The sequence below is a fragment of the Sorex fumeus genome, unplaced genomic scaffold, assembly GCF_029834395.1.
Source record: "Sorex fumeus unplaced genomic scaffold, SorFum_2.1 ptg000184l, whole genome shotgun sequence".
Taxonomy (NCBI): Eukaryota; Metazoa; Chordata; class Mammalia; order Eulipotyphla; family Soricidae; genus Sorex; species Sorex fumeus.
This window is the reverse complement of record NW_026606241.1, coordinates 3,041,182-3,185,360: the sequence shown is the minus strand read 5'-3', so window position 1 is coordinate 3,185,360 and position 144,179 is coordinate 3,041,182. Positions and strand designations below refer to the sequence as shown.

General features: G+C 48.3%; 2 protein-coding genes across 2 annotated transcripts; both read left to right on the top strand.

Moving 5' to 3' along the window:
- Positions 1-53,561: 53,561 nt before the first annotated feature.
- LOC130017273 (zinc finger protein 846-like) lies at positions 53,562-115,290 on the top strand (the record flags this gene model as incomplete). The annotated part of the gene is made up of 2 exons (XM_056107961.1): positions 53,562-54,491; positions 115,273-115,290. Coding segments are annotated over 2 exons (948 nt in total), but the record flags the coding sequence as incomplete, so codon positions are not given.
- Positions 115,291-121,580: 6,290 nt separating this feature from the next.
- LOC130017271 (zinc finger protein 420-like) lies at positions 121,581-122,771 on the top strand (the record flags this gene model as incomplete). The annotated part of the gene is made up of 1 exon (XM_056107960.1): positions 121,581-122,771. A coding segment is annotated over one exon (1,191 nt), but the record flags the coding sequence as incomplete, so codon positions are not given.
- Between the last annotated feature and the right edge of the window lie 21,408 nt (positions 122,772-144,179).

The following is a 144,179-nucleotide window of genomic DNA, read 5'->3' as shown; positions in this document are numbered from 1 at the left end:
TGGGTGGAAGATGCTCGACTCCAATTCGAGTAGGCTTGGAGGTCTCGGCCCCGGAACCCGCGTGGCTTTGTCCCTCTGCCAGTACCTTCAGGTGTGCGGAGAGTGGTCTCAGCATGGTGGTGGCTGGTCCTGGAGGTCTCCGGCTGCCGTAGCCCTGGCCGGGGCGGGGAGGAAAGCTCAACCCGCTCCCCTCCAAGGGACTCCGGGAAGGAACACCGAGGCGCGGGGGCAGAGACTGCACTGCTCTCGTCCGGGATCTGGATTTTATAGTCTCTGAGTCTTGGCCGCTGATGGGATTACACGGCGCCAGGGGGCCAGGTGGAGGGTGTGACCCCCGCCTACTGGAATTTGGAGGATCTGGGTGGAAGATGCTCGACTCCAATTCGAGTAGGCTTGGAGGTCTCGGCCCCGGAACCCGCGTGGCTTTGTCCCTCTGCCAGTACCTTCAGGTGTGCGGAGAGTGGTCTCAGCATGGTGGTGGCTGGTCCTGGATGTCTCCGGCTGCCGTAGCCCTGGCCGGGGCGGGGAGGAAAGCTCAACCCGCTCCCCTCCAAGGGACTCCGGGAAGGAACACCGAGGCGCGGGGGCAGAGACTGCACTGCTCTCGACCGGGATCTGGATTTTATAGTCTCTGAGTCTTGGCCGCTGATGGGATTACACGGCGCCAGGGGGCCAGGTGGTGGGTGTGACCCCCGCCTACTGGAATTTGGAGGATCTGGGTGGAAGATGCTCGACTCCAATTCGAGTAGGCTTGGAGGTCTCGGCCCCGGAACCCGCGTGGCTTTGTCCCTCTGCCAGTACCTTCAGGTGTGCGGAGAGTGGTCTCAGCATGGTGCTGGCAGGTCCTGGAGGTCTCCGGCTGCCGTAGCCTTGGCCGGGGCGGGGAGAAAAGCTCAACCCGCTCCCCTCCAAGGGACTCCAGGAAGGAACACCGAGGCGCGGGGGCAGAGACTGCACTGCTCTCGTCCGGGATCTGGATTTTATAGTCTCTGAGTCTTGGCCGCTGATGGGATTAGACGGCGCCAGGGGGCCAGGTGGTGGGTGTGACCCCCGCCTACTGGAATTTGGAGGATCTGGGTGGAAGATGCTCGACTCCAATTCGAGTAGGCTTGGAGGTCTCGGCCCCGGAACCCGCGTGGCTTTGTCCCTCTGCCAGTACCTTCAGGTGTGCGGAGAGTGGTCTCAGCATGGTGCTGGCTGGTCCTGGAGGTCTCCGACTGCCGTAGCCCTGGCCGGGGCGGGGAGGAAAGCTCAACCCGCTCCCCTCCAAGGGACTCCGGGAAGGAACACCGAGGCGCGGGGGCAGAGACTGCACTGCTCTCGTCCGGGATCTGGATTTTATAGTCTCTGAGTCTTGGCCGCTGATGGGAAAACACGACGCCAGGGGGCCAGGTGGTGGGTGTGACCCCCGCCTACTGGAATTTGGAGGATCTGGGTGGAAGATGCTCGACTCCAATTCGAGTAGGCTTGGAGGTCTCGGCCCCGGAACCCGCGTGGCTTTGTCCCTCTGCCAGTACCTTCAGGTGTGCGGAGAGTGGTCTCAGCATGGTGCTGGCTGGTCCTGGAGGTCTCTGGCTGCCGTAGCCCTGGCCGGGGCGGGGAGGAAAGCTCAACCCGCTCCCCTCCAAGGGACTCCGGGAAGGAACACCGAGGCGTGGGGGCAGAGACTGCACTGCTCTCGTTCGGGATCTGGATTTTATAGTCTCTGAGTCTTGGCCGCTGATTGGATTACACGGCGCCAGGGGGCCAGGTGGTGGGTGTGACCCCCGCCTACTGGAATTTGGAGGATCTGGGTGGAAGATGCTCGACTCCAATTCGAGTAGGCTTGGAGGTCTCGGCCCCGGAACCCGCATGGCTTTGTCCCTCTGCCAGTACCTTCAGGTGTGCGGAGAGTGGTCTCAGCATGGTGGTGGCTGGTCCTGGAGGTCTCCGGCTGCCGTAGCCCTGGCCGGGGCGGGGAGGAAAGCTCAACCCGCTCCCCTCCAAGGGACTCCGGGAAGGAACACCGAGGCGCGGGGGCAGAGACTGCACTGCTCTCGTCCGGGATCTGGATTTTATAGTCTCTGAGTCTTGGCCGCTGATGGGATTACACGGCGCCAGGGGGCCAGGTGGTGGGTGTGACCCCCGCCTACTGGAATTTGGAGGATCTGGGTGGAAGATGCTCGACTCCAATTCGAGTAGGCTTGGAGGTCTCGGCCCCGGAACCCGCGTGGCTTTGTCCCTCTGCCAGTACCTTCAGGTGTGCGGAGAGTGGTCTCAGCATGGTGGTGGCTGGTCCTGGAGGTCTCCGGCTGCCGTAGCCCTGGCCGGGGCGGGGAGGAAAGCTCAACCCGCTCCCCTCCAAGGGACTCCGGGAAGGAACACCAAGGCGCGGGGGCAGAGACTGCACTGCTCTCGTCCGGGATCTGGATTTTATAGTTTCTGAGTCTTGGCCGCTGATGGGATTACATGGCGCCAGGGGGCCAGGTGGTGGGTGTGACCCCCGCCTACTGGAATTTGGAGGATCTGGGTGGAAGATGCTCAACTCCAATTCGAGTAGGCTTGGAGGTCTCGGCCCCGGAACCCGCGTGGCTTTGTCCCTCTGCCAGTACCTTCAGGTGTGCGGAGAGTGGTCTCAGCATGGTGGTGGCTGGTCCTGGAGGTCTCCGGCTGCCGTAGTCCTGGCCGGGGCGGGGAGGAAAGCTCAACCCGCTCCCCTCCAAGGGACTCCGGGAAGGAACACCAAGGCGCGGGGGCAGAGACTGCACTGCTCTCGTCCGGGATCTGGATTTTATAGTCTCTGAGTCTTGGCCGCTGATGGGATTACACGGCGCCAGGGGGCCAGGTGGTGGGTGTGACCCCCGCCTACTGGAATTTGGAGGATCTGGGTGGAAGATGCTCGACTCCAATTCGAGTAGGCTTGGAGGTCTCGGCCCCGGAACCCGCGTGGCTTTGTCCCTCTACCAGTACCTTCAGGTGTGCGGAGAGTGGTCTCAGCATGGTGGTGGCTGGTCCTGGAGGTCTCCGGCTGCCGCAGCCCTGGCCGGGGCGGGGAGGAAAGCTCAACCCGCTCCCCTCCATGGGACTCCGGGAAGGAACACCGAGGCGCGGGGGCAGAGACTGCTCTGCTCTCGTCCGGGATCTGGATTTTATAGTCTCTGAGTCTTGGCCGCTGATGGGATTACACGGCGCCAGGGGGCCAGGTGGTGGGTGTGACCCCCGCCTACTGGAATTTGGAGGATCTGGGTGGAAGATGCTCGACTCCAATTCGAGTAGGCTTGGAGGTCTCGGCCCCGGAACCCGCGTGGCTTTGTCCCTCTGCCAGTACCTTCAGGTGTGCGGAGAGTGGTCTCAGCATGGTGCTGGCTGGTCCTGGAGGTCTCCAGCTGCCGTAGCCCTGGCCGGGGCGGGGAGGAAAGCTCAACCCGCTCCCCTCCAAGGGACTCCAGGAAGGAACACCAAGGCGCGGGGTCAGAGACTGCACTGCTCTCGTCCGGGATCTGGATTTTATAGTCTCTGAGTCTTGGCCGCTGATGGGATTACACGGCGCCAGGGGGCCAGGTGGTGGGTGTGACCCCCGCCTACTGGAACTTGGAGGATCTGGGTGGAAGATGCTCGACTCCAATTCGAGTAGGCTTGGAGGTCTCGGCCCCGGAACCCGCGTGGCTTTGTCCCTCTGCCAGTACCTTCAGCTGTGCGGAGAGTGGTCTCAGCATGGTGGTGGCTGGTCCTGGAGGTCTCCGGGTGCCGTAGCCCTGGCCGGGGCGGGTTAGGAAAGCTCAACCCGCTCCCCTCCAAGGGACTCCGGGAAGGAATCCGAGGCGCAGGGGCAGAGACTGCACTGCTCTCGTCCGGGATCTGGATTTTATAGTCTCTGAGTCTTGGCCGCTGATGGGATTACACGGCGCCAGGGGGCCAGGTGGTGGGTGTGACCCCCGCCTACTGGAATTTGGAGGATCTGGGTGGAAGATGCTCGACTCCAATTCGAGTAGGCTTGGAGGTCTCGGCCCCGGAACCCGCGTGGCTTTGTCCCTCTGCCAGTACCTTCAGGTGTGCGGAGAGTGGTCTCAGCATGGTGGTGGCTGGTCCTGGAGGTCTCCGGCTGCCGTAGCCCTGGCCGGGGCGGGGAGGAAAGCTCAACCCGCTCCCCTCCAAGGGACTCCGGTAAGGAACACCAAGGCGCGGGGGCAGAGACAGCACTGCTCTCGTCCGGGATCTGGATTTTATAGTCTCTGAGTCTTGGCCGCTGATGGGATTACACGGCGCCAGGGGGCCAGGTGGTGGGTGTGACCCCCGCCTACTGGAATTTGGAGGATCTGGGTGGAAGATGCTCGACTCCAATTCGAGTAGGCTTGGAGGTCTCGGCCCCGGAACCCGCGTGGCTTTGTCCCTCTGCCAGTACCTTCAGGTGTGCGGAGAGTGGTCTCAGCATGGTGGTGGCTGGTCCTGGAGGTCTCCGGCTGCCGTAGCCCTGGCCGGGGCGGGGAGGAAAGCTCAACCCGCTCCCCTCCAAGGGACTCCGGGAAGGAACACCGAGGCGCGGGGGCAGAGACTGCACTGCTCTCGTCCGGGATCTGGATTTTATAGTCTCTGAGTCTTGGCCGCTGATGGGATTACACGGCGCCAGGGGGCCAGGTGGTGGGTGTGACCCCCGCCTACTGGAATTTGGAGGATCTGGGTGGAAGATGCTCGACTCCAATTCGAGTAGGCTTGGAGGTCTCGGCCCCGGAACCCGCGTGGCTTTGTCCCTCTGCCAGTACCTTCAGGTGTGCGGAGAGTGGTCTCAGCATGGTGGTGGCTGGTCCTGGAGGTCTCCGGCTGCCGTAGCCCTGGCCGGGGCGGGGAGGAAAGCTCAACCCGCTCCCCTCCAAGGGACTCCGGGAAGGAACACCGAGGCGCGGGGGCAGAGACTGCACTGCTCTCGTCCGGGATCTGGATTTTATAGTCTCTGAGTCTTGGCCGCTGATGGGATTAGACGGCGCCAGGGGGCCAGGTGGTGGGTGTGACCCCCGCCTACTGGAATTTGGAGGATCTGGGTGGAAGATGCTCGACTCCAATTCGAGTAGGCTTGGAGGTCTCGGCCCCGGAACCCGCGTGGCTTTGTCCCTCTGCCAGTACCTTCAGGTGTGCGGAGAGTGGTCTCAGCATGGTGGTGGCTGGTCCTGGAGGTCTCCGGCTGCCGTAGCCCTGGCCGGGGCGGGGAGGAAAGCTCAACCCGCTCCCCTCCAAGGGACTCCGGGAAGGAACACCACGGCGCGGGGGCAGAGACTGCACTGTTCTCGTCCGGGATCTGGATTTTATAGTCTCTGAGTCTTGGCCGCTGATGGGATTACACGGCGCCAGGGGGCCAGGTGGTGGGTGTGACCCCCGCCTACTGGAATTTGGAGGATCTGGGTGGAAGATGCTCGACTCCAATTCGAGTAGGCTTGGAGGTCTCGGCCCCGGAACCCGCGTGGCTTTGTCCCTCTGCCAGTACCTTCAGGTGTGCGGAGAGTGGTCTCAGCATGGTGGTGGCTGGTCCTGGAGGTCTCCGGCTGCCGTAGCCCTGGCCGGGGCGGGGAGGAAAGCTCAACCCGCTCCCCTCCAAGGGACTCCGGGAAGGAACACCGAGGCGCGGGGGCAGAGACTGCACTGCTCTCGTCCGGGATCTGGATTTTATAGTCTCTGAGTCTTGGCCGCTGATGGGATTACACGGCGCCAGGGGGCCAGGTGGTGGGTGTGACCCCCGCCTACTGGAATTTGGAGGATCTGGGTGGAAGATGCTCGACTCCAATTCGAGTAGGCTTGGAGGTCTCGGCCCCGGAACCCGCGTGGCTTTGTCCCTCTGCCAGTACCTTCAGGTGTGCGGAGAGTGGTCTCAGCATGGTGGTGGCTGGTCCTGGAGGTCTCCGGCTGCCGTAGCCCTGGCCGGGGCGGGGAGGAAAGCTCAACCCGCTCCCCTCCAAGGGACTCCGGGAAGGAACACCGAGGCGCGGGGGCAGAGACTGCACTGCTCTCGTCCGGGATCTGGATTTTATAGTCTCTGAGTCTTGGCCGCTGATGGGATTACACGGCGCCAGGGGCCCAGGTGGAGGGTGTGACCCCCGCCTACTGGAATTTGGAGGATCTGGGTGGAAGATGCTCGACTCCAATTCGAGTAGGCTTGGAGGTCTCGGCCCCGGAACCCGCGTGGCTTTGTCCCTCTGCCAGTACCTTCAGGTGTGCGGAGAGTGGTCTCAGCATGGTGGTGGCTGGTCCTGGATGTCTCCGGCTGCCGTAGCCCTGGCCGGGGCGGGGAGGAAAGCTCAACCCGCTCCCCTCCAAGGGACTCCGGGAAGGAACACCGAGGCGCGGGGGCAGAGACTGCACTGCTCTCGACCGGGATCTGGATTTTATAGTCTCTGAGTCTTGGCCGCTGATGGGATTACACGGCGCCAGGGGGCCAGGTGGTGGGTGTGACCCCCGCCTACTGGAATTTGGAGGATCTGGGTGGAAGATGCTCGACTCCAATTCGAGTAGGCTTGGAGGTCTCGGCCCCGGAACCCGCGTGGCTTTGTCCCTCTGCCAGTACCTTCAGGTGTGCGGAGAGTGGTCTCAGCATGGTGCTGGCAGGTCCTGGAGGTCTCCGGCTGCCGTAGCCTTGGCCGGGGCGGGGAGGAAAGCTCAACCCGCTCCCCTCCAAGGGACTACAGGAAGGAACACCGAGGCGCGGGGGCAGAGACTGCACTGCTCTCGTCCGGGATCTGGATTTTATAGTCTCTGAGTCTTGGCCGCTGATGGGATTAGACGGCGCCAGGGGGCCAGGTGGTGGGTGTGACCCCGCCTACTGGAATTTGGAGGATCTGGGTGGAAGATGCTCGACTCCAATTCGAGTAGGCTTGGAGGTCTCGGCCCCGGAACCCGCGTGGCTTTGTCCCTCTGCCAGTACCTTCAGGTGTGCGGAGAGTGGTCTCAGCATGGTGGTGGCTGGTCCTGGAGGTCTCCGGCTGCCGTAGCCCTGGCCGGGGCGGGGAGGAAAGCTCAACCCGCTCCCCTCCAAGGGACTCCGGGAAGGAACACCGAGGCGCGGGGGCTGAGACTGCACTGCTCTCGTCCGGGATCTGGATTTTATAGTCTCTGAGTCTTGGCCGCTGATGGGATTACACGACGCCAGGGGGCCAGGTGGTGGGTGTGACCCCCGCCTACTGGAATTTGGAGGATCTGGGTGGAAGATGCTCGACTCCAATTCGAGTAGGCTTGGAGGTCTCGGCCCCGGAACCCGCGTGGCTTTGTCCCTCTGCCAGTACCTTCAGGTGTGCGGAGAGTGGTCTCAGCATGGTGGTGGCTGGTCCTGGAGGTCTCTGGCTGCCGTAGCCCTGGCCGGGGCGGGGAGGAAAGCTCAACCCGCTCCCCTCCAAGGGACTCCGGGAAGGAACACCGAGGCGTGGGGGCAGAGACTGCACTGCTCTCGTTCAGGATCTGGATTTTATAGTCTCTGAGTCTTGGCCGCTGATTGGATTACACGGCGCCAGGGGGCCAGGTGGTGGGTGTGACCCCCGCCTACTGGAATTTGGAGGATCTGGGTGGAAGATGCTCGACTCCAATTCGAGTAGGCTTGGAGGTCTCGGCCCCGGAACCCGCGTGGCTTTGTCCCTCTGCCAGTACCTTCAGGTGTGCGGAGAGTGGTCTCAGCATGGTGCTGGCTGGTCCTGGAGGTCTCCGGCTGCCCTAGCCCTGGCCGGGGCGGGGAGGAAAGCTCAACCCGCTCCCCTCCAAGGGACTCCGGGAAGGAACACCAAGGCGCGGGGGCAGAGACTGCACTGCTCTCGTCCGGGATCTGGATTTTATAGTTTCTGAGTCTTGGCCGCTGATGGGATTACATGGCGCCAGGGGGCCAGGTGGTGGGTGTGACCCCCGCCTACTGGAATTTGGAGGATCTGGGTGGAAGATGCTCAACTCCAATTCGAGTAGGCTTGGAGGTCTCGGCCCCGGAACCCGCGTAGCTTTGTCCCTCTGCCAGTACCTTCAGGTGTGCGGAGAGTGGTCTCAGCATGGTGGTGGCTGGTCCTGGAGGTCTCCGGCTGCCGTAGCCCTGGCCGGGGCGGGGAGGAAAGCTCAACCCGCTCCCCTCCAAGGGACTCCGGGAAGGAACACCAAGGCGCGGGGGCAGAGACTGCACTGCTCTCGTCCGGGATCTGGATTTTATAGTCTCTGAGTCTTGGCCGCTGATGGGATTACACGGCTCCAGGGGGCCAGGTGGTGGGTGTGACCCCCGCCTACTGGAATTTGGAGGATCTGGGTGGAAGATGCTCGACTCCAATTCGAGTAGGCTTGGAGGTCTCGGCCCCGGAACCCGCGTGGCTTTGTCCCTCTGCCAGTACCTTCAGGTGTGCGGAGAGTGGTCTCAGCATGGTGGTGGCTGGTCCTGGAGGTCTCCGGCTGCCGTAGCCCTGGCCGGGGCGGGGAGGAAAGCTCAACCCGCTCCCCTCCAAGGGACTCCGGGAAGGAACACCGAGGCGCGGGGGCAGAGACTGCACTGCTCTCGTCTGGGATCTGGATTTTATAGTCTCTGAGTCTTGGCCGCTGATGGGATTACACGGCGCCAGGGGGCCAGGTGGTGGGTGTGACCCCCGCCTACTGGAATTTGGAGGATCTGGGTGGAAGATGCTCGACTCCAATTCGAGTAGGCTTGGAGGTCTCGGCCCCGGAACCCGCGTGGCTTTGTCCCTCTGCCAGTACCTTCAGGTGTGCGGAGAGTGGTCTCAGCATGGTGGTGGCTGGTCCTGGAGGTCTCCGGCTGCCGTAGCCCTGGCCGGGGCGGGAAGGAAAGCTCAACCCGCTCCCCTCCAAGGGACTCCGGGAAGGAACACCGAGACGCGGGGGCAGAGACTGCACTGCTCTCGTCCGGGATCTGGATTTTATAGTCTCTGAGTCTTGGTCGCTGATGGGATTACACGGCGCCAGGGGGCCAGGTGGTGGGTGTGATCCCCGCCTACTGGAATTTGGAGGATCTGGGTGGAAGATGCTCGACTCCAATTCGAGTAGGCTTGGAGGTCTCGGCCCCGGAACCCGCGTGGCTTTGTCCCTCTGCCAGTACCTTCAGGTGTGCGGAGAGTGGTCTCAGCATGGTGCTGGCTGGTCCTGGAGGTCTCCGGCTGCCGTAGCCCTGGCCGGGGCGGGGAGGAAAGCTCAACCCGCTCCCCTCCAAGGGACTCCGGGAAGGAACACCGAGGCGCGGGGGCAGAGACTGCACTGCTCTCGTCCGGGATCTGGATTTTATAGTCTCTGAGTCTTGGCCGCTGATGGGATTACACGGCGCCAGGGGGCCAGGTGGTGGGTGTGACCCCCGCCTACTGGAATTTGGAGGATCTGGGTGGAAGATGCTCGACTCCAATTCGAGTAGGCTTGGAGGTCTCGGCCCCGGAACCCGCGTGGCTTTGTCCCTCTGCCAGTACCTTTAGGTGTGCGGAGAGTGGTCTCAGCATGGTGGTGGCTGGTCCTGGAGGTCTCCGGCTGCCGTAGCCCTGGCCGGGGCGGGGAGGAAAGCTCAACCCGCTCCCCTCCCAGGGACTCCGGGAAGGAACACCGAGGCGCGGGGGCAGAGACTGCACTGCTCTCGTCCGGGATCTGGATTTTATAGTCTCTGAGTCTTGGCCGCTGATGGGATTACACGGCGCCAGGGGGCCAGGTGGTGGGTGTGACCCCCGCCTACTGGAATTTGGAGGATCTGGGTGGAAGATGCTCGACTCCAATTCGAGTAGGCTTGGAGGTCTCGGCCCCGGAACCCGCGTGGCTTTGTCCCTCTGCCAGTACCTTCAGGTGTGCGGAGAGTGGTCTCAGCATGGTGGTGGCTGGTCCTGGAGGTCTCCGGCTGCCGTAGCCCTGGCCGGGGCGGGGAGGAAAGCTCAACCCGCTCCCCTCCATGGGACTCCGGGAAGGAACACCGAGGCGCGGGGGCAGAGACTGCACTGCTCTCGTCCGGGATCTGGATTTTATAGTCTCTGAGTCTTGGCCGCTGATGGGATTACACGGCGCCAGGGGGCCAGGTGGTGGGTGTGACCCCCGCCTACTGGAATTTGGAGGATCTGGGTGGAAGATGCTCGACTCCAATTCGAGTAGGCTTGGAGGTCTCGGCCCCGGAACCCGCGTGGCTTTGTCCCTCTGCCAGTACCTTCAGGTGTGCGGAGAGTGGTCTCAGCATGGTGGTGGCTGGTCCTGGAGGTCTCCGGCTGCCGTAGCCCTGGCCGGGGCGGGGAGGAAAGCTCAACCCGCTCCCCTCCAAGGGACTCCAGGAAGGAACACCAAGGCGCGGGGTCAGATACTGCACTGCTCTCGTCCGGGATCTGGATTTTATAGTCTCTGAGTCTTGGCCGCTGATGGGATTACACGGCGCCAGGGGGCCAGGTGGTGGGTGTGACCCCCGCCTACTGGAACTTGGAGGATCTGGGTGGAAGATGCTCGACTCCAATTCGAGTAGGCTTGGAGGTCTCGGCCCCGGAACCCGCGTGGCTTTGTCCCTCTGCCAGTACCTTCAGGTGTGCGGAGAGTGGTCTCAGCATGGTGGTGGCTGGTCCTGGAGGTCTCCGGCTGCCGTAGCCCTGGCCGGGGCGGGGAGGAAAGCTCAACCCGCTCCCCTCCAAGGGACTCCGGGAAGGAACACCAAGGCGCGGGGGCAGAGACTGCACTGCTCTCGTCCGGGATCTGGATTTTATAGTCTCTGAGTCTTGGCCCCTGATGGGATTACACGGCGCCAGGGGGCCAGGTGGTGGGTGTGACCCTCGCCTACTGGAATTTGGAGGATCTGGGTGGAAGATGCTCGACTCCAATTCGAGTAGGCTTGGAGGTCTCGGCCCTGGAACCCGCGTGGCTTTGTCCCTCTGCCAGTACCTTCAGGTGTGCGGAGAGTGGTCTCAGCATGGTGCTGGCTGGTCCTGGATGTCTTCGGCTGCCGTAGCCCAGGCCGGGGCGGGGAGGAAAGCTCAACCCGCTCCCCTCCAAGGGACTCCGGGAAGGATCACCAAGGCGCGGGGGCAGAGACTGCACTGCTCTCGTCCGGGATCTGGATTTTATAGTCTCTGAGTCTTGGCCGCTGATGGGATTACACGGCGCCAGGGGGCCAGGTGGTGGGTGTGACCCCCGCCTACTGGAATTTGGAGGATCTGCGTGGAAGATGCTCGACTCCAATTCGAGTAGGCTTGGAGGTCTCGGCCCCGGAACCCGCGTGGCTTTGTCCCTCTGCCAGTACCTTCAGGTGTGCGGAGAGTGGTCTCAGCATGGTGCTGGCTGGTCCTGGAGGTCTCCGGCTGCCGTAGCCCTGGCCGGGGCGGGGAGGAAAGCTCAACCCGCTCCCCTCCAAGGGACTCCAGGAAGGAACACCAAGGCGCGGGGTCAGAGACTGCACTGCTCTCGTCCGGGATCTGGATTTTATAGTCTCTGAGTCTTGGCCGCTGATGGGATTACACGGCGCCAGGGGGCCAGGTGGTGGGTGTGACCCCCGCCTACTGGAACTTGGAGGATCTGGGTGGAAGATGCTCGACTCCAATTCGAGTAGGCTTGGAGGTCTCGGCCCCGGAACCCGCGTGGCTTTGTCCCTCTGCCAGTACCTTCAGGTGTGCGGAGAGTGGTCTCAGCATGGTGGTGGCTGGTCCTGGAGGTCTCCGGCTGCCGTAGCCCTGGCCGGGGCGGGGAGGAAAGCTCAACCCGCTCCCCTCCAAGGGACTCCGGGAAGGAACACCAAGGCGCGGGGGCAGAGACTGCACTGCTCTCGTCCGGGATCTGGATTTTATAGTCTCTGAGTCTTGGCCGCTGATGGGATTACACGGCGCCAGGGGGCCAGGTGGTGGGTGTGACCCTCGCCTACTGGAATTTGGAGGATCTGGGTGGAAGATGCTCGACTCCAATTCGAGTAGGCTTGGAGGTCTCGGCCCCGGAACCCGCGTGGCTTTGTCCCTCTGCCAGTACCTTCAGGTGTGCGGAGAGTGGTCTCAGCATGGTGCTGGCTGGTCCTGGATGTCTTCGGCTGCCGTAGCCCAGGCCGGGGCGGGGAGGAAAGCTCAACCCGCTCCCCTCCAAGGGACTCCGGGAAGGAACACCAAGGCGCGGGGGCAGAGACTGCACTGCTCTCGTCCGGGATCTGGATTTTATAGTCTCTGAGTCTTGGCCGCTGATGGGATTACACGGCGCCAGGGGGCCAGGTGGTGGGTGTGACCCCCGCCTACTGGAATTTGGAGGATCTGCGTGGAAGATGCTCGACTCCAATTCGAGTAGGCTTGGAGGTCTCGGCCCCGGAACCCGCGTGGCTTTGTCCCTCTGCCAGTACCTTCAGGTGTGCGGAGAGTGGTCTCAGCATGGTGCTGGCTGGTCCTGGAGGTCTCCGGCTGCCGTAGCCCTGGCCGGGGCGGGGAGGAAAGCTCAACCCGCTCCCCTCCAAGGGACTCCGGGAAGGAACACCGAGACGCGGGGGCAGAGACTGCACTGCTCTCGTCCGGGATCTGGATTTTATAGTCTCTGAGTCTTGGCCGCTGATGGGATTACACGGCGCCAGGGGGCCAGGTGGTGGGTGTGACCCCCGCCTACTGGAATTTGGAGGATCTGGGTGGAAGATGCTCGACTCCAATTCGAGTAGGCTTGGAGGTCTCGGCCCCGGAACCCGCGTGGCTTTGTCCCTCTGCCAGTACCTTCAGGTGTGCGGAGAGTGGTCTCAGCATGGTGCTGGCTGGTCCTGGAGGTCTCCGGCTGCCGTAGCCCTGGCCGGGGCGGGGAGGAAAGCTCAACCCGCTCCCCTCCAAGGGACTCCGGGAAGGAACACCGAGGCGCGGGGGCAGAGACTGCACTGCTCTCGTCCGGGATCTGGATTTTATAGTCTCTGAGTCTTGGCCGCTGATGGGATTACACGGCGCCAGGGGGCCAGGTGGTGGGTGTGACCCCCGCCTACTGGAATTTGGAGGATCTGGGTGGAAGATGCTCGACTCCAATTCGAGTAGGCTTGGAGGTCTCGGCCCCGGAACCCGCGTGGCTTTGTCCCTCTGCCAGTACCTTCAGGTGTGCGGAGAGTGGTCTCAGCATGGTGGTGGCTGGTCCTGGAGGTCTCCGGCTGCCGTAGCCCTGACCGGGGCGGGGAGGAAAGCTCAACCCGCTCCCCTCCAAGGGACTCCGGGAAGGAACACCGAGGCGCGGGGGCAGAGACTGCACTGCTCTCGTCCGGGATCTGGATTTTATAGTCTCTGAGTCTTGGCCGCTGATGGGATTACACGGCGCCAGGGGGCCAGGTGGTGGGTGTGACCCCCGCCTACTGGAATTTGGAGGATCTGCGTGGAAGATGCTCGACTCCAATTCGAGTAGGCTTGGAGGTCTCGGCCCCGGAACCCGCGTGGCTTTGTCCCTCTGCCAGTACCTTCAGGTGTGCGGAGAGTGGTCTCAGCATGGTGCTGGCTGGTCCTGGAGGTCTCCGGCTGCCGTAGCCCTGGCCGGGGCGGGGAGGAAAGCTCAACCCGCTCCCCTCCAAGGGACTCCGGGAAGGAACACTGAGGCGCGGGGGCAGAGACTGCACTGCTCTCGTCCGGGATCTGGATTTTATAGTCTCTGAGTCTTGGCCGCTGATGGGATTACACGGCGCCAGGGGGCCAGGTGGTGGGTGTGACCCCCGCCTACTGGAATTTGGAGGATCTGGGTGGAAGATGCTCGACTCCAATTCGAGTAGGCTTGGAGGTCTCGGCCCCGGAACCCGCGTGGCTTTGTCCCTCTGCCAGTACCTTCAGGTGTGCGGAGAGTGGTCTCAGCATGGTGGTGGCTGGTCCTGGAGGTCTCCGGCTGCCGTAGCCCTGGCCGGGGCGGGGAGGAAAGCTCAACCCGCTCCCCTCCAAGGGACTCCGGGAAGGAACACCGAGGCGCGGGGGCAGAGACTGTACTGCTCTCGTCCGGGATCTGGATTTTATAGTCTCTGAGTCTTGGCCGCTGATGGGATTACACGGCGCCAGGGGGCCAGGTGGTGGGTGTGACCCCCGCCTACTGGAATTTGGAGGATCTGGGTGAAAGATGCTCGACTCCAATTCGAGTAGGCTTGGAGGTCTCGGCCCCGGAACCCGCGTGGCTTTGTCCCTCTGCCAGTACCTTCAGGTGTGCGGAGAGTGGTCTCAGCATGGTGGTGGCTGGTCCTGGAGGTCTCCGGCTGCCGTAGCCCTGGCCGGGGCGGGGAGGAAAGCTCAACCCGCTCCCCTCCAAGGGACTCCGGGAAGGAACACTGAGGCGCGGGGGCAGAGACTGCACTGCTCTCGTCCGGGATCTGGATTTTATAGTCTCTGAGTCTTGGCCGCTGATGGGATTACACGGCGCCAGGGGGCCAGGTGGTGGGTGTGACCCCCGCCTACTGGAATTTGGAGGATCTGGGTGGAAGATGCTCGACTCCAATTCGAGTAGGCTTGGAGGTCTCGGCCCCGGAACCCGCGTGGCTTTGTCCCTCTGCCAGTACCTTCAGGTGTGCGGAGAGTGGTCTCAGCATGGTGGTGGCTGGTCCTGGAGGTCTCCGGCTGCCGTAGCCCTGGCCGGGGCGGGGAGGAAAGCTCAACCCGCTCCCCTCCAAGGGACTCCGGGAAGGAACACCGAGGCGCGGGGGCAGAGACTGTACTGCTCTCGTCCGGGATCTGGATTTTATAGTCTCTGAGTCTTGGCCGCTGATGGGATTACACGGCGCCAGGGGGCCAGGTGGTGGGTGTGACCCCCGCCTACTGGAATTTGGAGGATCTGGGTGAAAGATGCTCGACTCCAATTCGAGTAGGCTTGGAGGTCTCGGCCCCGGAACCCGCGTGGCTTTGTCCCTCTGCCAGTACCTTCAGGTGTGCGGAGAGTGGTCTCAGCATGGTGGTGGCTGGTCCTGGAGGTCTCCGGCTGCCGTAGCCCTGGCCGGGGCGGGGAGGAAAGCTCAACCCGCTCCCCTCCAAGGGACTCCGGGAAGGAACACCGATGCGCGGGGGCAGAGACTGCACTGCTCTCGTCCGGGATCTGGATTTTATAGTCTCTGAGTCTTGGCCGCTGATGGGATTACACGGCGCCAGGGGGCCAGGTGGTGGGTGTGACCCACGCCTACTGGAATTTCAGTTTCGTGTGACACTGTCCCAACATATAAATGTAAACAAACAAAAAAAAATCCTCATTGATCCTGACATTGATTCAATTAGGTTAGATGATTTCAATGGCCCCTGCATTCTCAGCTTTGTGGGGACGCAGCCTTGCCTTCATATATGCATCCCGAGCTCTGTTCTGAGCTACAACCGAACCCAGACACGGGTGTATTTTTACGTGCTTGAAACTGATGCTTCCTTTTTCTGTATAGAAATTATTTCTACTTAATGTGTTCTTCATAGAGTTGAGAAAAAAATGGGCAGACGTTAATGACAACACTTCTGTCAATTTTGCATGTCCTTCCAAAACTATTCGGTCATTCCAGGAAAAGTCATATATGTGTTGATAATTGTATTTGCATGGTGGGAACTTTAGCCATCAAACCTGCAGGGTTCGACATTTTTTTTGACATGGAGACTCTCATGAAACCAAGACGTAATCGGAATCTTCTTTTGCTGTTCTCCAGGGAAGCATCCAGCCTCAGTGCAAAGTCTGTGACCCTGGGCACTGTGACAGTATCGAGTGAGCAGCAGTGCCTGTATCACCGTGGGGATTCTGAGACAGGCCAGAACTCTTCAGATGGGAAAAGTTCCAAGGCTGTTAGCAGCAGGAACACAATTTGAGTCATCCGCCATGCAAGTGTGATCATCTGAATATCCACACAGGAGAGAAACTGTAGACATGTAAAGAATGTGGGAAGGCTTAGATCGATCCTCATACCTGATTATACATAGTAGAATTCATACAGGAGAGAAACGCTATTCATCCAAGGAATATGGGAAGACCTCAAGACTTAGTATGCATAGGAAAATTCATCTAGAGAAACCTTATTCATGTAAGTATAAGGAATGTATGAAGACCTTTATTTCATTTTCAGGGGTTTCTGTGCATAGGAAAATTCATGCAGGAGAGAAACCTTACTCGTGTAAGGACTGTGGGAAGACCTTTACTTTGTACTCAGAACTTACTAAGCACAGGAAAACGCACACTGCAGAGAAGCGTTATATATGTAAGGACTGTTGGAAGGCATTCAATTACCTCTCACTCCTTATTACACATACGAACATTCATACTGGAAAGAAACCTTATGTATGTAAGGCAAGCAGGAAGGCCTGCATTATGTCCTCAAGCCTTAGTGATCACAGAAATATTTATATGGCAGGCAGCTTAAGTATGGAATGACTGTGGGGAGGCCTTCATTCAAAGTTGATGTCTTACTAAACAGAAAATTTCATACCAGAGAGAAACCCCGTACATGTTAAAAAGGCCTTTGCTCTACATTCAAGCCTTAGTATGCATAGGAAAATACATAGTGGAGAGAAGTCTTTCTTATGTCAGGAATGTGCGAAGGCCTTCACTCAACCATCAACTCTTACGATCCACAGGAAAATACAAACTGGAGGGAAAGCTCATGTTTGTCAATGTAGGAAGGCCTTTGTGTGCCTCTCTAACCTTTGTATTCATTGTAAAATGCACATGGGATGAGTTGACCCCGAAGAACTATCCCCAAGTTCAGAACAATCCCCCTAGGGAAGACATGTTTTATTTAGACCAGGAAGGTTAGGGGGCTACAAAAGTGCAGCCCACAAGCTAAGAATCCAGCATGAAAAGCTTCCCGTGACATCATCCTATAAGGGAAAGATACTCGGTGATTATCACCAGGGCTATAGTTATGCCAGTGTCCTCACATTTGAACTTCACATGTATGTTAACTTGTAAATAACAGTCTTGGTGATGGAACCCAGGAGGAAAGGGACTAAATAAGTACAAAATATAAATAAGAAAAACCTCTTGGAACAACAAAAGCTTTTAAAAATTAATGAGACAATCTTACCAACCCTACAACCAGATATAACAACGTTCACATGAATTTGTTTTCTCCACCTATTGATATTAATATTGCAAATTTGTTATCTCAAATTTTATTTTATTTTTTTTACCTTTTTTGGTTATATCTGGCGATGCACAGAGTTTACTCCTGGCTAGGCACTGAGGAATTATTCCTAGCGGTGCTTGGGGGACCATATGGGATGCTGGGAATCGAACCTTCGTAGGCCGTATGCAAGATATTGCCCTACCTAATGAACTATCGTTCCAGCCCTGTTTAAATATAGAATTGTATCAAAAATTGGTGTTTTCTTTTTCTTTAGTAAATTAAATAAATAACCACCCCTCACTCTGGACCGTCAAGGTTCACCGCTGAACCATTCTTTGCTTTGATCCTGGCATGGCCCAAAAACCCTGTTTTCTGGGGGGGGGGGGGGTTTGCAGAGACCAACTGCAGTGCTGCAGGGAATCGTCTTCAATCAAATATCAGCCAAACCTTCATTCTTCAGGCCTTTCTGTGTTATATTGCAGGGGGCTGTGCTCAAGCCCTACACCTGGCTCTCAGCTCAGAGCTACATACCTGGGGGAATTCTCATATGTTGTGGAGCACTGAGGTTGGAATACAGGTTGGCGTATCTGATAAGCACCTTTTCCACTGTTGCATCGTTGCATATTTCGTATTCTGGGATTTTTGTTTTTTGAAGTCTCAACTCAGTGTTGAGAATGTATATTTCCAAAAACTACCATACTAAGAAAATGGTCCTGGAAATCTTCTTTCATAGGGTGAATGGGAGACAGTTTAAATACATTTTATTGTGCATAGAAGAACTTGTGCCAGTTTTTTGAAAGGGGTCCCTGGAGTGAGATATTTTACAAATGGTGGGGCCATGGGAGAGACCTCAAGCTTTCCCCTATCTTAGCAGGCAATGCCATTCACCTGTGCTTACTGACAGGATGATCACGATCACGACCATCCTGTTATTCATCAGTTGCCTCAGGCAGGCCCCAGTAACATCTCCTTCAGCCTAGTCCTGAGATTATATTCAAGGCTCTTTAGGAGAATGAGACCCATCATTGTTACTGGTATTTGGCATATTGGGTTCGCTACGGGGAGTTTGCCAGACTCTGCCGTGTGGGCAGGCTACATTTGGTAGCCTGCCAGTTTGTCCAAAGTAGGAATGAGATAGTAAGATGACTTAATAAGATGTCGCGGCCACGCAGTTCCGGGAGCTGGTTTTTATAGTCTCTAGTCTTGGCCATTGATGGTATTACATGGCGCCAGGGGGCCGGTTGGTGGGTGTGACCCCCGCCTACTGGAATTCGGAGGATCTGGGTGGAGGATGCTCAGCTCCGATCCAAGTAGGCATGGAGATCTCGGCCCCGGGAACCCGCATGCCTTCGTTCCCCTGACGGTACCTTCAGGTGTGTGGAGAGTGGTCTCAGCATGGTGGTGGCTGGTCCTGGAGTTCTTCGGCTGCCAGAGCCCTGGTCGGAGCGGGGAGGAAAGCTCAACCCGCTCCCCTGACAGGACAGGTTGTCTTATTCCTGGATCATACACCTTTCTCAATTCAGTACTATTACAGATAAGGAAACCAGAAACATTTACTTTTGCTTTTTTTTGGGGGGGATCACACCTGGCAATGCACAGGGTTTACTCCTGGCTCTGCACTCAGGAATTCCCCTTGGTGGTGCTCAGGAGACTATATGGGATGCTGGGAATTGAACCCAGGTTGGCTGCATGCAGGACAAACGCATTACCCGCTGCGCTATCACTCCAGCCCCAGAATAATTTACTTTTGGAAGCAGTAAAATCCTGACAATCTAGTGGCCACTCGAATGCTAAAAGCCACTTAGATAGCAAGGCTATAAAATGATCTGTAAGATTTGCTAACTCTGAACTCTGTGTATACCTCCATTCTGGGATTGGTTCTTATGCTAGGTTTTATTTTTTTAGATAATATTTTTTTATTCGGGGGCCACACCTGGTACTTCTTAGGGGTTACTCTTAGTCAACATTTGGGATGCCAGGGATGCAGATCAAGTTGACCAAGTCCAGTGCAATGTACTGTTCCCACCTGATTCATACTTTGCATTTGAAAATGTGTTTCTGAAGCCTCCCCATGGAACATTCCTTGTAGGCAGGTGTCCACTGCTTGCGTGATGTCAGAGGGTAGAACGTTGAACCTATAGTATTCTAGGTACTCTTAGCAGCCTTTTTCTCCTGTTCCAGTTTATCTCCAACTGAGGCGTGGCGGAAGCTTTATGGGGACACACAGCTTTGGGGGGCGTGGTGGGGGCTGTACTGGGGCGCAATGTTGCGGGTATGAGCGCGTGGTCCCGGGGTGCCGCTGAGGCCATGATGGCCTCTACCTCCGTGATGGGGTAGCGGCGGGTGGGCGGGTGTTTTGAGGGGCTGAGCTTGGGGCTGATCACTGGGGTGTGGTACCTGCACAGGGCGGGGAGCTTGGCTGTCCCGACACTCCTGGCAGTCCCCTGTTGAAGCCTTGGGCCCTAATCTTGTAGTTGTAGAACCTCCAGATTTGAAGGGCAGAGCCGCAGCCTCCCCTCATCCCCCAATGGCAGGGGTCCCCTTGCTGTTCATCATTTTCATTGCTGCCGTGTTGGTCCGCGACATTCAGTGGCTGTGGACCTGCAGGTGACTGGGGTTTGCTAGTGAACATGTTCTCTTGGGGCTATTTGTGGTTTGGGGGTTCTTTGGGGGGCTGCTGGAGGGGGCATCCCCGGAGATGCTCAGGGCTTCCTCTGGATCTGGGCTCAGGTATGATTCCTACTGGTGTTGCTGCGGGACGTAGGTCCGTGGAGAATTTACCGGGTCAAGGCAAGTGCCCTACAGACTTCATTGTCTGTCTAACCACAGTATTGTTTTTCTTTTTTTTTTCTCTCTTTTTTTTCCAGATCACGAGTTTCATCTCCCTCATGTCAAGTGGCAAAGCACCCTCCACTCTTTCATCTCTTCCTGAGCAGGTGACCCGTGGCTATTGGGATAAATACTGAGGGTAAATATTTTTGTTGTTTTTTAACTTTTTTCTTTTTTGTTTGAAGGAAGATACTTGTTTATTTTTGAGTGTTGGGGGGTCTTTGTACAGGACTCCTGGTATTTTTGGAAGAAATTTATGTAGGGAGGGGCGGAACAAAACTACAGCAAATAATTGCGTTGCACACAGTCAACTTGGGTTCGGTCCCCTGCATCCTGGTGATCCCCAAAGCTTCCAGAAGTGAAACCCTGAGTGCAGAGTTAGGAATACCCACTGAGCAATGCTTGTTCTGGCTCAAAGGGAACACACACACACACACACACACACACACACACACACACATACTTGTACACACAGGAAACTTGTGATTGCAAGAAAAGAGAATAATAAGGATTCTGAGAAACTCTGGAAATACCAGAAAACAGAGTTTTCAAAACCCACTATTTTACTATTTAAATGTTCCTCGCTAGTTTGTCTTTGCACATGCTTTTTTGTTTGTTTGCTTCCTTAGAATTATCCTGTTGTTGCTGTAGTTTTGGCCACTCCCTGTAGTGCTCTTCCCGTACTTCTGACTCAGCTCAGGGATCACTGTAGCCAGGGCCTGAGTGGCCAAGTATTGTTCTTGGGTCAACTGAGTGTAAGACCACTCCGCCCCCAAACTAGAATATTTACAGTATAAGTAGTCTTGAGAAGTTCCAAACGTCAGGCACAGTTCATATTATGGTCCTTAGTAATTCAATGCCTTGGTTATTTGGATTTATTTTCTATGAACCTGGGTGATTGCACCATTTTCAATATATTCCTGCACAACAGGAGCAAGCATAGGATGAGACTCACACAGATGTGCTGATTTGGGATTAGAGTAAATCAGGACTCAGATGAGCCCAGGTCCAGCGGGACAGAGCTCGGCTGTGCCGCAGGCTCATCTGGACCCAGAAGTGACCTTGTTCCCATGGACAGAGTGCACAGGCGCATGTCCTTGTCCACCCTGCAAGGCTGAAGGTTTGTCTACCCTAAGTCCCAGTCTTTCCCCATGGAAGAGCCACATTCCAGGCTGTAGTTCCCAGGGGCAGCACTGCTGCCTGCCTGCAGGGGGTGCTGGTACTCAGGAACTCCTGAGGCCCCTGGCTGGGCCTCTAGGGAATTTTCTGTGCTCCATTGAGGAATCTGAGGGTCATAGAAGGCTGCCATTTCCACTGCTTTCACCCCATCTTGATGACTTCCTCACGCAACTCAATGTCAGGTGCCTTGTACCAAGCTGCCTGTTTGACCTTGAATCAACCCACATGTATTTTTCCTAATGGACTGTGTGTGAGAGCATTGTTTCAATGTTTGACTGACCAGTGCAGGCTCAGGAGTCATCCTTTTATCCCCAGGCCCCCACTGTATGAGCAAACACTCTAGCAGCTGCCTCTCCACTCCTTTATCCAGTCCATCCCCCTTGCAGCACGGATTCACCTGGGTGGGCACAGAGGGTTTCTGCATCTGGACCATGGCCCTTTAAGGCTCCTGGCGGAAGCAGAAATGATGTTATAGACGGGCCCTTCAGAAATCCTTTCTGTGCTAGTTGTGGTTGCCTGGCTCTGGCCGCCATTGGTCTCCTGGGTAGAGGAGGAACTGGAGCCTGGCATGACAGAGAAACTGAGAGGCAGATTTTGTGGCAGAATGCAAGTTGCCTCAGGTGAGCGCTGTGCCTCTTGGCACTGTGAGTGGTGGGGCTGCACCAGCTGGGGGCGTGCTTTCGCACTTGTTTTCCACTGTTCAGTATGTTCAGGCGGTTCCTGAGGTGAGGTAAGGTGAAAGCTTTCAGGGGACTCAGAGGCTTTGGGTGGTGCAGTTGTGGCTGTGCCAGGTGCAGGGGTCGCAGATGTGAACAACTGATCCTGGGGGGCCCCCTTGGCCAGGATCTCCTCCAGCTCCTGGAAGGGTCATAGGCCGGTGGTCCTGGGGTTGCAGAACCTGCAGAGGGCGGGGCTTAGCCCTCCTGAACCTGCCAGCACCGGACTGTGCTTGGCCCTGTCTGGAGCCTTCGGCCCTGGCATCCTTAGTGTGGCACCTTCAGATTCACTTAGAAGGGCAGGGCCCCAGCCCCACTGCAGCAGGAGACCCAGTTTTCCTCTGTGCTTTGTTTGACTGCTGTGATGGCGTGGGGCCACCCAGTGTCTCTGTCCTTACAGGTGGATGAGGTTTGCAAATGCAACTTTTTCATTATTATTATTTCTGTTCGGCTCATGTACCGCATCTGGAGGTGGTCAGGGTTATCTTTCAGCTCTATAGTCAGGAATTCCTGCTCCTGGTACTCGGGGACCATACGGGATGGCTTGAATCGATCTCGCTTGACTTCATGCAAGGCAAGTTCCCTACCCACTTACTGTCTCTGGTCCCAGCTTTTGTGTTTTTTTCCCTAGGTCAAGAATTTCTCCATCTTAAGGTCCAGTTGCAAAGCACCCCACACATGTAATCTTTCCCTGACCAGACGACCCCTAGCTGTTGTGAGTACTGGGGGTAAAGTTTTGTTTTCCTTTTGTAAGAAAAATAGTTGATTTCCTGGGAGGGGGTGTTGTTGGGGAAGCTTTGTTCGGGGTGACTCCTGTTGTGTATAATTCGCTTAGAAAGGGCCAGAGCAATAGTACAGCAAGTAGGGTACTTTTCTTGTAAGCAGCCAACCCAGGTCTTTCTATGTCCAGTAATCCATATAGACCCTGTGCCCCACTAGGACGGAACCCTGATCCCAGAGCTGCAATAATCCCTGAGCACTGCCAGTTGTGGTCTAAAATTGAAACATGTGCATGCACACACACACATATACACACAAAAAGGATGTGAAAGCAATGATAGAGAGGAGTAGTATTCATGAGAAAACATGAATTTCTGCAGAATAGAAAAATACAGAAAAGGTGGCTTAATGATCTACTTTAAATGTTTCACTCTAGAATTTGTCTTTACCTTAAGTATTTTAGGCTTGATCAGTAAATTTCTACTTTTGCTCCCCCCAGAGAAGGTTATAGTGCTCTTATGAGCACTCCTAATCTATCCTTAAATCATAAAGTCAAACCTTCAGGTGACTCTGTAGTCATTTATTTGCATTTATCTTTCCACTGTAACCAATATAATCAATAATCTATCACTATAGAGCAATGTTCTTTGCTTCAAAACAGAAAAACCGTTCATGCTAAGCTCTTAATATTTGTGAATTAATTGACTCTAAAATATATTTACTTCTGGCCATCCGTCATAATTACTTGACTCAGTCTTCAGTTGCTGTAGTCTCTAGCCCCAGAAATCTGGATCCCAGCCAGCTTTTAACCTTAGCTCCTGGACCCCAGAGAAGTAAGTTTTGGAATGCTTCTTTACAGTGTGTATCGATAATTTCAAATATTAATAAGAAGTAAACTTAATTGTTTAATATGTACAAGTAGGGAAAGAGAAAAGCAACACAGATGCATATAGCCCCTCAGCGAATTTCTCAGTATAGTCTCAGACACAATGTGTCCTTGAGTTAGTTCCTCCAAAGAATTGTCTCTGTTGAAACACTTGACCTCTGTCAATGGTAGATCACAATACGTGTAGTTCTGTACCTCAGACGCCCTCAGATGTTCTATAAGTATGCTATTCAGTTCTGAATTAAAGGTTGACTATGCACTATCCATTGGCCATCTGTTGTTTTGGTCCCTGTGTCTTTGTTTCTTTGGAGAGAAGAACACCCAACGTGTTACCATGTGACCTACCAACTCACTATTCTTTACATCTGGTGACCTGGTGTGGGCGCCTCAGAATTCACACTTGAGTTATTTTCATTGTTGTTGTTTTGTTTCATTAGAGTTACCTTTTGAAGTTGAAGTATTTTTGGTAAACACCCTTCATTGTCTTTGGCTTATTCCTGCCTCTGAACTCAGGGATCATTTCCTATAAAAGTAGGGGCCCATATATATTCTATTATATTGTACCTGGGTCAGCCAAGTGCGAGGTGAATGTCTTACCCGCTGTATTACAACTCTAGGCCCCAAGATATAATATTCATGGTTTAAAAGTAGACTCACTCTAGAAATTCCATTTGTTAGACACACGTAACATCATGGTTATAGTAAACACCCTGGTTATTTGGAGAGTTTTGTGATACAACACACTATTTACATGGTTTTCAGAGTGATTCTTGCAAAAATAGGAGCAAGTGCTGGATGAGGCTCATGTGCTGATTGGGGGATTAGAGTAAATCACGACCAGGATGGGTCCAGGTCCAGAGGGTCAGAGCTGGGACATTCGGGGGCCTACAGGTGCCCAGGAGTAACCTTGGTGTCTGGAAGCGAATACACAGGCCCATGTCCCATCCACTCTGCAAGAGGGCAGCTGAAGTTTTGTCCACCATGAGTCCTTGTGGCTGCTCCCACAGCAGAGCCAATAACGGTGCCGTGGTTATTGGGGCATGCAGGGTCTGCTTCTGTGCGGGAGCTCCTGGCCTCAGAATTAGTCTCTGGCCTCAGGGACCTTCCTGTGTGGTTCCCAGGGTAGAGTCCCGGGGCTCGGGCAGCGCTGCGGTTTCCTCCCCTGTAGACCTCAACTGCTTTTGTTCAGACAGGCAGCCGGGTCACAACCCACTTCTCTGTGCCCTGAGAGACAGGAACATATGGCAGTGTCTCCCCATGGATGGTTCTGTGAGCCAGTGTCCAAACATCCGGCTGTTCACTACCTTTCTGGCTTCAATGCAGAGACTTCTGGTCAGGAGGGGGCCAGGGCTACTTGTGCTCCTCTCTGGTACCCACGACTCAGGTCCTTGCACGGAGCCTCCTGTTGGTCCACAGGAAAAACAGGCAGGATATGGAGAGATGGCCTCTGCCACACCATCTTCAGGCAGGAGAGTGAGAAGATGACGCAGTGCAGTGACATGTAGCACAAGCTTCCCAGGCCGATAGACTATGTTTGTTTCAGGAAGGAGACGGGGATCCGGCTCCTGGCCTGATTGATCAGCTCTCTGTTTAAAGCCACTGTTCTGGTTTTTTTTTGTTGTTGTTGTCGTTAATTTGAATGGGCCACATTAATGGTGCTCAAGGATCACTCCTGACAGGACTGGGGGACTGACCATATGGAGTACCAGGGGTCCTACGACATTAGACTTATTTGTTTGTTTGTTTTTTTTTTGAAAGATGTTGAAGGGGAGGGGCCATACCCAGTGATTCTCAGGTTATTTCTGGTTCTGTACGAAGGATTTCCATCTGCCAGTGCTCGAGGAACCATAAGGAACGGCAGCGCTTTCTACATCTATTGATATTGCAAGTTTGTTTGCTCATCCTAAAATTTTATTAGCAGTTGGAGATTTTTCTCTTTATTAATTATATATATACATACATACATATCGCAAGAAGGAAATCCAGAGTCTTACCCTGGGAGCAAAAGACACTTATCCTTACAGGGTACTGAAACTGAAAAAAATTATATTATTTTTCATATCAATAAAGTACTTTAATTTTTCTTCTATTGAAAGCAAACACAAGTGGTAATTGTTTCAAAGAACTGGTTTGTCAGTTCATGTTGTGTATTCAAAAAATGAATGAATATGAAGCCCCCGCTCTCCTCTCTCTCTCTTCTATATCCCCCCCACCCCCCGTCGCCGCCTGAATTTGATGGTCTTGGGCTGCTTCCCACAACCTTGGACAGCTGGCGACCATGGGTGGATGACGGAGGCAATGAGGGCCAGGCTGGTTGGTATCAATTGCAGTTTCTTCCAATCTCATTTCAGTTCTCCTCTGATTCTCCTTGCATGAATCTCCTTCATTCCTCTTGGATTTTCCCTCTCGGATTCTCTCTTGATTTTTTTCCCTTGCCGACTCTTACAGCCTTAGTTATCTCCCAAATCATGAGAGAGTTGGGGTAGCAATTACACATAGGCGAGGTCATACAATCAATGGATGTATGGTCCCTCTCTCAGAGGAAGCTTCTTCCAGGACAAACTCTTTCAGCAAGAAGATCCACCTAAAGGTGAAATGCCATCTATGGGTCCGTTTTTCCTTCCCTTATTCCAGGAACCATATAAACATTCATCTTAATTATACTCCTTAATAAAATTAGTCATTTTGTATGGACACAGTAATAGATACATTAAGCTGGCGACATCTTACTATAGATCTCAGACTACAGTGTCCAGGCCAGATTAGTCTTTCTTAACCCTAGCATGGTACCAATCTAGTTGTTACTTTTGGATCATGACAGAATTTGTCTATGACCATGCTCTTAACTTATATGGCTCTTTTTTTTCTAGTCCCTTTTGATGCCAGGGTACCTCACAGCTAGCCCTGGGTCCATACAGTCCCTCATTGTGACACTACCTTTGGGGTGCTAGGAGGCTTAGATTAAGAAAGCAGATGCCCCGGTATGAAGCATTATTTGGAGTCAATTAACTCCCAAGTTACAGAGTATTAACTATCTTCCTATGTGTATACGGAAAGGACATTGCTCTAAAGTAACTATGCAAAGGACATAAGGAGAAGAGAAAAGCAATTTTTCACTCAGATTTCTGAGGATTCAGACCTTACAAATTAACAGAGTCTGATTAGGAGAAAAAGGTGACAGGACATTTGGGAAACCAAATCTCAGAGAAGGAAGTTACAGAGAAACACAGAAGAATGGGAGTGCCTCAGGAGCACTGTGGTAAACCTAAGCTCCCTGTGGCAAGGGAGGAAGGACATACCAATGTTAAACCTAAAGTGTTTAGAGCTTTATTCCAAGAAACAGAGGAATGGGAGTGCCACAGGAGCATTGTGATAGGTGTAATCCATTAAACCTAAACTCCGTGTGACAAGGAAGACTGGACATACCAATGTTAAACCTAGAATGTTTACACTTACATTTCCAACAGAATAGTGTAGTAGTTGGGCTGGAGCGATAGCACAGTGGGTAGGGCGTTTGTCTTGCATGTGGCCCTTGAGGCTGCTCCGAGTTCGATTCCTCCACCCCTCTCAGAGAGCCTGGCAAGAGTATCTTGCCCGCACGGCAAAGCCTGGCAAGCTCCCCGTGGCGTATTATATATGCCAAACACAGAAACAACAAGTCGCACGATGGAGACCTGCTTGAGCAAATTGATGAACAATGGGAGGACAGTGTGGTAGTGGGAAGATAAGGGACGTTGAAGATAGGGGAGGCTGTGCTGCGCCCAGCCTTCTACACCATCCCAGAGCTGACTCTCGGAACCAGAGAGAAGATCGCCAGCACTAACAGGTCCTTTGAAGGCCCTTCACAGACATCCCAGGGATTTGGGATGTTGGGTCCCCACACCATCAAATCTCGAATGAACTCCAAAATTTGGAGTGTTTGTTCACACCAGCTTGCAGGCTGTTCTGCTAGGCAAAGCAGCAGCCTCCCAAGAGAAGCACAGTCTCTTGGGTAGAAAAAAGCCCATCTTGATGCACCTGTCCTTTCCATAAGCACCCACAAAATTAAATTCACCAGACCCACATCCTGGTACCCCGTAAATTTCTATAAGCATAGTGAGGCAAGCATAGTTTCCAAAACAAAGTAAAGCGAATTCACAAATAAATCAGCTATTGATGTTTACCATCTCACTTTGGGGGGACCCTAACCTATTGTGCCTATTTGCACTCTGTGACTATCTGGCACTCTAGTGGGATGGTTACAAGAAATTAAGTATGTTTATGAAATAACTCCGCTAAACAGTAAACTTGTAAACTAAATTAATTTCATATTCTTAATGTAACAAGCACCAAATCATCATAGCCAAACAATAGATCAATAGATCAACATGTCTGAAAAAGAGGCTTTCTCCTGCACAACTACTATACAGTTATTCTTGCTCACTGGTTCAAATTTTGAAGAATTATAGCTTAATAAAGCATCAAGTACTAAAATATTAAAAGACTATTTAGCTGCACAGCAGTTAAGGGACTTTCTGTTCATTTGCCTGATCCATTTAGAATCACTGCTATGTAGACTTTGAGCAGTGTTTGAAGAGTTGCTGCGTATAGCTCCCAAGAAATAACTGGAGAGCACCCTTTGCTCTGAACACACACAAATACAGACACAGGAATTTTTGTGTACACAAATGTCTTCCCAGTCATCACATGTCCCTGAGTCCTCTTCTGGGCTACACCTGACCCTTTTCTGAGCCACGTGATTCACTTAGTTTCTAGCTTTCTCCTATCTTTGTGAAAATAAACAGTTGAAGCTACTCAAGACCTGGACTTTCAGTGCGATATAAATGAACGTGGGGACTCAGAGGTCTGGGTGGCTGTTTGCAAAGTATGTGAATTTTAGTTCCTTCGTCAAAACAAAGACTTCTGATCAACATGCTAACTGTCCAGTCCGTCACTCTCCATCTATCCCAGACCTGGCAAACATCAGATGTCCCGATCACTTGATCCTAACCCAGCAACGGGGAAAAATGAACCTTTCTGACCAGGCAGGTACCTGGTCAGGAATATTTGAAGCCTGGCCCTTTAAGGCTCTGGGCGCACTGCCGATGACGTCACAGAACCGGGATCCTCTTTCCCTGGGTGTCTTGGAGGTCCAGCTTAGGTGCTGAAGGTGAGGACGGGTGAGGGCGCACCCAGGGGGGCAGGGGGGTCCGGGAAGGTCTTTTTCCTGCCGGCCGCCCGAGGGGTCGCTCTGAGCGCCTGAACTTCCGCGTTCTCCGCCTTGTGGGCGGCGGGGTCGCTCCCTGGCGGTGGCCCGGGGTGGCGGCCCCTCACCCGGGACTCACCGAGTGCTCTTGCCTAAAGCAGCAGCTTTTAAATCTTGTTTATAAATTGATTTTTCAAGGAAAAACGGTCGTTTTTACTGAGGAGAAAGATGCATAAGGGGGGAAGGCGGCCGGCCCGGTTAGATCCCTGCACCCCACAGCGTCCCAGGACCAGCCTGGAGTGAGACCAGGGCTGGGGCTAGTGATGGGGTGGGTGGGGGGAGGGGCAGGACACATTTCTGTGCTTGGGGCTCAGAAGCATTTGGCAGAGCCTTTGATCTTCACTTGTTCCTTGTGCATTCAGTGGGTTCTGGGAGTACAGGGAGGTGGGGAGCTTCTCTTTACTTTTTCTTTTTTTTTTTCTTTTGCCTTTTGGGTCACACGCAGCGTGGTTTCCACCTGGATCTTCGTTCAGCAAGCACTCCTAGTGGTGCCAGGAACCATGAGGGATGCCCAGAATTAAACCCAGGTTGGCTGCCTTCAAAACAAATGCTCATTTGTCTATGCTGTCACTCAGGCCCCAAGGTGCAGAGCTTTAAGACAACTCAGGGCTGGGAGGAGGGAGATCGGCAGGGGGTGCCTCAGGGCTGTGCTATGCCGCAACAGTCTTGCAAGCAAGTGTGCAATCTTAGTAGGAAATAGCACGGAGACTTCTAGAGTGTACCCTAAACCCTCTAGTAATGTAATTTAGGATCAGTATTGGCCACACCCCTTTATTTATTTAAATGAATTAAGTATTCAGTCTGGAGGAGTACAACTGCAAGACTCAGTTACTTCTCTTGCCTCTGCATTCAGGGATCACTCCTGGCTGGGTTCAGGGAACCATATTGCGATCCCAGGATTCAAACTTGGTTTGGCCGAGTGGAAGACAGGCACCTCACCTGCTATACGATCTCTCCATTTCCTTTATAATCTTTTTTATTGTAGTTTTTTGGGCCACAGCACCACTCAGTGCTCAGGGCGTACTCTTGGTTCTGAGCTCAGGCATCATTTTTAACAGTGCTGGGGTCGGTGACGGTATGCACTGTTGCATAATGACTCCAGTTTAGCTGCTTGAAATAAAAGCACCCTATCAACTTACTATCTTTGCCTACCCAGTATGATTATATTTCCTCAGAAAAAAGAATTTCTGCCTTACCTGTCAAGATTCCAAGCATCCCTCACTCTCCGTCTCTCCCAGACCAGGGGTGTACCCTGCTGTTGAAGTGAATACTTGCAGAAAGGGGTTTTCCAGGGACCAGCTGCAGTAGATTTTGAATGTCTCACTCTTAGGGGCTGGTCAGTAGTATAGTCAGGAGGGCGTTTGTCTTTCCTGTAGTGACCAAGGTTATTCCCGACTCGCCAGAGGGTCCCCTGAGCATCACTATGTATGGCCGCAACCCTCCCACTCCAGAATTTGACTTGACACACGAGCATTCTTTGAATTTCTTTTTGGGTGTTGGAGTATTTCACCTGTCTTCCCCCTCCCTGTTTGCTACAAACTTGGAGATAGTCAGAGACTCTCCTCCCTCGACATCCGTGTTGTATGGGATGCAGGGGGAGCCATGCCATGTTCCCCAAAGGTAAAGCAGGTGCTTTGCCCGCTGAGCTCCTCTCCCTGGGTCGATCTCACTAGTTGGGGAGCAGATGAGGTGAGATTTTGGACCATACTTGGCAGTGCTAGAGGTCTGTGCCCTGCCAGGGGACTTGTGGATAAGGGGTACCAGGGAAGGCCCTCTGGGCTTTCAGTTGGCCAGCATCAGCTTCTGTCTGGTGTGTTTCTTCCTGCCCCTCTGTTCATACCTTAATTGGAAGTTCTTAGATATGAACATTCTTGAGTTCTTTGAACAAGAGGCTGTTAGGAGGAAAGGAAGGAGTTGGAGGCTCTGAGCGACATTATAGACTTTAAATTTCATTTGGGATAAATGCAGTTTTTCTTTTTTTTTTCTGGTTTTTCGGTCACACTGGCGATACTCAGGTTGTTATTCCTGGCTCTGCTATCAGCCTCTGCAGTCAGGAATCACTCCTGGCGGTGCTCGGGGAACCAAATGGGATGCCAGGGACCAAACCCAGGTCAGCCATGTGCAAATCAAATGCCCTGCCCACTGTACTGTCACTCCAGCCCCACGTGTAATTTTTCATCCCCTTTTTCTTTTATAAAATCATGTACCCATAGGAGTAAAATTATACAGTCTGAAAACCCTGGGGCTGGAGCAATAGCACAGTGGGTACAGCGTTTGCATTGCATGCAACCAACCTGGGTTCGATTTCCAGCATCCCATATGGTCCCCTATGCACCACCAGGGGTAATTCCTGAGTGCAGAGCCAGTTGTAATTTGTGTGCATAGCCAGGAGTGACCCAAAAAGCAAAAAACAAAATCAAAAAAACAAACAAAAAATATAGTCTGAAAACCTGGCCTGTAAGCTCTGAGCACTTCTGGGTGTGGTCACAAAATAAAACAAAAAACCCAAAGGACTGACCCTTGCAAATATATTACTAGATTTCACACCTCTGCTGTTGGCAGATAAATTCCTCATTGGCTTTAATTGGGCTGGAGGGGGATTGGCTGTGCGGGCTTTTGCCAAACCCAGCAGTGCTCTGAGATCACTCTTTGGTGATTCAAGATGTGAAGTTGAGTCTGCTGCCTGCATGACAAGTGCCCTGCCATTCACTGTGTGCTCTTTCTGGCCCCTGCACACCTTTGAAATTGCATTTTGTACTTCTGGTTCAGGTTTGCACCAGGAGGCCCCAGGTGCCAGCAGCATTGCCTAGACCTCTACCAGCTGGGCCTCATCCCTTGTTTCCTGTCTGTATCCTTCTCATAAGGTTCACAGTACTTATAGAGACTTTGAATTCCTGGGGTCAGTGATAGGCCAGGATTGCAGGCCCTGGCCTTGCAAGCAGCTTGTCACACGGTATAATCTCCTGCACAACGCAGGATTCCTCAAGCACCACCTGGGTGAGCGCAAAGATCTGCCACCTGTGGCTCCAAAACCCAAGTCTGACCTGCATTCTCCAAAACTGGCTGGTGGAGGTTGACTCAAAAACAAAAACTTTTTTTTTTCTGGTCATACCCTGTGGTTGCTCCTTTTGGTACCGAGTGTGGTGCCAGGGACTACACCCAGGTCAGCTGTGTACAAGGCCCATACCCTACCAGACTATAATTCTGGCACCTAAATTTATTTTTGGTTGGCCACACCCGGCGGAGTTTACCCCTGGCTCTGTTGTCATTGATCGCTCTAGGTTTGGGGATCCTGTTGGGTGATGGGTATTGAACCCTCGTCAGCTGTGTACCAGAGTGCAGGGGACCCCGCCAGACCACTCTCTGGCCCGCGGAGGTGGCCCTAGGATCCGTAGGTGCAGGGAAGGTTCGACCGAATGAACACAAGACACAAGTGACAGAATGCAGCTCAGAATCAGAGAGAAAAAGGGACAGACTTTATTGAGGGCGATGGGGGTATATATTAGTGAGGCAGCTACACAAAGGGTTGTGCCCAAATGTGGTTAGGAAAGTTACAGAGTCCATAAGTTTGACCTACCATACATTACAAAGCTTAATACTAAGTTAATCATTGTCAGTTACAGCCATGACAATTGTTTTCTCAGGATAACCATAAAAAGCACAGGCTTTACCTGCCGAGGGTCACGTAGGTCAAGATAGCCCTACCTAGCACAGGCTTTACCTGCTGAGGGTCACATAGGTCAAGATAGCCATGCCTAGCACAAGCACGTAGGCCCTTGGTCAGTTAAAGGGCCAGCTCCCCACACCAGACAAGCGCCTTGTAATCTGTTCTATCTCTGTAGCCATCATAAAAATGCTTTTGTTCTGGGTAAAGTCCAGAAAATTGTGTTCTTTATTCCGATTAATTACACAATATACTTTTTACTTGAGTGTTTTTGTTTTGGGGCCACAGCCAGGAGTACTCTGGGTACTGAGTAACCTGACTCTGCACTCAGGAGTCCCTCCTGTTGGGCTTCGGGGATCCTATGGGGTGTGGGGGATTAAACCAGAGTCAGGTGCGTTCCAGGCAAGTGCCCTCCCCAATATGCTGTTACTCTGGCCTGGGGCCTAGTTCTTCTGTGTTGCACTATATGTTTAGATATCATAACATTTTCAGCTCAGGTGGAATTACGACCCGTGAGATATGAGAGCAGGTCAGCTGCTTGCTCTGCCCTCCCTGATAGCAATTTCAGACTCCAAAGCAGAAACTTCTGGTCTGGACTCTGGTGTTTGTGTACCTCTCTCATGCTCACAGATCTTTGCATGGAGCTTCCTGCTGATTCTCGGGAATTATAGGTAGGAAAAGATGATGTTGCACTGTCTGAGACACCGTCCACATGGAGGAGGAAAGTGACAAATGATATGAGGCAGTTACAGGAGTGCCTAGGCCTTCAGGGCTGACTGTCAGGAGTTGTTTCAGGAGGGAGCACTGGCTCTACAGTTTTTGAGGCTGCCTTTGTCCTTGTTTATTTGTTTTGTTGTATTTGGGTTTGGATCATATTCCACTGAGGAGTACTCCCATCTCAGTGCTCAAAATTCACCCCTGCCAGGTCTCGTACTCTGTGTGGTGCCACAGATCCAAGTCTGAATTATTTAGCTTTGTTCTTTTTGGGAAGGTTGGAGACCACACCTAGTGATTCTTTGGGTTTCTCCTTGCTTTGCGCTCCAGCATTGCCCCTGGAAGTGCTTGGGGGACCATATGGGATGCCAGGGTCACCAGCCCTATCCGCTCTTCTTTCAGATTTATTTTTGTGCCATATTGGAGGTGCTCAGGGCTTCCTCTTGCTCTCTGCTCTGGATTCATCCCTAACGGGCATCGGAGCCCTCGGGCTACATGGCCCCATATGTGCCCTGTCAGCTACAGTGATTCAGGACCAAGGACCTGCGTTTCCTCTGTTTTGTGCTTCCTGCTCTGGAGAGCCTCACCTGCTAAGTCACACATTGTCACGTTCACTCACTGCTTTGTGTGCAGTCTGGGTATGCGCCAGTACTAGGGAGATGGAGCAGAGGATCTTTGGTCTGGCAGAAGAGTTTGGAGTCAGGTCACTTTTGCCTGCTTTGAGAGGAATTTGGGGCAGCCCTGAACTTGAGTTCAGAGTCCTCTAGGCAGAAATGTCCACACACAACTTTGAGTTGCTTGCTGGGCATTGAGTGTCCCCTTCTCATCCCTATTGATTATGGGCCCTAGGGGTCGGGTTTTTTGTGTTCAGTGTTTTGGTCCAAGCCCACCATTGTGTTTTTTTTTTAAAATTAAGTTTTACATTCTTTTTAAAAAGTAGTTCACAATATTTGATTTCATTTAATATTCGAGCCCCAATCCCACCACCATTACACCTTCCCACCACGATATTTTGAATGTTTCCATTCTGTACCCCAACGCCTGCTCCAAAGCAGAACCAAAATAATTTATTTTGTATTTTTTCTTTTGAATAAACCACTGAAAATGCACGAAAAAACTTTGTTTAGAGGAGTGTGTAAAGATTGTTGTACTTCGCCCAGAGGCCATTAAGCCTTTTTATAAGCGATTACTATAATGCTTGAGTCTTGTTTGTTTATCTCTCTCTCTTTATATATATATATATGTATATATATATATATCTGTAAAAATATATTTCCCTCTAAGATTGGTTGCTTTCTACTTTAAAACCACTTCAAATGTGATACACTACTCTTGGAGTATGAGTGGTGTGAGCTATGAGGTGTCGTGTTCGATGCTGCATGATCCAGGAATAGGTTTACTCTTGGGAGGTCTTCATTTCTCAGACCTTACTAGGCATAAGAGAAAGAATTTTGGAGAGAAACTGGTGTTCTATGGCCGTACTACTGGCTCTGAGTTCAGGCATCCATATCTGGGGGACTCTGGATCATTATGGGGTACTGTGTTTAGTATCCAGGTTGGCCGTGTGTGACTAGCTCCTTATCCCCTGTATCATCTCTGTTAAAGTTATGCTTGTGTATGCATAAAGGATAAATATATTCCAAAGTGTCATGTTAGGAAAATGACCCTGGCAAGGTTTCTTAATGGGGAGGAATGGGGGATAATTTATTTTTTATTTAATTTTTTTGTCTATTTGGAGCCTAACTAATAATGCTCAGGGGTTGCTCCTGGCTCTGCACCCAGGTATTATTTCTGTTGGTGCTCCAGGAGACTCTGTAGGATCCTGGGGATTGAACCCAGGTCGGTTGTGTGCAAGCAACACCCTTCCCCGATGTACAATTGCTCTGGTGCCAATTGGAGACATTTTTGATGAACTTTACTGTGCATAGAATACCATTTGAAAGGATCTATGTTGAAATCTTTTACAAGTGGGAATATGGGTCAGCTCTCAAGCTCCCCACATACCGGCAAGGCCATTCCATTTACCTGTGATTACTCAAAAGATTGGTCACATTCCTGGATCCCACCCATGTCACTTCACTAATCTTAATCACTTAATCACTTAACTTCCCGTTAGTCTTCGATTTGCTCGAGCGGGCGCCAGTAACGTCTCCATTTGTCCCTGTCGCGTGCTAGTGTAGCCCAATGGCATCTCTTCGCTCCGGGAACATGGAGGGCCTCAAACCGATCGTTCATGATCTTGACAAAGAAGTCTGACCATCTGGTAGGTGGGCGGCCATGCGGTCTCTTGACATCCCGTGGAATCCAATCAGTAACAGCTCTAGTCCAACGGTCATCTTTAAATCTCATTACGTGACCAGCCCATCTGATTTTCGACACCTTGGCAAATGAGACAGCGTCCCTGATCCTTGATCGTCGACGGATGTCAGAACTCCGGATTCGTTCTCTCATTTGAGTGAAACGTGATATTCCAAGCATAGCTCTTTCTATTCTTCTTTGGGAGACCTGAATAGCGTTCTCATCTTATTTGCCTAGGGCCCAGGTCTCTGAGGCATATGTTAATGCAGGAAGAACAGTGGAATCAAAGAGATGTGCCCGGAGCCGGAGGTTCTTCGTCCTCTTAGCTATTTCTTCGACGTTCTTGAAGGCGTTCCAAGCCGCTCTCTTCCTCCTGCGCAGCTCGGGTGCCAGGTCATTTGTCATGTTGACCTCTCGACCTAGGTACACATAGCTGTTGCATTCGGAGATGGTCATTCCATTGAATGGGAATTAGAGGTCACCCCAAAAGCCTCTATACCTCTCGGAAAGACTGGCAAACTACCGAGAGTATTCCGCCCGCACGGAAGAGCCTGGCAAGCTATCCGCTGTGTATTCGATATGCCAAAACCAGTAACTACAACTGGTCTCATTCACTAATCTTAGAAGAAAAAAAGGAAACATTTATGTTTGGATGGAACAAAATTTCATCCATCTATTAGATGGTGCTCAGGGGACCATTTGGGATTCTGGACATTGAACCCTGATTGACTATGTGCAAGGGAAGCACCCAACCCACTAGCCCACTCTCAGTTTTAAATTGTGTTTCTGAAAGTGTCTCCTGGGGTTTTCCTTGTAGGTGAGAGTCCACGGTTTGTGTGTTGTCCAGGGGTAGAGCGCTGATCTGACTGTGCCCTCTGATATTCTTACCAGCCTTTGCTCCTGTTCCAGTGTCTCCAGCTCTCTGGGTTTCTACTAGGTCAGTTCGTGTCTGAATCCCCAAGGCTGGCTTCAGAGTCATTGCTTTCAGCCCCATCTTGATTAATTATTTCCCCAAGATACTCATTGTCTCATACCCCACCAGCTACCTACCTGCAGAGTTTGATTTCTTTTGACATGACATTTCTTTTTTTTTCCTTTATTTTATTTTATTTTTTTACAGTTGTAGATTTACAATTTTTTGTGCTTTGGTTTCAATTATACAATGATCAGATACCCATCCCTCCACCAGTGCCCATTTTCCACCACCATGAATAATATACCTCCCACCCCCATCCCCCATCCCCCCTGTCTCTGTGGCAGGGCAATCCCCTGTGTTCTCTCTCTCCTTTTGGGTGTTATGGTCTGCAAAAGAGGCATTGAGTGGCAAACATGTTCAGGGACATGACATTTCTTGACATTTCTTTTCTTATGGCATAGAGCAATAATTGGAATCCTTCTCTGGTGTTCTACGTGGAAGCAGCCAGCCCTGATGGAATGCCTTTCTGCACACTGTGATAAGGCTTAAGTGAGCAGTTTTACCTTCATCCCCATGGGGATGCTCAGACAGGTCCATTGTCTTCTGAGGGTGATGAAAATGGCGAGAGTATGCTCACTCCGACAAAACTTCACCCTGGGAAAAGATCCTTGGCTGTTCAGCTCAGTCAACGGACACAACCCCTTCATAGTGGGGCAGCCCCTTGTCTCTGGGAGAGGAACACTGTTTGTAGTGTGTCTCTCACACTGACAGGCCCACAGGCAGTCATTGTGAACTGAACCTGTCCACGTGTAAGGAATGTCGGGGAGCCTTCACATGTTCTCAGCACCATCACATTCCCTTAGAAACCCACAGTTCTCAGAATTCCCAGGATTGTCAGCACTGAGGACAAACTCTTGAGTCCAGCATCACCCCGGCGGGACTGTGTGAATATTCACACAGGAGAGAAACTGCTTAAGTTTAAGGACTGTGGGAAGGCCTTTTATGGATCCTCATACCTTATTCACAGGATATTTCATACTGGGGAGTCCGCATGTATATAAGGAATGTGTTGAGGCCTTTATCTGAATCATACACCTTAGTATGCACAGGAAAAGTCACACTGGAGAGAAACCATATGCTTGTATGGAGTGGGAAGTCTTTGCTTGTTCCACAAGCCTGAGTGCACAGGAAAACTCACACTGGAGAGATAACTTATATGTGTGGGCAATGTGGGAAGGCCTTTGCTTATCCCTTAAGTCTTAATTTTCACAAAATCCGTATCGTAGAAAACCCTTATATATGTGAGGTAGGTGGGAAGACCCTTCATTTCTTCTCAGGTTCTTTCTGAGCATAGAAAAATTTATACAGGAATGAAATTCATGTCACGACTGTTGGAAGGTCATAATAGCTTGGTCATAATTACTTGACTTCAGTTGCTGTAGTTCCTAACGTCCCAAGAGGAGGGTCCTGTCCTGGGACTGGGATGGACCTGGAGCAAGTGGCAAAACTACCCTGGCATCCAAATGGGAGTTCTACAAAGCAGAAATGCATGGTCTTGATGCAAACTGTTACAGCTTAAGAGACAGGACCACCATGGGGAAGGGCAAGCTTAACCAACCTGAGGATTTAGTCTGGGATTTATGGTAAAAGTCTTACTTGCTCTCAGAGCCCAGAGAATTAAGTGTTGGGATCTTTGTCTCTTACTGTGTTTATCCAAACAACTGCAAGTGTTGATAATGTATACAACTAGAGGGAAAGGTAAAAGCAATGTAGATGTCCCTGGGAGACAGAGTGTCTCCTTGGTTGAATCTCCACAAGAGAATTTCCTCTGCCAATTGTTTATCTGTGTAAATGATCAATCACACCTTTGTCCTTATCTCAACCCCCCTCTTCAGATGTTCTTTAAGTATGGTAGCTGCTCTGCATTAAATGGGCCGTTTTCACCATCAGTCTGTGGTTCCCCATCTCTCTGTCTTTCTCTCTATTGGGAAAGCCTGGAGAAGCGAGGAGGTGGCTCTGGACCACCAATGCTTCACAGCACCCCCGCATTTTACTTTGTGAACTCACAGTGATCAGTTGCTCTTTTTCCGTTCTCCTGCCTATCTATACCAGTCTCACAACTGCCCCTCATTTCCTCTCTTTGCCCTTCTCCCACAGCCTTTATTTCCCCAGCCCATTCCCCAGGAGTGGGGGTAGCAAATACACAGAGGTGTGGTTGTACAATCAATGGATGTAAACCCTTCCCTCAGGGGAAACTTCTTTTTAGACAAAAATCTCACCCTGCAAGGAGTGGAATTGCATCTAAGGATGTTTTTTCCTTTGCTTAGTTCATATTCATCTAAACAATCTTAGGACTTAATCTTTCTGTTCACTTTGAATGGACACAGTAAGAGATCTATTAAGCTTATAGGGTGGCTCTATTGGGGATATTTCCTATAGATCCCAGACTACACTCCTCAGGACAGGTTAGTCCTTCCTAATCCCAGCAGGATCCTTATCCAGTTGCTTATGGTTGGGTCATTTCGTAATTGTTATGGTGCTTACCTGTCCCTTTTCAATGCCAGGTAGCTCACGGCTCTCCTGGGTCCATCCAGTCTCTTGCTTTTGGGGTGCTCAGAACAATGGGCAGCTGAGGCTTAAGTCTCATAAATATGGCAATGCCCAGGAGTGTATAGTATCTGGAGTCAATTAACTCTGAAGTTACAAAAGCATAACATTGTCTTCCTTTGCTATACAAAGCTGAGGGCTGGGGGCATGGCCCTCCCAATCCTCCCAGCACAATCTTCCCAACATAGGACTTCACTGGTCCTTGTCCAGGAGCAAAATGGTTACTTGTCTAAAGTAAACTGCAGAGGACATGAAGGAAAAAGAAAGTCAAAATTTCACTTACAAAATCCAGAGATCTCTGAAGAATCTGACTTTACAATTCACAGGTTCTGGTGAGGGGAAATGGGTGATTAGCGCATAGGGGAAGCAGAGCACCTGGAAGTTAAAGATGAATACTAAGGAAATGGGAGTAATTCAGGAGCATTGGGAAGGGTGTTACTCAGTAAGCCTAAGCAACTTGCAGCAGAGGAGAAATGATGAAGCAGTGTTAATCCTAAATTGTTCAGAACTATAATCCAACAAGGGTAAGGGTTGTGGTGTTTGTTTGTTTTAAGCCAGATAGTTTTGGCTTTTCAGGGGTAAGGACATTTGCTCAGGGATCATCCTGGGTGTGCTAGGAGCACATTTTCTTAGGGTCAGAGCCATAGTACAGCGAATAAGCACTTAAGCATCCATGGGATCAACCCAAGTTCCATCCCTGCATCCCATATGGTCCCTACCAGAGTTATCCCTGAGTGCCAAGCTAGGAGTAAGCCCTGAATCTGCCGTTTGTTACCCCAAAATAAAAATCACAGAAAGACACATGTATACACACACACACACACACACACACATATGCGCACACAAGAAAGATGCAAAAGCAGGAAAGAACAATAGGGATTCAGGAGAAACTGAGTTTCTGTAGCAGGGAAAGATCAAGAATGGGGGATTTTAAGGACCAGCTACTTGACACTTTGAATGTTCACTCTAGAATTTGTCTTTGCATGTCATTTTCCCCCTTTGGTAGAATTTGCCTTTTTTGTTATATTTTTCACCACACCTGAGAGGACTCAGGGTTTACTCTTGGCCCTGAGTTTAGGGATCACTTGGCAAGAGTCAGGGTAACATTGGGTGTCTAGATATCGTTGGTTCAATGTTTGGTGATGACTACAGGAACAGGGGGCTTCTCCTTACCCCCAGACCCCCATTGTGTGACCGCCCACTTGAGCAGCTCCCTCTCCACTCCTTTATCCGAGTCCATCCTCCTCGCAGCACAGATTCAGCTGGGTGGCAAAAAGGTTCTCATGGCCGTTTTGGGGAGCAATAGCAGGGCTGGAGCGATAGCACAGCGGTAGGGCATTTGCCTTGCACCCAGCCAACATAGCGAACGCGTGTTCCATTTCTCCGCCCCTCTCGGATTGCCCAGCAATCTGCCGAGAGTATCTGCCCTCACGGTAGATCCTGGCAAGCCACCCGTGATGTATTTGATATGCCAAACACAGTAACAATAAAAATCTCCAATGGAGATGTTACTAGGCCCGCTCGAGCAAATCGATGAACAACGGGAGGGCCTTTACCTTTACCTTACTTTATGGAAACAAGTGATGTCATAAAACTGGTATTCCTGATTCATTTTCCATCCCTGACACAAACCCTGGGTGGGATCAGGGCGCTGTTCCTCACTTGACAAAGGACAAGTAAATTTGCACCGCGTCATGGAAGGGGGACCCTGAAGGCGGATTTTGTACTAGGACACGAGCAGCCTGCCCATGTCCACAGCTCACAGATTTTAAGGAGAGCATTTTAAGGAGGGCACGACTGTCACGGCTCACCACTGTCATTATTTGCTCTTATTCTGGCTTGGCCCAGAGGCCCTGGTTTGCGGGAATTATGGCAGAAATCAACCACAGTGCTGCATTGAATCCTTATGAAAGTGGATACGTTCATTCTTCAGAACTTCCTGTGTTAGGTTTGGGGGAGCTGTGCCCCACCGGGCTTAGGTGTTACTTCTAGCTCTGAGCTCAGGGATCCATACCTGGGCAGGCACAGGTATCCTTACGGGGGTTCGGAATCCTGGTCAGCCATGTGCAAGCAAGCAGTTTATCTGCTGTATCATTTCTACATACCTTGTATCCATATTTTTGTTAAATATACATATGCACTAAACATTAATATTCACAAAAAGTGAGTGACCCTGGTCAGGCTCTTTATAGGGAGAATTGGAGAATGTTGAAATGGGCTTTATTTGGTGCTCCCTTCTCTATCTGAGCTACCTTTACCCCTAGCATATGTGGCTGGCCTCCAAGCCATGGACTAAACCTCCTGTCCTTATCTCGGTTGTTCTTGGGTATTAGTCTCCTATTTTGTTACTTTCTGTTTCCCAGATGAATGCAATCTTCTATGTCTGTCCCTCTCTTTCTGACTCATTTTGCTTAGCATGATACTTTCCATGTAGTTCCATGTGTATGTAAATTTCATGACTTCATCCTTTCTAACAGCTACATAGTACTCCATTGTGTAGATGTACCAAAGTTTCTTTAACTAGTCATCTGTTCTCGGGCACTCAGGTTTTTTCCAGATTCTAGCTATTGTAATCAGTGCTTCAATGAACAAACAAGTGCAGATGTCACTTCGACTATACTTTTTTGCCTCTCTGGGATATTCCCAGGAGTGGTATTGCTGGATTCTAGTCTGAAAAGATTGTTGATACTATTTCTATCTTCCTGATTCTATTGAGGTATTTTTTGTGTCCTAGCACATGGTCTATTTTGGAAAATGTTCCGTGCGCACTGGAGAAGAATGTGTATTCTTTCTTTTTGGGTTGTATAGCCCTGTGTAGGTCTATAAACCATTTTTCTTCTATTTATTCATTCAGAGCCAATGTTTCCTTGCTGAGTTTTGTTTTTTGTTGATCTAACCAGAGGTGATAAGGCGATGTTGAAGACTCTAGCTAATATTGTGTTGCTAGCAATGCCCTCCTTAAAATCTGTGAGCAGTTGTTTTAAATATTTAGTTGCTCCCTCATTACGTGTGTATACATTTAAGAGTGTGATTTCTTTCTGTTGTATGTATCCATTGATGAAGAGAAAATAGCCTTCGCTGTCCCTTCTAATCTTTTTCTTGATATGAGTTTCTTGTAGGCAGCAGAATGTTGGGTTCTGTCTACGAATCCATTTTGCCACTCTTTGTCTCTTAGTTGGTGAATTTAGAAGGTTGGCGTTGAGAGAGATTATTGTTATGGGGTTTTGTGTCATCTTTTTGTAGGGGTCTGTAGTGCTTGTAGGGTTTGTCTTGTCTTATGGTAGCACTTTTAGCCCTTCTTTTAGGTCTGGTGTTGAGTCTATGAAGTTCCTGAGCTGCTGTTTATCTAGAAAGTAGTGTACCGTTCCTTGAGTTTGCGTGACAGTTTAGTCGGATAGAGTATTTTTGGGGAAGCATTCGTTTCAGTGAGTTTTTTAACTATATCCCACATTTTCCTTCGGGCTTGGAGGGTTTCCCCTGATAGTTCTGCTGTGAAGTTAAGGGGTGCTCCTTTGTGTGTGATTTCCTTCTTTGACCATGCTGCTTGCGGGATTGTGTCTTTATCGGCAGCATCGATCATTCTAACTATGATATGTCTTGGAGTGTTTTTGTTACTGTCTCTTTTAGCTGGAACCCTTCAGGCTCCTTGAATCTGAATGGCTGCATTGTCGAGCTCTGGGAATTTTTCAGCAATGATTTGTTTAACCATGACTTTTTTCACGGGGATTGTTTCCCTGAACTTCTGGTACTCCAACGATTCTAATGTTGTTCCTCTTGGAATCATCTCCTAAGACTCTGATATGCTCTAGAGCTATTTTCAGGTCTCTTGCCATTGTTTTTGACAGTTAGCTTGGTGCAGCTGATCTTCCAGCTCACTGATTCTGTCTTCAGCTGTGGTGATTCTACTGTTGAGGGAACAGACTGAGTTTTTTTATTTCATCTATGGAATCTTTCATTCATGACATTTCTGTGTGTAGCTTTCCAATTTCTGCTCTCATTTCTTCCTGGATTTTCTCGATTGTCCGATCCATTGTATCTTTCATGTCCTCCTTCAATTTACTGGATATCTGTCTGACTGTTTCATTGAGTTCATTGAACATCTTCATGACTTCATATTTGAATGCTTTGTCAGAGAGTTCCTTTAGCACCTACTGAGTCTTCTGGACTCTTTTCATCGTCCTCCCCACGTGGTGAGGATTTGCATTGTTTTTTAATGTTGGTGTGTGGGTATGGGAACTGTGATGTTACACTAGATTTCTTGGTATGAGTAAACTACCCGCGACCGCGTTAGCGCTGGCCAGCCTACAATTAGGCCAGGTCCACTCCTACCAAAGCCACGCCCACTTCTGAAGAGGCCACACCCCCACGAGAATGTGGTGTGGGGGTGGGGTAAAGGCTGGGTGGAGAAGAAGACGGGCACAGCATTGGCGATGAAGAGGAAGAGGCAGACGCTCAGAGCTGCTTTTGTTCTAGGGTCCTAGAGGACACCTGGGGTGCTTGCAGAGAGAAAGCCAAATCCCAGGTTCGAGTAGTGGCGCAAAAACTGACCTGGGTGGGGAAGAAGACTGCCACAGCGTTGGGGACGAAAAGGAAGAGGCTTATTTAAATTTTTTAAAAATGAAAACTTGCCTTCCTTGTGGCAGATGAGATTCAATCCTAGGCATTTCTGATGGTTCCCAGAACCTTGCAGGCCCACACCAAACCCCCTTAAAAATGAAAAATCCTCAGCAGTGGGGCTGGAGCGATAGCACAGCGGTTAGGGCATTTACCTTTCACCTGGCCGACCTGGGTTCAATTTTCAGCATCCCATATGGTTCCCTGAGCACCGCCAGAAGTAATTCCTGAGTGCAGAGCGAGGAGTAACCCCTGTACATCGCTGTGTGTGACACAAAAAGCAAAAAAAAAAAAATTCTCAGCAGATTTGGTGTGTTTAGAATTTCCAGGGAAGGAGATTGGCTGCTGAGGCTCATTTTAAATAAACTTCTTCCCACCCCACCCCAAGTTCATCTGATGGCAGGTACCTTCACCCCAAACTTCTGGAGATGTTGGAGTTGGACCTGGCCTCTGCCACCCTCCTTTTGGAAAACAGAGGATTTGGCACTTTCCATTTGTATATGAACCACAAAGATCTCTTAGGGAAGGAGGAAGATACACTGTCTGAATTGTTGGGTGCTGAGGGATGGGGTGATGGGGCTGGAGACCTGTAAGAACTGGTTTGTTTGAAGAGATCGTGCTGTGGGAAGGCACAGTTGTCTTCTGTGCTCACTCTGGGTTCCGTCTCAGGCACCATATAGGGTCACCTGAGCGTCCCTGAAAAATGTTGCGGCCATCCACAGCCCACACCCTAAAATAATTGAGCTAGAGTCAGTTGATTGGCCAGTCAGCTCTAGGGGCTATGGATATGGCTCCTCCATACACAAATAATTTTTTTCCTGCAGAAATTTTGAGGATCCTGGGGAGCTACAACGGGTCCTGAAGGCAGGTCAGGACCAGGGATGAAAATTTCTTAGAGAAAAGTCCCAGAGTAAGGACGGAGACGCCCCACAGCATCCTCTCGCGGTGCATTGGTGGAAGAGCCGTGGCCCGACTTTCCTACCTAAAGATTTCCAGCCCTTCGGTTTACTTCTGTGTTAACCTGCGGGTCACTCGGATCCAGCAGGCCACCTCAGGATGTGCAGCGGTAGCCGAGCATTCAGGGCGCTTGCCTCGCATGGGGCGATCTGGGTGTCGGGATTGAATCCAGCAGCATGGCAAATGCTTTGCCCGCAGTACAGTTTCTCCCTCTAAGCCCCCTTTGACAAACGGTTCCTGTCCCGGTCATCCCCACACCTTCACAGCTTTCCACGGACAAAGGTGGTAGAAGCAAGACTCAGCTAAACATCCTCAAGTTTGGCGTGAAGGAATCCTCCGTGAAAAAATTTTGTTTGTGTTTCGGGAACCACACTCTGTGATATTCGGGGTTCATCCCTGCCCCTGCATTGATGAATCACTCCTGAGGTGCTCAGGGGTAACATATTGTGTTTAGGGATAGAACCCGGATCACATATACAAGGCAAGTGCCCTCCCGGTTTATCTCCTTGCTGGAAGGAGGATCCCTGAGGCCTGACAGAGAAGGAAGAATAAAGATGGAGTCAAGAAAGCAAATCACAGGGTAATTCCATGATGGACTGTCCAAGGTAGTGAAAGGCAGAGAGAACGTGGCACAGACAAATGGATCCAGGTGCCTGAGGCCCCAGGGGTCAGCAACAAATTTCACATGACCTCAGGGCACCCACACACTGCCCCAGGTACGAGCCAGTGAGGGTCCCTGACACCCACCTGCACACATGGCTCTCCTCCCTGTCCTCTGGGGAGTCTGTCATGGAATGACCCTGTGATTTGCTTCTTGACTCTGTCGTTATTCTTCCTTAAAAAAAAAAAAAGACAACTAAAAATGAAATAGGGGCTAGAGAGATAGCACAGCGAGTAGGGCGTTTGCCTTGCTCGTGGCCGACCTGGATTCAATTCCCAGCATCTCATATGGTCTCCTGAGCACCGCCAGGAGTAACTCCTGCATTCAGAGCCAGGAGTAACCCCTGTGCATTGCCCGGTGTGATCCAAAAAGCAAACAAAGAAGCAAACAAAAAATAAAAATGAAATAACAAATGAATTAATTGATAAAGGCGAGAGAGCCAAAAGTGACCAAATATTGCGCTATGGGATGGTTCAGGGCATGCACTGAAGTGCGTAGGTTACATTCTGCTAAGATTGCATACTATTGAGCCCCAAACAAGTAAAGAATCACTCCCTGAAGCCCCCACTGGGCAGGAGGCTAGTACACCATGAGGATGTTTGCCTTGTATGCTGCTGACCAGGATTGAAGCCAGCATCCTATAGGATCCCCTGAATGCAAAGCCAGGAATTAGTCATTAACATTTTTTTTTTAAAAAAAGGAAAAGATGATGGGCTGGAGCAATAGCACAGATGGAAGGGCTCTTGCTTTACACGTGGCCGGCGCAGGTTCGATTCCCAGCATGCTATATGGTCCCCTGAGCACCACCAGTGGTAATTCCTGAGTGCAGAGCCAGAAGTAACACCTGTGCATCGCAATGTGTGACCCAAAAAGCGAAAAAGAAGAAGAGAACTTCTTTCTTCACTAATATTAGAGGGGAAAAGAGCCCTGAAACTCTTTGCTTTTGGAAGCAGTAAAAATCTCAATAAGCTAGTGGTCACTAGGATGCTATAAATCATTTAGTTTTTTGAAAAGGCTAAGTAAGGCCTTTTGACCAGGAAAGTGTGCTAACTATGAGCTCAGTGTACACCTCCATTCTAGGAGGGGTCCTTATGCTGGGTAGTTTTCTTGCAATAATATTTTTGATTTTGGAACCACACCTGACACTTCCTAGTGTCTGGTGGTGCTCAGGCAACCATTTGGGATGCCAGGGATGGAACTCTAGTTGTCCGAGTTCGGTGCAAGTGCTAACCCACTGTACTCTTGTCACTCCTGGTCCAAACTCATGGTTTGAAATGTATTTCTGAAGCCTCCCCATCGAACTTTCATTGCTGGTGACTTTCCATTGCTCGTGTGTTGTCAGGGGTAGAGCATTAACGCGTAAAGTACTCTGAGATGTTCTTATCAGCCTTTCTTCCCTTTCCAGTTTCTGTCCAGCTCGCAGGTGGCTGCTCTCTGTCTCGGTTGTTCCAGTTCTTCTCCAGGGCTGGCTTCCCAGTCACTGCTTTCACCACATCTTGATTTGTTACTTCCCAGAGAAACTGATTGTCCTGTGTCCCACCTACTCCCTACCTGCCTATTTTACCCAGATCAACCATCCTGCAGTTTTCCTGATGGCCTTGTGTATGAGATCATTGGTCCAACATTTGACTGAGCAGTAAAGCATCAGGGGGCTTTGTCTTACCCAAGATCCCAATCTAGCTGCTGACTCTCCACTCACTTATTCAAATCCATCCCCCTCCTGCCCCCATTCACCTGGGTGGGGACAATGGTTCTCTGCACATCTGGAGTCTGGTCCTTTAAGGCTGCTTGTAGGACCGGAAGTGACATCATAGCGGGGGGCCTTCCTGGTGCTTCTCTTCCTGGAAACGGGGTCAGAGAGTCCTTGGTCACGTGGGTGAAGGACAAACTGGGGCCCCAGCGAGGAAGCGGGACTCTGAATCCCGGTTTTGTCCTGCTGCAGGACGGGGTGGACTCCCTGAGTGCCCTGCGCCTCCCCTTCTCCACGCTGTGAACTGCTGGACGGCACCAACTCAAGGGGCCTCTCGCGCTTATTTTTCATGTGTTCCCCGATATCCAGGCGGTTCCTGAAGTATGATGGGGTCTTTTGGGGGCGCGGAGTTTTGGGAGGTTCGTTGGGACTTGTAGTGGGATGTGGGGGTCGTGAATGTGAGTGTGTGGTCCTGGGGGGCCGCTGCGGCCATGGTCGACTTCGGCTCCACGTTGTGGCAGCCGCGGGTGGGTGTGGGGCCGAGCAGGGGAGCTGCGAGCCTTGGGGTGCAGAAGCTCTCGAGGGCGGGGCCTTAGCCTTCCTGACCCTCCCGGCTGACCCATGTCGGGACCTTGCACCAATTTTGCTGCTGTAGAATGTCCAGATTCACTTTGAGGTGCAGCGCCAAAGCCCCCTCCCCCAAATCTTGAGACCCTGCTGCCCTCCAGCTCTTTCATTCGCTGCTGTCGTGGGTCAGACCGGGGCGGTGGATCTGTAGGTGGCCAGAGTTTGCCAATGATAATTTCCTTTTGGGGCTGCTTTTGGCGCGGGGAATGTGGGGTTTTGCATTCCCGGGGATACCCTGAGGGCTTACTCTGGCTCTGGCCTCAGATGTTATTCCTGGCAGTGCTCTGGGGGCTGTGGGGATGCAGAGGATTGATTAGTGTCAGCAAAGCAAGCATCCTAACAGGTTTACTCTATGTTCGAATAGGAATATCTGCTTCCTCACATCAAGTTGCAAAGTCCAGCCCCGACCGCTCGCTATCCAGGTGAGTACTGGGGTGGGGGTGTGTGTGCGAGCACTTGTGTGTTTATGTGTTTGTGTACTGCTGGTAAAAGTGTATGTCTGTAGAAAGTTTTTATTTATATATTTTTTTGCTTTTTGGGTCTTACCCAGCCTATGCTCAGGGGTTACTCCTGGCTCTGCACTCAGGAATCACTCCTGGCGGTGCTTGGGGGACCATATGGGATGCTGGGAATTAAACCCGGTTGGCCAGGCAAATACCCTACCGGCTGTGCTATTGCTGCAGCCCCTGTAGAAAGTTTTAAAAAAAAATTATTTATTTGCTTTTTGGTTCACACCCGGCGATGCAAGGGGTTACTCCTGGTTGTGCTCTCAATAATTGTACCTGAGGTGCTAAGGGTACCATATGGCATCTTGGGAATAGAACCCAAGTCGTCCACTTGCAAAGCAAACCGCCCTTCCCACTGTTCCACCACTCCAGCCCCTGTTTTTTTTTTCTAAGAAGAGAAGGGCTTCCCCAGGCAATCATAGCCCAGAGTGTAGCTCTCTCACGGGGACAGAAGGAGGCGCTGAAGCACGGGATTTCCTGGCTTCAGAGTCCTTCCTGGCGGGGCCTCTGAGAACCTTCTGTGGGATGTGGGAGGAGTCCCCAGACCAAGGCAGGGCCGAGTTTTGTCTCCTGTAGCCAAGCCAGAACTTGTGTCACGAAAGGCAGCACAGATGCCAACCCATTTTGCTTCTCCTGGGGAGAAAGAAACATCTGGCAGTGTCCCCCAGATGGGTCTGTGAGCCAATGCCCGAGGGTGTGGCTGGTCAGAACATGGGGATTTTGCTCCTGTCCAGTGCTCCCAATTTTGGCTTCTCCTCCAGGTCTCTGATCCTCTGGAAAAACAGAGCCAGGAGAAGATGGTGAGGTGCCGTCGGACACACCAACACCAGGTAGGAGTGACAAAATGAGGTGATGCAGTGACAGGAGCGTCAGGCTTCCCGGACTGTCTTGTTTCTGGCTTGCTTCAGGAAGGATCCTGCCACCTTGTCGGAATACTCAGCTCTCTACTGTCTGAGGCCACGTGTGTCAGTTTTGTTGTATTTGGCTTTAGGACCACAGTAGCTCAAAGATTACTGGTGCACAAGGATGACTCCTGACCTATCTCAGGGACCAAATGGGGTGCTGGGCATCAAAGGCTGGTGTCTGGGTATTTTGTTTTGTTTTCGGAGCCACACGCAGTGATTCTGGGGATTATACTCTTGGCTGTGCATTCTGGCATTGTACCTGGCACTGCTTAGGGGACCCTATAGAATGGTGGGGATCACCAGCCCTACTCACTGTCCTGTTACACAGTCATGCTGCTTTGTTTCTTTTCATATTTATTTTTGTGCCACAGTGGAGATGCTCAGGGCTTTCTCCTGAATCTGTGCCTGATGTGCATCATGGGTCCCCGGGTGTGCTGGACCTGTTTATGCTCTTGCAGCTCAAGTGACTGTGGGATACAAGGGGTGTATGTTTAGTGTTTTGAGCTGAAAGCAGGGTCACTCATTTGGATCCCACTGATTGTGTGCTCAGTTTTTACTCTCTGCAGTGCTCATAGGAGCAGTGGTTGAATTCCCTGGGGTCAGAAGCAAGTCTGCCACCTTCAGGAACCTTCTAGAAGAGGATGCTCACATTTTCATAGATGCAGCTGTCTTAGAGAAGTTGGGACCCGTTGGCCAGAAGTTCAGGTGGAGGCTGGTTCCTCCCGATGGGACAGACCCTGAGACCCTCTAAGGCCCTGGGTTCCTGGCCTCACAGCCCAGGGTACAGGGTGGGGACAGACCCTGACTCCTGCCCCCTTTGTATGCTGGTTCAGGGCACGGTGACCTTCCCTGATGTGGCCGTGAGCTTCACCCCAGAAGAGTGGATGTGCTTGGATGCCTCTCAAAGAAAGCTCTACAAGGACGTGATGCTGGAGACCTACCAGAACCTGTGGGCCATTGGTGAGAGCAGTGCGGGGCTGACCTTGTCTGGACAGTCCCAAGTCGGCTCCCTGTGCTGGGCCGTGACTGTGTTTCCAACAGTAGTTGTGACTGTACTGGCGAGGACAGCCATGCAGTAGCTCTTTCTCTAGCTCTGTCCCTGGTTTTCTAGTTGGTGCTCACCTGGCGATGCCCAGGGCTTACTCTAAGCTCTGTCCTTAGGAATCACTCTCTGTGGGTTTGCATGAATCTTGAGTGTTCGGGATCAACCCAGGTTAGCCCCGTGCATGGCAAGCTCCCCATGCGCTAAGCCATCACTTAGGTCCCTCAAAAAAGTTTCTGGTTCCTACCAATGCTGAGTTCTCTGATCACTTCTTGTACTATACATAATATCTAGTAATTTTTGGGGTTTTGCTTTTATTTGGGGCACAACCTGAATCCTCTTGTCTCTGTGCTAAGGGAACACTCCCAGGGGTGCTCAGGAGCCATGGGATTCTGAGGTTTGAACACACTTGGCAGCGCAAAACGTTGCTGTCTTAATCCTGGAACAATTGCACCAGGCCCACAACTTCAGTTAATTTATTTTTATTTTTATTATTTTATTTTTATTTTATTTTTTAAAATTTTTATTAATGAAACACCACGAGGTACAGTTGTAGACTTACAAATTTTCATGCTTAGGTTTCAGTTATACAGTGATCGAGTACCCATCCCTCCACCAGTGCCCATTCTCCACCACCACTAATCCCAGTATCCCTCCCACCCCCATCCCACTGCCCACCCTGCCTCTGTGGCGGGGCATTCTCTTATTTTGTTTTGACTTGGTTTGGGGTTATACTTAAAAATACGTAGGGATTATTTCTGGCTGTGTATTCAGTTATTCATCCTGGTTGTGGTCCGGGGCATTGTGTGCTGCTGGGGATCAATCCTGTACGTGTGTGCAGTGTCTGTGTCCTGCCTGCTGTAATATCGCTCCCAACCCAGTTTATGTATTTCTTAGGGCCTCACCCCATCAGAGGTTGGTCTATTTCAGTGCTCGTGGGCACTTTCAGTGGTTCTTGGTTCATCCGGAGTCAGGATTTGCCTCTGGATTATGCAGTCAGGGATCACAGCTGATGGCTTGAGAGACCCTACTGAATGTCAGGATCGAACTTTAATTGACTTTGAGGAAGGCCAGTGCCTGACCTGCTGTGCTGTCTGTCTGCATCCTTTTATGTTTATTTTAAAAACCATCTGGGAGCTTTGGTCATCTTTGTTCATCTTTGGATTTGTTAAGCTTTGGGGTTTACTGCACTCAGGCATCAGTTCGCACAGGCTCAGTACATTGCATGTGATGCCGAACCTATAGTGACAGTACAGTGAACACGGTGTTTGTCTTGCAAGTTCTGGACATGCATTCTATTCTCACCAACCAATAATGATCCTCAAGCAAAACCAAAGGTGATTTTTGAGTACACAGTCAGGGAGAAGCCTTGAGTATCCCCAGGTGAGGATCTCAAACTAGAGAAAAAAAATACTACGTACTGTGCTGTGATCAAACCCCTGTTGGACATTTAAGACCCCAGTTATACTATTTGTGGTGTTTTATGGGCCCGGTATTTTATTCTTAAATTAGGACCTGGATCTTAGCTCTTGGATAACCACAATCTAGAACATTTCAGATGTGAAGATTCTGTTCATGCCTTTTCAGTAATTTACTCCATTTTTATATGTATACATGCGGTTTACTTGTCACATTTTCCTTGTCACTAATCCATGCTCCATAACTGTGAGGTTCAGGGCATTCTGGGTTGAAGCCTGCGGTGATCTCCTGGCTGAAAGGAGGAACCCTGAGGCCGGGGAAGAGAGGCATGCATGCATGTCTTGTAGCATTGCCAAGCTTTTCACAGCAATCCTTTCCAGGGACCTTCCCTTTTCTGTGGGATACTTTGTACTGTGAGAACCAAATAGATGTCCTCAAGCTGTACTGCCTGTTTAAGGATGTCCCATCCCATTCGAAGAATTCATTTTCTTTTTTTTTTGGGGGGGGTGTCACACCCAGAAATGCACAGGGGATACTCCTGGATCATGCACTCAGGAATTACTCCTAGCAGTGCTCAAGGGGCCATATGGGATGCTGGGAATCGAACCCGGGTAAACCGTGTGCAAGGCAAATGCCTTACCCACTGTGCTATTGCTCCAGCCCCTCCATTCGAAGAATATTTACATTGTATATTGTGTTTCGTTTCAGAACTCAATGCATGGCTTCGGGATTTAGGAACTCAATCAGTGAGTATGAGTGAGCCGGTAAGATTTGCAAGTTTGGAATCAATTTTATAATACTAACAGAAAATATCAGTGGACCAGCATGTTATTTTTAAAGTGCAGGGCCGGGAATGGCTGGAAAAAAATTTTGGAGTATGATGCTTGAATTTGAGGACCCTTATCATAACTGGGTGCTGACATCTCTGCTCAAAACCTAAAGAAAATTGTAATATGTTTCATGTATATGCCTTGCTTTTTCATTTGATTGAAAGTATCTACAAATGATATTCGTTAAAATACCTTGTCTTTTAAACTGGTCCATCCACATTGCCATGTGTTTCACAGAGACCTACTGGTAATGCTGAGCTCTAAATGGTGTACCCCAACCCTAAATGAAAACAAAATACAGAACAGAAAAAGGCATTGACCGTGAAAAGAACCTGCCTATGGTGAGATGTTTTCAATGGCCCTTGTGGTCAGTGTCAGCAGTGTTGGATGCAGTTTTTCTTAACAAATGCATCCCCGGATTTACTCCACATTGAGATAGAACTGAACACAGAATTTAGTGTGTTTTATCTTGAATCTGGTGCATCAGTATTCTGTGGAGGGAGTTATTTCTGCCTGTTCATCGAGTTAAAAAATATTTAACAAATTAATGGTCCCTCATTCATCAATTTTCCATGTGTGTCTTACAGAAACATTAGGTTAGTCCATGGTATTGCCATCCACTTGTCGGGAATTGCATTGGTATGTTGCAAATGTTAGAAATCAACCTGCAGGTATCAATTTCTTTTGACATGGAGACACTTAAGGCAGAGAACGATAATTGGAATCCTCTGCTGTTCTACAGGGAAGCAGCCAGCCCGAGTGGAATGTCTCTGACCCTTCACACTGTGAAAAAGTTTCGAGTGTGCATTTGTGCCCTCAGCCACATGGGGATGCCAAGGCAAGCAGGATTGCCTCCGAGGGTGATCAGAATGGAGAGAGCAACCTCATTCTGAAGAATCCCTCCCCTGGGAAAAGTTTCACGCAATCTGTTATTCTCAGTCTACAGACACAAACCCCAACATTGGAGCAGACCCTTGAATGTGGGAGAGGAGCACTGTTTACAGCGAGTCCTTCACACCGAAAGCCCCACAAGCAAAGTCACCATGGATTGACCCTGTCTCAGTGTAAGGAATGTGGGGGAGCTTTCCCATGTTCCCAGGACTGTGATTTTCCCTTAGAAACCCACAGTGGACAGAATCCCCAAGAGTATCAGCAGCAAGGGCGTGGTTTGAATCCGGCATCACCCCAATGTGATGACATGAACATCCACACAGGAGGGAAACCACATGCATGTAAGGACTGTGCGAAGGCCTTCACTCAACCCTCAGACCTCTTACAACATTGTAGAATCCATACTGGAAAGAAAGCATATGTGTGTGAGCAATGTGGGAAGGTCTTTGGTTACTCCTCCTACCTTTCTAGACACAGGAAAATTCATGCTGGAGAATAACCTCATAAATATAAGGCACGTGGAAAAGCCTTCACTCGATCCTCAACCCTCACCGGGCATATGAAAACTCATACTGAAGAGAGGCCTTATATATGTAAGGAGTGTGGGAAGGCCTTTACTTATTCCTCAAACCTTAGTCGGCATATAAGAATTCACAAAGGAGAGAAGCCTTATGGATGTAAGCTATGTGGAAATGCCTTCTCTGTGTCCTCAAGCCTTGATGTGCATATGAGGATTCACAATGGAGAGAAGCCTTATGGATGTAAGGTTTGTGGAAAGGCCTTTGTTAATTCCTCAAGACTTACCTGCCATATGAGAATTCACACTGGAGAGAGACCATATGTTTGTAAGGAATGTGGGAAGGCCTTTGTTGAATCCTCAGGTCTTACTCGGCATATGAGAATTCACAATGGAGAGAAGCCTTATGGATGTAAGGTTTGTGGAAAGGCCTTTGTTAATTCCTCAAGACTTACCTGCCATATGAGAATTCACACTGGAGAGAGACCATATGTTTGTAAGGAATGTGGGAAGGCCTTTGTTGAATCCTCAGGCCTTACTCAACATATGAGAATTCACAATGGAGAGAAGCTTTATGGATGTAAGATATGTGGAAAGGCCTTTGTTTATTCCTCAAGCCTTAATATGCATATGAGAATTCACAATGGAGAGAAGCATTATGGATGTAAGGTATGTGGAAAGGCCTTTCTTGTATCCTCAAGCCTTCTCTGCCATATGAGAATTCACACTGGAGAGAGACCATATGTTTGTAAGGAATGTGGAAAGGCCTTTGTTGTATCCTCAGGCCTTACTCGACATATGAGAATTCACAATGGAGAGAAGCCTTATGGATGTAAGGTATGTGGAAAGGCCTTTGTTTCTTCCTCAAGCCTCAATATGCATATGAGAATTCACAATGGAGAAAAGCCTTATGGATGTAAGGTATGTGGAAATGCCTTTGTGGAATCCTCAACCCTCATTCGCCATATGCGACAGCACACTGGGGAGAGACCTTATATTTGTAAGGAGTGTGGGAAGGCCTTTGTTTCTTCCTCAACCCTTACTCGTCATGTGAGAATTCACACTGGAGAGAAACCATTTGTTTGTAAGGAATGTGGGAGGGCCTTTCATCAGGCCTCCGGCATAATTGTACATCGGGCAGTTCACACTGGGGTGAAATCTTATATATGTCAAGAATGTGGGAAGGTCTTTGTGTTTCCTTCTGGTCTTAGGAAACATCATAAAATTCATAGTAGATAACTCAATGACCTAATAAAAATTTTTAATGTCAAAACAGGCCCTTTTCAGAAAGTCTTTTTTCTTTGCACCATGGGATGCTGTGCTACAAAAGTGCAGCCAGGGAGGTAATAATCCTAGCTATGTGTAACAAACTTTTTGTGATGTCAGTCTATAAGGGAAAGTCTATGCCAGGGTCCCCGAATTTGAACTTGATATGTATGTTAACATGTACTTTTCAGATTTCTGGTGAAAACTAAGAGGAATATGAATAAAATGAAAAAAAATCTCCTTTGCTCAGGGCTGTCATGGTCAAGAGTTGCCAAGATTAGTACCAGGAATTTTGCTTCATGGCTTGGAGGCCAGTCACACATGCTAGGGGAAAAGGCAGCCCAGATAGAGAATGGAGCACCAAATAAAGAGTGTTGCAAGGATCCTCCCAGGATGGGAGAAGCATGCTGAAAGTAGACTATAGACCAAACATGATTGCCACTCAATGCCTCTTTTGCAAACCACAACACCCAAAATAAGAGAGAGAACAAAGGGGAATGCCCTGCCACAGAGGCAGGGTGGGATGAGGGCGTGGGGGGTGGGAGGGATACAGGGATCCGTGGTGGTGGGAAATGGGCACTGGTTGAAGGATGGGTATTTGGTCATTGTATACTTGAAACCCAAGCACAGAACTTTGTAAGTCTACAACTGTGCCTCATGGTGTCTCACTAATTAAAAGTTAAAAAAAGGAATTTGAATAAAAAGGCAAAATAAAATCACTTCGCTCAGGGCTGTCAAGTCTCACCACTGTCTTATTCTTTGTTGTGACTCTGGCTTAACATTTTATTTTGCTTTTTGGTTCACATGCAGTGATGTTCTGTGGTTACTCCTGCCTCCACAATCAGTAGTTACTTCTGGCAGTTCCTGATGACCATATAGGATGGCAGGGATTGAAACTGAACTGCCCCGTGCAAGGAAAATGTCCTCCCCTCTGGACTTCTGCTCCAGCGCCTGTGACTTGACCTCTGTAAATGGTAAATCACAATACATGCAGTCCTGTACCTCAATCTCCCTCAGATGTTCTATAAGTATGTATTCGGTTCTGAATTAAAGGTTCACTGTGCTCTGGTCCATCTGCCATCAGTTGTTATGGTCCCCGTGTCTTTGTTTCTCTGGAGAGCGGAACACCAAACACCTCATACTATGGGACCTACCGACTCACTATTCTTCACATCTGGCAACCTGGGAGGGGTGCCTCAGAATTCACACTTGAGTATTTGTTGTTCTTGTTTCCTTTCATTAGAGTTACCTTTTGACGTTGCAGTATTTTTGGTAAACACCCTTCTTTGTCTGTGGCTTATTCCTACCTCTGAGCTAAAGGATCACTTCTGTCAGAGATCTGGAGCCCATATATGTGCTAGTGTATTGAACCTGGGTCAGTCAAGTGCAAGGTGAATGTTTTATCTGCTGTATTACCACACCAATCCACAAGATATTATATTCATGGTTTAAAAGTAGACCCAAGGGGTATGGTTGCCGCCAGCAGGTCAATCTGTTCCTGTGAGGCGAGTGCATCAGCAGCCTGATGGCGCCTTCAGACTTCCAGATACCCCAAAATTGCTGCTGTACCTTTGGCTAGCCCCCAAAAATTTGGGGCAAAGCTTAACCAAGAATGTAAACGGCCAAAAGTTAGGTATGTGGGAGACACACCCACAAACCACCTCCGGCTCAGCTATAGAATTGGAGGCATGGCCTCTCTGGTTCCTGATTGAACTGCTTAATGGCCATGATCCCAGAGACTCAGAAACAAATCTCGAAACCCAGAGCCTTTTGGCAGAAATGCGCCCGGAACCTGCAGTAGGTTACCGGTGCTGGGCCAACCCAGGTGGGAATAGGTTTCATGCCTTGGCCTGTTCCCCCTGGTGGCCCAGTGGCCGCCATCCTTCAAAGGCCACTGGACAGTCAGGTTTGGGCCCACAGTGACGAGACACGCAGGACCTCACAGGATGGGGGTGGAGCCGGTCCTGTCCTCCCCACCACAACAAGACCCCAAGTCATCGCCCATGAATGGCCTCTCTGACTCCTGATCAAGATGCTTAACGGTCATGATCCCAGAGATTCAGAAACAAATCTCAAAACCCAGTAGCTTTTGGCAGAAATGTGTCCAGACCCCACAGTACGTTACTGTCACCTGGCCACCCCAGGGAGGAAAGGATGTTGTCACTCCACCTACTCTCCCCTGGTGAATCAGTGGCTGTCATCCTCCAGAGGCCATTGGACAGTCAGGCTCAGGCCTGCAGTGACAAACTTGTTGGGCCTCACAGGATGGGGGGGGACCGGGCCTGTCCTCCCCACCCCAATGAGACCCCAAGTCATCGCCCACGAACGGGCTCTCTGGCTCCAGATCAAGCTGCTTAACGGCCTTGACCCCAGAGACTCCGAAACAAATCTCGAAACTCAGTGGCTTTTGGCAGAACTGCATTCAGACCCCGCAGTAGGTTACTGTTCCCAGGCCATCCCAGTGGGGAAAGGGTGTTGTCCCTCTGCCTGTTCCCCCCTGGCGGCTCAGTGGCCGTCATTCTCCAGAGGCCATTGGACAGTCAGGTCTAGGCCCGCAGTGATGAGACATTTTGGGGCTCACGGAATGGGGGTGGAGACGGGCCTGTCCTCCCCACCCCAATGAGACCCCAAGTCATCGTCCACGAACGGCCTTTCTGGCTCCTGATCAAGCTGCTTAACGGCCATGATCCCAGATACTCAGAAACAAATCTTGAAACCCAGCAGCTTTTTGCAGAAATGTGTCCGGACCCCGCAGTAGGTTGCTGTTGCTGGGCCACCGCAGGGGGGAAAGGGTGCTGTCTTTCCAACTGCTTCCTCCTGGCGGCTCGGTAGCCGTCATCCTCCAGCGGCCATTGGACAGTCAGGCTTGGGCCCCCAGTGAGGAAACTTGTTGGGCCTCAGGGGATGGGGGTGGAGCCGGGCTTGTCCTCCCCACCCCAACAAGACCCCAAGTCATCACGCACAAATGGCCTTTCTGGCTCCTGATCAAGCTGCTCAATGGCCATGATCCCAGAGACTCAGGAGCAAATCTCGAAACCCAGTGGCTTTTGCCAGAAATCCCTCCAGATTTAGGTGTTAAAATTTTAGAATTTCAAAATCACATGGCCTTACTGCAGCCACACGACATCATATGTTTTTCATAACCAGCAATAGAACACAAATTGTCTACTGTTGCCTTTTCAGCAGATCTGAGTGTTGGGGTAAGTAAAGTAAAGTAAAGGCCCTCCCGTTGATCGTCGATTTGCTCGAGCGGGCCCAGTAACGTCTCCATTGGAGACTTTGTTGTTACTGTGTCTGGCATATCGAATACGTCACGGGGAGCTTGCCAAGCTCTGCCTTGCGGGCGAGATACTCTCAGTAGCTTGCCGGGCTCTCCGAGAGGGGCGGAGGAATCGAACTCGGGTCGGCCATGTTGGCTGCGTGCAAGGCAAATGCACTACTGCTGTGCTATTGCGAGTGTTGGGGTAAAATCTCAATAATGGTGGGTCTGGTGTCGAAATATTGAATGTGATCAAAGTAGAGTAATGTGAAAATCATCTGCCCCACAGGTAGGGGGAGGGTGTGGGATGGGGGTATACTGGGGTTTTTGATGGTGGAGAATGGGCAGTGTTGAAGGTACGGGTGTTTCATTGTATGACCGAGACTTAAACCCGAAAGCTTTGTAACTTCTCACGGTAATTCAATAAATAAAATTGTAAAAAAATGAAAAAAAGTAAGGTGGAGTTCATGCACAATTCAATCATCTAATCAGTGACTGAATAAATAGCAGTACTCCTACATTAAAAAAAAGTAGACCCACTCCAGAAATTCCAGTTGTTAGACACACGTAAAATCATGGCTCATAGTAAACACCCTGGATATTTGGATAATGTTGTGATACAAGACACTGTTTACATGGTTTTCAGAGCTGTTCCTGCAAAACAGGAGCAAGTGCTGGAGGAGGCTCATGTGATAATTCGGTATTACAGTAAATCACGACCAGGATGGCCTAGGTCCAGGAGATCAGACATGGGGCACCTGGGACTCACCTGAGTGCAGAAGTGACCTTGTTCCCTGGAAGAAAGCTCCCAGGCCCATGACCCCGCCCATTATACAAGAGGGCAGCTGAAGGTTTGTCCACCCTGAGTCCCTGTGACTGCCCCCACGCAGAGTCACTAATGGGCCTGTTGTCACTGTGACCTGCAGGGGCCATCTCTGCATGGGAGCTCCTGACCTAAGAGTTAGTCCCTGGCCTTAGGTACCTTCCTGTAGGGCCCTGAGTGGATTCCCGGGGCTCGGGCATGGCATAGTTTCCTCCCCTGTAGGCTGAGACTAGCCCTCCTGTCCCAACAGGCAGCCTGGTCACAACCCACTTCTCTGTCTCCTGGAGAGGGAGGAGCATCTGGCAGTGTATCCCTGCAGATGGGTCTGTGAGCCAGTGACCAAGTGTCTGGCAAGTCACTACATTTCTTGCTCCAATGCAGGGACTTCCTGGTGGGGGGTGGGGCTGGCTGTGCTCCTCTCGTGCTCATGGCTCAGGTCTTTCCATGGAGACTCCTGCTGATCTACAGGAAAAACAAAGGCAGGAGCTGGTGACGTGCCCTCTTCCACACCATCCTCAGGCATGAGGGCGACAAGATGACCCAGAGCAGTGACAGGAGCGCACAGGCTTCTCGGGTCTTGGGTTGTTTCAGGAAGGAGACGTGGGCTGTGGCTCCGAGTCTGAGTGCCCGGCTCTCTGCTGTTTGAGGCCGTAGGGCTTCAAGCTCCTGGATCCAGGCATCTGTGCCAAGTTCGTGCTCCCCTTCTTCCCCCCTAACTGTCCATCATGGAATGATCTGTGCTTTAATTTCCTGGCTTTGTCGTTAATCTTCCTTATCTGTCAGGTGTGTAGAATAGTCCATGGGAATCTAAGCCTTCGGTCTTCCTTTATGTGCCTCAGCAGGGTGGCTGTGGAGCCTGCAACTCCGGGTCCCCTTTTCTGGAGCAGTCAGAACTCCTCTGCCCTTTCTAACACCTTGCTTATCTTTGCCCTCGGATCATTATATGTTTTTGAGTACCTAAGAAGTTTATCGTCGTTTAGGTTTTGGGCCCAGCCATAGTAATACATAACTCCTTGTGGGTCTCAGGTGTAACTCCTGGCCGTGCGCTCAGGAATTGTACCCGAGGTGTTCAGGGATCTGAGATCAGAGCCTGTCTGCCTCAAGCTAAGCACATGGTCTCTCTCCTGTTCTTTCGTGTTCCTCTTAGTTATATTTTTGCCTTTGTTTTAAAGTAATGAATAAGTCCATATCAAAATTAGTTTGGATCAGGACATGGATAGCAGGGAGCGCACTTGCACTCTAGGCAGCTGACTGATTTTTGATCCCCTGCATTTCATGTGCTCCCAGTATCTGGTCTGGTCAAAATACAACACCCAAAAGCTAGTTTGGATAATGTCTAGGTCATCACAGTGATCACCCAAAAGATCTACCCTTTTCTGTGGGTCTGTTTGGACTGTGAGAACTATCAAGATGTCCACTATCTGCTGGACCTCATTCTACTATCCAGTGAGTAACTCTTACATTCTATTTTGTTTGATTTCAGACATCAAACCCCAAATGTGGGATTCAGTATTACCACATTTTGATGCAGTACAACAGGATCATCGATTACAAGTGAGCTGGAAAGGTTTGCATGTTCAGAATAAATTATTATGCCAGAGGGATTTTCAGTGGACCAAGCATGTGGCTTGTATGGGGGCACCTGGCATCCTTTGCTGTCAGCAGATCTCCAGACTCTGGACATCACAGGGAGGAAATCCACAGCCTTATGCCAAGAGTAATAGGCTCTTAGCCTCAGTGGGTGATAAACTCAGTAGTTTTAAGATTTAAAGACATTCTGTTTTTTTAAATACCAAAATAATACTGAGGTTTTTTTTATAGAATGTAAGCACAGGTGAACATTGTTGAAAAGAACTGGTTTTTTTGGCCCTAGTAGTAGTGTAGTGGGAAGTGCACTGCTTTGTCCAGGGATGGAACCAGGTTCTATACCCAGCACCCAATATGGTCACCACAGCCCCGCTAGGAGTGATCTATAAGCACTATCTTGTGTGACACTGCACCAACAAATAAATACAAAAAACTCCCAAAACCTCATTGATTAACATTAACTGACATTAACTCAATTAGGTTCGATGTCTTCAATGGCCCCTGTGTTCTCAGTTTTGTGGGGATTCAGCCTTGCTTTCATACATGCATCCTGAGCTCCATACTGAGTTACAACCGAACCCAGACTCTGGTTTATTTTTATTTGTTTGAAACTGGTGCTTCCATTTTCTGTATAGGAATTATTTTCATGTAATGTGTTCTTCATCGAGTTGAGAAAGAAATGGACACAAGTTAATGGCCAACACTTCTGTCAATTTTGCATGTCCTTCTTCCAAAAACATTTTGTCATTACAGGAAAAGCCATCCAGGTTTCGATAATTATATTTGCCTGGTGGAAATGTTAGACACCAAACCTGCAGGCCTCGACATTTTTTTGACATGGAGACTCTCAAGAAATCAAGAAATAATTGGAATCTTCCTCTGTTGTTCTCCACGGAAGCAGCCAGCCTCGATGGAATGTCTCTGATCCTATGCACTATAACAGTATCTAAACACTGAATCAGGGATGATTTAAGCACACCCTTTACAATACATTTTTCTGCATCCAGTGTTCTGCATTCCACAGATGGGTGCATCATTTTGTTTGTGTTTCTTTTTCTGGCTAACTTCACGCAATGCGTATCTTCATTCCGACCCTGTTGCTGCATAAAATCAGTAATTCTAAAACCTAAAAAACACTTATTTGTATTTATTTATTTTTTTGCTTTTTGGGTCACACTCAGCGATGTTCAGTGGTTACTCTGGGCTCTCCACTTAGTAATTACTCCTAGCGATGCTTAAGGGACCATATGGGATATCCGAGATTGAACCCAGGTCGGCCGCGTACAAGACAAACACCCTACACCTGTAGTATGGCTCTGACCCCCCGAAATCTCTTTTTAATACAGGGGAAATACTGTGATTTTAGATCTGATATACAGCAAAGACAAGTGGCGATTGTTGAAAAGAACCTGATGGTGCAGCACTATTGATTTTGCGTTAGGAAGGGTACTTGCTTTGCACCAGGAAGGAAACCTGGACTCCTTCCCAGCACCCCACATGTCCCTCAGAGCCCCAGCAGCAGGAATCCCTGAGCAGTGCTCGGTGTGACCTTCTCCCCACCTAAGTAAACAGAACAAGAAACAAAAAACCTCATTGATCCTGGAGAGTAATCTGCTTCAGGTGAGATGTTTTCACAGTGTCCCTCTCGGGTGTGTGGGGATGCATCTTTGCCTTCGCACATGTATCCTGGGCGCCACACTGAGCTGGAACCAAACCCAGTCTCAGGTCCCTTTTATTTTCAGTCTAAACTGGTACTTCATTTTTCTGCAGAGGGAGTTATTTCCACTTACTGTGTCTGTTCATTGAGTTCAAAAAATTTATATAGCTCTGTAACCCCGCATTGGTCAATTTTTGCTTGTCCGTCTTATTGAAACATTAGTCGTTGCTTGGAAAATCCGGTCTCATGTCATAATTTCAATCAAGGGGGTTAAATGTTAGAAATCAACCCGAAGATGTGAATTTTCTGGACGAGGAGACTCTCAGGCACAGCAAACTAATTGGAAGCTTTCTCTGCTGTTACTCAGGGAAGCAACCAGCCTGGGTGGGTTGTCTGATCATGTACACTGTGACAGAATCTCGAGCAACCAATTGTATCCTCAGCCGCGTGTGGATGCCAAGACAGGTGGGATGTCTTTTCTGGGTAACCAGAAGGAAGGGAGCGCCCTTGCTGCAAAGAAGCTTTCCCCTGGGAAAAGCTACTCAGAGACTGTTGTGCTCAGTCCATGGACACAAACTGTCCCAGGGGAGAAGCCCCTGGACGGTGGGAGAGGTCACAGTTTATAGAGAGTCCTTCACTCCAACAGTCTCCTAAGTCACCATGGTACAAACCCGTCCAAATGTAAGGGATGTGAGGGAGCCATCCCAGTTCCTCGACACCTTGACATCTCCTTTGAAACCCACAGAGGTGGACAGAATCCCCAGGAATGTCAGCACCAAGAACGAACTTTGCGTCCAGCACTACCCCGGTGTGATCATGTGAACATCCACACAGGACAGAAACCATATACGTGTCAAGAATGTGGGAAGGTCTTCCAACAATCCCGATACCTTATTATACATAGCAGAGTTAATACCGGAGAGAAAGCATATGCATGGAAGGACAGTGGGAAGCTCTTTGCTTCTTACTCAAGCCTTTTATTTTTTATTTTTATTTATTTTATTTTATTTTATTTTGCTTTCTGGGTCACACCTGGCAATGCACAGCGGTTACTCCTGACTCTGCACTCAGGAGTTACTCCTGGCGGTACTCAAGGGACCATATGGGAAGGTAGGACTCAAGCAAGGCAAACGCCCTACCCACTGTGCTATCTCTCCAGCCCCTCAAGCCTTTTTTAAGCACAAGAAAATACATACTGGATAAAAGCTTGTTATATGTGAGGTTTGTGGGAAACCTCCTCAGTACCCGTCACTCCTCATTACACATAGGGAAATTAAGAGTGGAAGAAACCTCGTAAATGTTGGTGGTTGGTAACGCCTTCACTCAATCCTTAGCCCTGACTCTGCATGTGAAAAATCATTCTGGAGAGAAGCATTATATATGTCGGGAGTGTGTGAAGGCCTTTACTTGATCCGCAAAGCTTACAGTTCATCGGAGAATTCACACTGGGGAGAAACTATATACATGTGCAGAATGCGGGGAGACCTTTGTTTACATCTCCACCCACTTACTACATCCTCAGATACTGCTCGTATCAAAAGGCTTACACAACAAAACTTTATGAATGTAAAGAATGTGGGAAGACCTTCTTCTTTCCCTCTGATCTTTGGAAACATGGTCAAATTCATATTAAATGACTGACTAATAAACATTTACAGTGTCAGAACAGGACCTCTCAGTAGAACCTCTTTTGTTTTGCCAAGGGACTGGGGAGTGCAGAAAGTGTACTTCGTGGCTGCCACAAAAGTGCCACAAGCACAATGTTTTGAACATCTCAAGTCTATGGAATCCCCAAAACTCTGGCAGGGAGTAAGAGAATGTTTGGGGTCCTTCCAAATGTGCAACGGGTTGGGTGTTTGCCTTGCACGTGGTCGACACGGGCAAGGATCAGGGGTCTCTCTGCAGAGAGCTTGGAAAGTCCTGGGGAGCTTCAGTAGGTTCTGGAAGGGGGAGAGGGCCAGGGGTGGACATTCCTAAGAGAAAGGACCCTGGGCAGGGACGAATATATTCCATAGCGCCGTCTTGTGGTGACGGAGGGGATGAGGTGCGTCCCGGGTTTACAGGGAAGATTTTCAGAGCTGGGTTTTGCTTCAATGATTAACGATCAAGCCTCATGAAATAGAGCAGGAGGAAAGTGGGTAGAAAAGCGCTTCCCTTGCAGCAGTTAAACTGGGTCCAAACCCAGGCACCCTCTTATAGTTCCGTGAACACCTACAGGGGTAATTAAGGAAAGAATATCCAGGAGTCACTCCAGAACATTGCCGGGTGTGGCCCCCAACCATAATCTATCAAACGAAAACCATAACCTCAGTTTCTTTGTCAGCGGATTCCTTCACCTCAGGCCCGGAGTAACAACGAGCTGAATCTTGTTCAACCTCACCAGCTACACACAGAACAGAGAAATGACTTTTATTGGAATGTAGGATGATGAGGTATGGGGGTGACCAAGAGAGGAAACCTTTCAGATGGGGTTCTTCGAGATAGAAGATGGCGGGGAGGCAATGCTTTGTGCTCAACACAGGTCAATTCCTGGCATTATGTAGGGTTCTCGAGTGCCCGCAGTAGGTCTGTTGTGGCCACCGACCCCTCTCCCCAATAAAGAACCCAGTGTCACTTGCCCAGATAGTATGGTGGGTGGGGAGGGAATGAAGGTCATATTTTTTATGTGGCTTCAAACCCCACTAGGAATAGCAAATTCTGGATACCTAATTAAGAAGCCAGAAACTCTTGTGGGGTCAGTGAGTGTGTGGGTTGGGCTCTGGAGGGCGGCATGCATCTGTTTCGGGGGAGGGGCACACAGTAATGCTCAGGGGTTTGTCCCGCCAATTGTTAGATACTTCGGTTGGCGTGCAGGGGTATATATGGGGTTCAAGAGCTCCAAACCAATGCAAGGCCCTACCCACTGTTATCCCACTATGGTTCCAGGCTGCGTGTTTGATTCTTAATGAGCCCAAGCATTGAAGCAAATCCGATGGCTGGAAATCTTAAGGGTGGGGAACTCGGGCAATGGGAGTTCCGTTTAACCGCCACGAGATGCCGCTGTGGGGGGGTTCCACAGCGTAAAAAATTTCCACCCTTGGGTTAACTTCCATGTTAGGTGTGGTGTAATTAAGGATTAAGCATGAAACCTGGGGCATGCAGCAGTAGCAGAGCCCTTAGGGCACTTTTCTTGTGTTCTGCAGACTTGGATACATTTGCCGGTATCCCATAAGAACCCCTTATTATGCCAAGAGTGATTCCTGAGTACAGAACCAGTTGTCACCCCTGAGCAACATCAGCTGTGACTCCCAAAACATAAAAAAGGAAAGAAATCAGAGCATCCTCAATCTGATGTTGGCAGATTCCTTCAGATGGAACCTTAGTGGGGTACCGAGATGAATCTTGCTTCGAAATTCCTCATTCTCACAGAATGGGAGGAGAACACCGTCAAAAATTTAGGGTGTCAGGTTGTGGGGTACACAATAACAGGAAACTTTTATGAAGTAGTTCAGCCAGAGAATAAACAGAGGGGGGTTAGAACTTGACTTGCTCAGAGAGAGAACATAATATTTTTATTTAAAATTTTCTTTTCTTTTTGGGTCACACACGGTGATGCACAGGGGTTACTCCTGGCTCTGCACTCAGGAGTACTCCTTACGGTGCTCAGGAGACCATATGGAATGCTGGGAATTGAATGCGTGTCGGGCGCGTGCAAGGCAAATGCCCTGCCTGCTGTGCTATCTCTCCAGCCCTTTATTTAAAATTTTTAAACAATGGAAACTTGCCTTCATTGTGGCAAATGAGCTTCAATCCTAGGCATTTCTAATGTTCCCCAGAATCTCGTGGGCCCACATCAAACCCCCATAAAAAATTAACAATCCTAAGAAACTCACTTTTCTGTGCCACACCCACTCCCTAACTGCTTGTTTTACTAGGATCAACCCTGCTGCAGTTTTCCTGATGACCTTGTGTGTGAGAGCATTGACCACATTTGACTGGCCAGTGAAGCATCAATTGACTTCTTATCCAAGCTCCCACACTGACCAGCTACTCTAGGAGCTGCCTCTCCACTCCATTATTCATATCCATGCCCCTCCCGCCACTGATTCACCTGGGTGGGGTTAATACTTCTCTACACATCTGGTGTCTGGCCCTTTAAAGCTGCTTGTAGCACCGGAAGTGACATCATAGCGGGGGCCTTCCTGGTGCTTCTCTTCCTGGAAACGGGTCACAGAGTCCTTGTTCACGTGGGTGAAGGACCAAGTAGGTCCCCAGTGGGAAAGGGGACTCTGAAGGCCAATTTTGTCTTGCTGCAGGTCGGGGTTGGCCTCCCGTGAGCACTCTGAGCCTCCTCGTCTCCGCGCTGTGAGCCGCGGGACCACGCCAGCTCAAGGGGCCTATTGCGCCTGTTTTTCTTGTGTTCCCCAATATCCAGGCGGTTCCTGAGGTATGATGGAGTCCTGCGGGGTGCGGAGCTTTGGGAGGTTCATAGGGGGCTGTAGTGAGATGCAGGGGTCGCGGGTGTGATTGCGTGATCCTGGGAGGCTAGTGTGGCCACGGTCGCCTTCAGCTCTGCTTTGGGGCAGCCGCGGGTGGGCGCGGGGCTGAGCGTGGGGGCTGCGGGACTTGGGGTGCAGGATCTGCCGAGGGCAGGGCCTTAGCCTTCCCGAACCTTCCAGCTGACCCATGTTGGGTCCTTGCCCCAGTTTCGCTGCTGTAGAATCTCCAGATTCACTTTGAGGCGCTGAGCCGCAGCCCCCCTAAAGGCAAGAGACCCTGTTGCCGTCCAGCTTTTTCATCGGCTGCCCTCATAGGTCAGGCCCGTCCGGTGGATCTGCAGGTGTCTGGGTTTGCCAATGATAATTTCCTTTTGGGGCTATTTTCGATGTGTGGAATAGGGGGCTCTGCATTCCCGGAGATACCCTGAGGGCTTACTCTGGCTCTGGCCTCAGATATTATTCCTGGCAGTGCTCTGGGGGCCTTGGGGATGCAGAGGATTGATTATTGTCAGCAACACAAGCATCCTAACAGGTTTACTGTATGTTGGAATGGGAATATCTGCCTCCTGACATCACGTTGCAAAGTCCTACCCAGATCGCTGGTTATCGAGGTGAGTACAGGGGGTAAAGGGTGTGTGTGTGTGCATGCCCTTGTGTGTGTTCATGTACTACTGGTAAAAGTGTATGTCTGTAGAAAGTTTGTTTATTTATTTATTTATTTTGCTTTTTGGGTCTCACCCAGCTGATGCTCAGGAGTTACTACTGGCTCTATACACAGGAATCACTCCTGGCAAAGCTTGGGGGACCGTGTGGGATGCTGGGAATTGAATCCGGGTTGGCCGCTTGCAAGGCAAACACCCTACCCACTGTGCTATTGCTACAGCCCCAGTAGAAAGTTTTTAAAAATTTTTATTTGCTTTTTTGGTTCACACCCGGTGATGCAAGGGGTTACTCCTGGTTCTGTCTCAAGAATTGCTCCTGTGGTGCTCAGGGGAAGCTATGAGATGCTGGGAATCGAACCCAGGTTGGCCACTTTGCAAAGCAAACTGCCCTACCCACTGTTCGACCACTCCAGCTCCTGTTTTTTCTTTTTTTTATAAGAAGACAGGGGCTCCCCCATACAATCATAGCCCAAATGGTGGCTCTCTCACGGGGCCAGAAGGGGGCGCTGATGCATGGGATTTCCTGGCCTCAGAGTCCTTCCTGGCTGGGCCTGGGAGAACCTTCTGTGGGATCCGGGAGGAGTCCCCAGACCAAGGCAGGGCCGACTTTTCTCACTTGTAGCCAAGCCCAGAACTTGTGTCGCAAAAGGCAGCAGCTCAAAGATTACTGGTGCTCAGGGATGACTCCTGACATGTCTCAGGGACCATATGGGGTGCTGGGCATCAAAGGCTGGTGTCTGGGTATTTTGTTTTGTTTTCAGAGCCACACGCAGTTATTCTGGGGATTATACTCTTGGCTCTGCACTCTGGCATTGTACCTGGCACTGCTTAGGGGACCCTATGGAATGGTGGGGATCACCAGCACTACCCACTATCCCCATCCCACTGTCCTGTTACACAGTCATGCTGCTTTGTTTCTTTTCATATTTATTTTTGCGCCACAGGGGAGATGCTCAGGGCTTCCTCTTGGCTCTGTGCCTGATGTGCATCATGGGTCCCCGGGTGCGCTGGACCTGTTTGTGCCCTGGCAGCTACAGTACCTCGGGCCCCGGGATATGTGTTTCCACTATTTTGTCCTTCTAGCTCTGCAGAGCTTCTCCTGCTCTATCACACAGTCCAGCATTCATTGGCTCCTCGGTTTGCGGTTCTGGGCATGTGCTGGTCCTAGGGAGACAGAGCAAAAGATCTCTGGGGCCATCAGAGCTGTTGGACTTAAGACACTTTGAGAGGCATTTAGAGTGGCCCTGAACCATGATCATAGTTCAACAGGCACATATGTACATGCACAGCTTTCAGTCGGTGGCTGGACATTGAGTGTCCCCTTCTCCCTAGAACATGGGCTGTGGGATGCAGGGAGTGTATGATTAGTGTTTTGAGCTGAAAGCAGGGTCACTCATTTGTGTCCCACTGATTGTGTGCTCAGCACTGCACTCTCTGCAGTGCTCATAGTAGCAGTGGTGGAATTCCCTGGGGTCAGAAGCTAGACCACCACCTTCAGGAATCTTCTAGTAGAACATCCTCACTTTTTATAGACGCAGCTGTCTTAGAGAGAAGTTGGGACCCATCTGCCAGGAGTTCAGGTGGAGACTGGTTCTTCCCGAGGGGACAGACCCTGAGCCCCTCTAGGGCCTGGGGGTCCTGGCTTCACAGCCCAGGGGACATGGTGGGGACAGACCCTGACTCCTGCCCCTCTTTGTATGTCGACTCAGGACATGGTGACCTTTTCCGACTTGGCTGTGAGCTTCACCCCAGAGGAGTAGACATGCCTGTATACCTCTCAGAGAAAGCTCTACAGGGACGTGATGCTGGAGACCTACGAGCACCTGTTGACCATTGGTGAGAGCAGTGCGGGGCCGACCTTGTCTGGACAGACCGGTGTGGGCTCCCTGTGCTGGGCCGTGACTGTGTGTCCAACAGTAGCTGTGAATGTCCTGCTGAGGACAGCCATGCAGTAGCTGTTCCTCTAGTTCCTTCCCTGTTTTTTTTTTCTGTTGTTGGTGCTCACCTGGCGATGCTCGGGGCTTACTCTAAGCTCTGTCCATAGGAATCACTCTTTGTGGGTTTTAATGAATCTGGAGTGTTGGGGATCGACCCAGGTTAGCCCCGTGGATAGCAAGCTCCCCACGTGTTGTACCATTGCTCAGGTCTCTCTAAAATGTTCCTGGTTCCTGCCAATGCTGAGTTCTCTGATTATTTCTTGTACTGCACATAATTTCTATGTATTTTGGTTTTGCTTTTATTTGGGGCACAACTTGAATATTCTTGTCTCTGTGCTGAGGGATCACTCCTGGGTGTGCTTAGGGGCCATGGGGTGCTGAGGATTGAACATGCTTGTCAGCCACAAAGGTTGCTGTCTTAATCCTGGTACTATTGCACCTGCCCCACAACTTCAGTTAATTTATTTTTGTTTATTTTTGTTTAGTTTAGTTTTATTTTTTTTTTCATTTTTATTAGTGAAACACCATGAGGTACTTTTGTATACTTACAAATTTTTGTGCTTGGGTTTCAGTAATACAGTGATCAATTACACATCCCTCCACCAGTGCCCATTCTCCACAACCACTAATCCCAGTATCCCTTCCACGCCCATCCCCCAGTCCACCCTGCCTCTATGGCAAGGCATTCCCTTTTATTTTGTTTTGCTTTGGTTTGGGGTTATACTTACAAACACTTAGGGATTATTTCTGGCTGAGTATTCAGTTATTCATCCTGGTTGTGGTCCGGGGCATTGTGTGCTGCTGGGGACCAATACTGTACGTGTGTGCAGTGTCTGTGTCCTGCATGCTGAAATATCGCATCCAACACAGTTCATTTATTTCTTAGGGCCTCACCCCATAAGATGCTGCTCTATTTCAGTGCTCGTGGTCACTTGCAGTGGTTCTCTGTTCATCAGGACTCAGGGTTTGCCTCTGAACTATACAGTCAGGGATCAAGCAGATGACTTGAGAGACCCTACTGAATGTCAGGATCGAACTTTTTTTGACCTTGAGCAAGGCCAGTTCCTGACCTTCTGTGCTGTCTGTCTGCATCCTTTTATCTTTATTTTTATAACCAATTTGTGGCTTTGGTCGTCTTTGGCCATCTTTGGATTTGTTAAGCTTTGGGGTTTACTGCACTCAGGCATCAGTTCACGCAGGCTCAGTACATTGCATGTGATGCTGAGCCTTGAGTGACAGTACAGTTGGCACGGTGCTTGTCTTGCCAGATCTGGACATGCGTTATAGCCTTACCATCCCATGAGATGCTCAAGCACCACGAAAGGTGATTTCTGAGTACACAGTCAGGGAGAAGCCTTGAGCATCCCCAGGTGAAGATCCCAAACTAGAGAAAATAATACTAGGTGCTGTGCTGTGATCAAACCCCCGTTGGGGAGAGAAACCTGTTGGCCCTTTGCAATGCCAGGGCTATACTACTTGTGATGTTTTCTGGGGCCCCTTATTCTCTTAAATTAAGACCTGAATCTTAGCTCTTGGATAACTCCAAATCTGGAGCATTTTAGAAGTACAGATTCTGTTCATGCCATTCCCGTAATTGACTCCATTTTTATAGGGAGACATGGGGTTTACTTGTCATGTTTTCCTTGTCACGTATCCATGCTCCATCTCTGAGAGGTTCAGGGCATTCTGGGGTGAAGCCTGCAGTGATCTCCTGGCTGGAAGGAGGAACCCTGAGGCCGGGAAGGAGAGTCATGTGCGCAGGTGAGTGTCTGAGAACCCTCCCTGGTTCAGGCCCTCGGCAGTGTGTGGGTGCCCTGAGCACATGTGAAACGAGCTGCTGACCCTGATATCCTTGGGTTCTTGGATCTTGGCATCTGTGTTCTATTCAAGCTGCTCTTCGCTCCCACAGATTGTCTGTCATGGAATAATCTTGCGCTTTAATGTGTTGGCTTTGACATTATTTTTCATCTTCTGCCAGAATTTCCATTAAATTCTCACTTCTTGGTCCCCCTGTCTTTTCCTTACCAGCCTTTTTATAGAGCGTATAATGTTGCTATACTTTCAAAAAATTTTCCTCTTTTGTTTAGTTAATAAGTAAGGCCATAATAAAGCTATTTTGGCTCTGAGTGATACTAACGCAGGAAATGCGCTTGTCCTGCACACTGTCCACCTGGTTCAATAACCAGCATCCCGAATAGTTCCCTGAACATCACTGCGTATGTTCAACAAACAAGAAAAAAATGTCTTGTAGGATTGCCAAGTTTTTCACAGCAATCCTCCCCAGGGACCTTCCCTATTCTGTGGGATCTTTTGGACTGTGAGGACCATAGAGATGTCCTCAAGCTGTACTGCCTGGTTAAGCATGTTTCATTCAATAATTCTTACATTGTATATTGTATTTCGTTTCAGAACTCAAAGCATGGCTTCAGGATTTGGGAACTCAGTCAGTGAGTATGAGTGAGCTGGTAAGATTTGCAAGTTTGTAATCAATATTATAGTACTAATGGAAAATGTCAGTGGATCAGCATGTTATTTTTAAAGTGCAGTTCGGGAATGGCCAGAAGGAAATTCAGGGTATGATGCTTGAGTTCGAGGACCCTTATCTTCACTGGGTGATGACATCTCTACTCAAAACCCAAGGAAAATTGTAATATGTTTCATGTAAATGCCGTGCTTTTTCATTTGATTGAAAGTATCTACAAATGGTAATCGTAAAAGGAGTTGGTCTTTTAAACTGGTCCATCCACATTTCTCCATGTGTTTTACAGAGACCTACCAGGAATAATCCCTGACACTGCATGGTGCACCCCCTCACCCAAATGAAAACAAACTACAGAACAGAAAAAGTCATTGATCCTGAAAAGAATCTGCCTGTGGTGAGATATTTTCACTGGCCCCTGTGGTCAGTCTCAGCAGTGTGGGATGCAGCATTTCTTCACAAATGCTTTCCGGGCTCTGCTCCACAGTGAGATAGAACTGAACCCAGAGTTTAGTGTGTTTTATTTTTCTTTTGAATCTGGTGCATCAGTTTTCTGTGGAGGGAGTTATTCCTGCCTGTTCATTGGGTTGAAAAAATATTTAACAAATTAATGGCCTCTCATTCATCAATTTTCTATGTTTGTCTTACAGAAACATTAGGTTAGTCCATGGTAATGCCATCCACCTGACGGGAATTGCATTGGTGTGGTGCAAATGTTAGAAACCAATCTGCAGGTATCAATTTTATTTAACATGGAGACTCTTAAGGCATAGAAAAATAATTGGAATCCTCTGCTGTTCTATAGTGAAGCAGCCAGCCCGAGTGGAATTTCTCTGACCCTTCACACTGTGAAAAAGTCTCGAGTGTGCATTTGTGCCCTCAGCCACATGGGAATGCTAAGGCAGGCAAGATAGCCTCTGAGGATGTTGAGAATGGAGAGAGCAACCTCACTCTGAAGAATCCCTCCCCGGGGAAAAGGTTCACACAGTCTGTTGTTCTCGGTCCACAGACACAAACCTCAACATTGGGGCAGTCCCTAGAATGTGGGAGAGGAGCACTGTTTATAGTGAGTCCTTCACACCGAAAGGCCCACAAGCAAAGTCACCATGGATTAATGCTGTCCAAGAGTAAGAAATGTGGGGGAGCTTCCCCGTGTTCCCAGGACCATGATGTTCCCTTTGAAACCCACAGTGGACAGAATCCCCAGGAGTGTCAGCAGCAAGGTCGTGGTTTGAATCCGGCATTACCCCAATGTGATGACATGAACATCCACACAGGAGGGAAACCACATACATGTAAGGACTGTGCGAAGGCCTCCAATAGACCCTCATACCTCTTAAAACATTGTAGAATTCATACTGGAGAGAAAGCATATCTGTGTGAGCAATGTGGGAAGCTCTTTTCTTACTCTTCACACTTTCCAGACACAGGAAAATTCATAATGGAGAGAAATGTCATAAATATAAGGCACATGGAAAGGCCTTCACTCAATCCTCAATGCTTACTCATACTGAAGAGAGGCCTTATATATGTAAGGAATGCGCGAAGGCCTTTACTTATTCCTCAAACCTTACTCGCCATATAAAAATTCACAAAGGAGAAAAGCCTTATGGATGTAAGGTATGTGGGAAAGCCTTTTGGTATCCCTCACAACTTACTTGTCATATGAGAAAACGCACTGTAGAGAAGCCTTATGGCTGTAAGGTATGTTTAAAGGCCTTTGTTGCATCCACAAGCCTTACTAGGCATATGAGAAGTCACAATGGAGAGAGACCTTAGGTTTGTAAGCAATGTGGAAAGGCCTTTCTTTATTTCTCAAGCCTTACTCATCATATGAAAATTCACACTGCAGAGAAGCCTTATGGATGTAAGGTATGTGGGAAGGCCTTTGTTGAATCCTTAAGTCTTACTCGGCATATGAAAAATCACACTGGAGAGAGATCTTATGTTTGTAAGGAGTGTGGGAAGGCCTTTGTTTGTTCCTCAACCCTTACTGGTCATGTGAGAATTCACACTGGAGAGAAACCTTTTGTTTGTAAGGAATGTGGAAAGGCCTTCCATCAGGCCTCTGGCCTAAATGTACATAGGGCAGTTCACACTGGTGTGAAATATTATATATATCAAGAATGTGGGAAGGCCTTTCTGTTTATTTCTGGTCTTAGGAAACATCAGAAAATTCATATTGCGTAAGTCAATGCCCTAATAACAATTTTTAATGTCAAAACAGCCCCCTTTTGGTAAAGTCTGTTTTCTTTGTACCATGGGATGCTGTGCTACAAAAGTGCAGCTAGGAAAGAAATAATCCTTTAGTGTTTAACAAACATTTTGGATTGTCAGTTTATAAGGGAAAGTCGATGCAAAGGTTCCGGCATTTAAACTTAATGTGTATGTTAACATGTACTTTTTGGATTTTCTGGTGAAAGCCAGGAGGAATGTGAATTAAAAGGCAAAAAATCCCCTGTGCTCAGGGCTGTCAAGACTCACCACTATCTCATTCTTTATAGTGACTCTGGCTTGACTTTCTTTTTGCTTTTTGGTTTAAACCCAGCGATGCTCAGGGATCACTCCTGCCTCTACAATCGGTAATTACTCCTCATGGTTTCTCGGTACCATATGGGATGGCAGGGATTGAAACTGAGCTGGCCCCACGCAAGGAAACAGCCCTCCCCCTGGACTATCGCTCAAGCCCCTGTGACTTGGATTTGAGGCCCTTGGTTTTGGGGATTATAGCAGAAAAACAGCCACATCTTCATTATTCAGGGTCTCGTGATTCATGTTCTTTGGAGCCACACCCAGCTGAGTTCTACTCCTCGCTCTCAGTTCAGTCATCCCTACCTGGGGGACTCAGGATCATTATGGGTCACTGTGGTTGGAATCTAGGTGGGCTGTGTGTGACCAGCTCCTTCGCCCATGTCATCTCTGCCTCCCATGTGTTCAGATACTGGCTAGCATTGTGCAAGTATAAAGAATAAATGTTTCAGAAAGTGTTATCTTAGTTAAATGGCCCTGGCAAGGTTCTTTAATGAAGTGCCGTGAAAACAGTTTGTTTTTAAATGTTGAACTTTATTCCCGTCTTTTTGGGTCATATCTTGAAATACTCAGAGATTACTGTTTTTAGAAAGATATATGAAAGGATGAAAGAGGCCCCTTGCATCAAATGTCTGACAAATGCCGGGAATATGGGTCAGCTCCCCACATCCCAGCAGGCCATTCCATTTATCTATGATTACTCACAAGGTTGGTCACATTCCTGGATCCCCCCACCAAGTTTAATAATATTACAGAAAAAAATTAAGTGTTGTATTTAGAATTAGCAAAGACCCCTCAGTGTAGTAGATACCAGAATGATAAAAAGGATACAGATCTGCTTAAAGGACAAAAAGGGCTTTAAGGTGCCCAAAATGGCTTGCTGCCCATTAGCCTCCATTTTTAGGGTCGGAATATATGATGATGTTGGTGCAGCCTGGCAGTGCTGAGGGGCTACTCCTGGCTTTGCAATTCAATGGTGCTCAGGGGACCATTTGGAATTATGAGGGTTGAACCCAAATTGACCACATGCAAAGCAAGCGCCCAAGCCACTGTACTAACCTCTTGCCCCATAGTCTAGATTTAAAATTGTGCTTCTGAAACGGTTTTTCTTGTAGGCAAGAGTCCACTGGTTTGGTGTTTTCAAGGGGTAGTGTGTTGACCAGACAGTGCACTCTGATGTTCTTACCATCCTATCCTCTTTTTCCAGTGTCTGTCCAGCTCTCTGGGCTGTTTCTAGGCCAGTTCCTCTCTGCATCTCCAGGGCTGGCTTTGCAGTAACTGCTTCCACCCCATCTTAATTACTTCCCCAACAAACTCAGCAACCTTCCTGTTTTACCTTGAATCATCTCAGCTGCTTTTTTCCTGATGGACTGTGTGTGAGAGCATTGAGTCATTGTTTGACTGAGGAGTACAGAATCTGGGGTCTTCTTATCCCCACCCTCCCACTGTGTGACCCACAACTCTCCACAGCCACCTCTGCACAGCTTTATCCAGTCCATCCCCCTAGATCACAGATTCATCTGGGTGGGCAAAAGGGTCTGTGCATCTGGAACAGGGCCCTTTAAGGCTCAGGTTCTGGCAGCAGTGGAAGTGGCGTCCCAGGTCAGGAACCATCAGATATTTTTTCTCTTCCTATTGTGTTTGCCTAATCAGGCAGCCATTGGTCTGGTGGTAAAGGAGGAAATGGTGGCCCTTTGTGGAAGGGGGACTGTGAAGACGTATTTTTTGTCAGGACGTGAGTGGCTGTCCGTGAGCGCCCAGTGCCTCCTGTTCTTCGCACTGTGAGTGCCAGGACCACTCCAGCTTGGTGGGGCCCTTTTGTGCTTGTTTTTCCCTCATTTTTGATATCAGCCATTTCCTGAGGCATGAGTGATGCTTTAGGGGAACCCAGAGGTTTTAGGGGGTTCAGGGGTTGCGGTGTCTGTGGGTGAACATGGGAGTCCCTTTTGGCCACCATCACCTCCAGCTCCATGAATGGTCAGCAGCAGGTGGGCGTGGGGCTAAGCGCAGGGGCTGAGCTCGGTGCCTGCGGAACCTGGAGACGGCAGGGCTTGGATGTCCTGACCCTCCCAGGATGGGACTTTGCTCTGCACTGTTTCAGAGCACTTGTCCCTGGCATCACTCACTCGTGTAGAACCTTCAGATTCACTTCAAAGGGCAGGGTTCCAGCCCCCCTGTTGTTGTCTGTCCTTTGACTGTTGTGAAATGGCAAGACCACATGATGGCTTGATTCCTGCCAGAGGCTGGGTTTTGCAAATGACACTTTTTCAGTATAATTGTTTTGATTTGGCTTGTGTACCACATTCACAGTTGTTCAGGGTCTATTTTTTTTTTTAGCTTTTTCGGTCATACCTGGAAATGAAAAGAGATTACTTCTGTCTCTGCAGTCAGGAGTTCGTCCTGGCAGTGCTCACAGGACCCTATGGTTTGCTGGGAATCAAACCTAGGCAGGCCGCATGCAAGGCAAACGCCCTATCTGCTGTGTTACCTCTCCAGCCCCACTCAGGGTTCGGAAACTGCCTCCTGGGTTTTCCTTGTAGATGAGTGTTCACTGCTCACGTGTTGGCAATCGTAGACCATTGAGTGGACAGTGTTCTCTGATGTTCTTACGAGCCTTTGCTCCTGTTCCAGCGTCTCTCCAGCTCTCTGGGCTGCTACTAGGCCAGTTTCTCTCTGCTCTTGTCCTGGCTTCGAGTGACAGCTTTCACCCTACCTTGATGGTTGATTTCCTTGAGAAGCCCATTGTTCCTTGACCACCTGCCCCCTATCTGCCTCTTTTGTTTTGAATGAACCCTCTTTGCTTTTTTCCTTATGGACTGTGTGTGAGAGCATTGGCTCATATTTGCCCAATAGGACTTCTTACCTGTCACTAGCCCTCCACTGTGTGACCGTCCAGTTGAGCAGCTGCCTCCATCCTTTATGTGAGCCCATCCCGCTTGCGCCACAGATCCACCTGGGTGGGCATAATGGTTCTCTCCACATCTGGAGTCTGGCTCTTTAAGTCTGCTTGTGGAAGCAGAAGTGACATCACAGGAGGCCCTTCCTGGTGATTCTATTCCTGGAAACTGGGTCAGTGTCATTGTTAACATGGGTACAGGACAGAGTAGGGCCCCTGGGAGAAAGTGGGACTCTGAAGGGCCAACTTTGTGGCAGAATGGGGACAATTTCCTGTGAGTGCCTGACAGTTCCCCGTGTCCACACTGAGCTGCGGGTCCTCGCCAGCTTGGGGACACTTTTGCACTTGTTTTTCACTTGTTCCCTGATACCAGGTGGTTCCTGAGGTGTGGTGGATGTTTGACGGGGTCAAGGGAGGAGGATGTGAGTGAGTGATCCTGGGAGGCTGCTGCGGCCACAATCGCCTCCAGCTATGCGATTGAGCACTGGCGGTTGGCTACGGGGCTGAGCAAGGAGGCTGTGGGCCTTGGGGTGAAGGACCTGCCAAGGGCAGGGGCTTGACCGTTCTGACCTCCTGCTGGCCTACGTTGGGACCTAGGCCCCAGACTCGCTGCTGTAAAATCTCCAGATTCACTTTTGGCAGAGTGGCAGTCCTGCAATGCCAAGAGACCCTGTTACCGTCTGACTTTTTCAATGGCTTCCCTGGTATGATGGGGCCATTCGGAGCAGTGTATCTGCAGGTTACAGGGGTTTTAGTTTCCTTTTGGGTCTATTTTTGGTGTGGGGAATGGAGGGCTCTGCATGTCCGACGATACCCTGAGGGCTTCCTCTGGCTGCTGGCTGAAGTATTTATTCTGGAGTGCTCTGGGGGCCATAGGGATGCTTAGGGATGCAGAGGATTGAGTGGTGTCAACAAGGCAAGCATCTTGCTAGTTTTACTGTCTACCAGAACAGGAATTTCTGCTTCTTCACATCAAGTTGCAAAGCCCTGTCTAGACCCCTGTTTATCTAGTTGAGTACTGGGGGTAAAGGGTGTGTGTGAGTGTGTATGTGTGTGTGTAGAAATTGAGTTATTTTAAGAGGAGAAGGGCTGTCCCCATGATCGAGCCACATTCTGAGCTATGGTTGTGGGAGGTAGCCCTGCTGCTAGCCTGCAAGGTGCGCTGATGCATGTGATCTGGCCTCTGAGTCAGCCTCTGCTGTGCCTGTGAGAGCCTTCTGTGGGACCCAGGGAGGAGTCCTCAGGCCAAGGCAGGGCTGAGTTTTCTCCTTTGTAACCAAGCCCAGAGCTTGTGTCGTGAAAGGCAAAACAGATGCCAACCGATTTTGATTCTCCTGGGGTGACAGTAGCATTAGGCAGTGTCCCACAGGAGAGTCTGTGAGCCAGTGCCCGAGGGTGTGACTGGTCGGGGCTGGGGGTTGTGCTCCTCTCCAGTGCTCACTGCTGTGACTCCTCCTTCAGGTCTCTGATCCTTGGGAAAATCAGAGGCAGGAGAAGATGGTGATATGCCATCGGACATCCCATCCCTAGGTAGGAAGAGAGTGACAAGATAAGATGATGCAGTGACAGGAGCACTCAGTCTTCTTGGGCCAAATGTCTCTGAGTTGTTTCAGGAAGGATCCTGTATTGTGCCTCCTTTTTGGATGGCCCTATACTTTCTTTATTAGGCTATGTTTATTTCAGTTCTGTTGTATTTGGCTTTTCAACCACACCCAGGTAAAGAGTACTCATACCTTAGTGCTCAAGGATGACTCCTGACATGTCTCAGGAACCATATGGGGTGCTGGGGGTCGAACGCTTGCTTCTGGGTATTTTGTTTTGTTTGTAGTGGTACGCCCAATGATTCTGGGGATTATTCTTGGCCCTGCACTCTGGCTTGCACCTGGCAGTGCTTGGGGGACCATATGGGAAGATTGGGTTCACAATCTTCCGACCCTCTGTTCTGTTACTCCATCCTGCTGCTTTATTTTCTTTCCTGTTTATTTTTGTTGCACAGTGGAGGTGCCCAGGCCTTCTTGGCTCTGTGCTCTATATTCCCACCTCAGGCACATCATGGGTCCCCTAGGGTATGCTGGCCCTGTTTTCACCCTAGTAGCTATGGTGGCTCAGATCCCAGGACATGTGTTTCCCCTATTTTGTCCTTTCTGCTCTGGAGAGCCTTGCCTGCTCGGTCACACAGTCCGGCATTCACTCGCTTCTCTGTTTGCAGTTCTGGGCATGTGCCGTCTTTTTGAGTCACACCTAGAAATACTCATGGATTACTCCTGGTGGTGCTCTGAGACCCTCTTAAAGGTAATTCAAGAGAAACTTCGTCCCTGCTGTCCTGTCTCTTTGGCCCCTACTCGAAACAGTTTAAATGAACTTTACTGTGTGTAGAAAGACGTTTGAAAGGTTGGAAGGGGCCCCCTGATTCAAATATCTGACAAATGTTGGGAATATGGGTCAGTTCCCCACATCCCAACACTCCCCAGGCTTCCCACATCCCAGCAGGCCCTTCCATTTTCCTGTGATTACTCACAAGGTTGGTCAGGTTCCTGGATCCCACCCGTCAGTTCAATAATATCAGAGAAATAAAATAAGCATTCTATTTGGAATTAGGAAACTTCCATCAGTCTCACAGTCACTCCAATGATAAAAAGGATTCAGATCTGTTTAAAGGCCATAAAAGGCTCCAAAGTGACCGGAATGGTTTGCTGCCTATTATCCTCCATTCTTAGGTTCAGAATATACTCTAGGTTTTTATGTGTACATACATGTACATAGATATAAATTTATATATATGTAATTTCTATGATATTCATTATGTATTATACGAATACTCCATATTATATATATATATATATATATATATATATGTCAAAAACCAAACTGTCCTCCCGTTTTTCATGTATTTTGCTCTAGCAGGCCCAGTAAAGTCACATTTTCAGACTTCTTGTTACTGTGTTTGGCATATCGAATACTCCACAGGTAGCTTGTTAGGCTTTGCTGTTCAGGCGGGATATTCTCAGTAGCTTGCCTGGCTCTACGAGAGGGGCGGAGAAATCGAACTCGGGTACACTATGTTGGCCGTTTGCAAGGGAAATGCTCTACCCACTGTGCTATCACTATGTTTGTTGGTGGTACACACCTGGCAGTGCGCAGAGCTTAGTCCTTGATTTTCGCTTTGACAGTGCTCAGGGGACCATTTGGAATTATGAGAAATTGTACCCAGATTGACCACATACAAGGCAAGCACCCACCCCACTGTTCTACCTCTCTTTTTCATACTCTGGATTTGAAGGTGTGTTTCTGAAACTGCCTCCTGTGTTTTTTCTTGTAGGCAAGATTCCACTGGTCAGGCGTTTTCAAGAGTTAGCATGTTGGCTGGACAGTGCTCTCTTATGGTCTTAATAGGTTTAGCCCCTTTCCAGGGTCTGTCCAGTTTTCTGGGCTAGTGCTAGGCCAGTTCTTCTCTGCATCTCCAGGGTTGGCTTCAGAGTCACTGCTTTCACCCCATCATGTTTACTTTCTCACTAAACTCAGTGTCAGGTGCCTTGTACCAACCTGCCTGTTTGACCTTGAATCAACCCACATATTTTTTTTCCTGATGGACTATTTGTGAGAGCATTGTTTCAATGTTTGACTAACTGGTACAGGATCAGGGCTCTTGTCCTTACCCCAGCTCCCCACTGTGTGACCCACCACTCCAGCAGCTGCCTCTCCACTACTATATCCAGTCCAGCCCCCTTAAAGCACTAATTTACCTGGATGGGGACAGAGGGTCTCTGCATCTAGACAATGGCCCTTTAAGGATCCTGGCAGGTGCGGAAGTGACATCACAGAACTGGTAGTTTCAGCATCCTTTCTTTTCTAGTTGTGGTTGCCTGGCTCAGGCTGCCATTGGTCTCGTGGTTAGAGGAAGAATTGGCGGCTCCTTTGATGGGGACTGTGGAGGCCGATTTTGTGGCAGGATACTAGCGGCCTCCCAGTCACCTGCACTGTGAGTGGCAGAGCTGGGCCAGCTTGGGGGCGCTTTCTCCCTTGTCTTTCACTCGTTCCTGACATCCAGGCAGTTCCTGAGGTATGTCAAAGGCTTTAGGGGGACCAGAGGCTTTGGGCAGTGGAGTGGGGGCTGTTCCGTGGTGCAGGGTTCGCACGTGTAAGCAAATGATCATTGGAGGGTCCCCTTAGCCAAGATCACCTCCCGCTCTGGAAGGGCTCAGAGGTGGGTGGGTGCTGGGCTGAGGGACCTGCACAGGGCGGGTCTTAGCCCTCTCAAACCTGCCAGCACTGGGATGAGCTTGCCTCTTTCCAGAGACTTTTGCCCTGGCTTCACTTCAGATTCACTTCAAAGGGCAGCCCTATCCCCCCCCCCCCTTGCAGCAGGAAACCCATTTCTCCTCTGAGCTTTGATTGGCTGTTGTGGTGTGAAACGGCCACCTAGTGGCTCATTCCCTGTGAATGGGTGAGGTTTTGGAAGTTGAAACTTTTTCTTTTCTTTTCTCTCTCTCTCTTTCTTTCTTTCTTTCTTTCTTTCTTTCTTTCTTTCTTTGCTGTTCTCCCGTTGTTCATTGATTTGCTCGAGCGGGACCAGTAATGACTTCATTGGAGACTTTGTTGTTACTGTGTTTGGCATATTGAATACATAACATGTAACTTGCTAGGCTCTACCGTGCGGGCGAGATACTCTTGGTAGCTTTCCAGGCTCTCCGAGAGGGGCAGAGGAATAGAACTCAGGTTCAACATGTTGGCTGCATGCAAGGCAAATGCCCGACCGCTGTGCTATCGCTCCAGCCCACTTTATTTATTTTTTTTCGTTTTAGATCACACTCAGCGATGTATAGGGGTTACTTCTGTCTCTGCACTCAGGAATTACTCCTGGCGATGCTCAGGGGAGCAGATGGGATACTGGGAATTAAATCTGGGTCAGCCACATGCAAAGTAAATGCTGTGCCGTCTCTGCTTTTCCTCCAGCCCCTTCATTATTTTTTTGGTTTGGCTTGTGTACCATATCTGGAGATGCTCATGGTTTACTTTTGGCTCTGCAGTTGGGAATTACTGTTGATGGTACTCGGGGATCATATAGGATGCCAGGGATTGATCTGGGTTGGCAACGTGCAAGGCAAATTCCCTTACCCGCTTTACTGTCTCCCGTCCCAACTTTTTTGTCTTATTTTCTAGGTCAAGAATTTCTGCTTCCCGGCTCTCCGGCATGGCCACGTCCCCAGAAGCACAAGGACTTAGTGCAGAAAGCCAAATGCATGGAGCAGAAAAGCGAATGGACTATGTGTTAAACCGGGCCAGCATGCCTGCCCAGAAGGGAAAGGGTGTTGCCCCATTCGCCCTGACCTCTGGAAAGAAAGATGGCGGCCGCACGGGAGCCTTGTGGACAGCAGGTTTGAGCCGGGGGTGGGGGCGGCAGGGACCTCATGGGAAGATGGCGTTCCGGTCCATCCTTCACGCCCAACCGAGGTCACCAGTTGCCCCCCACGAGAGGCTCTCCGGCACGGCCATGAATCCAGAGCACAGAAACCAATCTCTTAACTATCTAACTTTTAATAGAAATACTTCCAAGGTTAATAAGTAAAATAGCAGAAATCCAAAACCGCGCGGCCACTATTGTGGCCGCATGACATCATTTAATTCTTAAACCCAGCTGTAGAAAGCAAATCATTTCACAATGCTTTTTCAGCATGTCTGATTTGGGGGGGGGTTGTAAACTCTAAATAATAATGGTGCATCTTTTATTTTAACAATAAATCTAGTAGATAGAGTGTTAACTAGAACTCATCTGCCTCACAGGAATTGGGAGGGGTGGGAGGTGGGGTTCTATTTGGGTTTGCGGGTAAAAATAAGTATTGGTAAAGGGAAATATGTTTGATATTTACATGACTGAAACCTAAACCTGAAAGCTCTGTAACTTTTCCCACAGTGATTCAATAAATAAATAAATTATAAAAAAATTTAAAAATTTAAAAAATTAAAAAAAAAGAATTTCTGCTTCCTAAGTGCCAGTTGCAATGCACTATGAGCACTGTTTCATGTGACAGAGTCCCAACTTATAAACATAAAAAAACCCAATTCCTCATTGATCCTGACATTGATTCAATTAGGTTAGATAATTTCAATGGCCCCTGCATTCTCAGCTTTGTGGGGACGCAGCCTTGCATCCCGAGCTCTGTACTGAGCTACAACCGAACCCAGACTTGGGTGTATTTTTTTGCTTGAAACTGGTGCTTCCTTTTTCTGTATAGAAATAATTTCCACTTAATGTGTTCTTCGTTGAGTTGAGAAAAAAATGGATACATGTTAATAACAACACTTCTGTCAATTTTGCATGAACTTCTTGCAAAACTATTTGGTCATTCCAGGAAAAGCCATATATGTGTCAATAATTGTATTTCCATGGTGGAAATGTTAGACATTAAACCTGCGGGCTTTGACTTTTTTTGACATGGAGACCCTCAAGAAATCAAGAAATAATTGTAAACCTCCTCTGCTGTTCTCTAGGGAAGCAACCAGCCTCAGCGGAATGTCTCTGATCCTGTGCACCGTGACAGTCTTGAGTGAGCAGTAGTGCATGCATCACTGTGGGGATTCTGAGACAGGCAGGAATTCTTCAGATTGGAAAAATCCCAGGGCTGTTAGCAGCATGGACACAATTTGAGTCAGCCTCCACACAAGTGTCATCACCTGAATATCCACACAGGAGAGAAATTGTAAACATGTAAAAAATGTGGGAAGGCTTAGATCGATCCTCATACCTGATTATACATAGGAGAATTCATACAGAAGAGAAACGCTATTCATCCAAGGAATATGAGAAGACCTCAAGACTTAGTAACCATAGGAAAATTCATTTAGAGAAATCTTATTCATGTAAGGATAAGGAATGTTTGAAGACCTTTATTTCCTTCTCAGGGGTTTCTGTGCATAGAAAATTCATGCAGAAGAGAAACCTTACTCATGTAAGGACTGTGGGAAGACCTTTACTTTGTACTCAGAACTTACTAAGCACAGGAAAATGCACACTGAAAAGAATCATTTTATATATATATATATATATATATATATAGACTGTTGGAAGGCATTCACTTACCTCTCACTCCTTATTACATATAAGAACATTCATACTGGAAAGAAACATTATGTATGTAAGCAAGCAGGAAGGCCTACATTATGTCCTCAAGCCTTATTGATCACAGAAAAATTCATATGGCAGACAGCTTACATATGGAAGGTCTGTGGGAAGGCCTTCATTCAAAATTGATGTCTTACTAAACAGAAAATTTCATACTAGAGAGAAACCCCATACATGTTAAAAAGACTTTTGCTCTACATTCAAGCCTTAGTATGCATAGGAAAATTCATAGTGGAGAGAAGTCTGACATATGTCAGGAATGTGCGAAGGCCTTCACTCAACCCTCAACTCTTAAGATCCATAGGAAAAAACAAACTGGAGGGAAAAATCATGTTTGTAAATGTAGGAAGGCCTTTGTGTGCCTCTCTAGCCTTTGTAGTCTTTGTAAAATGCACATGGGATGAGTTGACCCCAAAGAACTGTGCCCAAGTTTAGAACAATCCCCCTAGGGAAGGCGAGTTTTATTTAGACCAGGAGGGTTAGGAGGGGGCTACAAAAGTGCAGCCCAGAAGCTAAGAATCCAGCATGACAAGCTTCCCGTGACATTATCCTATAAGGGAAAGGTACCCGGTGAATATCACCAGGGCTATAGTTATGCCAGTGTCCCGGCATTTAAACTTCACAGTGTGTTAACTTGTAAATAACAGTCTTGGTTATGGAATCCAGGAGGAATGTGACTAAATAAGTACCAAATATAAAAGGAAAAAGCTCTTGAAGCAACAAAAGCTTTTAAAAATTAATGAGACAATCCCTAAAACCAGATATAACAATGTTCACATGAATTTGTTTTCTCCACCTATTGATATTAATATTGCAAATTTGTTATCTCAAATTTTATTCTATTCTTTTTTTTTTTTTTTGGCCTTTTGGGTCACATCCGGCGATGCACAGAGGGTACTTCTGGCTATGCACTGAGGAATTATTCCTAGCGGTTCTTGGGGGACCATATGGGATGATGGGATTCGAACCTTCTTAGGCCGCACAGGATCCCCTGGGTGTCCCGAAAGGATCTCTCTGCACCTGGAGCTGGCCCTTTAAGGATGCGGGTGGAAACGGAAGTGACATCACAGACAGGGCCTTCCAGGTGCCTGTGCTCTTGCTGACAGAGATGGTTCAGTCAGTCTCACTATTGTTACCTGGGTGAAGGATGGCCTGGAACTGGCTGGAAGCGGTTCTTAAAGGCGGATTTTGGGGCAGGAGAGGGGCAACTCTCCATCTCTGCACTGTGAGCAATGCGTTAGCGTGGGGGACGCTTCTGCGCTGGTTTCTCACATATTCCTCGACTTCTAGGTGTTCCTGAGTTGTGGCGGAGGCTTTAGGGGGGATGCGGAGCTTTGGGGGGCGCGGTGGGGGCTGTACTGGGGCGCAGTGTTGCGGGTGTGAGTGTGTGGTCCCTGTAGGCCGATGAGGCCATAATGGCCTCCATCTCCATGATGGGGCAGCGGCGGGTGGGGGACGGGGCTGAGCTTGAGGGTGAGCACAGGGGTGCGGAACCTGCACAGGGCGGGGGTCTTGGCTGTCCCGACCCTCCCGGCAGTCCCATATTGTAACCTTTGGCCCTTATCTCGTAGCTGTAGAACCTCCAGATTTGAAGGGCAGAGCCGAAGCCCCCTTTGCCCCCCGATGGCAAGGGTCCCCTTGCTGTACATCACTTTCATCGCCGCCATGTTGGTCTGTGACATTCGGGGGCAGTGGACCTGCAGGTGGCTGGGTTTGCCAGTGAACATGTTCTCTTGGGGCTCTTTTTGGTTTGGGGGTTGTTTTGTGGGGTGTTGGGGGGAGGGGGCATCCCCAGAGATGCTCAGGGCTTCCTCTGGCTCTGGGCTCAGGTATGATTCCTGCTGGTGTTGCTGCGAGACATAGGTACGGGGAGAATTTACGAACTCAAGGCAAGTGCCCTACAGACTTCATTGTCTGTCCAACCACAATATTGGTGTTTTTTTTTTCAGATCACGAGTGTCATCTCCCTCATGTCAAGTTGCAAAGCACCCTCCACTCTTCATCTCTTCCTGAGCGGGTGACCCGTGGCTATTGGGATAAATACTGAGAGTAAAGATTTTTGTTGTCATTTTTAAATCCCCCCCTTTTTTTGAAGGAAGATACTTGTTTATTTGTGTGGGGGGAGGGGGGACTTTGTACAGGACTCCTGGTACTTTTGGAAGAAATTTATGTAGGAAAGGTCAGAGCGAAAGTACAGCAAATACTTGCCTTGCACACAGTCAATTTGGGTTCGGTCACCTGCATCCTAGTGATCCCCAAAGCTTCCAAGAGTGAAACCCTGAGTGCACTTAGGAATACCCCCTGAGCAATGCTTGTTCTGGATCAAAGAAACACACACACACACACATACACACTTGCACACACTGGAAAACGTGATTGCAAGAAAAAGAGAATAATAAGGATTCTGGGAAACTATGGAACTGCCAGAAAAAAGAGTTTTAAGAAACCACTCTTTTACTATTTAAATGTTCCTCTCTAGTTTAACTTTGCACATGATTTTTGTTTGTTTGTTTGTTTTGCTTCTTTACAGTTGTCCTGTTGTTGCTGTAGTTTTGGCCACTCCCTGTAGTGCTCTGCCCTTACTTCTGACTCAGCTCAGGGATCACTGCAGCCAGGGACCAGCGTGGCCAAGTATCGTACTTGGGTCAGCTGAGAGTAAGACCACTCCACCACAAAATAGAATATTTACAGTATAAGTAGTCTTGAGAAGTTCCAAATGACAGGCACAGTTCATATTATGGTCCTTAGTAAATAAATGTCTTGGATATATGGATTTATTTTCTATAAACCTGGGTGATTGCATCGTTTTCAAATATATTCCTGCACAACAGGAGCGAGCATAGGATGAGATTCATGCAGATGTGCTGATGCAGGATTAGAGTAAATCAGGACTCAGATGAGCCCAGGTCCAGCAGGACAGAGCATGGCTGTGCCTCAGGCTTATCTGGACCCAGAAGTGACCTTGTTCCCCTGGACAGAGTACACAGGCGCATATCCTTGTCCACCCTGCAAGAGAGTGGCTGAAAGTTTGTCTACCTAACGCCCCAGTGACTTTCCCCATGGCAGAGCAACATTCCAGGCTGTAGTTCCCAGGGGCAGCACTGCTACCTGCCTGCAGGAGGTACTGGTACTCAGGAACTCTTGAGGCCCCTGGCTGGGTCTCTAGGGAATTTTTTGTGCTCCAAGGAGGAATCTGAGGATCATAGAAGGCTGCCATTTCCACTGCTTTCACCCCTTCTTGATGACTTCCTCGCGCAACTCAATGTCAGGTGCTTTGTACCAACCTGCCTGTTTGTCCTTGAATCAACCCACATGTGTTTTTCCTGATGGATTGTGTGTGAGAGCATTGTTTCAATGTTAAGACTGACGAGTGCAGGATCAGGGGTCTTCCCCTTATCCCCAGACCCCCACTGTATGAGCAAACACTTTAGCAGCTACCTCTCCACTCCTTTATTCAGTCCATCCCCCTTGCAGCACGAATTCACCTGGGTGGGCACAGAGGGTCTCTGCATCTGGACCATGGCCCTTTAAGGCTCCTGGCAGAAGCAGAAATGATGTCATAGACGGGCCCTTCAGAAATCCTTTCTGTTCTTGTTGTGGTTGCCTGGCTCTGGCCGCCATTGGTCTCCTGGGTAGAGGAGAAACTGGCGCCTGGCATGATGGGGAAACTGTGAGACCAATTTTGTGGTAGAACGCAAGTGGCCTCAGGTGAGCACCCCGCGTCTTGGCACTGTGAGTGGTGGGGCTGCGCCAACTTGGGGGGTGCTTTCATGCTTGTTTTCCTCTGTTCAGGATGTCCAGGCAGTTCCTGAGATGAGGTAAAGCGAAAGCTTTCAGGGGACTCAGAGGCTTTGGGCGGTGCAGTGGGGGCTGTGACAGGCGCAGGGGTCGCAGGTGTGAACAAGTGATCCTGGGGTTCCCCTTGGCCAAGATCTCCTCCAGCTCCTGGAAGGGTCAGAGTCCAGTGGGCCTGTGGCTGCGGGATTTGCAGAGGGCGGGGCTTAGCCCTCCCGAACCTCCAGCACCGGACTTTGCTTGGCCCTGTCCGGAGCATTTGGCTCTGGCATCCTTAGTGTGGCACCTTCAGGTTCACTTAGAAGGGTGGGGCCCCCGCCCCACTGCAGCAGGGGACCCAGTCGTCCTCTGTCCTTTGTTTGACTGTCCTAATGCGGTGGGGCCACCCAGTGTCTCAGTCCTTGCAGGTGGGTGGCGTTTGCAAATGAAACTTTTTCATTATTATCATTTTGGTTTGGCTCTTGTACCACATCTGGTGGAGGTCAGGGTTTACTTTCAGCTCTGCAGTCGGGAATTCCTGCTCGTGGTACAAGGGTACCATAAGGGATGCTGGGAATTGATTTCAGTTGGCTTCATGCAAGGCAAGTTCGTACCCACTTACTGTCTCTGGTCCCAGCTTTTGTATTTTTCCCTAGGTAAAGAATTTCTCCATCCTAAGGTCCAGTTGCAAAGCACCCCACACATGTAATTTCTCCCTGACCAGATGACCCCCAGCTATTGTGAGTACTGGGGGTAAAGTTTTGTTTTCCTTTTTTAAGAGAAATAGTTGATTTTCGGGGCGGGGGGTGTTGTTGGAGAATCTTTGTTCAGGGTCACTCTTGATGTGGTGGAAATAATTCACTTAGAAAGGGCCAGAGCAATAGTACAGCAAGTAGGGTACTTTCCTTGCAAGCAGCCAACCCAGGTCTCTCTATGTCTAGTAATCCATATAGTCCCTGAGCCCCACTAGGACTGAACCCTGATCCCAGAGCTGCAAATCCCTGAGCACTGCCAGTTGTGGTCTCAAATTGAAACATATGCATGCACACACACACATACACACAGAGAGAATATGAGAGCATTGAGAGAGAAGAGTAGTATTCACGAGAAAACATGAATTTCTGCAGAAAAGAAAAATACAGAAAAAGTGGCTTAAGCATCCACTTTAAATGTTTCACTCTAGAATTTGTCTTTACCCTACGTGTATTAGGTTTGATCAGTAAATTTCCACTTTTGCTCCCCCCAAAGATGGTTATAGTGCTCTTATGAGCACTCCTAATCTATCCTTAAATCATAAAGTCAAACCTTCTGGTGACTCTAGACTTTGTATCTGCAGTCATTTATTTGCATTTCCCTTTCCGCTGTAACCTGTATAATCTATAATCTATCACTATAGAGCAATGTTCTTTGCTTCAAAACAGAAAAACCATTCATGATAAGCTCTTAATATTTATGAGTTAATTGACTCTAAAATATATATACTGCTGGCCATCAATCATAATTACTTTACTCAGGCTTCAGTTGCTGTAGTCGCTAACCCCAGAAAGCTGGATCCCAGCCAGCTTTTAACCTTAGCTCCTGGACCCCAGAGAAGTAAGTTTTGGGATGTTTCTCTACTGTGTGTATTGATAATTTCAAATATTAATAAGAAGTAAACTTAATTGTTTAGTATGTACGAGCAGGGAAGGAGAAAAGCAACACAGATGCATATAGCCCATGAGCGAATTTCTCAGCAAAGTCTCCCGCAGAACGTCTCCTTGAGTTAATTCCCCCGCAAAGAATTATCTCTGTTGAAACGCTTGACCTCTGTAAATGGTAAATCACAATACGTGAAGTTCTGTACCTCAGAACCCCTCGGATGTTCTATAAGTATGCTATTCGGTTCTGAATTAAAGATTGACTATGCACTATCCATTGGCCATCAGTTGTTGTGGTCCCTGTGTCTGTATTTCTTTGCAGAGACAGAACATTGAACGTGTTGCCATGTGACCTACCAACTCACTATTCTTCACATCTGGCGACCTGGTGTGTATGCCTCAGAATTAACACTTGGGTATTTTTTGTTGTTATTCTCTTGTTTCATTATAGTTACCTTTTGAAGTTGCAGTATTTTTGGTAATCACCATTCATTGTCTGTGGCTTATTCCTGCCTCTGAAGTCAAGGATCATTTCCTACAAGGATCAGGGGCCCATATTCTAGTATATTGAACCTGGGTCAGCCAAGTGCAAGCTGAATGTCTTATCCACTGTATTACCACTCCAGGCCCCAAGATATAATATTCAAGGTTTCAAAGTAGATTCACTCTAGAAATTCCTGTTGTTAGACACACATAACATCATGGGTCATAGTAAACACCCTAGTTATTTGGATAGTTTTGTGGTACAACACACTTTTTACATGGTTTTCAGAGCTATTCCTGCAAAATAGGAGCAAGTGCTGGATAAGGCTCATGTGCTGATTGGGGATTACAGTAAATCAAGACCAGGATGGGTCCAGGTCCAGAGAGTCAGAGCTGGGACTGCCTGGGGCCTACTCAAGCCCAGAAGTGACCTTGGTTCCTGAAAGAGAGCTCCCAGGCCCGTGTCCTATCCACTCTGCAAGAGGGCAGCTGAAGTTTTGTCCACCCCAAGTCCCTGTGATTGGCCCCACGGCAGAGCCAATAATGGCGCTGTGGTCACTGGGGCCTGCAGGGGCTGCAGCTACGTGAGAGCTCCTGGCCTCAGAGTTAGTCTCTGGCCTTTAGGACCTTCCTGTGTGGTTCCCTAGGTAGAATCCCGGGCTTGGGCAGCACCGGGGTTTCCTCCCCTGTAGGCCTCAACCACTCCTGGCCTGACAGCAGCTGGGTCACAAACCATTTCTCTCTCCCCTGAGAGACAGGAACATCTGTTAGTGTCTCGCCATGGATGTTTCTGTGAGCCAGTGTCCAAACATCCAGCTGGTCACTACCTTTCTGGCTCCAATGCAGGGACTTCTGGTCAGGTGGGGGCCGGGGCTGGTTGTGCTCCTCTCTGGTGCCCACGGCTCAGGTACTTGCATGGAGCCTCCTGTTGGTCCACAGGAAAAACAGGCAGGAAATGGTGAGATGGCCTCTGCCTCACCATCTTCAGGCAGGAGAGTGAGAAGACAACGCAGTGCAGTGACATGTAGCACAAGCTTCCCAGGCTGATCGTCTCTGATTGTTTTAGGAAGGAGCCTGGGGATCCGGCTCCTGACCTGATTGATCAGCTCTGATTTAGGCCACTGTTTTATTTTTTGTTGATTTGAATAAAGTAAAGGCCCTCACGTTGATCACCGATTTGCTCGAGTGGGCCCAGTAACGTCTCCATTGGAGATTTTGTTGTTACTGTGTTTGGCATATCGAATACATAACGGGTGGCTTGCAAGGCTCTGCTGTGCGGGCGAGATACTCTCGGTAGCTTGCCGGGCTCTCCGAGAGGGGCGGAGGAATCGAACTCGAGTCGGCCATGCTGGCTGCGTGCAAGGCAAACACCCTACCGCTGTGCTATTAGTGGTGCTCAAGGATCATTCCTTTCAAGACTGGGGTACCAACTGTATAGGGTGCCAGGGGTCCAACGCTGATTAGACTTATTTGTTTGTTTGTTTTTGGAAGATGTTTAAGGGGAGGGGACATACCCAGTGATTCTAGGGTTATTTCTGATTCTGTATGAAGGATTTCCATCTCCCAGTTATTGAGGAACTATAAGGGATGGCGTTATTACCAGCCCTTAATGCTGTCCCAGACCCACTGTTCTGTTACTCCATCCTGCTGCTTTGTTTTCTTTCATGTTTATTTTTGTGCTTCACTGTAGATACTCAGGGCTTCCTCTTGGCTCTGTGCTCCAGATTCACCTCTGACAGGCATCAGGGGAATCCAGGTGTGCTACTTATGTATGTACCCTGATGGTTACAAATGTCTCAGACCCCAGGACATGTGTTTCTCCTATTTTGTCCTTCCTGCTCTGAGAGCCTCACCTGCTCAGTCACACAGTCTCATGTTCAGATGATGCTGTGTGTGCAGTTCTGGGCATGTGCCTGTCCCAGGGATTTGGGGCAGAGAACCTTAGGATTGAATCACTTTTACCATCTTTGAGATGAATTCGGGGAATCCATTATATTTGTTAGGACTGTGGGAACCCATTCAGTTACTCCTCCTTATTACATATAACTTACATGTGTAAATGATGCGGAAAGTCCTACATTATGCCCTCAAGCCTTATAATCATAGGAAAATTTGTCGTGGAGACAGACTCTACATATATAAGAACTGTGGGAAGGCTTTCATTCAAGCTTGGTGTTTTACTAAACACAGAAAACAATCACACTGGAAAGAAACCATATAAATGTCTGACATGTGGGAACGTCTTCGCTCTACCCTGTAGCCTTACTATGCATTTTAAAAGTCATAGTAGAGGGCTATCATGCCGCCAGCAGGTCAATCTGTACCTGTGAGGTGAGTGCATCAGCAGCCTGATGGCACTGTCTTACTTTCAGATACCCCAAAATTGCTGCAGTGCCTTTGGCCAGCCCCCAAAAACTTGGGGCAAAGTTTACCAAGAAAGTAAACGGCCAAAAGTTTGGTATGTGGGAGACACATGCACAAACCACCTCCAGCTCAGCTATATAATTGGAGACATGGCCTCTCTGATTCCTAATTGAACTACTTAATGGCCCTGATCCCAGAGACTCAGAAACCAATCTCGGAACCCAAAGACTTTTGGCAGAAATGCATCCTGTTCCTGCAATTGGTTACTGGTGCTGGACCACTCCAGGTGGGAATAGGATTCATGCCTTTGTCTGTTCCCCTTGGCAGCCTGGTGACCGCCATCCTCCAGAGGCCACTGGACAGTCAGGTTTGGGCCTGCAGTGATGAGACACACGGGGCTTCACCAGATGGGATTGGAACCGGCCCTTTCCTCCCCATCCAAGCGAGACCCCGAGTCGCTGCATAAAAATGGCCTCTCCTGCTCCTGATCAAGCTTATTAACGGCCATGATCCCAGAGACTCAGAAACAAATCTCGAAACCTAGTGGCTTTTCGCAGAAATGCATCTGGATCCCATATAATGTGGCCGCCGTCTCAGAGCTTATTGGAAAGCCAAGTATGTGCCGGCGGTGAAAGGGCAACTGTAGTCTCATGGGAAGGTGGTTGGTACCGGCTCATCCTTCACGCCCTAACGAGGTCACTAGTTGCCCCCAATGAGTGGCTCTCCTGCACAGCCATAACATCGAATGCACAGAAACCAATCTCGTAATCATCTGGCTCTTTGGAGAAATACATAATTGTGGCCCCATGGCATTATATGATTCTCATAACCAGCTATAGAAAACAAAGTATTTCACAGTGCCTTTTCAACAATTCTGATTGTTGGGGGGGGGGGTTCTAAACAATAATGGTGCATCTTTTGTCGAAATAATGAATGTAATCAATGTGGAGAAGAGGTAAGTAGAAATTCTTGCCTCACAGTCATTGGGAGGGTTGGGAGGGGGGTATATTGGGGTTCTTAGTGGTGAAAAATGAGTTCTGGTGAAGGGAAAGGTGTTTGATCATTGTATGACCGAGACAAACCTGAAAGCTTAGTAACTTTTCCCACATTGATTCAATAAATAAATATAAGAAGAAAAATTATGAAAGAAAAAGTAAAAAAATAATAAAAGTCATAGTAGAGAGAAGTCTTAAATATGTAAGAAAAATGCAAGACCTTCACTCAACCCATGGCGCTTACTTGCCATATCAAAACATATACTGGAGAGAAATCTTATGTTTGTTAATGTGGGAAGGCCTTTGCATACGTCTCAAGCCTTGTAGACATCATAAAATGCACACTGGATGAGTGATCCCTAATAACTATTCCCACATTCAGAGGAGTGCCCCTAGAGAAGACAAGTTTTGTTTGGACCAGGAGTGTTAGGGGGCTGCAGGAGTGCAGCCAAGAAGGAAGTAATCCAGGTAGCAGGTTACAAGCTTCCAGTGACATCAGTACAATAAGGGAAAGGTTCTTGCTGATTATCACCCGGGCTTCGGCTTTAGCAGTGTCCCAGCATTTGGACTTCACGTGTATGTTAACTTGTAAATAATGGGTTTTGGTAATGAAAGTCAATAGGAAGCTGACTAAAGAAAAATTAAAAATCAATATGTAAAAACCTATTGAAGCAACAAAAAGCTTCAAAGATTCTTCGAGTCTTAAAAACCTGCAATCAAATATAACAATGTTCACATAAATTTATTACTACATCGATTGATATTGCAAGTTTGTTTTCTTATCAATTTTAATCCTAAAATTTTATTAGTAGTTGGGAATTTTTCTCTTTAGTAAATTAAATACATACATATGTCACCACCCCTCACTTTGGACTGCCAAGTTTCACCATTGTCTCAGTCTTTGCTCTGATTCTGGCTTGGCCCAGAGGCCCTGTTTTGAAGGGGTTTATGGCAGAGATCAACCATAATGTTGCCGAAAATTATTGTGAATCAAAAATCAGGCAATTCTTCATTCTTCCCACCTCGCTGTCTTATGCCTGAGGGAGCTGTGGTCAGGCCCTACACCATAGAATGGGGTGGGATGGCCTCACTCCTGTCCCCTGTGTATGTCGGTCAGGACATGGTGATCTTCCCTATGTGGCCATGAGCTTCACCCCAGAGGAATGGACGGGGACGAGAATGCTAAGTATGTGCAAGGAACAGGTGAGCCTCAATTTGCTGGAGTATCTCCCCAGTTGTGGGCCTTATTTATTATGAGTCCAACTTATTTTTTTTTTACTTTGTTTCATTTTGGGGTCCAGCTGGAAATGCACATGGTGACTTCAAGTTCTGCACTCAGGAATCACTACTAGTTTGATACTTGACATCCAATATGGAGCCCAGGCATGGCCAGGAGTATTTCCTCAGCCCAGAGCCATGAATATACCCTATACATTGCTGTGTATGTGACTCAAAACAAACGAAATAAATTTACTTCTCTTTCCACATTTAACTTGGGTGTTTTGCTTTTGCTCTTGGTATTGTTTCGGGGACACACTAGGAATTTTTATTTTCTTTCATTTGTAACTTTTAAATTCCATTCATTTATTTTTTGGTTGTTGGGCCACACTCAGTGGTGTTCAGGGATTACTCCTGGCTCTTCCCTCAGTATTTACTCGTGGCAGTGCTCAGTGACCATATGGGATGCTGAGATTCGAACTCTGGTGGTTTGCATGCAAGCCGTGCCCGCTATTCTGTCATTACAGCCCCTAAGATCATTTATTTCTTAGCGCCTCATCCCCTCATCTTCTCTTATTCTCAGTGGTTGGGGTGACTTGAAGTGATCTTCGGTGATCAGGTGTCGCCCAGCATCAAATCAGAGGTTCCTGCATGCAAAACATGTTTCTGAATCCTTTGCATTGTCGCCCTGCCTTCATTGGACTCTTTTAGGTTTTTTAAAAATTTTTGGGGGGCCAAACCAGCAGGACTCAGGGTTTGTTCCTGGTCTCTGCACTCAGGGATCATGCCTGGCTGGTGGTGGACAGTATGGGGTTGTCGGGGATCATACCTGGTCTGACCATTGGCAAGACCATTGCCCCACCTGCTGTAATACCTGCTACCCTCCGTCTTTCCCTTTGTTTTTAGCTTAATATAAATTTGGGGGGATTTCCATCATTGTCCTTGTTGGATGTTTGGGTTTACTACTGACTCTGCGCTCAGTGAGAGTGAACTCAGGACCCTCCAGTTGCTGGTGTCCTGGACACAGGGCCCAGCAGTCATTGTTCTTGTGGATAAAGGACACAGTAGAGTATCTTCTTGGAAAGCTGACTGTGAAGGCCAATTTTGTGGCAGGAGACAAGGCCTCCTGTGAGCACCCCAAACTTCCCAGTCTCTGTACTATAAGAGGGTTACCTGCTCCAGCTTGGGGAGCGCTTTCACACATTTTTACACTTGTTCACTGATATCCAGGTGGTTCCTGGGGAGCGGTGGGGGCTCTCGGGGGCACAGCTTTGAGGGGTATGATGGGGGCTGTACCAGGGTTCAGGGTGCATGGGTGTGAGTGCATGACCTGGGGGGGGGGGCCTGCAGCCACAATCGCCTCCAGGTCAGCTATAGGCAGAGGCGTGTGGGAGCAGGGTTGAGCAGGGGGACTGCAGGTCTTGGGGTGAGGGACCTACATCAAAGCACTGAAAGCCCTTGTTTTCCACATTGCAGACCGAGGTTCCATCCTGCTAGCAACAACCTGGATTGATTTTTGAGTGGAGAGCCAGGAATTACCACTTAGCATCAGCTGTGTGGCCTCCAAAAAAAATAAAATAGAAGATTTATTTTGATTGGGCTGGAGCGATTTATTTTGATTGATTATTTTGATTGGGCACAGCAGGTAAGGCATTTGCCTTGCATGTGGCCTACCCGTGTTTGATTTCCAGCTTCCCATATGGTCCCCCGAGCAACTGGCAACTGCAAGATTAATTTCTGAGTGCAGAACCAGGAGGAGACCCTGAGCATCGCCAGGTGTGACCCAAAAAGAAAAAAAAAGAGTATGTAGGAATATGTTAAGGAGCAAAGCACCTTTCTCATTTCATCTCTCCCTTAGCAGGCTTCCCTCGCTGTTGTTTTGTGTAACACTGGTAAAGTAAGATACTGGAAGGAATATATTTGACTTTTTGGTGAATAGGAGCTTTGCCTAGGGATCACTGCTGGTGTGCTTGAATTATTTAGAAAAGGCAGGGGACTGGAGCAATAGCACAAAGGGTAGGGCGTTTGCCTTGCACGCGGCTGACCCGGGTTCGATTCCCAGCATCCCATGTGGTCCCCTGAGCACTGCCACGAGCAATTCCTGAGTGCAGAACCAGGGGTAACCCCTATGCATCGCCGGCTGTGACCCAAAAAGCAAAACAAAACAAAACAAATACACAATACTTTTAAAGTTACCTTTATAATACATTATTTACTCAATAATTCAAAACTCTCCCAAATAAAATTTTCTCAAGGACCTAACATTATATTTTGTATGCGTCCAATTTTGTTTTCTTTAGTTTCATTCTTCAGCCACGCCATGATACTTCGGGGTGACTCTGGGTTCTGCACTCACTTATCAGTCTTGGTGTTTGCTTGGGGGATCATATGGGATCCGGGGATTGAATTGGACCAGATGCGTGCAAGGCAGCAAAAGTGAAGATTGTGTTGTTTGCGTACTTTCAGTAACTTGGCTGGTTATATCAGGGACACATGGGCTAGGACTCTCACCTTTTCATTGTCACTAATCTCTAAATTGATTCTGTGGGTTTCAGGGTATTCTAGGGTGAAGCCAGCTGTAATCCCCTGGCTGGTAGGAGGAGCCCTGAGGCCGGGGAGGAGCGGTGTGTATGCAGCTGAGTGTCTGAGGACCCTCCCAGGCTCAAGCCCCAGGCATCGTGGGTGTGCCCTGAGTGTGTGTGAAACATGCTGCTGACCCCAGGGGGCCTCGGGCTCCTGGATGCAGGCATCTGTGCTCTACTCACACAACCCTTCGCTCACCTGGGGTGATCCTGTGCTTTGCTTTCTTGGCTCATTCCAGTCTTATTCATTAGTCATGTGTTCATGAGATTCAGGATCCTTTGTACCCCTTTCCCTTATCAGCCTGGCTGCACAGCCTGTATTGTTGGGGTGCCCTTTTCAGGAGCAGCAGAACCACCTTGCACCCCGCCCTCTCTGTCACTAAGCTTGTCTTTGCCATCAGGTCATTTGCATGTTTTTTGATTATACGAAGACATTTTGTTTTGTATCGGTTTGGGGTCTGATGTTGCCAAGGGGTTTATTCCTGGCGGTGCTCAGGGGTTCCTTTGGGCAGTGCTTAGAATCCTGCCCCTGTCAGCCTTATGCAAGGCAGGTGCCCTACCTGCTATTCTCTGTCTGACCCACTATGAAATATTCTTTCGGTTTTATGTTAAAAACTCATTGAGTGAGCCCATAAAAAAGCTAGTTTGTGCTGAAGTCATAGTATAGTGGGGAGGGTGCTTGTCTTGCACAGGGTTTGAGTTGCAGTTCCCATAGGATCCTCAAATATCTCTGGTTCTAGTAAAACAGAAAAGCCAAAAGGCTAGTGTGTGATTGCCAGGCTCCTCCCAGCAATAATCCCAAAGGATCGTCCCTTTGCTCTGGGCCTGTTTGGACTGTGAGAACCACAGGGATGTCATCTACCTGCTCGGCCTGTTCACCCAAGAGTCATTCGACTAATTCTTACCTGACTTGCTGTGATTTATTTAAGAACTCAAATCACAGCCTCAGGATTTGGCATAGCTGCAATCTGACTTGGGAATAGGGTCACTGAGTATGCGTGAGCTGGTAAGATTCACGCATTCAAAAATGAATATCATTATACCCAGCGGGATAGATCAGTGGAGCAAGCATTGATATTTTTCATATCAATAAAGTACTTTAATTTTTTCTTCTACTGAAAGCAAACACAAATGGTAATTGTTTCAAAGAATTCTTTTGTCAGTTCATGCTGTGTTTACCAAAAATGAATATGAAGCCCCCCCTCTCTCTCCTCTCTCTCTCTTCTCCCCTCCCCCCCGACCGCCGCCTGAATTTGATGGTCTCAGGCTGCTTTCCCCACCCTTGGCCAGCTGACGGCCATGGGTGGATGACGGAAGGAATGAGGGCCAGGCTGGTTGGTATCAATTGCAGTTTCTTCCAATCTCCTCTCAGTTCTCCTCTGATTCTCCTTCCATGAATCTCCTTCATTTCTCTTGGATTTTCCCTCTCAGATTCTTTCTTGATTTTTTTCCCTTGCCAACTCTTATAGCATTAATTATCCCCCAAATCATGAGGGAGTTGGGGTAGCAATTACACATAGGCGAGGTCATACAATCAATGGATGTATGGTCCCTCTCTCAGAGGAAACTTCTTCTAGGACAAACTCTTTCAGCAAGAAGACCCACCTTGGGGGTATGGAGCCGCCAGCAGGTCAATCTGTACCTGTGAGGCGAGTGCATCAGCAGCCTGATGGCACCTTGAGACTTCCAGATACCCCCAAATTGCTGCTGTGCCTTTGGCCAGACCCCATTGGCCAGACCCCAAAAACATGGGGCAAAGTTTACCAAGAAAGTAAACGGCCAAAAGTTAGGTATGTGGGAAACACACCCACAAACCACCTCCAGCTCAGCTATATAATTGGAGGCATGGCCTCTCCGGTTCCTGATTCAACTGCTTAATGGCCATAATCCCAGAGACTCAGAAACAAATCTTGAAACCCAGCAGCTTTTGGCAGAAAAGCGTCCAGACCCGGCAGTAGGTTATTGTCGCCGGGCCACCCCAGGGGGGAAAGGGTGTTTTCCCTCCACCTGCTTCCCCCTGGTGGCTCCGTGGCCGTCATCCTCCAGAGGCCATTGGACAGTCAGGTCTGAGACGCAGTGACGAATCTTGTTGGGCCTCACAGGATGGAGGTGGAGCCAGTCCTGGCCTTCCCATCCCAATGAGACCCCAAGTCATCACCCACGAACGGCCTCTCTGGCTCCTGATCAAGCTGCTCAACAGCCAAGATCCCAGAGACTCAGGAGCAAATCTCGAAACCCAGTGGCTTTTGGCAGAAATCCCTCCAGATTTAAGTGTTAAAATTGCAGAATTTCAAAATCACATGGCCCTACTGCAGCCACACGACATCATATGTTATTCATAACCAGCAATAGAACACAAATTGTCTACTGTTGCCTTTTCAGCAGATCTGAGTGTTGGTGTAAAATCTCAAATAATAATGGTGGGTCTGGTGTCAAAATATTAAGTGTGATCAAAGTAGAGAGTGAGTAATGTGGAAATCATCTGCCCCACAGGAAGGGGGAGGGTGTGGGATGGGGGATACTGGGGTTTTTGGTAGTGGAGAATGGGCACTGGTGAAGGTACGGGTATTTTCATTGTATGACCGAGACTTAGACCCGAAATCTTTGTAACTATTCTCACGGTGATTCAATAAATAAAATTATAAAATATGAAAAAAGTAAGGTGGAGTTCATGCACAATTCAGTCAGCTAATCAGTGGCTGAATAAATAGCAGTACTCCTACATAAAAAAAAAATTAAAAAAAAAAAGAAGACCCACCTAAAGGTGAAATGCCATCTATGGGTGCGTTTTTCTTTCCCTTAGTTCAGGAACCATATAAACATTCATCTTAATTCTACTCCCTAATAAAATTAGTAGTCATTTAATATGGACACAGTAATAGATACATTAAGCTGGGGACATCTTACTATAGATCTCAGATTACAGTGCTCAGGCCAGATTAGTCTTTCTTAACCCTAGCATGGTACCAATCTAGTTGTTACTCTTTGGATCATGACAGAATTTGTCCATGACCATGCTCTTAACTCATATGGCATTTTGGTCTAGCCCATTTCGATGCCAGGGTACGTCACAGCTAGCCATGAGTCCATCCAGTCCCTCATCATGATACTGCCTTTGGGGTGCTAGAGACTAAGGGCAACTGAGGCTTAGATTGAGAAAGCAGATGCCCAGGTGTGAAGTATTATTTGGTGTCAATTAACTCCCAAGTTACAATGTCAGAGTATTTACTATCTTCCTATGTCTATACAACAAGGGTGTTGCTCTAAAATAATTATGCCAAGGACATAAGGAGAAGAGAAAATCAGTTTTTCACTCAGATTTCTGAGGATTCAGACCTTACAATTTAACAGAGTCTGATTAGGAGAAATATGTGACAGACCAGTTGGGAAAGCAAAGCACAGAGAGGGAGGTTACAGAGAAACATAGAAGAATGGGAGTGCCTCAGGTGCACTGCGGTAAGCCTAAGCTTTCTCTGGCAAGGGAGTAAGGACATACCAATGTTAAACCTAAAGTGTTTAGAGCTATATTCCAAGAAATAGAGGAATGGGAGTGCCTCATGAGCATTGTATGGGTGTAATCCAATAAAACTTAAACTCCCTGTCACAAGGGAGAATGGACATACCAGTGTTAAACCTAAAATGTTTAGAGCTATATTTTCAACAGAACAGTGTAGTAGTTGGTCTGGAGTGATAGCACAGTGGGTAGGGCGTTTGCCTTGCACGTGGCCCTTGAGGCTGCTCCAAGTTCGATTCCTCCACCCCTCTCGGAGAGCCTGGCAAGCTACCGAGAGTATCTCACTCACACGGAAAAGCCTGGCAAGCTCCCCGTGGCATATTACATATGCCAAAGACAGTAACAACAAGTATCACGATGGAAACACTATTGGGCCTGCTCGAGCAAATCGATGAACAATGGGAGGACAGTGTGGTAGTGGGAAGATAGGGGAAGTTAAAGATAGGGGAGGTTGTGCTGCGCCCAGCCTTCTACATCACCCCACAGCTGACTCTCGGGACCAGAGAGAAGATCGCCAGTACTAACAAGTCCTTTGAAGGCTTTCTGCGGACATCCCAGGGATTTGGGATGTTGGGCCCCCACCCCATCAAATCTCGAATGAACTCCAAAATTTGGAGTGTTTGTTCACACCAGGTTACAGACTGTTCCGCCAGGCAAAGCAGCAGCCTCCCAAGAGAAGCACAGTCTGTTCGTTAGAAAAAAGCACATCCTGACTCACCTGTCCATTTCATAAGCACCCACAAAATTAAATTCACCAGACCCACATCCTGGTACCCTGTAAATTTATCTAAGCATAGTGAGGCAAGCATATTTACCGAAGCAAAGAAAAGCGAATACAGAAATAAATCAGCTATTGATGTTTACTACCTCACTTTGGGGGGACCCTAACCTATTTTTCCTATTTGCACTCTGTGACGATCTGGCACCCTAGTGGAATGGTTACAAGAAATTGAGTATGTTTTTGTAATAACTCCGCTAAAAAGTAAACTTGTAATCTAAATTAATTTCATATTCTTACGGTAACAAGCACCAAATCATCATAGCCAAACAACAGATCAATAGATCAACATGTCTGAAAAAGAGGCTTTCTCCTGTACTACTACTGTACAGTTATTCTTTCCCACTGGTTCAAATTTTGAAGAATTATAGCTTAATAAATCATCAAGTACTAAAATATTAAAAAATTATTTAGCTGCACAGCAGTTAAGGGACTTTCTATTCATTTGTCTGATCCATGTAGAATCACTGCTATGTAGACTTTGAGCACTGTTTGAAGAGTTGCTGCGCATAGCTCTCAAGGAATAACTGGAGAGCACCGTTTGCGCAGAACACACACAAATACAGAAACAGGAATTTTTGCATACACAAATGTCTTCCCAGTCATCACCAATTCCTGAGTCCCCTTCTGGGCTACCCCTGACCGCTTTCTAAGCCACGTGATTCACTTAGTTTCTGAATCTCTCCTATCATTGTGAAAATAAACAGTTGAAGCTACTCAAGACCTATACTTTCAGTGTGATATAAATAAACGTGGGGATTCAGAGAGGTCTGGGTGGCTGTTTGCAAAGAATGTGAATTTTATTTCCTTCGTCAAAACAAAGACTTCTGATTGACGTGCTATCTGTTCAGTCCGTCACTCTCCATCTATCCCAGACCTGGCAAATATCAGATGTCCCGATCACCTGATCCTATCCCAGAAACGGGGAAAAATGAACCTTTCTGACCAGGCAAGTACCTGGTCAGGAATATTTGAAGCCTGGCCCTTTAAGGCTCTGGGCGCTCTGCCTATGACGTCACAGAGTTGGGACCATCTTTCCCTGAGCGTCTTGGAAGTCTGCGGAAGTGCTGGCGGGCTGGCTTAGGTGCGGAGGGTGAGGAGCGGGTGAGGGGGTACCCAGGGGGCAGGGGGGTCCGGGAAGGTCGGTTTCCCGCTGGCCGCCTGAGTGGTCGCACTGAGCGCCTGAACTTCCACTTTCTCCGCCTTGTGGGCGGCGGGGTCGCTCCGTGGCGGTGGCCCGGGGTGGCGGCCCCTCACCTGGGTCGCACAAAGAGCTGCTGCCGAAAGGTTTATCTTATTTATAAATTGATTTTTGGGGAAAAACAATCGTTTTTACTGAGTAGAAGTTACTTAGAAAGATGCGTAAGGGGGGAACGCGGCCGGCCGGGTTCGATCCTGGCACCTCACAGCCTCCGATCACGGCCTGGAGTGAGCCCAGAGCCGGGAGTAACCCCTGACCAAAGCCCCCCAGAGCTCCCCAAAAAGGTGGGTGGGTAGAGGAAGCACGTGTTCGAGGAGAAAAATGAATCTGAAGCGCTAAGTTCCGTTCTGAAAGCTCCAGAAACAAGGAAAATAACCGAACAAAGAAAAGTGGAAACAAAAGTTGTTTTAATTTTTTTTATGTGTTTTAGCCCCTTACCCGGTGGCGCTCAGGACTCCCTCCCTGGGGATCCGAGGACCATTTGGGGTGTCGAGATGCGGGGCCAGCACCCTCCCTGCTGACCCGTTGCTCGGGCCCCTCACAAAGGAGAAAGAGTCAGAGCTAGAGGGAGCCTCAGTCGCCCCCAGATATGATGGGGCGGGTCAGGGCACCTCAGCGTTTTCTTAGTTTCGGGGCGATGAGCAGCACCTGGTCAGTCACAGGGGTGGGTGTATCATCCCAGCAGTGTCCCCAGGACATCCCATTACTGGCCCTCTTTCATTCCTTAGGCTGATTGTGGAGTAGTGCTAAAGCGTGGGATTCCCTCATCAAAAGGACATGGGGGCCATTCTTTTTTCTCGTGGGGGGGTGTTGAGCCCCACCTGGCTGTGCTCAGGGGTCACTCCTGGGGTTGCTCAGAGTACCCCATATCTGGGTCAGCAGCATGAAGGAAAAAACACCCTCCCCTCTGTCCTGTCGTTCTTGGGGGGTGTCTGGATGGGGGGTGGGGCTGGGTACATTCTTCATATGCTTGGGGCTTAAAAGCATTTGGCAGAGTCTTTGATTTTCACTGGTCCTTGTGCATTCAGTGGGTTCTGGGAGTTCAGGTAGGTGGGGAGCTTCTCTTTCCTTTTTTTATTTATTTTGCATTTTGGGTCACACAAAGCGAGGCATTATGGTTACTCCTGGTTCTAAATTCAGCAAGCACTCCTAGTGGTGCTAGGAACCATAAGCGATGGCCAGAATTAAACCCACGTTGGCCACCTTCAAAAGAAATGCTGATTGGTCTATGCTGTCACTCAGGCCCCAAGGTGTGGAGCTTTAAGCCAACTCAGGTTGCAGTCTGGAGGGGTGCATCAGTGTGGTGCTACAGTGGGTCTTGCAACCAAATATGCAATCTTAGCAGGAAGTAGCTTGGGCACTTCCAGAGTGTGCCCTAACCCCTCTAATAATGCAATTTAGGATCACTATTGGCCACCACACCTTTATTCGTTTAAATTAAATAATTATTTAGTCTGTAGGAAATACAACTGCAAGACTCAGTTACTTCTCCTACCTTTGCACTCAGGGATCACTCCTAGCGGGGTTCAAGGCACCGTATGGGATGCCAGGATTCAAACTTGATGTGGCCGAGTGCAAGACAAGCACCTCACCTGCTATGCTGTGTCTCCAAACTCTTTCCACAGAAATTTCTATTTTTTAGATTTTTAGGGTCACAGTCAGCGATGATCAGGGTTTACTCAGGCTTTACATTAAAGAATCACTCCTGGCAGTACTGGGAGACCATATGGGACTTTGGGAATTGAACCCAGGTTGGCCGCATGGAAGGCAAATTCCCTACCTGCTGTACCATCGTTCCGGCCCCAGAAATGTCTTCATTACTTATTTTATTGTACTTTTTTTGGCGACAGCAACACTCAATGCTCAAGGGTTACACTTGGTTCTGAGTTCATGCATCATTTTTAGCAATGCTGGAGTGGGTGAGCCTATGTCCTGTTGCATATTGACCCCGGCTTAGCTGCTTGAAAGAAAAGCACCCTACCAACTTACTAGCTTTGCTAACCCTGTGTGATTATATTTCCTCAGAAAAAAAGAATTTCTGCCTCACCTGTCCAGATTCCAAGCACCTCCACTGTCCATCTCTCCAAGACCAGGAGTGTGCCCTGCTGTTGAAGTGAGTACTTGCAGAAAGGGGTTTTCCAGGGACCAGCTGCAATAGGTTCTAAATGTCTCACTCTTAGGGGCTGGGACAGTAGTACAGCCAGGAGGGCGTTTGTCTTTCTTGTGGTTACCAGAGTTATCCCTGCCAGAACATCACAAAGTGATATTGTCTCCTGAGCATCACTAGGTGTGAATCCAACCCTCCCACTTCAGAATTTGTCTTGACACATGAGAAATTTTTATGCATCTTTTTGGAGTTGGAGTGTTTTTCCTGTCTTTCCCTCTCCCCCTCACCCGCTCCATTTGCTACAAACTTGGAGATAGTCAGAGACTCTCCCCCTCTTGTGTCTGTGTGTCTGAGTTGCAGGGGGAGCCATGCCTTGTCCCCCAAAGGTAAATCAGGTGCTCAGCCCTCTGAGCTCCTCTCCTTGGGTGTATCTCACTACTTGGGGAAAAGATGAGGTGAGATTTGGGGCCACACCTGGTAGTACTTGAGGTCTGTGTCCTGCTCTGTGCTCAGGGGACTAGTGGACACTGGATACAAGGGAAGGCCCTCTGGCCTTCCAGGTGGCTGGCATCTGCTTCAGTCTGCTGTGCTCTCTCCTGTTTATACCTTCATGGAAAGTTCTTACCTGTGAAATTTCTAGAGCCCTTTCAACAGATGGCTGTTAGGTGAAAATGAAGGAGTTGGAGTTGGAGGCTCTTAGCGAAATTATGGACTTTAAAATCTCATTTGCGTTAAATTTAATTTTTCTTTTTTCTTTTTGGGACACAGCGGTAATGCTCAGGTTTTATTTCTAGCTTGGCACTCAGGAATCACTCCTAGCAGTTTTTGGGGGACTGTATGTGATGCCAGGGATCAAACATATGCCCTGCCAACTGTACTATCACTCTGGATCCAAGTATAATATTTCATCTTCTTTTTCTTTTATTAAATCACGTACCCATAGGAGTAAAATCATAGTCTGAAAACCTGGCCTGTAAGCTCTGAGCATTTCTGGATGTGGTCCCAAAACAAAAAAAAACCCAGAGGACTGCGCGTTCAGAAATATTACTAGATTTCACACCTCTTCTGTTGGCCATTAACTCCTCATTGCCTTTATTTGGGCAGGAGGAGGATTGGCTATGCGGGATTTTGCCAAACCCAGCAGTGCTCCGGGATCATTCCTTGGCAATTCAAGTTCTGAAGTTAAGTCTTTTGCGTTCATGCAAGTGCCCTGCCACTCACTCTCAGCTCTTCCAGACCGCTGCAAACCTTTGAAATTGTACCCTGTACATCTGGCTCAGGTTTGCACCAGGAGGCCCCAGGTACCAGCAACCCTGCCCTGCCCTCTATCTACCAGCAGGGCCTCATCCCTGCCACTTGCAATATCTTTCTCACAAAGTTCACATTATTTATATAGAATTTGAATTCCTGCAGTCAGAGATGGGCCAGGAATGCAGGACCTGTCCTTGCAAGCAGTCTGCCATGGTAGTCTCCTGTAAAACGCAGGATTCCCCAAGCACCACTCAGGTAAGGTCAAAGTTCTGCCACCTGTAGCGCCCAAATCCAAACCTGCATTCTACAAAACTGGTAGGCGGAGGTTGACTTGTGAACAAATTAAGTATGCATATAGGTTTAGATATACACACATACACAAACACACACACACACACACACACACACACATATATATATATACATGTGTGTGTATATATATATATATATATATATATATATATATATATATATATATACACAAACACACACACATACATGAAATGAAATTCTGTCATGAATCAAAAAGGGGGATAACCAGGCTCTTATAGATAAGCATATATAGTCTTTGGGTCTTGACCATTGATGGGATTACACGGCACCGGGGACAGTTGGTGGGTGTAACGCCTACATACTGGAAGATGGGAGATGTGGATGGAGGAGGCCCAGTCCCAATAGGAGCAGCTTGGAGATCTCAGCCCCAGGTCCAGCACACCTGGGTTCCTCTGCCGGTTCCTTCATGCATGAGGCTCGTCCGAAATTCTGGAGAGTGGTCTTAAACATGGCTGTGGCTCAAACCAGAGGTCTTGAGCTGCCGGGGCTCTGCTCGGGGTTGGGAGGGAAACTCAACACACCCTCCTCCAAAAGGCACCAGTAAGAAAGCCAGACACGGAGGCAGGAGACTGCGTGTTTTCTTTCAGGAGCAGGGTTTTATAGTCTCTGGGTCTTGGCCATTGATGGGATTACACAGCACCGGGGGCAGTTGGTGGGTGTAACGCCTATATACTGGAAGATAGGGGATCAGGGTGGAGGAGGACCATCTCTTTTCTCAGTCTCCTTCATTCCCCCTGTCTCCCTGAAGCTGCTCTTTTTCTTCTCTCACCACTACTCCAATCCACGCCTCCTCAAGGGAAGCGCAATGAAAAATGATTTTCTAGACTTCCCCATCACCTGCAGCCCATGAAGAAAAAGCAGCCCTAACGGTGTGTTACTACTCTCCTTCGACCAGCAACTTAATTGACATATTTAGTCCTAATGATTACCATTCTGTATGAACATAGTAATAGACACTTTTAAACTTGTTGGTGAATCTCCTGGGGACTTCTCACCACAGATTCAGACTCAGGCCGGTTCAATCACTCCCAATCCCAGCAGCGTCCAAGTCTAGTTATTACTTTTTGATTCGTGACAAAATTTGTCCATGACCAGGCTCTTATATATAAGCATTATGGTACTTTGACCAGGCCCATTTCGATGCCAGCGAAGCTAGCTCACCACTTGCCCTGGGTCCATCTAGTCCCTCATCGGACCCTTCTTTATGAGATTGAGGAAGTAAGGGCAGCTGAGGCTTCAGTCAAGAGAGCAGATGTCCAGGAGGTAATATTATCTGGAGACCATCAACTCTCAAGCTCAGGCTTTTCTTTGTAACTGTCTTCCTGTATCCATACAAAAAGCAATTGCTCTGAAATAGCTACCCATGCAAAAGACATTAAGGAGAAGAGAAAGACAATATTTACAAGTCAAAGTCTGATCAGTTGACAAGGTAAAGGTAAAGGTAAAGGCCCTCCCGTTGATCATCGATTTGCTCGAGCGGGCCCAGTAACGTCTCCATTGGAGATTTTGTTGTTACTGTGTTTGGCATATCGAATACTCTCGGTAGCTTGCCAGGCTCTCCGAGAGGGGCGGAGGAATCGAACTCAGGTCGGCCTTGTTGGCCGCTTGTAAGGCGAACGTGACAAAGGTAATTGAAAGGTTATGGGCAATCAAGAAACATAAAATCTCACCTGTCAGGGAGCAAGGGCAGACCACTATTATACTACAATACCTGGTGATCCTCAATGGTTTCTCTTGGCTCTGCACTCAGGTATTATTTCTGATGGTGTTCCTGGAAACTACAGGATTCTGATGATTGAACCTAGGTTGGCCATGTGCAAACAACACCCTACCCAGATCTACAGTTGCTCTGGTCTCAGTTGGAGAGTTTAGATACATGTAACTGTGCACAGAATGTTATATGAAAGGATAGAAGGGGCGCCTTGATGAAATCTTTTATAAGTGGGAATATGGGTCAGGTCCCAAGCTCTCCACATCCCATGAGACCATTCCGTTTACCTGTGATTTCTCACAAGGATGGTCACATTCCTGGATCCCACCCATGTTATTTTACTAATAATAGAGGTAAAAAAGGAAACATTTACGATTGGATAAAGGAAAATTCCATCCGTCTATTAGTCAGATCGTGCTCAGGGGACCCTTTGGAATTCTGGACATTGTACCTAGATTGACTGCAAGCAGCGCACTGTACTAGCGTGATACTCTCAGTTTGAAATCATGTTTCTGAAACTGCCTCCTGGGGTTTTCTTTGAAGCTGAGAGTTCACTGCTCGCGTGTTGTCAAGGGGTAGAGCGTTGGCCAGACCTTGCTCTCTGATGTTCTTAACAGCCTTTGTTCCTCTTCCATGTGTCCAGCTCTCTGGGTTTCTGCTAAGCCAGTTCCTCTCTGAATACCCAGGGTTGGCTTCGGAGTCACTACTTTCATCCCCATCTGGATTTATTATTTCCCCAAGAAACTCATTGTCCCGTACCCTACCAGCTACCTACCTACAGAGCTTAATTTCTTTTCACATGAAAACTCTCATGGCATAGACTAATGAGTGCAATCCTCTGTTCTTCTACATGGCAGTAGCCAGCCCTGGTGGAATGTCTCTTCCTGCACACTGTGATAAAGGTTCAAGTGAGCAATTTGGCCCTCATCCCCATAGGGATGCCGAGACAGGTGGGAGGTGTTCTTAGGGTGATCAAAAGATCACTCTTCCCATGTCCTCAGCACCATCACTTTCCCATAGAAGCCCATATTGGACAGAATTCCCAGAAATGTAAGCACTGAGGACAAACTTTTGAGTCCAGCATGACCCCGGTGGGACTATGTGAACATCCACACAGGAGAGAAACTGTTTAAGGAATGTGGGAAGGCCTTTGATGGATCCTCATACCTTATACATAGGAGATTTCATACTGGAGAGTCCATATGCATGTAAGGAATGTGCTGTGGCCTTTCTCTGTCTCATACATCTTAGTATGCACGGAAAAAGTCACACTGGAAAGAAACCATATGCATATACAGAGTGAAAGTCTTTGCTTATTCCACAAGCCTTAGTACACAGAAAAACTCACACTGGAACACTGGAGAGATAACTTATATTTGGGAGCAATGTAGGAAGGCCTTTGCTTCTTCCTGAAGTCTTAGTTTTCATAAATTCTGTTTTGTAGAAAACCCTTATATATGTGAGGTTGGTGGAAAGGCCTTTCATCTTATGTCTTTCTGAGCATAGGAATGTTCATACAGGTGAATGAAACACTGTTCGTGTCACTACTGTGGGAGGGTCTTCACTTACTATTCAAACTTTTTTGTCCATAAGAGAACGCACATTGCCGTGAATCCATGTATATATGTAAGGAGTGTGGCAAGGCCTTTGCTTATTTCACAATCCTTTTGTGACACTGAAATTTTCATATAGGAGACAAACCTTATGTTTTTATGACTTTTGCAAAGCCTTCACTTTCCCCTAACTCCTTATTAAACATAGGAAAATTCATTCTCGAAGAAGACATATGTAGGGGTGTGGGAAGATTTTTACTCAATCCTCAAGCTTTTCTGTGTGAGAAAAATTTATCCTGGATTGAGGCCTTATATATGAAATGACTGCAGGAAGATTTTGATGCAATTGGCATAGCTTTCTGAACAGGAAAATTCACAGTGGAGAGAAATCTCATAAGTGTAAGGAATGTGGAAAGGTGTTCAGTTTGTCTCCAGCCCTTACTGCGCATGTGAAAAGTCATTTTGCAGTGAAAAATTATATCTGTCAGGAGTGTGGGAAGGACTTTCCTGGATCCTTGGGCCTTATGCATAGGAGAATTCACACTGGAGAGAAGCTATATATAAATATACATATTTATATATGTAAGAATATATATATATTTATGTAAGAACGTGGAAAGTGAATTATTCTCACCTGCAACTTTAAAGACAATCCTGGAGGAAATCCTGTAGGTAAGGAATATAGGAAAGCTTTCATGTTCCCTCAAGCTTTAGTAAATATAAAAGTTATGTTGGATCAATCACTTCCATGGTAACAATGGCCGGCGTCAGAACAGGGTCCTTGGGTAAAACAATTTTAGTTTCAACAAGTAGGTGGGGGATAGATACAAAAGTACAGTAAGGAAGGAAATAATCCTGTTATATGTGAAAGCTTCCTGTGATACTAGTACCGTAAGTGAAAGGTACTTGCTGATTATCCCCTGCACCATGGTTATGACAATGTCCTGGCATGTGGACTTCCCAGTATCTTAACTGGTAAATAATGGTTCTTAGTGATAAGGCAAGGTGGAAGGAATTAAATAAGAAGTAAATAGGTACAAACATTGCATTTTGCTGGGTACTGTCACGACTCACCATGGTTTCATTCTTTGCTGTGACTCTGACTTGGCTCAGAGGCCCTGCTTTGCATAGATCATGGCATAGACCAACCAGGATGCTGTGGTTAGCCTTTTTTGACGTTGTATAGAGGGCAAACCTCTATTCTTCAGGCCCTTCTGTGTTATGTTCTGGGAGTCACATCCCACAGTGCTGTCCATAATTTGTGTCCAGGTAGAGCCACATGCAAGGAAGCACTTCATTCGCTGTAGCATATCTGCATTCATTGTATTCAGTTTTCCCTTTGATTTACACAAACATTGAGGGTAAACGTTTTGAGACTTACACTTTGGAAGCAGTAAAATCCTAACAATCTCTTATACACCAAAATGGGACCATATAGAATCCAGATGATTGAACCTGAGTCAGCTGCTTACAAGGCAAACACCCTATCCACTGTGCTTTCGCTCCAGCCAACGAGTCTTACACATTTACCTGCATTTTCCTAGCTGTTCTCTGCGCAGCTGGTGTCTGGCCCTTTAAGGCTGCTTGCAGAAGCGGAAGTGACGTCACAGCAGGGCATTTCCATGTTTGCATGCAAGATGCTGGATCAGGCCTCCATTTGTTAAGCAGGTGAAGGGAGAAGAGGCTGTCTGTCCCGTCGTGGAAGGGGTCTGTGAAGGCCGTTTTCGTGGCAGGACACTAGCGGCCTCCCTTGAGCACCCCGCACCGCGCCTCCCAGTTTCTGCACTGAGGGGCGGAGCCAAGCCAGCTCTAAGGACACTTTTAAGCTTTTTCAACTGATATCCAGGCGGTTCCTGTGGCCCGGCCCGGCGGGGTTTTGTGGGGGACTCGGAGCTTTGGTGAGTGCAGTGGGAGCTTTGCTGGGGCGCAGGGGTTGCGGGTGTGAGTGCGTGGTTCTGGGGATCCCCTGCAGTTCCGCCGTGGGACGGTGGCAGGTGGGCGCGGGGCCGAGTGGGTGGCGGGGGCACTGTGCCGTTCCTACCCTCCCAGCTCGGGACTGCGCTGGGCCCTGTTTTGGGAGCTTTGGCCCCAACCTCACTGCTGTAGAAGCTGCAGGTTCACTTAGAGGACCTGAGAGATAGCACAGCGGTTAGGGCGTTTGCTTTGCATCTGGCCCACCCAAGATCGATCTCCAAGCTCGACCAGGACGGGTGCCTGAGCGCAGTTAGACATTTCTCGTCCATATCGCCGGTGGTGCCTCCAAAACTATAAAAGGACTGTTCAGTGACACTGTAGCCCTCAGTCACTACTCATTAGTAGCCTTGATTTCCAGACCAGCCATGGGTGGGGTTCTAGGGGTGGTTGTGGTTTGCAACTGATAATTTACTTTAGGGCTATTTTTGGTTGTATTTTGGGCACAAATATGTAATCTCGCGGCTTCTTTAAGGAGCAGCACTCTGGAATTCTTTTTTTTTTTTAAGTTCTTTAGGTGTCATGTGAGATGCCGAATATCAATCAGGGTCAGCATGGGAAGCGCCCCTCCCAGCTTAATATCTCTGAATCCACATTGTTGTTTTTTCTAACGTAGAATTTCTGTATCCTAAAATCAATTTGAAAATTGCACCCCGACTCTTCATCTCTCCCTGATTAGGCAAAGCCCGGCTATTACACAGAGAGTTGTGTTCAAATAATGTCTGGACATGCGCTGCATGCCTTTGGTGGCTGTGATTGGTCTCCCCACCCTGGCCGGTGAAGGGTAACAGAGGATCAAAGAAGGAAACAGGGGCCAGGCTCTTGGTGATCTGCTGGATATTAACCCAAAGTGTCTTAGGCTTCATCTGTGAATTGCCCCTTTTGCTTCTCCCAGAAAAGCTTATCATGTCCTTGCTAACATCCCTAATTTAGTTAAAGTTTATCTTTAACATTTCCTTTGTATTTTTCTTCGCGTTGTCTCAATTCCCCAGGCCAGTCTTGATTACTTATATACCATAACTTTCTGATTATTCTCAACTTTGTATTTGTACTGCTTTGTAGTTGAAGTGGCTGTGTATTTGTACCTGCTTCCCTGTTTCCCCTATAGCATTTTTATGTTTTCACTCTACAGCACTGTTCTTTGGTTAAACACAGAAAGACCATCAATGCTTATACTCCTGGTATTTCGGAGTAGATGGACTCAAGTATATCTACTCCTGGGCATAATTGCTTGGTCATAATTACTTGACTCGGGCTTCAGTTAAAGTAGTTCCTAACACCCCAAAAGGGAGGTTCTGCCGTGGAACTTGTATGGACCAGGGGCAAGTGGGAAAACTACGCCAGCTTCGAAATGGAACATTCTAGAAAGCACGTGTGCATGGTCTTGATGCAAACAGTTACAGCATTAGAGACAGGATCCCCAGGGGGAAGGAGAAGGTGAACTGGCCTGAAGACTTAGTCTGGGATTTACAGTAAAAGCCTTGCTTGGTCTCAGAGCCCAGAGAAGTAAGTGTTAAAAGCCTTATTTGCTCTGGGGGCTGGAGAGATAGCACAGCCGGTAGGGTGTTTGGCTTGCACATGGCCAACCTGGGTTCGATTCCCAGCATCCCATATGGTCCCTTCTGCAATGCCAGGAGTAACTCCTGAGCTCAGAGCCAGGAGTATTCCCTTGTATCACCGGGTGTGACCCTAAAAAGCAAAAAGGAAAAAAGCCTTATTTGCTGTCAAAGCCCAGAGAACTAAGTGTTGGGATATTTGTCTCTTACTGTGTTTATCCAAACAACTACAAGTGTTGATAACTTATACAACTAGAGGAAAAGATAAAAGCAACGAAGATATCCCTGGGAGACAGAGTGTCTCCTTGGGTAAATCTCCCCATGAGAATTTACTCTGCCAAATGTTTATCTGCGTAAATGATCAGTCACCCCTCTTTCCTGTCCCTTTTCGATGCCTGGGTAGCTCACAGCTCTCCTGGGTTCATTCAGTCTCTTGCTTTTGGGGTGCTAAGAACAAAGGGCAGATGATGCTTAAGTCTCATAAACACGACAATGCCCAGGAGTATATAGTATCTGCAGTTAATTAACTCTGAAGTTAAAAAAGCATAATATTGACTTCCTTTGTCTAGACAAAGCTGAGGGCTGGGGGCATGGCCATCCCAATCATCCCAGCACAATCTTCCCAACTTGGGACTGCACTGGCCCTTGTTCAGGAGAAAAAAGGATATTTTTATAAAGTAAACTGTAGAGGATATAAAGGAAAGAGAAAGTCAACATTTTATTTACAAATACAAAATCCAGAGATCTCTGGAGAATCTGACTTTACAATTCACAGGTTGTATCTAGGGAAAATGGGTGAATAATGTATAGGGGAAGCAGAGCACAGGGAATTAAAGACGAATACTAAGGAAATGGGTGTGATTGGGATGGGTGTTACTCAGAAAGCCTCAGCTCCTTGTAGCACAGGAGAAATGATGAACCAATGTTAAACCTAAATTGTTTAGAACTAGAGTCCAACCAGGGTAAAGGATTTTGTTTTTTTTTAAGCAAGAAAGTTTCGGTTTTCCAGGAGTAAGGACATTTGCTCAGGAATCCCACTGGGTGTGCTAGGAGCACGTTTACTTAGTCCCGGAGCCATAGTACAGTGGGTAAGGACTTAACCATACAAGCAATCGACCCAGGTTCTATCCCCTGCATACCATATGGTCTGTACCAGAGTGATTCCTGCGTGTAGAGCTAGGAGTAAGCCCTGAATATGCCAGTTGTGGACTCGAAACAAAAATCACACAAAGTCACACTTATATATACACATATATATGCACAATGGTGAAAGAACAACAGGGATTCAGGAGAAACTGTAAGTTTCTGTAGCACGGATAGATCAAAAATAGGGGATTATTTTTTCTTTTTTGGGTCACACTTGGCGATGCACAGGGATTCCTCCTGGCTTTGCACTCAGGAGTTACTCCTGGAAATGCTCAGGGGACCATATGGAATGCTGGGAATCGAACCCGGTTTGGCTGCGTGCAAGGCAAACACCCTACCCACTGTGCTATCTCTCCAGCCCCAAGAATAGGGGATTTTTAAGGACCAGAAATTTGACTCTTTTAATGTTTCACTCTCAAATTTGTCTTTGTACATCATTTTCCCCCCTTCAGTAGAATTTGCCTTTTTTCTTGTTATATTTTTCACCACAGTCTACAGTGCTCAGTGTTTACTCTTGTCTCTGAGCGCAAAGATCATTTGAGAAGAGTCAGGGTAACTTTCTGTGTTTAGATATCATTGGTCCGATGTTAGGTGAAAATGCAGGATCAGGCGACTTCTCCTTACCCCCAGTCCCCCAGTGTGTGACCGACCAGTCCAGCATTTGCCTCTCCACTCCTCTATTCGAGTCCATCCCCCGTGCAGCACAGATTCACCTGGGTGGCAAAAAGGTTCTCCGTGCCTAGACTCTGGCTCTTTACAGTACCTAATGGAAGCGGAAGTGATGTCATAAGTGTTGTCATAAATGTCATGGTTCATTTTCCATCCCTCACTCAGACACTGGGGCTGTTGCTCACTTGGCAAAGGACAAGTAAATTTGCTCCCCATCCTGGAAGGGGGACTCTGAAGAAGGATTTAGTTGCAGGATTCGAACAACCTCCTGTGAGCACCCTGCACCTTCCCGTTTCCACACTCTGAGCCGAGGGGCCGAGCCAAATTGGGGGGCACTTTTGCGCTGGTTTTTCACTTGTTCGCCAACATACAGGTGGATCGTGAGGTGTGATCGAGGCTTTAGGGCGACACAGAGCTTTGGGGGTGCAGTGGGGGCTGTCTCAGGGTTCAGGTGTGACAGTTGTGAGTTCGTGATTCTGGCATGCCTCTTTTGCCATGATCGTCTCCAGCTCCAGAATGGGGCAACAGTGGCTGAATGCGGGAATCATCCGAGGGCTTGGCTATTCCAATCGTCCCAGCAGTGCCATGTTAGAACCATCGGCCCTAAGCTCACTTCTGTAGAATCCCGAGATTTGAGGGGCAGAGCTTCAGCCCCTCCACCTAATGGCAGGAGACCTGTTGCTGGTTATCTTCATTTTCTCCCATGATAGACGCGATCATGCGGGGTATGTGGGGGGGAAGGGGGCCTGCAGGTGGCAGAGGTTTGCCAATGAAAATGTATTTTGGGGGATATTTTTGGTTCTTTATATTTTAGGGGGAGAGAGAGCACATACGCGGAGATGCTCATGAGTTACTCGAGTCTCTAAGCTCAGGTATTATCCCTGGCACTGCTGGGGGCCATATCGGATACAGAGGATTAGTTGGTTCATCTAGTCAAGCACCCAGTTCACATTATTGCCTTCTATCCACAATACCAGTGTATGTTTTTCTGGTTCATGAATTTCAGGTCCCTCACATCAAGCTGCAAAGAAGCCCTGACTCTTCATCTCTCCCTGAGCAGACGACACCTGCCATTGTGGTAAATACTGAGGTCCCCAGAACAGAGTGCCCAGGTTCATGTCCTTGTCTACCCTGCAAGAGAGCGTCGAAGATTTGTTCACTCTAAGTCACATGGTGTAGACACATTCCAGGCTACGGTTCCCAAGGGACAGCACTGCTGCCAGCTGCAGGGGGGCGCTAGTATTCGGGAGCTTCTGGGCTGAGAGTCGGCCCCTGAAAGGGCCTACAGGGACTTTCCTGTGGGAGCCAGAGAGGAATCTGGGGATCAGAGAAGGCTGTCTTTTCTTCCCCTTTAGCCTGGGCCCAGGCTCCTCTCCTGAAGTACAGCACAGATGCCAACAAAATTTGCATCCCCAGCGGAGACAGGAATCTTCTGCCATTGTCTCCCAGAGTTGGAATTGTGAGGCTGTGCCCGAGGGTGTGGCTGGTCTGAGCTCAGGAGTGGGAGGAGGTGCTCCTGTCTGGTGCTGAATGTTCCTACTTCTCCAGGTCTTTGCAGGGAGCCTCGTGCTGATCCTCAGAACAACAGTGACAGGAGAAGATGGTGACGCGGCTTCTCCTAAACCATCCCCAGGTAGGAGTAGAGGGATAGAATGACATGAGGTAGTACCAGGAGTGCCCAGGCTTCCTGGACCATCTGTTTGAGTTTCTTTTGGACGGATTCCAAGATGAGACTTCCGATCGGACCGTCCCATTCTGCTGTTTGAAGCTGCTTTTGTGTATGTTTGTTTTGTTTTATTTGGCCTTGGGGCCGACCCAGTGGTGCATGAGGAGTACTCAAAGCTCAGTGCTCAATGCTCATTCCTGAAAGGTCTAGGTGACGAATGGGATGCTGGAGGTCCAAAGGTTTCATCTTGGGTTTTCTGTTTTCTTTGGGGTGGCAGAGCAAGGATTCTTGCAATCATTTCTTGTGCTGCACTCTGGCATTGCCCCTGGCAGTGCTTGTGGACCATATGGGATGTTGGGGATCGCCAGTCCTACATGCTGTCCCTGGAATAGCTGTCCTGTTACGCCAACCTGCTGCTTCGGCTTCTTTTGCATCGTTTTTGTCATCAGCTGTCCTCTTGACTCTGTGCTCTGGATTCACAACTGACTGGCCTCAGAGCACCCTGGGGTGTGTTGGCCCCGTTTGCGCCCTGGCAACTACAATGACTTGGGCCTCCAGATTTGCTTTTCTCCTGTTTTGTCCTTCCTACTTTGGAGAGACTACCTGCTCGGCCATATAGTCTTCCGTTCACATAATCTTGTGTGTGGATTTCTGGGCATGTGCTGATCCCAAGGAGAAAGCCAAGGATCTCTGCGGCCAGTAGAGATGTTGGGGTCAAGAAACTTCTAACTTCTTTGAGCGGGATGTGGGGTGGTCCAGTGCAGTGAGTTCCTACAGGCAGACATGCCATGCACTGTTCTGAGTAGTTGTCTATATGGACTCCCGAGTTCTCAATCCTAGTGGTCATGTGCTGTGGGGGTGCAGCGGTGAGCGTGCAGTAGTTTTTGCTATACCCAGGGATAGCCTTTTGGATCGTACAGTCTGTGTTCAGGTGATCATCTCTACAGTGCTCACTGGAACAGTGGTGCTCGAATTGGCCGGGGGGTTACCAGGAAAGGCAGAAATATCCAAGAACCTTCTGTATCACGTCCTCCCACTTTAGCAGATCCAGTTGCCTTATGTGATTTTTGTGGCCCATCAGTCATGCGTGAGCATGGAGGCTGGTTTATTCGGAGTGGAGGGGCCCCGCGACAATATAGGACCCTGGGACCTGGCCTCAGAGTAGTGTGAATGAGGCTAAGATAGACTCTGACTCCCACCCTCTTCGTGTGCTGACTCAGGACACAGTGACCTTCCACGACGTGGCTGTGAACTTCACCCCAGAGGAATGGTTATGCCTGGAGGCCTCTCAGCGGAAGCTCTACAGGGACGTGATGCTGGAGACCTACCAGAATCTGCAGGCTGTCGGTGAGAGCAGTGTGGAGCCAACCATGTCTGAACAGACCTGCGTTGGTTCCCTGGGGTTGGGCGGAAGCTGTGTGTCCAACAGTAGCTCTGTGACGGGCGTGCAGTAGCTCTTCCCTCCCTCGTGTTTTTTAGGGTTCACCTGTGGATACTCAGGGCTTACTCTCAGCTTTGTCTTCAGGAATTACTCTTGTGGGGTAGCTGGACCCTATGGGGTGATTCAGATCAACCGTTTTCGACTGTGTCCATGGGAAGATCCCTATCTGCCCAGTTATCACTATGGATGGCCCTTTAAATAGTTCCATCCATTGGTGCAACAATTTACTTTGTGTACTACACGAAATTTTGTGTGTTTAATTGGTTTTGCTGTTGCCTTTGTTTAGGGGGCACAGTCCACAGTTCTCCTGGCTCTTTGCTAAAGGATGACGCCTACAAGTGTTCAGGGGACATATGGAACCGTATATTTAAACCTCTTGGCAAGTTAAACTGTCGCTGCCTCACCCCCAGTACTTTTGCATCAGTCACTCAAGTCAGACGGTTTTTGCATTTTCTTTTTTCCTTAGGGATTAGGAATTATTTCTGCCTGTGTATTCAGGGTCCACACCTGGCCTTGCTCCAAGACCATATGGGCTGCCTGGGATCAAACCCACATGTGTGTGCAGCACTTCTGTCTTATCTGCTGTACTATCTCTTTCCCACCACAGGGGATTTGGTATTTCATCTCTCAACTCATTAGACGCTGCCCTATTTCAGTGCTTTGATTTACTTCTAATGGTTCTTGTGAGACTTCAGCAGGACTTAGGGTTTGCTTCTGGACTCTGCACTCAGGGATCGCTCCTGGCTGGCATGAGGGACCCTAGGAGATATCGGGTATCACGACTGGATTGTCCGTGAGAAACTCCTGCTGTGCTCTCTTTCTGGATACATTTTTAGCTAAAAAAATAAGGGTATCTTGTGACCCTTGGCCATTTCCAGATTTATTATGCACTTAGTTTTACTGAAATCCGTGAAAAGTTCTTGAGGGGCTCAGGAAACTCCATGTGCTGCTGAACCTAGAGAGATAGTACAGGGATGAAAGTGATTTTCTTGCAAGCGGTGCACGTGGGTTAAATTCCCGGCAACCCATGTCATACCCGAGCACCAGCAGCAGTGATTTCTGAATACAGAGTCAGGAGTCTCCCCTGATCATTGCCAGGTGAGACCCAAAACAAGACAAAAAACAAAAACATACTGTGCTAATCAACCCCCTGTCGGCCATACACAAGGCCAGGTCTAGAGTATCTGTGATATTTTCTTGGGTCTTACCTTCGAATAACTAGAAATATGTGGAATTTTGGAAATGGACATTCTGTTCATGATTTTTATCAAGAAAACATGGGCATTTACCTGTCACCTTTTCCCTGTGACTTATCCATGCCTCTGTCTCTGTTGGGGCAGGGCACACTGGAATGAAGCCTGCAGTGATCTCCTGGCTTGAAGGAGGAGTTTTGAGGTCGGGTAGGAGAGGCGTGTGTGCGGGTGAGTGTCTGAGGACCCTTCCTGAATCAGGCCCTGTGCAGTGTATGGGTGCCCTGAGCATGTGTGAAACATGCTGCTGAGGCCGGGGCCTTGGTGTCCTGTATCCTTGGGTCTGAGCCGCACTCAAGGTGCTCTTCATTTCCTTGGACTGTCAATCACAGAATAATCCTGTAATTTGCTTCCATGGCTTTCGAATAAATAAGACCATAACATTGATAGTTTGGATCTAAACGATAGTACAGCAGGGAGCGCCTTGCAGTGCCTGAATGTGACCTGTTCAATAATCTGTTCAATAACCTGGTTCCCCGAACATCACCAGGTCTGCTCAAAAACAAAAACATAACCTAGTGTAGAATTGCCAAGATCCTCACAGTTTTCCACTATCCGAATCTTTTGTTTAGTGTGGGACTCTTTGGACTTTGAGAACCACAGAGATGTACTCTTAACTACATGGCATCATTTTGCTACATATTGTGACATGTGTGACATGTGTGAATTGCATGTTCTCTTCAGTTTCAGAACTGAAACCGCGACTTCAGAATTTGGTATTACAGCACTTTGATTTGGGAATGGGGTCAGCAAGTACGAGTGAGTTGGTAAGATTCACGAATACAGAAGAAATATTATTATGCCAGCAGGAGTGGACCAAGTATGTGATTGTAAAGGTGGAGGGCTGGGATTGTCAGGGAGAAATTCCAACACCTGATGCTTGGAGTAGAGGACTCATAGCTTTGCTAGGTGCTGACATCAACCGTGTATAAAAATACTGTGAGTTTTTGATTGGCTTGACAGTGGTAGTTGTTTAGAAAGCTAATTTGTGCACCCTGGAGATGGTGCAGTGAGAAATATACTTGTTTTGCATAGGGATGGATGGTCCTTACCCAGCACGCCTTATAGACAGCATAGACGCACAGAACTGATCCGAGACACTGCATGTTGTGCTCCTTCACCCACCCAACCTCCAATGAATAGAAACTACAAAACAGAAAGAAAAAAAAACTTTATTGATCCTGAAAGGCATCACTTGTGGTGAGAGCATTGCAATGGCCACGTGATCTGTCTCAGCTGCGTTACGATGCAGCGTAGTCTTCACCCCTGCATCACAGGTTCCACACAGAACTTTAACCAAATCCACATGTGGATCTATTTCATTTTCTCTTGAAATGGATGTGTCCGTTTTCTATAGAAGGAATTATTTCTAGTTGTATTCCTTCATTAAATTAAAAGGGGGGGAAGTCCCAGAATTTACTCTCTATCCATCAATGTTGTGCGTCCAACTTACGGTAACATGAAGTTTTTCAATAGTAAGACAATTCATATGTCAGTAATTGCATTTTTGTGGTGCATATGTGTGGAACTACATCTGAAGGACTCAGTTTTTTGACAGGAAGACTCAGTGAATAAGTCAATAATTAGAATCCTCTGTTGTTCTGCAGGAAAGCTGCCACCCCGAGTGGAATGTCTCTGATTCTGCACTGTATGATAATGTCTCGACTGATCAATCCTGCCCTCAGCCCCATGAGGACGACGAGACAGGCGGGATTTCTTCTGAGGGTGATCAGAATGGTGAGAGCTACCTCACTCTGAAGAAGCCCTCTCCTGGAAAAAGTTCCTTGGAGTGTGTTATTCTCAGTTCACAGACACAAAATTCCCCAATGGGGTACCTGCTAGGGAGAGAAGCACTGTTTATAGTTAGTCCCTCACAGCAACATACCCTCAACCACAGTCACCGTGAGCAGAACCCATATAGGTGTAAGGAATGTGGAGGAGCCTCCCCATGTTCTCAGCACTGTGGTGTTCCCTTAGAAAACCATAGTGGACAGAATCCCCAGAAATGTCAGCCCCAAGAACAAAGTGTGAGTCAAGGGTTACTCCATCATGACCATATGAATATAAATTCAGGAGCGAAACCTTTTGCATGTGAAACATGTGGGAAGGCCTTTGATCAATCATCACATCTTATGCATAGGAGAATTCATACAGGAGAGAAACCTCATGAATGTCAGACATGTGGGAAGGCCTTCATTCAGACCTCTAGTTCTAATGGACCTATGAAAACTCATAGTGCAGAGAAGCCTTATATATGTCAGGAGTATGCTAATGCCTTTACTCGATCCTCAGGCCTCAGTGTACATAGAAGTATTCACACTGGAGAGAAACCGTATATATGTAAGGAATGTGGGAAGGCCTTTGCTGGAGCCTCAGGACTTAGTGCACATAGGAGAATTCACACTGGAGTGAAACCATATATATGTAAGGAATGTGGAAAGGCCTTTGCTTTGGCCTCAAGACTTAGTGAACATTGGAAAATTCACACTGGAGAGAGACCCTATGACTGTAAGGAATGTGGAAAGGCCTTTATTTTGGCCTCAAAACTTAGTGTACATAGGAGAATTCACACTGGAGAGAAACCGTATATATGTAAGGAATGTGGGAAGTCCTTTGCTAAATCCTCAAAGCTTAGTGTACATAGGAGAATTCACACTGGAGAGAAACCGTATATATGTAAGGAATGTGGGAAGTCCTTTGCTGAATCCTCAAAGCTTAGTGTACATAGGAGAATTCACACTGGAGAGAAACCGTATATATGTAAGGAATGTGGGAAGTCCTTTGCTAAATCCTCAAAGCTTATTGTACATAGGAGAATTCACACTGGAGAGAAACCGTATATATGTAAGGAATGTGGGAAGTCCTTTGCTGAATCCTCAAAGCTTAGTGTACATAGGAGAATTCACACTGGAGAGAAACCGTATATATGTAAGGAATGTGGGAAGTCCTTTGCTGTATCCTCAAACCTTAGTGTACATAGGAGAATTCACACTGGAGAGAAACCGTATATATGTAAGGAATGTGGGAAGTCCTTTGCTGAAGCCTCAAGCCTTCGTGTACATAGGAGAATTCACACTGGAGAGAAACCGTATATATGTAAGGAATGTGGGAAGGCCTTTGCTAGAGCCTCAAAACTTACTGTACATAGGAGAATTCACACTGGAGAGAAACCATATATATGTAAGGAATGTGGAAAGGCCTTTGCTACAGCCTCAAGCCTTAATGTACATAGGAGAATTCACACTGGAGAGAAACCGTATATATGTAATGAATGTGGAAAGGCCTTTGCTTTGGCCTCAAGACTTAGTGAACATTGGAAAATTCACACTGGAGAGAGACCCTATGTTTGTAAGGAATGTGGAAAGGCCTTTATTTTGGCCTCAAGACTTAGTGTACATAGGAGAATTCACACTGGAGAGAAACCGTATATATGTAAGGAATGTGGGAAGGCCTTTGCTCAATCCTCAAGCCTTACTATACATAGGAGAATTCACACTGGAGAGAAACCGTATATATGTAAGGAATGTGGGAAGGCCTTTGCTCAATCCTCAAACCTTACTATACATAGGAGAATTCACACTGGAGAGAAACCATATATATGTAAGGAATGAGGAAAGGCCTTTACTTCATCCTCGCAATTGACTCTACATAGGAGAATTCACAGTGGAGAGAAACCGTATATATGTAAGGAATGTGGGAAGTACTTTGCTGAAGCTTGCTGATTTTCACCCGGGCTGCACCTATGCCAGTATTCTTGTGCTTGGAATTGCTTGTGTGTTAACTTGTAAATAATGGGTCATGGTGATGAAAATAAGGAGGAAGGTGACGGAATAAACTGAATAAACACCCTCCTGCTCAGAGCTGTAATGGCTCACTACTCTGTTATTGTTTGCTATGCTTCTGGCTTGGCCCAGTGGCGCTGGTTAGCGGGAATTATGGCAGAAATCAACCAAGATGCAGCATTGAATACTTTGAAAATGGAAAAATAGGTAATCCTTCATTCTTCAGTGTTTCCTGTGTTAGGATTTGGGATGCTTGAGCACCCTGGTTTGGCCACTTGAGCGCCAGGTCAAGCCAGCTTGTATGGTGCATTCACGCTTGTTTGTTACTTGTTCTGGATATCCAGGCTTTAGTGGATGTGGAGCTTTTGAGGGGTGCATTGGGTGCTGTTCTGTCACTCAGGTGTCATGGGTGAGGGAGCGTTATCCTGAGGGCCCCTGCAGCCACCATCGATCCAGGTCCAAGACGGCACTGGAGGTTGGGCACATGGACTTCAGGCCTTGGTGTGAGGAGCCTGCAAAGAGTGGAGGTCTTGGTCATCTCGTTCCTCCCTACTGGAGACTGTGAAGGACCCTGTTTTGAGCCTTTGGACTGGACCTAACACTTATCAAAACTCCAGATATGTTCACAGGCAGCCCCCAAAGGAAAGGGACACTTTTGCCGTCAGTCATTTTCATTGGCTTCAGTGCTGGGTTTGGCACTTTGGGGTGTGTTTAGACAAATGAGACGTATATGCCTTGAAAATTTACTCTTTGGATTATATTTTTTTTTTTTTTTGCTTTTTGTGTCACACTCAGCGTTTCACATGGGTTTCTTCTGACTTATGCACTCAGGAATTACTCCTGGTAAAGCTCAGGGGACCATATTGTTTCTGAGATTCGAACCCGGGTTGGTCACGTGCTAGTCAAACCTCTTACCCGCTCTGCTATCACTTCAGCCCCTCTTTGGATTAATTTTAATAGCTGCTTTTATTCAAGGCAGTTGGAAGGGATTCTTTGATGCACAAGGTTTACTTCTGGTTGTGCATATCAGGAATTATTCTGTGGTGCTGCTGGGTACCTATCGGATGGGGAGGCTAGCATCCTAGTAGCTTCACAGTGATTCCAACCCCACTATTGGTGTTTTTCCCATATATAGAATTTCTACAACCTGGGATTATGGTACCACCAGCAGGTCAATATGTGCCTGTAAGGCGACTGCATCAGCAGCCTGATGGCACCATCAGACTTCCAGATACTCCAAAATTGATGCTGTGCCTTTGGCCAGACTCCAAAAACTTTGGGCAAAGTCTTCCAAGAAAGTAAACAGCCAATGTTAGGTATGTGCAAGACACACCAACAAACCATTTCCTGCTCAGCTATATAATTGGAGGCAAGGTCTCTCTGGTTCCTGATCAAACCTCTTAAAGGCTATGATTCCAGAGACTCAGAGATAAATCTCGTAACCCAGCGGCTTTTTGCAGAGATGTGCCCGATACCCACAATGAGCTACCAGCGACAGACCACCACAAGGGGGAAAGGGGGTTTGTCTCTGCCTGATCCCACTTGGTGGCTCAGTGGCCACCATCTTCCAGAGGCCATTGGACAGACAGGTTTGTGCCTGCAGTGACAAGACATGCAAGGCCTCATGGGATTGGGCTGGACTCTGCACTTTCCTCCCCACCTCAATGAGACCCCGAGTCACTGCCCATGTACGAACTCTCTGCCTGATCCCAGAGTCTCAGAAACTAATTTCGGAACCCAGTGGCTTTCAGAAGAAATGTGTTCTGTCCCCACAGTAGGTTACCTAAGCTGGGTATTTCAGGTGGGAGTAGGTTTTGTGCCAGGCGGCTCAGTGGCCGCCGTATCTTAGGGTTCTGGACGGTTAGGTTTGGGACTGCAGTGAGGAGACATGCAGGGCCTAATGGGATGGTGGTGGAGCTGGCCCTTTTCCCCTGCCCCAACGAGACCCCGAGTTGTCTGGCGCCTACGATTGACCTATATGGCTCGTGATCAAGGTGAGTAATGGCCATGATCCCAGAGATTCAGAGACAAATCTCGAAACCCAGTGCCTTTTAGCAGAAATGCATCTGGACCCTGCAGTAGGTTACTGTCCCAGGTCCACCCCAGGGGGAATTGGTGCTGTCCCGCCAACGGCTCCTCCTTGGCGGCTCGGTGGCCTCCATCCGCCAAAGGCCTTTGGAAAGTCAGGTTTATGCCCACACTCAGGAAGATACGTGGGGCCTCGCAGGATGGGTGTGGAGCTGGCCAATTCCTCCCCACCCCAACAAGAGCCTAAGTCATTCCCACGAACCGCCTCTCTGGCTCGTGATTAAGCTGTTTAATGGCCATAATCCCAGAGACTCAGGAACAAATCTCGGAGCCCAGCAGGTTTTAGCAGAAATTCCTCCAGATTTAGTTGTTAAAATTTCAGAATTCCAAAATCATATGTTATTTATAACCAGCAAATGAAAAAGAATTGTCTACTGTTGCGTTTTAACCAGATCTAACTGCCGGAGTAAAATGCCAAATAATAATGGTGGGTCTTGTGTCAAAATATTGAATGTAATCAAAGTAGAGAGAAGAATTGGAAATTATCTGCCCCACAGGTAGAGGAAGGCTGTGAAATGGCGTTATACTTGGGTTTTTAGTGATGGAAAATGGGCATGGTGAAGGGACGGGTGTTTCATTGTATGACTGAGACTTAAACCTGAAAGCTTTCTAAGTGCTCTCCCATTTTCCCCCGTTTTCTCTCATTTATTTAGAAATGGCCAGAGTAATAGTAGAGCAAGTAGGATGCTTACCTTGCATGTGGCCAACCCAGGAGTCTTCCAGTCCACAACGTCTTTTCATTGCTCATTGGACATTGAGCGTCCCCTTCTCATTCCTAGAACATGTAATGTGGGGGTGTGGCATGGGGTAGGGGTGTCTTCTCCCCGGAGCTGTTCATTACGGAGAGATCCAGTGCTTTGCTTTCTTGATTTTGTTGTGATTCTTCCCTATCTGTCAGGTATGTCAAGTAGTCCATGTGTTTCAAGGCTCTTGTTTTCCCAGTTGTATAACTGGCCAGACTGTACAACTAATGGGTCGGGTACCCTTTCTGGACCCTGCTCAGTCAATCTGACACCATGCATATGTTTGCCTTTGGATCATTGTCATGTTTTTTGAAAATGGGAAGAAATTGAGTTTTCTTTTGTTATGGGGCCTGGGGATGCTCAACAGTTATTTCTGGTTGTTCTCATAAGTTGCTTTTAGCAGTGTGTAAGGATCAAACCCTGTCAGCCTCATGCTAGGCAAATGCCTACCTACTGTACGCTTGTACGCGCCAAAAAATGTTTTATTGTGTGTATGTTAAATTGTGACTGTGAGCCCATAGTGAAGTTAATTAGGACCAGAACAGCAGTGCATCACGGAGGGTGCTTGCCTTACAGATGCCGCCTACCTTCGATGTCCAGCATCCCCTTTGGTATCCCAAGCATCACTGGGTCTGATTAAAAACAAAACCCAAAAGGATTTTTTGGGGGATTGCCGAGCTCCTCCCAGCAACACTTCCCGCAGATTTTCCCTTCCTGTAGGCTTGCTTGGACTGTGAGAACTATGGAGATGTCCTCCACCTGTTTGGTCATTCAGCTGCATTCCATTCAACATTGGACTAATTCTCATTGTGCATTTTGTGTGATTTCAGAACTCAAATCACAGGTTTAGGATGTGACATTACAGCAGTTTCTTTAGGGAACAGGGCTATTGCATACAAGTGTGCTGTAAGAGTCTCTTATTGAAACTATTATGCCATTGGAGTGCTCAGTGGACCGAGCATGCAACTTGAAAGGTGGGGTCCGGCTCCATCCCCACAACAGCATCTATGGTCTCAGAATCACAGGAAAAATAACGGAGCCTAATGCTGGGACTAGAGGGTCTTTAACCTCAGTGGGTGCTGAAATCTGGAAATTTATTTTATTGTATTGTTTTTTAAAGTCTTCATTAAAATGCCAGTATTTTCAATGTTATTGATAGTTGTGTTTAGGCGTACCATCATTGAACACCAATTCCTGCATCAGCTTCCCTCCACCCGTGTTCCCGTATTCCCTCCCCACCCAGGTGCCCACTCTGCCCCCACCTGTCATCTGGACAAGCACTTGACTAGGTTTCAGTGGTTACAGCTTAGATCTCTTGTTTTCAGTTCTCTTGCATCTGTATTTTGGGTAAATGGCTATACCCCTCACTCATGTCACTGGCATAAGTGAATCCCTGCTCCCTGTAAACTTCTGGGTGTCTTCCGCCCTAAATTTCATTCCTTCTTTGTCCGGCTTCTCTCTAAACTCTGGAATCAGGGATGATTTAAGCAGCCCCTTTACATTACATTTCCACATCCAGTGTTCGGTACTCCACAGATGAGTGAACAACATCCTGTTTTTGTTTCTTTTTCTGGCTAACTTCACTCAAGACAGTATCTTCCAGTTCCAACCATGTTGCTGCATAAAAGCAGTAATTCTAAAACCTAAAATATATATCAATTGATCAATTGATCTCCCTTTATTCATCGATTTATTCGAGTGGGTGTCAGTAACGTCTCCATGCATGCCTGTTGCATGCTAGTGTAGCCCAATGGCATCTGTTTGTTCTAGGAACATGGAGAGCCTCAAACTGATTTTTCAGGGTCTTGAGTAAGAAGTCTGAACATCTTGTAGGTGGGCGTCCACGCAGTCTTTTGACGTGCCGTGGAATTCAGTCAGTAATGGGTCTAGGCCAGTGGTTGTCTCTAAACCTAATTTCGTGTCCAGCCCCTCTGATTTTTGATGCCTTAGAAGATCAGACAGCATCCCTGATTCTTGACCGTCGATGGAGATCAGAACTCCGGATTCTATCTCTCATTTGAGTGATGCGTGATATTCCAAGCATAGCTGTTACGATTCCTCTTTGAAAGACCCAAGTAGCGTTCTCATCCTGTTTTCATAGGGCCCAGGTCTTTAAGGCATATGTTAATGCAGGAAGAACAGTGGAATTGAAGACATGTGCTCAAAGCTGGAGGTTCTTTGTCCTCTTAGTTATTTCTTAAACGCTCTTGAAGGCATTCCAAGACACTCTCATCCTCCTGCGAAACTCAGGTGCCAGGTCATTCATCATGTTTCTTTCTCAAACTAGGTATATATAACTTGCATTCGGACATGGTGGTTCCATTGAAAGTGAATGGAGGATCAGAAACGAGGCTGTTTGTAATAAACATTGTCTTCATAATTGTGATGCTTCGTAATTCAGCTGTAGTCTGACCTTTCCACACTCACGGTCGAAGTAGGTCATCATTTTTGCCCCTTGGCTGATGTTGGGTGTTATTAGAATGATGTCATCAGCAAAGCAGAGGTGGTATAGTTGCCGACCATCTATCTTCACTCCCATTCCTTCCCATTCCAGTCGTCGCATGATGTTCTCAAGGGTGGCACTGAAGAGTTTTGGTGAAATGGTATCACCCTGCCGAACCCCTCTCTTGACATGGATAATTACTTCTTTGTAGAGTGGTCAGATCCTCATAGTGAATCCGTAATAGAGCTCACGGAGGATCCTGATGTATTGAGTTTGTACACCCTGATTGGTTAGGGCTTCTATGACCGCTTCCATCTCAACAGAAGAAAAAGGCCTTCTTTAAATCAATGAACGTTAGACAGAGCGGCATCTTGAACTCCTGAGAAACCTCAATGAGCTTAGCAATTGTGTGGATATTGTAGATGGTACTGAATCCTTTTCGGAACCCACCTTGTTCACATGGTTGTTCTTCATCTAGTATTCTGCTAATCCTATTCAGGATGACTCGAGTGAACAGATTGTAGATGAGAGACAATAGGCAGATTGGGCGATAGTTGCCAATGTCGTGGATGCCTTCCTTCTTGTATAGTAGTACGGTCTTGCTGGTTTTCCATTGGGATGGAACCTTGCATTCAGACAGCGTGTGAAGAGCCGAGCCAGTGTATTGATGAGTACTGATGGTAAGTTCTTCAAGTGTTCAGGTCTGATCTCGTCTGGGCCAGGTGTTCTTTGTTTCTTTACCGACAAGATTGCATGTTGAATTTTGAAGGGAGAGCATTCGGAATGATATATCCATGGTGCAGAATGTGGTATGCGGGCAGGTGGACATGGCTATTAAAGAGATCTGAGTAGAAGTCATGAATAAACTTCTCCATTTCCCTTCTGGATGATGTGATAGATCCATCAGAATGTCGGAGGGGAGTGATCTTGGTCTTGTAGTTGGTGAAGGACAGGCGGGCATTACGAAACCTTTTCCCGGCATCTGCCACATCTACCAGCATCGCTGTTCTCCTGTCTTTGAGGTCATCCTTGATGCTTCTCTGCATTGTTTTGCCAGCTTGGACGTTCGCTTGCAGTTGCCTGAGGCATGTGCCAAGCCACATTGGCGAATAAGTTCAAGAGTGTTCGAAGAAAGGCAGTTTTTTTCATGGTTATCTCTCTCGGCCCCGAGAGTCCCAGCAGCAGGAATCCCTGAGCAATGCTGGTGTGATCCTCTCCCCACATATGTTAATTAAAATTCTCCTTAACACACCCGAGATTCTCTGATTGCTGTTACCTTCACCCCAGACATCTGGATTTGCTGGAGTTGAATCTGGCTTCTGCCACCCTCCTCCACGGAGAACAGAAGAAATGGGACTTCTCCTGTGACCTCAAAACTCAGGACGGAAGATGGCACCCTCAGCAATGCGGGGCACTGTGATATGTGGAAGTGGGGTCTGGAGACCTTTAGAACTGAGTTGGTTGGACACATCGTACTGCAGGAAGGCAAGCCTATCCTGTGTCACCCTGTTCGCTCTCGGGTAGGTGGCTCTGGAGCACTGATAACTGGGTATCCTTCCACACATAGAGTGAGTGGGGCAAGCCCCAGGCAGCAGGGACACCCGGACACAGATCCCCAGTTTACTCCCTGACCAAAGCCCAGTCAGACGCGGCCAGGGCCGGAAGATGCTGGACTCTCTCATCCCCTGTCTTACTTTGCAGGTGTAAGAGAGTTGAATCCATCAGAGGTGACTCCTCTTGGCACACGGACCCCTCGAGAATGAAGCAGCACCATTGAGATCTGGGGTCATCCCCCAACCCCCACCCCACCCTGCCTGGTCCACACCTTCTGATCTGACTATATTATTTGAGTGAGGGGGTCGGAAGCAGTGTTGGGGTACCCCACATCCTTCTGGAGTACGACTTTGGTTCCCACCCTCGGGGAACCTCCAATTGCCCTGTTCCCGCAAATGTCTGGGAAAGCCAATGAGCGGTCTCCCTCGAACAGACGGGAATCCAATCTAGGCTTTTACCTAGGTCAAAGTCCCGTTGCTAAGGAGGTTGCCTAGGCAGGTTGAGAGTGGTGATGATCTTCTTTGAAATTCCTTTCCTGGCTTTTTGTTTCTGCAGGAGCTTCTCTGGGTCTGTTACTGGCCATAGGTGAGGGTGTGATCAGGCCTTAGTTTCTGTTTTCTTCAAGGTTGGCCTTCACAACTTCAGAGCTATTCCTGGGAAATTTACTACCTTTACCTTGGGAGGCTTCCTGCATGCCTACATCAATTCCCTCCAAACCATTAGGATTTGCTGGACCTTAGGACGTTAGGAGCCCTCAACCCTGGCCCCAGAGGAGTGACTCCTGAGTGCAAAGGCAGGAATAAATAAGCCCTGAGCACTGTTGACTATGTCTCCCTCCCCAAATATGCAAATCCTAAGTTTCCCGGTGCTTCCCAGGTAGCTGATTACTCCCTGTGGTACCAGGGGACCATGTGATACTGGAGGTGAGCCCAGAAAAACCATCTACAGGCAGAGAAAGCCTTGATCGCAGGGATCACTGAAATCGCTCACATCTGTAATTTATAAACCTGATCCCCCTGACATAGCGCTTTCTGTTCAATACACAAACAAGTACTTTTTTGTAGGGGTGGGGATAAGGCACAACCAGAAATGGAGTTACGTCTGGCTCCCCAGGCAGGATAACTCCAGGTGGGCCTGGGAGGGAAAGGGATTATATCCTGTCATCCCCTGCAAGACAAACTCCCAGCAGTCCCTAAAATCTGAATTTCAATTTACCTTGAATGCATCATTCAATCTCCCCCAGCCCTTGGGTGGGATACACAATGCCTCCATTATCTCTGGGTTCCTCATGGCTTGCCCTTTGACCATTTTTTTCCCATTTTTGTGTCCCACCTGGGTGATGCTCAGGGGTTTCTCCTGAATATGCACTCAGGAATTACTCTTGAAGTGTGGTGCTTGGGGGATCTTGTGGCAAACACTCTGTTTCAACCTTTTGATGTCTTAAATATACACTCCTAGTTAATTCTTTACGTTACAGTTATCAAGTTCAAATTAAACTGGTGTCTTCAGTACTATGAGGGAAAGGGAATTGCTTATGATTGCAATTCAGGGAAACACAAAGATCTTCCCATTCTGTAAACTCTTAAGATTTCTTGCCACTGTATATTTTCATATGCCTACTAACGTCTGGGCTCCTGGTGAACCTGAATTAACCTCCTGAGTTTCCTTATATAGCAAACCATAATAATAATAGTAATGATTACTATTTCCTATGCCAGTGTCCCAGCATTTGGACTTGATTTGTATGTTAACCTGTAAAAAATTGGTCCTTTTTTTTGGTCACACCCAGAGATGCTCAGGGGATACTCCTGGCTTTGCACTCAGGAATCACTCCTGGCTGTGCTCGGGGGACCATATGGGATGCTGGGAATCGAACCTGGGTCAGCCACATGCAAGGAAAGCGCACTACCCTCTGTGCTGTTGCTCTAGTCCCTGTAAATAATGGGTCTGGATGATGGAATCCAGGGGAAATCTGATTAAATAGGAACTAAGTAAAAGGGTACAAAAACCACCCCTCAATCACAAATATCAGTGCCACTCCTGGGAGTGCTTGGGGGACTGTATGTGATGCCGGGGACCGAACATATGCCCTGCCAACTGTACTATCACTCTGGCTCCAAGTACAATTTTTCATCCTCTAATTTTTCATCCTCTTTTTCTTTTATAAATTCACGTACCCATAGGTAAACCATAGCCTGAAAACCTGACCTGTAAGCTCTGAGCATTTCTGGATGTGGTCCCAAAACTGAAACAACAAACCCAGAGAACTGACCGTTCAGAACATATTACTAGATTTTGCACCTCTTCTGTTGACAGTTAACTCCTCATTGCCTTTATTTAGGCAGGAGGATTGACTTTGCGGGATTTTGCCAAACCCAGCAGCTCCGGGATCACTCCTTGGCAATTCAGGTTGTGAAGCTAAGTCTTTTGCGTTCATGACAAATGCCCTGCCATTCACTCTCAGCTCTTTCGTGCCGCTGATAGCCTTTGAAATTGCAGCCTGTACTTCTGGCTCAAGTTTGCACCAGGAGCCAGCAACCCTGTCCTGACCTCTATCTACTGGGCCTCAGCCCTGCCCCCTGCTGTAACTTTCTCACAAGGTTCACATTATTTATATAGAATTTGAATTCCTGCAGTCAGAGATAGGCCAGGAATGCAAGACCTGTCCTTGCAAGCAGTCTACCATGATACACTCTCCTGTACAAAGCAGGATTCCTCCAAGCACCTCTCAGGTAAGCTCAAAGTTCTGCCACCTTTAGCAAAATCCAAACCTGCATTCTACAAAACTGGTTGGTGAAGGTTGACTAGTGAATAAATTACATATATATATATATATATATATATATATGTAGATATAGATATAGATATACACACATACACAAACACACACATATATGTGTATATATATGTGTATATGTATATATGTGTATATATATACACATATATATATGGTCATACCCTGTGGTTGCTGCCAAAAGTAACAAATGGTACTCAGTGTTGTGCCGGGGTATACAGGTCAGCCGTGTACAAGGCCAGTACCCTGTGGCACCTAAATTTATTGATTTATTTTTGGTTGACTACACCCAATGGAGATTAGAGTTTATCTCGGCTCTGTTCTCATTGATAATGCTAGGTTTGGGGACCCTGTGAGGTGGTAGATATTGAACCTCGGTCAGCTATGTGCCAGACAAGCAACTCGTGGTCTGTGCTTTCCCTGTAGCCATCATAAAAATGCTTCTTTACTAAGTCGAGATAGTTGTGTTCTTTTTTCTGATTAACTACACAATTCACTTTCATTTTTTTTTTCTTTTTGGCTCACCCCCAGTGATGCACAAGGGTCATTCTTGGCTCATGCATTCAGGAATTACTCCTGGCGGTTCTTGGGGGACCATTGGGGATGCTGGGAATAAAACCTGTGTTGGTTGTGTCCAAGGTAAACACCCTACCCGCTGTGCTATCACTCCAGCCGCCCCCCACAGTTCACTTTTTTTGTGTTTTTGTTTTCGGATCACAGCCAGAAGTGCTCTGGACTACTCCTGACTCTGCACTCAGGAGTCACTCCAGGGGGGCCTGGGGGAACTTATGAGAAGTGGGATTTTGAACAGGATTTACCCGTTAACAGATGTTCCCGGTCGGTCCTGGTAGCTCTCCCTCTCTGTCCACATTTGGTGCTCTTGGGCCACTTCTCCACCCTGGACAGTTGTTGCTTTGGACCGATGAAAGTAGAATGAGGACCAGGCTGGTTGCTGATTACTTGCAGTTTATTCAGTCTCTTGTCTCCCAGCTCTATCCAACCCTCTCTCTAACTCGCTCCCCAATGCTGTCTGTGACTCCTCTCCAATCTCCCCAGCCACTCTTACTCTCAGCTCTCAGCCTTCTCTTTAAGTCGCAGCCGTGTCCTCTAACTCTGTGTCTCTTCTTCTCTCACTGTCTCGTTGTCATCCTGTTGTTCATAGATTGACTCAAGCAGGCCCCAGTAATGTCTCCTTCTTCCTATCCCTGAGATTTTAAGAAGTACCACATTTGAGGCTCTTTCAGGGTCAGGAGAAAGAGAACCATGATTGTTACTGGTTTTTGGCATATTGAATACACCATGGGGAGTTTGCCAGACTCTGCGGTGTGGGCAGGATACTTCTGGTAGCCTGCCAGTTTTTCCAGATTAAGACTAGATAATAAAATTTTGTGTGGCCGTGCACTTCCCAGAGCACGGTTTTATAGTCTTTGGGTCTTGGCCATTGATGGGATTACACGGCACCGGGAACAGTTGGTGGGTGTCACGCCTACATACTGGAAGATGGGAGATCTGGGTGGAGGAGGCCCAGTCCCAATACGAGCAGCTTGGAGATCTCAGCCCCCGATCCTGCACACTTGGGTTCCTCTGCCGGTACCTTCATGCGTGAGGCTCATACGAACTTGTGGAGAGTGGTCTTAAACATGGCTGTGGCTCGAACCAGAGGTCTTGAGCTGCCGGGGCTCTGCTCGGGGTTGGGAGGGAAACTCAACACACCCTCCTCCAAAAGGCACCAGTGAGAAAGCCAGGCACAGAGGCAGGCGACTACGTGTTTTCTTTCAGGAGCAGGGTTTTATAGTCTCTGGGTCTTGGCCATTGATGGGATTACACAGCACCGGGGGCAGTTGGTGGGTGTAACGCCTATATACTGGAAGATAGGGGATCTGGGTGGAGGAGGACCATCTCTTTTCTCAGTCTCCTTCATTCCCCCTGTCTCCCTGAATCTGCTCTTTTTCTTTTCTCGCCACGACCACAATCCAGCCTCCCCACGGGAAGCGCAATGGAAAATGATTTTCTAGAATTCCCAATTACCTGCAGCCCATGAAGAAAAAGCAGCTCTAAAGGTGTGTTACTCCTCTCCTTCGACCAGCAACTTAATTGACATATTTAGTTTTACTTCCTAATGATTACCATTCTGTATGGACATAGTAATAGACACTTTTAGACTTGTTGGTGACTCTCCTGGGGACTTCTCACCACAGATTCAGACTCAGGCTGGATCAATCATTCCCAATCCCAGCAGCGTCCAAGTCTAGTTATTACTTTTTGATTCGTGAAAAAATTTGTCCATGACCAGGCTCTTCTAGATAAGCATTATGGTACTTTGGCCAGGCCCATTTCGATGCCAGCGAAGCTAGCTCACCACTTGCCCTGGGTCCATCTAGTCCCTCATCGAACCCTTCTTTATGAGATTGAGGAAGTAAGGGCAGCTGAGGCTTCAGTCAAGAGAGCAGATGTCCAGGAGGTAATATTATCTGGAGATGAACTCTCAAGCTCAGGCTTTTCTTTGTAACTGTCTTCCTGTATCCATACAAAAAGCAATTGCTCTGAAATAGCTAACCATGCAAAAGACATTAAGGAGAAGAGAAAGACAATATTTACAAGTCAAAGTCTGATCAGTTGACAAAGGTAATTGAAAGGTTATGGGCAATCAAGAAACATAAGATCTCACCTGCCAGGGAGCAAGGGCAGACCACTATTATACTACAATACCTGGTGATCCTCAATGGTTTCTCTTGGCTCTGCACTCAGGTATTATTTCTGATGGTGTTCCTGAAAACTACAGGATTCTGGTGATTGAACCTAGGTTGGCCATGTGCAAACAACACCCTACCCAGATCTACAGTTGCTCTGGTCTCAGTTGGAGAGTTTAGATACATGTAACTGTGCACAGAATGTTATATGAAATGATAGAAGGGGCGCCTTGATGAAATCTTTTATAAGTGGGAATATGGGTCAGGTCCCAAGCTCTCCACATCCCATGAGACCACTCCGTTTACCTGTGATTTCTCACAAGGATGGTCACATTCCTGGATCCCACCCATGTTACTTTACTAATAATAGAGGTAAAAAAAGGAAACATTTACGATTGGATAAAGGAAAATTCGTTCCATCTATTAGTCAGATGGTGCTCAGGGGACCCTTTGGAATTCTGGACATTGTACCTAGATTGACTACATGCAGCACACTGTACTAGTGTGATACTCTCAGTTTGAAATCATGTTTCTGAAACTGCCTCCTGGGGTTTTCTTTGAAGCTGAGAGTTCACTGCTCGCGTGTTGTCAAGTGGTAGAGCGTTGGCCAGACCTTGCTCTCTGATGATCTTACCAGCCTTTGTTCCTCTTCCATGTCTCCAGCTCTCTGGGTTTCTACTAAGCCAGTTCCTCTCTGAATCCCCAGGGTTGGCTTTGGAGTCACTGCTTTCATCCCCATCTGGATTTATTATTTCCCCAAGAAACTCATTGTCCCGTACCCTACCAGCTACCTACCTAGAGAGCTTAATTTAATTTGACATGAAAACTCTCATGGCATAGACTAATGAGTGAAATCCTCTGTTCTTCTACATGGCAGTAGCCAGCCCTGGTGGAATGTCTCTTCCTGCACACTGTGATAAAGTGAGCAATTTGGCCCTCATCCCCACAGCGATGCCAAGACAGGTGGGATGTGTTCTGAGGGTGATCAGAAGATCACTCTTTCCATGTCCTTAGCACCATCACTTTCCCATAGAAGCCCATATTGGACAGAATTCCCAGAAATGTAAGCACTGAGGACAAACTTTTGAGTTCAGCATGACCCCGGTGGGACTATGTGAACATCCACACAGGAGAGAAACTGTTTAAGGAATGTGGGAAGGCCTTTGATGGATCCTCATACCTTATACATAGGAGATTTCATACTGGAGAGTCCGTATGCATGTAAGGAATGTGCTGTGGCCTTTCTCTGACTAATACATCTTAGTATGCACAGAAAAAGTCACACTGGAAAGAAACCATATGCATATACAGAGTGAAAGTCTTTGCTTATTCCACAAGACTTAGTACACAGAAAAACTCACACTGGAACACTGGAGAGATACCTTATATTTAGAAGCAATGTAGGAAGGCCTTTGCTTCTTCCTGAAGTCTTAGTTTTCATAAATTCTGTTTTGTAGAGAACCCTTATATATGTGAGGTTGGTGGAAAGGCCTTTCATCTCAGGTCTTTCTGAGCATAGGAATGTTCATACAGGTGAATGAAACATTATTCGTGTCACTGCTGTGGGAGGGTCTTCACTTACTTTTCAAAAATTTTTGTCTATAAGGAAACGCACAATGCAAAGAATCCATGTATATATGTAAGGAGTGTGGCAAGGCCTTTGCTTATTTCACAATCCTTTTGTGACACTGAAATTTTCATATAGGAGACAAATCTTATGTTTGTTATGACTTTTGCAAAGCCTTCACTTTCCCCTAACTCCTTATTAAACATAGGAAAATTCATTCTCGAAGAAGACATATGTAGGGGTGTGGGAAGATTTTTTACTCAATCCTCAAGCTTTGCTGTGTGAGAAAAATTTATCCTGGATTGAGGCCTTATATATGAAATGACTGCAGGAAGATTTTGATGCAATTGGCATAGCTTTCTGAACAGGAAAATTCACAGTGGAGAGAAATCTCATAAGTGTAAGGAATGTGGAAAGGTGTTCAGTTTGTCTCCAGTCCTTACTGCGCATGTGAAAAGTCATTTTGTAGTGAAAAATTACATCTGTCAGGAGTGTGGGAAGGAATTTTCCTGGATCCTTGTGCCTTATGCATAGGAGAATTCACACTGGAGAGAAGCTATATATAAATATACATATTTATATATGTAAGAATATATATATTCATGTAAGAACGTGGAAAGTGAATTATTCTCACCTGCAACTTTAAAGACAATCCTGGAGGAAATCCTGTAGGTAAGGAATATAGGAAAGCTTTCATGTTCCCTCAAGCTTTAGTAAATATAAAAGTTATGTTGGATCAATCACTTCCATGATAACAATGACCGGTGTCAGAACAGGGACCTTAGGTAAAACAATTTTAGTTTCAACAAGTAGGTGGGGGATAGATACAAAAGAACAGTAAAGAAGGAAATAATCCTGTTATATGTGAAAGCTTCCTGTGATACTAGTACCGTAAGTGAAAGGTACTTGCTGATTATCCCCTGCACCATGGTTATGACAATGTCCTGGCATGTGGACTTCCCAGTATCTTAACTGGTAAATAATGGTTCTTAGTGATAAGGCAAGGTGGAAGGAATTAAATAAGAAGGAACTAGGTACAAACATTGCATTTTGCTGGGTACTGTCACGACTCACCATGATTTCATTCTTTGCTGTGACTCTGACTTGGCTCAGAGGCCCTGCTTTGCATAGATCATGGCATAGATCAACCAGGATGCTGTGGTTAGCCTTTTTTGACGTTGTATAGAGGGCAAACCTCTATTCTTCAGGCCCTTCTGTGTTATGTCCTGGGAGTCACATCCCGCAGTGCTGTCCATAATTTGTGTCCAGGTAGAGCCACATGCAAGGAAGCACTTCATTCGCTGTAGCATATCTGCACTCATTGTATTCAGTTTTCCATTTGATTTACACAAACATTGAGGGTAAATGTTTTGAGACTTACACTTTGGAAGCAGTAAAATCCTAAAAATCTCTTATACACCAAAATGGGCCCATATAGAATCCAGATGATTGAACCTGAGTCAGCTGCGTACAAGGCAAACACCCTATCCACTGTGCTTTCGCTCCAGCCAACCAGTCTTACACATTTACCTGCATTTTCCTAGTTGTTCTCTGCGCAGCTGGTGTCTGGCCCTTTAAGGCTGCTTGCAGAAGCGGAAGTGACGTCACAGCAGGGCATTTCCATGTTTGCGTGCAAGATGCTGGATCAGGCCTCCATTTGTTAAACAGGTGAAGGGAGAAGAGGCTGTCTGTCTGTCGTGGTAGGGGTCTGTGAAGGCTGGTTTTGTGGCAGGACACTAGCGGCCTCCCTTGAGCACCCCGCACCGCGCCTCCCAGTTTCTGCACTGAGGGGCGGAGCCAAGCCAGCTCTAAGGACACTTTGAAGCTTTTTCAACTGATATCCACGCGGTTCCTGCTGCCCGGCGGGGTTTTGTGGGGACTCGGACCTTTGGTGAGTGCAGTTGGGGCTGTGCTGGGGCTCAGGGGTCGCGGGTGTGAGTGCGTGGTTCTGGGGATCCCCTGCAGCTCCGCCGTGGGACAGCGGCAGGTGGGCGCGGGGCCGAGTGGGTGGGGCGGGCGCTGGGCCGTCCCTACCCTCCCAGCTCGGTACTGCACTGGGCCCTGTCTTGGACGCTTTGACACCAACCTCACTGCTGTAGAAGCTGCAGGTTCACTTAGAGGACCTGAGAGATTGCACAGTGGTTAGCGCATTTGCTTTGCATCTGGCCCACCCAAGGTCGATCTCCAAGCTCGACCAGGACGGGTGCCTGAGCGCAGTTAGACGTTTCTCGTCCATATCCCCGGTGGTGCATCCAAAACTATAAAAGGACTGTTCAGTGACACTGTAGCCCTAGTCACTACTCATTAGTAGCCTTGATTTCCAGACCAGCCATGGGTGGGGTTCTAGGGGTGGTTGCGGTTTGCAACTGATAATTTACTTTAGGGCTATTTTTGGTTGTATTTTGGGCACAAATATGTAATCTTGGGGCTTCTTTAAGGAGCAGCACTCTGGAATTCTTTTTTTTTTTTTAAGGGGCTGGAGCGATAGCACAGCGGGTAGGGCGGTCGCCTTACACGCGGCCAACATGGCCAACCCGAGTTCGATTCCTCTGCCCCTCTTGGAGAACCCGGCAAGCTACCGAGAGTATTCGATATGCCAGACACAGTAACAACAAAGTCTCCAATGGAGACGTTACTGGGCCCGCTCGAGCAAATCGACGATCAACGGGAGGGCCTTTACCTTTTTTAAGTTCTTTAGGTGTCATGTGAGATGCTGAATATCAATCAGGGTCAGCATGGGAAGCGCCCCTCCCAGCTTAATATCTCTGAATCCACATTGTTGTTTTTTCTAACGTAGAATTTCTGTATCCTAAAATCAATTTGAAAATTGCACCCCGACTCTTCATCTCTCCCTGATTAGGCAAAACCCGGCTATTACACTGAGAGTTGTGTTCAAATAATGTCTGGACATGTGCTGCATGCCTTTGGTGGCTGTGATTGGTCTCCCCACCCTGGCCGGTGAAGGGTAACAGAGGATCAAAGAAGGAAACAGGGGCCAGGCTCTTGGTGATCTGCTGGATATTAACCCAAAGTGTCTTAGGCTTCATCTGTGAATTGCCCCTTTTGCTTCTCCCAGAAAAGCTTATCATGTCCTTGCTAACATCCCTAATTTAGTTAAAGTTTATCTTTAACATTTCCTTTGTATTTTTCTTCGCTTTGTCTCAATTCCCCAGTCCAGTCTTGATTACTTATATACCATAACTTTCTGATTATTCTCAACTTTGTATTTGTACTGCTTTGTAGTTGAAGTGGCTGTGTATTTGTACCTGCTTCCCTGTTAACCCTATAGCATTTTTATGTTTTCACTCTACAGCACTGTTCTTTGGTTAAACACAGAAAGACCATCAATGCTTATACTCCTGGTATTTCGGAGTAGATGGACTCAAGTATATCTACTCCTGGGCATAATTGCTTGGTCATAATTACTTGACTCGGGCTTCAGTTAAAGTAGTTCCTAACACCCCAAAAGGGAGGTTCTGCCGTGGAACTTGTATGGACCAGGGGCAAGTGGGAAAACTATCCCATCTTCGAAATGGAACATTCTAGAAAGCACGTGTGCATGGTCTTGATGCAAACAGTTACAGCATTAGAGACAGGATCCCCATGGGGAAGGAGAAGGTGAACTGGCCTGAAGACTTAGTCTGGGATTTACAGTAAAAGCCTTGCTTGGTCTCAGAGCCCAGAGAAGTAAGTGTTAAAAGCCTTATTTGCTCTGGGGGCTGGAGAGATAGCACAGCGGGTAGGGTGTTTGGCTTGCACATGGCCAACCTGGGTTCGATTCCCAGCATCCCATATGGTCCCTTCTGCAATGCCAGGAGTAACTCCTGAGCTCAGAGCCAGGAGTATTCCCTTGTATCACCGGGTGTGACCCTAAAAAGCAAAAAGGAAAAAAGCCTTATTTGCTGTCAAAGCCCAGAGAACTAAGTGTTGGGATATTTGTCTCTTACTGTGTTTATCCAAACAACTACAAGTGTTGATAACTTATACAACTAGAGGAAAAGATAAAAGCAACGAAGATATCCCTGGGAGACAGAGTGTCTCCTTGGGTAAATCTCCCCATGAGAATTTACTCTGCCAAATGTTTATCTGCGTAAATGATCAGTCACCCCTCTTTCCTGTCCCTTTTCGATGCCTGGGTAGCTCACAGCTCTCCTGGGTCCATTCAGTCTCTTGCTTTTGGGGTGCTAAGAACAAAGGGCAGATGATGCTTAAGTCTCATAAACAAGACAATGCCCAGGAGTATATAGTATCTGCAGTTAATTAACTCTGAAGTTAAAAAAGCATAATATTGACTTCCTTTGTCTAGACAAAGCTGAGGGCTGGGGGCATGGCCATCCCAATCATCCCAGCACAATCTTCCCAACTTGGGACTGCACTGGCGCTTGTTCAGGAGAAAAAAGGATATTTTTATAAAGTAAACTGTAGAGGATATAAAGGAAAGAGAAAGTCAACATTTTATTTACAAATACAAAATCCAGAGATCTCTGGAGAATCTGACTTTACAATTCACAGGTTGTATCTAGGGAAAATGGGTGAATAATGTATAGGGGAAGCAGAGCACAGGGAATTAAAGACGAATACTAAGGAAATGGGTGTGATTGGGATGGGTGTTACTCAGAAAGCCTCAGCTCCTTGTAGCAGAGGAGAAATGATGAACCAATGTTAAACCTAAATTGTTTAGAACTAGAGTCCAACCAGGGTAAAGGATATTGTTTTTTTTAAGCAAGAAAGTTTCGGTTTTCCAGGAGTAAGGACATTTGCTCAGGAATCCCACTGGGTGTGCTAGGAGCACGTTTACTTAGTCCCGGAGCCATAGTACAGTGGGTAAGGACTTAACCATACAAGCAATTGACCCAGGTTCTATCCCCTGCATACCATATGGTCTGTACCAGAGTGATTCCTGCGTGTAGAGCTAGGAGTAAGCCCTGAATATGCCAGTTGTGGACTCGAAACAAAAATCACACAAAGTCACACTTATATATACACATATATATGCACAATGGTGAAAGAACAACAGGGATTCAGGAGAAACTGTAAGTTTCTGTAGCACGGATAGATCAAAAATAGGGGATTATTTTTTCTTTTTTGGGTCACACTTGGCGATGCACAGGGATTCCTCCTGGCTTTGCACTCAGGAGTTACTCCTGGAAATGCTCAGGGGACCATATGGAATGCTGGGAATCGAACCCGGTTTGGCTGCGTGCAAGGCAAACACCCTACCCACTGTGCTATCTCTCCAGCCCCAAGAATAGGGGATTTTTAAGGACCAGAAATTTGACTCTTTTAATGTTTCACTCTCAAATTTGTCTTTGTACATCATTTTCCCCCCTTCAGTAGAATTTGCCTTTTTTCTTGTTATATTTTTCACCACAGTCTACAGTGCTCAGTGTTTACTCTTGTCTCTGAGCTCAGGGATCATTTCACAAGAGTCAGGGTAACATTCTGTGTTTAGATATCATTGATTCGATGTTAGTTGACAACTGCAGGATCAGGGGACTTCTCCTTACCCCCAGGCCCCCATTTTGTGACCGACCAGTCCAGCATTTGCCTCTCCACTCCTTTATTTGAGTCCATCCCCCTTGCAGCACAGATTCACCTGGGTGGCAAAAAGGTTCTCAGGGCCTAGACTCTTGCTCTTTAAGGTACCTAATGGAAACAGAAGTGATGTCATAAGTGATGTCATAAATGTCATGGTTCATTTTCCATCCCTGAATCAGACACTGGGCCTGTCGCTCACTTGGCAAGGGACAAGTAAATTTGCGCCCCATACTGGAAGGGGGACTCTGAAGAAGTATTTAGTTTCAGGACTCAAGCAACCTCCTGTGAGCACCCCGCGCCTTCCCGTTTCCACACTCTGAGCCGAGGGACCGAGACAACTTGGGGGATACTTTTGCACTGGTTTTTCACTTGTTCGCCAACATCCAGGTGGATCGTGAGGTGTGGTGGAGGTTTTAGGGGGACGCAGAGCTTTGGGGGTGCAGTGGGGGCTGTCTCAGGGTTCAGGAGTGACAGTTGTGAGTTCGTGATTATGGCGTGCCTCTTTGGCCACGATCGTCTCCAGCTCCGGATGGGGCAGCAGTGGGTGAAAGTGGGACTCAGCCAGGGGCTTGGCCGTCCCAACCTTCCCAGCAGTCCCATGTTTGAACCATCAACCCTAAGCTCGCTTCTGTAGAATCTCCAGATTTGAGGGGCAGAGCTTCAGCCCCTCCACCTAATGGCAGGAGACCTGTTGCTGGTCATTTTCATTGTCTGCCGTGAGAGCCCGGGTCAGGCGGGTGCGGGGGAAGGGGACTTGCATGGTGGCTGATATTTGCCAATGAAAATGTATTTGGGGGGATATTTTTGGTTCTTTAGATTTGGGGTGGGGAGAGGGCACATACTCAGAGATGCTCATGACTTACTCGAGTCTCTAAGCTCAGGTATTATCCCTGGCTCTGCTGGGGTCCATATGGGATGCAGAGGATTGATGGGTTCATCTAGTCAAGAACTCAACTCACATTATTGCCTTCTAACTACAATACTGGTGTATCTTTTTCTGATTCATGAATTTCAGCTCCCTCACATCAAGCTGCAAAGCACCCCTGACTCTTCATCTCTCCCTGAGCAGACGACACCTTCATTTGTGGATAATACTGAGTTCCCCAGGACATAGTGCCCAGGTGCATATCCTTGTCCACCCTGCAAGAGAGTGTCGAAGGTTTGTTCACTCTAAGGCACGTGGTGGAGCCACATTCCAGGCTCTGGTTCCCAGGGGGCAGCACTGCTGCCAGCCTATTTGGGAGCTCCTGGGCTGAGAGTCGGCCACTGGCAGGGCCTATAGGGACTTTCCTGTGGGAGCCAGAGAGAAATCCAGGGATCGGAGAAGGCTGTTTTTTCCTTCCCTGTAGCCTGGGCCCAGGTTCCTCTCGTGAAGTGCAGCACAGATGCCAACAAAATTTGCATCCCCAGTGGAGACAGGAGCTTCTGCCATTGTCTCCCAGAGGTGGAATTGTGAGGCTGTGCAGGAGGGTGTGGCTGGTCTGAGCTCAGGATTGGAAGGAGGTGCTCCTCTCTGGTGCTCACTGTTCTGACTTTCCAGGTCTTTGCACGGAGCCTCCTGCTGATCCTCAGAACAACAGTGACAGGAGAAGATGGTGACGCGGCTTCCGATAAAATGTCCCCAGGTAGGAGTAGACGGATAGTATGACATGAGGTAGTACCCGGAGTGCCCAGGCTTCCTGGTCCACCTGTTTTGAGTTTCTTTTGGACGGATTCCAAGATGA